At 44.3% G+C, this 120089-nt stretch overlaps 1 protein-coding gene across 1 annotated transcript; it reads left to right on the top strand.

Annotated features, from left to right (window-relative positions):
- Positions 1-66969: 66969 nt before the first annotated feature.
- On the top strand, positions 66970-83371 carry SIAH2 (siah E3 ubiquitin protein ligase 2; the record flags this gene model as incomplete). The annotated part of the gene is made up of 2 exons (XM_079704773.1): positions 66970-67383; positions 82814-83371. 2 exons carry the CDS (start codon positions 66970-66972, stop codon positions 83369-83371), a joined length of 972 nt encoding a protein of 323 aa, XP_079560899.1.
- Between the last annotated feature and the right edge of the window lie 36718 nt (positions 83372-120089).

Raw genomic sequence — 120089 nt, 5'->3', positions numbered from 1 at the left:
ACGGCAGGAAGGTTGAGAGGTGTAAAACGGCCACTGTCCCATTGACTGCGTCTTTCCCCCAACACTCCTGCACCAGAACATTCTGTCAGCCCACACATCTCAACTCCACCCGAGCCTCACACCATGGGAACCTCTCCCTTCCTTCCAGCATCCAGGAACAAGGAAGCACCCGCTGCAACCTTCCAATTAGGTCAAATCCCAAGAGCCCTCTGCTACAACAGAGGAGGTTCACACTTAATCAGAAGTCTCACACTCCCACCGGCTACCATCCATGCTTCTTTCATCTCTGCTTTAAATCCCTACTTGAAAATAGCTTCAGAATCTAGTATTGTATTGGAAATGCTGTTTACATAGCAAGAGAGAGAATCACAAAGAAAGCACATGACCAATTTCCAGCCTAACTCACCTCTGTCACTATATTTTTAGCTCATCATCAAAAGGATATGAAATAGATGGCATTTAAACTGTGTTAGGTTTGCCATATGCTTTCCCATGTATCAGCTGCTATTGTAAGCTTCACAACGATCTTGAAGTTGGACTTAGTAACCTGTTTTCCAGGTGAGGAAGTAGATTCAGAGAAGGTAAGCAAGCTGCCCAATGTGTTATATCTAGTGAACTGCAAGGCCAGGACTGGTAGCTTTTGGTTTCCTCCAGGACTCCTTCCCCCACCTCTCCCTCTGCTCGCTAATAGTTCAAGGCTCACTGGGTAAGCCGGCGGGGGGCACAGGGGAGGGGGACCAGCCCATCTTTTCCCAGGGCCCTTAGACCAGGGTCCCTGGTACTGCTCTCAACTCATTGAGTCTGAGTCTTGAGGGCTGATAGAAAGGGAGACTTCAAAGCTGAAGGCTGTTGTGCCATCTCCCTGACCTCAAACAGTGCCCTTCAAGTGTCCACAGCAGGTTAACCAACTTTTGGAATCTTTCTGAAAGGTGCCAAGACTCCTGTTTCCTCCAGCAAAAAGTGAATTCTGCCCCAGCAGGCCACTGGTCCTTGCTGCCATCACTGATTCATTCATTCATTCATTCATTCATTGTCTGCCTCTCCTCGCTAGGAGGTTAGCTCCACGAGGACAGGAATTTTGTCTGTTTTGTCCACTGATAAATCTCAGCACTTAAAAACAGTGCCTGGAACACCATACGTTCTGAAACAACCTAAGTGTCCATCATCGGATGAATGGATAAAGAAGATGTGGCACATATATACAATGGAATATTACTCGGCCATAAAAAGAAACGAAACTGAGCTATTTGTAATGAGGTGGATAGACCTAGAGTCTGTCATACAGAGTGAAGTAAGTCAGAAAGAGAAAGACAAATACCGTATGCTAACACATATATATGGAATTTAAGAAAAAAAAAGTCATGAAGAACCTAGGGGTAAAACAGGAATAAAGACACAGACCTACTTGAGAATGGACTTGAGGATATGGGGAGGGGGAAGGGTAAGCTGAGACAAAGCGAAAGAGAGGCATGGACATATATACACTACCAAATGTAAGGTAGATAGATAGTGGGAAGCAGCCGCATAGCACAGGGAGATCAGCTCGGTGCTTTGTGACCGCCTGGAGGGGTGGGATAGGGAGGGTGGGAGGGAGGGAGACGCAAGAGGGAAGGGATGTGGGAACAGATGTATATGTATGACTGATTCACCTTGTTATAAAGCAGAAACTAAAAAAAAAAAAAAATTAACTCATATTATACTGTATTTTTGTTTATTTTGTTCAACTTTATGTTAGTGAATAAAGTTCACGTTTACATATAAAAAATATGTTGAATCAATACACAGATCCTATAAGGTTTTCCTGTTTTAACTAAATCACATCTTACCACAGTGTATGTTTAAGGCCATGGGCAAAATCCCCAGAAAACAAGGGAAACATGGTGGAGGGAGCTGCCCCAGAAGGGGGTGTTCTCTGCACTAGGGGCCCTACTAAGTCATGGGCAGGGGGAGGTGCTTTGAGTGATGGGCACAGTTTTCTAAACCTGATAATTAAACAAAATAATCAACCTCCTCTAAGATATTTGATAAGTACAAAAAACAACTGGATACCAGAAGCCTTATTTCAATGTTAAAAGAATATATTGTTTGGTATGATCTCAGTTTTTAAGTATATAATGTGGTATACTTTAGTTACTTATGCACTTACTTAGAAGATGCTTCTAGCAGTTCTCTGTAGGCAAAGATGAAAGATGCGCTCAGAGCAGATCTCTGCCCTACCCAGTCACGTGAGGCAGTGGTGTCCTGCAGCTGGCTGGACTTCCAGGGCAGAGTGTGCCAACGGTGTGCATCAACACCCAAGTCCAAGTCCTGGGGCATCACCTGGATAGGTTGAAATTGGTACGAATATTTCCGTCACAAAAATTGGCAAACGAAAACTCAGGGCTTTTTATCTTTTCAGAGATCTGCCGGTTAAACACTGACCAATATACCATTGCTTGAGGAGTCCTGTTAATTATAGAAGTGTAGGTGGTGGCCACCCATGACCCTGGAGAGAAGGGTGTGATTGTTCTCTACCTTTCATGGAGCTTAGCAAAATCTCCCCTCCCCCTAGTAGGGAGGACTGGAGAATTGTGGGGATGGGTAGACCTACGAGCATAAAGTGCCCAGGCTCCTTCTGGATAAGAAGGTACTGTAACGCCCCACCCCTGCTTACTGAAATTCAAGTTAGGGAAACTTGTTAGGAGAATCATGGTGTGATCCTAAGCAAGATCCAGTACTATCAGCAAAGGGCAATGATGCCATGATACAAAACCACCCTGAGGAAAAGGGGGTAGCTTTTTAAAATTTTTATTGAAATACAGTTGATGTACAATGTTGTATTCATTTCAGGTATACGGCAAAGTGATTCAGTCATATATATATATATATACATATATCAATATATATACTTTTTTAGATTCTTTTCTGTTATAAATTACAAGATATTGAGTAAAATTCCCTGTGCCACACAGTAGGTCCTTGATATTTATCTATTTTACATATAGTAGTGTATATATTTTAATCCCAAACTCCTAATTTATAGCTCCCCCCTACCTTTCCCCTTTGGTAACCATGTTTGCTTTCTATGTCTGTGGGTCTGTTTGTGTTTTGTATATAAGCTCATTTGTATCATCTTTTTAGACCGCACATATAAGCGATATCATATGATACTTGTCTTTGTCTGACTTACTTCACTTAGTATGATCATCTCTAGGATAATTCATGTTGCTACAAATGGCATTATTTCATTATTTTTTATGGCTGAGTATTCCATTGTGTATATATACCATAACTTCTTCATCCACTCCTTTGTCGATGGACACTTAGGGTGATTCCATGTCTTGGCTCTTGTAAATAGTGCTGCTATGAATACTGGGGGGAGTTTAGAGTTGGTCCAGACTCAACACAAAGGCCTTGGAATGGGCTACTTCCCAGCTGTGCCATTCCTCAGCTGTTTCATGCTTTGGGACTCCATGACTCTGACCTTGAAGCTAACATGTGAAGCACCTCTGTAATGCTTCAGAGAGTACCAAGGTCATCTGTCCAATAGCACAGAATCGGTCTTCAAGAGCAATTCTATGATGCAATGAGTGGGAGAGGAATGATCACATTTTCTGGGGGTACTCGCACCCCTGGCATCTGGAAACAGGACTAAGCTACTCTATCCCAAGTAAGCTCCTGGAGTTTTTCAACAAATAAGCACAGGGAGTGGGGCATCCTATAGAACAGAATTCCAGGGGGAGATTCTGGGCTTCTTGCTAACAAGGTAGCATGGATGCTCAAGCAATCACCTGATGAGCAGAGAACATTTTATATGTACATATACAAGAAAATATATTCAGATAGTAAGAATGATTATCAGGAGATGATGGAATTGTGGATGATTCTCTTTACACTTTATTTTTTACGATTCTATAAGAAAAGTAACTCATAAGCCCATGTGTTTTGCTGTTGTATCAAAAACATTCAAGTTCTTCCCGATGGCAGGAAGATGCCTCCACACCCAGAGGGTTGCCCCCGTAGGGCTCATAAGGGAACCACCTGGATCGTACCCTCCAGTTCAGACCTTTCCAGGATCCGCTCCACTCCAGGCACAGGGGAGAATGGCAGTGTGGGGGCCCTGCTGGGGCCGACTGGGGGGCTCGCTAAGGTGAGGGGCTGTCACCAGCCTCACCAGGACAGGGAAGAGAAGCACAATCACAGTCAAGATCCACAGGCTCCTGGATGCAGACGACACCATGAAGATCACCTACCACAGCTGCTCCCTGGCACTGTATTCAGTGAGAGGGACTGTGGCTGATCTTTGATCTCTTTTCTTAAATTTCTTTAATGTCATATTCTCACAATTAAACAAATAAAAGGCAAAAACAAGACTGGTCAACAGGTGAAACTTTATAAGATTTCCTCTGGGTTTTATGTAAAGTAGGAACTCTAAGGACCTACTGTGTGTTTGTGTGTGTGTGTGTGTGTATACATATATAGAGACATATGACTGACTCACTTTGCTGTACACCTGAAACTAACTCAACATTGTAAATCAACAATACTTCAATAAAAAATAAAAATTAAAGCGACTTCTTTTAAAAAGTAGGGACTCCACAGTCGAGATGAGACTCTTGTGCCTTGCTGAGTCTCTGTGGGAGATTTTCTTTGTGGGTATGGGGTTGGGGAGAGGGACTTTCATCCTAACATTAGTTTGACTCTGGAGAAATCTGTCTCCACTCCTGAAGGCTGTGAGGGACGCTGATGCTGGCAGGTCCACCTCCCTGCCTTCCCCCCACCCTGACCCCATGCAATGCCAGCTCCTCTGTGAGAGACAGAGGCCAGGTAGGAACCACTCAACCGCAGTCTTTAATAACTTCCTCTCCCCATGCTAACATGGGATCAATGAGATCTAAATTGAAATGTGTGGTTGAATGGCTTTCTGAAAATGTCCTGTGCCTCTGAGTCTTTGCAGAAGTTACGCTCTCCTTCAGGGCAAGCTGGGGTGGGTACTCATGTGGATGGCTATTGTGCACCTTGCCCCTTTCACAGAGATAGCACAGAGGAGAATGGATTCATGCTGCTGATGGAATGGGAAATGGGATTTGAGGAAACAAGGTGTTCTCCAGCAAGCAGAGTCTGAGAGGTGAAGGTTTCCATGCTTCTCCTTTATTTAGGGGTGGAAATTCCACGAAGCAGGAGCAAGGGACACGGGGAGGGAGAGAGGGAAGGAGGAGTACCACGCGAGGGTGAGATGCACGGAGGGCGCTAGAAGCTTGACCTCCTGCCACTCCTCTGAGAAGCCTTTTTTTTTTTTTTTTTTTTTTTGCCACGCCCTGCAGCATGTGGGATCTTAGTTCCGCGACCAGGGATCGAACCTGTGCCCCCTGCATTGGAAGTGCAGAGTCTTAACCACTGGACCGCCGGGGAGATCCTGAGAAGCCATTTAAAATGTGCCTCAGGACTGTTCAGCTGGGTGAGAAAAGGGAAAAAATGTATCTAGCAGCCCTCCTCTCGGGTTGATGGTTTATTCTAGGGGGTGTTTTCTGCCCTGCGTTTCCGGTTGTGTACGTATGGGGGTTTCATAACTTCCCATGCATCGGTGTCAACAGGGAGGCCCCAGAACAGAAGGCAAGAAGTCTGAGGGGCAAGCGTGAAGCTGGGGGTAGCCCAGGCATAGCTGGTCACCGCTGCAGCCCCTGGACCTAGAGACATGGGTTGGTCATCAGCTGGCTTAACTCCTACACATGCGTCAGATATCAGATGGGGGGCTTCCCTGGTGGCACAGTGGCTGAGAGTCCGCCTGCCGATGCAGGGGACACGGGTTCGTGCCCCGGTCTGGTAGGATCCCACATGCCGCGGAGCGGCTGGGCCCGTGAGCCATGGCCGCTGAGCCTGCGCGTCCGGAGCCTGTGCTCCACAACGGGAGAGGCCACAGCAGTGAGAGGACCGCGTACCGCAAAAAAAAAAAAAAAAAATCAGATCGGATGCTCCTCCTCCAGGAAACCTTCCCCGACAGGCCACTCCTCCATGGCTCCACTAAATTGATTCATTAATCCTATGTTCACCGACAAATGATTCCAGCCAGAAAACTGTTAAAGGCTTTAGACTCTATAAAATAAATTACTATTTAGTAAACTAAACATTCAACACTCCACCTGCTGTTTTAACTTAACATGCCCAAGATAGACTCTCCGGTGGTTTTTAAATTCTTGTTCACTGTGGCAGAAATTGATAGTTATCCCCAAATATTCCTTTCCCTCCTTCTACAGTAATACAGTTACACTAATAGTTTTTATCTGGGCAGATGGCCTCCCAGAATACATTTCCCAGGCTCCCTTGCAGTGAGATGCAGCCACGTAACTCAGTTCCAGCCAATGGTATGTGAGCAGAAGTCAGGAGTGCAAACACGAAGTTGAGTCCTTAAAGGGAAAGGGTGAGAGCTCCGTCACTCCCTTCACCCCTCCCACTTGTCTGAATGTGGGTGGACACTGTGGAGATGGTCCCTCTAGGCCCACATGGACGACAGCAGCACCTTCAGGACAGTGAATCAAAAAGACAGGAAACGGACCCTTCAGCCTAGCGCTGCTACCCCCCACCCCGGACCCTCATATCCAGACTGTTTGGTGAGAAAAAGGTACACATCACGCATTTGTTGCCTAAAAGAAAAAACTGTATTGACTGTCTTACTATATACTTAGGACTTCCTAAGTTCTGGGAACTCAGAGTAGGACTGTGGAGATCAAAGACGTCATTCTTAGCTAAAAGAAGCTGTTGGCCTAGTGACAAGGGAGACTATAAAAAATATCACACACACACACACACACGTGTGACAAGGGCTATGACAATTAAGTACAGGTGCTGGGAGAGTGCATGTGAGAGGGCTTCCTGAAGGAGGTGACGTCCATATGATTTCTAAACAAGGAAAGGAATCCATGAGGAAGAAAAACAAAAAGAACAGCATAAACAAAGACAGTGAGGCGGGCGAGCGTGGTGCCTTCAGGTGAGAAGGCGGTGGAGCCCAGCAGTGACGGGAATGGGCTCGGTGGTCAAACTGCTCAGATTCAAATCCTGCTTTAGCACTTATTAACTACTGGACCTCAGGTGAGTCACTTAACCTCTGTGTGCCTACCTCGTAGAGTTGCCATCAGGATTACATGAGCTAACCCATGTAAAAATCCTTAGCACAGTGTTTGACTTGTAGTACAGAACAGGCTCGGTAAATATTAGATTAAAAAAAGGAAAAAAGGGGCTTCCCTGGTGGTGCAGTGGTTGAGAGTCCGCCTGCCGATGTAGGGGACGTGGGTTCGTGCCCCGGTCCGGGAGGATCCCACATGCCGCGGAGCGGCTGGGCCCGTGAGCCATGGTCGCTGAGCCTGCGTGTCCGGAGCCTGTGCTCCGCAACGGGAGAGGCCACAACAGTGAGAGGCCCGCGTACCGCAAAAAAAAACAAGAAAAAAAAGAAAAAGAAAAAGAAAAAGTAGGTATGACTGGCACCCAGAGATCAGAGTGAAGAGTTATCAGAGAAGAGGCTAAAGGGGTAGCCCGTGACCAGATCATCAAAGGGTGTGGGTATCATACGGAAGCCTAAGGGATTTTAAGCAGGAAGTTCACGGGGTCAGAAAGATTTCTGCCTTCCAAGAACTCAGTTTGACGGCAGAGGGGCACAGAGGTCACCAGGGGTCAGTCCTCCTTTCTAAATGAATCTTGGCTTTGCACAAAGAAAAGCATTTACTCCACACATCGCACCCCCTAGGCAAATATTTTTTGTGAACTGTAGACTGAGAAAATGGGTGGACCAAATACAGATGACCACCCTGGTAATGACAATTCAGCACGCCTTCTGGCGGAGCCTCACTGCCTTGTCCCTGTCTCAGAGGAAGACTTTTATTGCTTTTTGCCACTATTATTCGATAACAAACTAAATTTCCACTTCCTGTCTTGCTAAGAAAAATTTCCATGGTCAGATGACCAAGAATATCATTTTCCACCTGAATGGGGTTAAATCATTACAGGGGGCTCCCTTGCAGTCAGGGATAAATTCACTGAAGCTTTTCTCAAGGTGGAACCTGACTTACTTTCTTAGTCTGATTTTTCCATGCAAGCATATCCAAAAAATACTCCGAAGTTGGCCCGGCTGTTTACATCCCTCAGATGACCCAAATGTATTCGCACTCTGAACAGTGCTCTGGGAGCAGTGCGCTCCGGTGGTGGCTTTCTCTGAAATTTCTCCACCTGGTATTGGATGGCCCAGCTCCTGTCATGTAATGACTTTCCTCCCTGCAGGAATGGTGAGTGCCAACAAAATAGTGATTCTTTTCCTTAAATAAAGAATGCCAAATAAGGTCTGCACAGTTTCCTATAAAATATCTGCCTATCTGCACTAAGGGGGAATAAATACCATATGCAAATCCTTGCTGGAAGGTGGGAAGAGAGCTTTCTTTCCCAAATCAAATCAAATCACCCTGAAGAAAGATTTAATGGGATTTTTCCATGAGTATGAGTGTAAGCAAATTCACCAAAATCCTGAAAGCTTCCCAGGAAAGACAATAAAAAGCACTAGAAATACCACCTCCATTTTCTGGAAGGGTAACCACTTAAGTCTGCAGAGCCTCAGCTACAAAGGCATAGGTGACCCCTTGGTCTTTGGATTATCCCTTTTGTAAATAATGGTGATCAGACACTGAAGCAGGAGAAAATTACACGAAACACACCAGGAGACACACTGGGAATTCTCTGCCTCTGTAAAGGGTACATTCACCCATCATAGGCTCACTTCTGATCTCCCAGTCCCCTCCTACCTGGAAGTCTCACTTTTCAGATGGGACTTCACTGTGCAGTCTCTGAATTACTGGAGACTGGGTCTTCTCTCCTCATTAGCAGGGGCAATCTCCTGTTGTGTCATATGCATGGCTAATGTCCCATTATGCCTTCTCCATTACTTAGCCCTAATTACTCCAAATTAGTGTTTTCCCATGGCACACCAAGGAGGGAGGAGCCAAACCTCTTCTCATTCTTTGAATGTCTCATCTATTCCTCACCCTCAAAACATTCCAGAGACAGGTGGCAGAGCTCCCCAGGACTCTAACTGCCTCGGACAAAACAGAGTGTTGGTAGAATGACCTTTCAGAGGTGGGGAACAATGAAAATGAGACAAATTCCATTGATCCCAACATCCCTTTGTCATGAGCATCCCAAACTTTTCAATGATTTCTACATTTGAAAAGCAGAAATTGTTCATTCACAGATGGTGTGTGTGGGGGGGAAGCTCCAAGACTATTGTTATAGTTCTTCAATGTCAGCTACTAGAACAGGAAAATGCCCAGAACATGCATGTGTAGATTCATCCCATCTTCCTATCTCTGAGGAATTCATGATTTATTATATGCTGTCACTGTATTGAAATTAATTATGTACATGTATTATTTCTTCTACTAGACTGGAAAGTCTGGGAGGGCAGAGATAACATCTATTGCCTCTTTACTTTGGGGAACAAGCTGGAAAATATAATCATGCATATATGAGTTCACATTCACACACACACACACACACACACACACACACATTATATACCCTACAGCCCAGCACAGTGCCTTTCCTAGTACACTCTTTAATTATGTTTTAACAAATTGTTTAAAGACTTAATGACAAAAGCAAGATGTAAAACTGTTAATACAGGTCATTCTTAATATTGTCAAATAGAGCTACATAGACATCTACGCATGAAAAGTTGATAATGAGAAAATGTTAATACTTATTCTGAACGGTAAAATTTTTTATCTTCATTCAAAAAATTTCCAAGATTTTTTTATGATGAACACATATAATTTTTATAATCAGGAAAATGCTATTCTAAATATATTTCTGTAGCAAGCATTGTATATCTAAATTGTTAAAAGGAACCGTGTATAATTTTCAAGATGCTGAAAGCATCTGATTTTGCAGTGAGGGAGTAAGAGTTTAAAGGAGAAAAGGGAGGATACGATGAAGATTACTTTACAGTCTGCGTTTCCCTGAGACTCCAAGATCTGCTGCCCTCTGAACATGACTGAGTAGATGATATATGAAAGACCCCCCACTTCTACAATCAACACAAAGCCACTGAAACCCCAAAGTGAAGATGATTTGGGGTTCCTAACATTGAGGCCTAAAGCCCTGATACTGGGAAATCAGTGGAACCGGAAGAATGTTAGGGATGGACACCCAGCGCCTGGGTCTCCACTAGCACAGATGCCACCTCTGCACAAGTTACAGAAAACTCCCCAGAAGATGAGTACCTGAAGGCCCTTCCTTGCCAGGCTGCAAGCTTGGCGAGCCTGGGGCTGGACTTCCTCCCTACTCTTGCACTCTGGCTCCTTTGTACATGGCACGAACTGCCACCCTGCACTGAGACCTGGCCAGAGAAGCAGGACATCAGGGGATGCTGAGGACCCACGCCAAGCTGTAGATGAGCAGTCTTCACACGAGAGCCTGCACCTCTGCAGATAAACAAAGACCTTCCTAGAGAAACTAGGGCAGGGATTATTTTAAGGTACCGGATTTCTAGACCTTATGCTTCCTTAGGTACTCTGCTAAAACTGATCCACCTAGGAGAGGCGGCTGCATCACAATAGTCCCCTCCCACACTAGCCCTCACCTATTCCAGATCTTAGGGTTGCATTGCCCCAGGGTATAAAAACCTCTCTCTTTGTTAATTAATCAGTCAGGAACCCATAACTCCTCCTGCCTTTCTCTGTCTTATACACCTCTAAGGTTAAAGGCGGAGCTCAACCTTTAAGTGGGCCAGCTGGTGTTGGGGTGCACGAAATGCAGAACAGTGAAAGCCAATGGATTAGGGATTCTGTCAAATAGAACTATAATTGTGAAATGCAACTGAGTAGTTTGGCTTGTGTTGGGATGTTGTGAATTAAAATACATAGTCAAGTAGAGGGTGGGAATACATTTTTATTTAAAAAGGCTCTATCCCTTTTCTTTGAATTTGAAAATATTTAACTTTTTATTATGGAAATTTTTAAACATATATAAAAATAGAGAATAGTGTGATAAACCAAGTACCCATCACCCAACCTCAACGAAAATAGGCATCTTTCCACCCTTGTTTCATTTATTTCCCTACACACAGACATACACACAAACACACACACTTTATTAGTAGTGGGGAAGGGATATTTTAAAGCAAACACTATACCTTATATATCATATTATCCATAGCTATTTCTGTACGTATCTCAGCAGATACATCTTTCTATACCTGTCTCTAAATATAACCACAATGTCATTATCACACCTAACAAAAATAATGATCACTTAATATCATTTACTACCTATGCCATATTTAAATTTTCCTAAGTATCTCAAAAATGTCTTTTTTCCAGTTGATTTGTTGGAATTAGGATCCAAACAAAATTCGTACATTGCATTTGACTTCATTCAAACTATTTTAACCTATAACAGTTTCCAGTTCTCTTTTTTTATGCCTGACACTTATTGAAAGAAATGGACGGTTTGTCCTGCACAAGTCCCTTCTTTTTATAGCTATCTAGTATTTCACTGTGTGTGTACCATAGTTATTCAATTAGTCCTTTATTTGTCGACTTTTGCATTCTTTCCATTTGCATTTTGAGTTTGGTGCTACGATGAGAAGAGTCTTTGTATATTTATCATTTTGTATTTTTGCCAGTGAATCTTTAAAATGAATTTCGGGGATATTAGGTACATGCATAAGTAATATTGCTAGATTTCATCAAATCCCCTCCATAGGGGTTATACAGCTTTACACTCCTCCCAGAAATACAAAAGAGTTTCTGCTTTGGGGAGTATAGTCATTTTCACAATGTTGATTCTTCCAATCCCAGAACATGGTATATCTCTCCATCTGTTTGTATCATCTGTGATTTCTTTCATCAGTGTCTTATAGCTTTCTGCATACAGTCTTTTGCCTCCTTAGGTAGGTTTACTCCTAGGTATTTTATTCTTTTTGTTGCAATAGTAAATGGGAGTGTTTCCTTAATTTCTCTTTCTGATTTTTCATTGTTAGTGTATAGGAATGGAAGAGATTTCTGTGCATTAATTTTGTACCCTGCTACTTTACCAAATTCATTGATTAGCTCTAGTAGTTTTCTGGAGGCATCTTTAGGAATTACCAATGGCATTTTTCACAGAACTAGAACAAAAAATTTCACAATCTGTATGGAAACACAAAAGACCCTGAATAGCCAAAGCAATATTGAGAAAGATAAACGGAGCTGGAGGAATCAGGCTCCCTGGCTTCACACTATACCACAAAGCTACAGTAATGAAGGCAGGATGGTACTGGCACAAAAACAGAAATATAGATTCAATGGAACAGGATAGAAAGCCCAGAGATAAACCCACACACATATGGTCACCTTATCTTTGACAAGGGAGAAAAGACAGCCTCTCTTCAATAAGTGGTGCTGCAAAAACTGGACAGCTACATGTGAAAGAATGAAATTAGAACATTTCCTAACACCAAATGCAAAAATAAACTCATAATGTATTAAAGACCTAAATGTAAGGCCGGACACTATCAAACTCTTAGAGGAAAACATAGGCAGAACACTCTATGACATAAATCACAGCAAGATCCCTCTTGACCCACTGCCTAGAGTAATGGAAATAAAAATAAACAAATGGGACCTAATGAAACTTAAAAGCTTTTGCACAGCAAAGGAAACCATAAACAAGACGAAAAGACAACCCTCAGCATGGGAGAAAATATTTGCAAATGAAACAACTGACAAAGGATTAATCTCTAAAATATACAAGGAGCTCATGCAGCTCAATATCAAAAAAAAACCAAACAACCCAATCCAAAAATGGGCGGAAGACCTAAACAGACATTTCTCCAAAGAAGACATACAGATTGCCAACAAACACATGAAAATATGCTCAACATCACTAACCATTAGAGAATTGCACATCAAAACTACAATGAGGTATCACCTCACACTGGTCAGAATGGCCATCATCAAAAAATCTACAAACAATAAATGCTGAAGAGGGTGTGGAGAAAAGGGAACCCTCTTGCACTGTTGGTGGGAATGTAAATTGATACAGCCACTATGGAGAACAGTATGGAGTTTCCTTAAAAAACTAAAATTGGAACTACCATATGACCCAGCAATCCCACTATGGGGCATATACCCTGAAAAAACCATAATTCAAAAAGAGACATGTACCACAGTGTTCATGGCAGCACTGTTTACAACAGCCAGGACATGGAAACAACCTAAACGTCCACTGACAGATGAATGGATAAAGAAGATGTGGCACATATATGTATATATATATAATGGAATATTACTCAGCCATAAAAAGGAATGAAACTGAGTTATTTGTAGTGAAGTGGATGGAACTAGAGTCTGTCATACAGAGTGAAGTAAGTCAGAAAGAAAAAAACAAATACCATATGCTAATGCATATATATGGAATCTAAAAATAAATGGTAATGTTGAACCTAGTGGCAGGGCAGGAATAAAGACACAGACGTAGAGAACGGACTTGAGGACACAGGGGGATAGGGGAAGGTGGTACAAAGTGAGAGAGTAGCATTGACATATAGATACTACCAAACGTAAAATAGATAGCTAGTGGGAAGCTGCTGCATAGCACAGGGAGATCAGCTCGGTGCTTTGTGATGATCTAGAGGGCTGGGATAGGGAGGGTGGGAGGGAGGTTCAAGAGGGAGGGGATATGGGGATATATGTATGCATATACTGATTCAGTTTGTTATAAAGCAGAAACTAACACAACACTGTAAAACAATTATACTCCAATAAAGATGTTAAAAATAAAAAAAGTTTCTGTTCCCACAGTTTTGTCAACAGAATTGTCAAACTTTTAAATTTTTTGTCAATCTTGCATCTTGGCAGATTGGTTTTTATTTTTCGTTTTTTCTTGTCTTGAGTTTTGTCTTTAACCATCTCAAGAGGTGGCTGCTTTCTCCCCCGCAGCACTAGCACTTGGAGGAGGTGTCCTCTTTACACATTGCTGCCACTTTGAGGCCAGTGTTCCCCCCTCTTCCCTGAATCCCCAGCTCTGAATCTCATATATTAATCTCTATCACCTACTAACCCAACACACACCCCAGGTCTCTCCTCCTTACTTCTCCATGAGCTCTGTTTCTCTTGGTGCAGTTTTACCTTGCATTTCTCTCATTCGGGATAAAACTAAACATTCTCCCTGATGACTAGAAGCAATTTGCAGCTCTTTTTCTGTGGACTATTTGTTCATATTTCTTGTCCATTTTTTTTCAGCATACTTTCAGAGGATGAATCATCCGAGGGAGAATTTCATGACAGCAAAGCAAAGAGAGCATCGATTAGAAATCCTGAATGTGGGCTTCCCTGGTGGCGCAGTGGCTGAGAATCTGCCTGCCAATGCAGCGGACACGGGTTCGAGCCCTGGTTTGGGAAGATCCCACATGCCGCGGAGCAACTAGGCCCGTGAGCCACAACTACTGAGCCTGCGCGTCTGGATCCTGTGCTCCGCAACAAGAGAGGCCACGACAGTGAGAGGCCGGCACACCGCGATGAAGAGTAGCACCTGCTCGCCGCAACTAGAGAAAGCCCTCGCACAGAAACGAAGACCCAACACAGCAAAAATAAATAAATAAAATTTAAAAAGAAATCCTGAATGCTAAAAATAACTTTTTTCATGTATTTAAACACAAGCAAATATTTTCTGCTTTTCTCAATACTCATGCCTAGAATTTGCCATTAGCTGGAAAGAAAAGCAACTTTGAGCAGCCAAAACAGCAGAGATTAGTGATGCTGATTCTTTTAAATATAACAAGAATATTTTCTAGATTTGTCAGTTTTTCAGGACACATTGGAATTAATTTATGTGTAACATTTTCTCAGATTCAGTGTATATTGTTAACAGTCTACTTAAAGTATATTTTATTATATATCATGAAACATTTATTTTAATTCGAGTAAAATCTCATTTATTTTTCATAAAATGTTCAATATTTTAAATCCCTTATTAATTAAAAAAATTATATGCTGGCTGTTGGACCAATTAGTTTTTAGTGTTATTTACCTTTCTCTTTTATAAAATAAGTCAGAAAAGTTTGACTATAGTGTCCAAAAAAATTATCAAAGTTATTTCAGGTTATTATGCTAAATTCCACTATAATTATTCTCTAAGACAGAACACCATGGTTCCTATGTGCTCCCACACTTAATTACAGGAGAAATACCCTGTCTTTATCAAACTACATACTGGCTTCAACAACAAAATAACTTACAATGTGAGCCACAAATTGCATGGCATTACTGCAAATTTTTTTAAATAGCATATTGATTTCAATGTATTTTTACAACTTACTGTATCAGTCAGGGTTCTATCAAAGAAATAGAACCACTAATATGGGGTTTGTTACAGGAACTAGACCCCATGCAATTTGGGGAGCTGGTTAAGTAGTCTCTGTAAATGTATTAGGGTTCTCCAGAGAAACAGAACCAATAGGATAGATGTAGATACAGATATATAGACAGCTATACATAGAGATAAAAGGAGATTTATTATAGGAATTGCTCATGCAGTTATGGAGGCTGAGAAATCAGTCCCACAGCTGCCATCAGCGAACTGGAGAACCAGGAAATCTGGTGGTATAATCTAGCCTGAGTCCAGAGGCCTGAAAATCAAGGGCTAATAGTGTAAATCCTAATCTAAGTCCAAAAACCTGAGAACCAGGAGTACCAAATTACCAGGGCAGGAGAACATGAATGTCTCAGCTCAGGCAAAGAGAGAGTGAATTCAGCTTCTGCCACCTTTGTGTTTTATTCAGGCCCTCAGTGGGTTGGATGATGCCCACGCGCACAGGGGAGGGCGGGCTGCTTTACTCAGTTCACCCGTTCGAATGCTGGTCTCTTCCAGAAGCCACAGACTTCCCACTCCCCACCCCCGGGGGAAATAATATTTTCCCGGCTATCTGGGCATCCCTTAGCTGAGCTAAACTGACACATAAAATTAACTATCACGGTAAGGGTTTGTCTTCCTGACTGATGAGGGGCAGGCAATCAAGAAGAAAAGATGGGGGCCTCCCTGGTGGCGCAGTGGTTGAGAATCCACTTACCGATGCAGGGGACACGGGCTCGTGCCCCGGTCCGGGAAGATCCCACATGCCGCGGAGCGGCTGGGCCCGTTGGGCCTCCGCGTACGGAGCCTGTGCTCCACAAATGGGAGGGGCCACAATATGAGAGGCTCGCGTACCGCAAAAAAAAAAAAAAAAAAAGAAGAGAAGATGGATGTAGAGGCGGGGAGAGCAAGAACAAGCTGGAACCCACAAAGGCAGACCAAAACCCATGTCAGCTCTTGTTGCCTCTGACCTTAATGGTGTCCGGCAGAAGCCAGGGCCTTTCTTCACGTAGCTGAACACACATCCCCGCCCAGGAGTCAGAAAAGCTAAAGTAGACCCAGCTGCCGCCACTTGCCAATGAGCTGAACCACAGCTCAATCAAATCCCACTAATCCTTTCCCCAAGAGGAGACGCCAAGTCCCTTTTTTTGTTCTTGGGTGCTGTTCATTCTTCTAGCTGACTCACATGCCCCTTTTGCTATCCTGTAACTTACATACTGAGATATAAAGTTAAATACTATTGACACATTTTAAAATGTGATAAAAGGATAATAAGGGAAGAGAAACAAAACTCTATGGTTGACATATATCAAAATAAGAAAGAAATACCCTGTTAGATTTTTTCAGCTGAGCGTGAGTTTTTAGTTCTTACCTTTACTGTTGCCCTCAGCAAACACCTCAGCTAATTGTGGTTCCTTGCCCAGGTGGGGTGGATAAATCAATTCTACCAGGTCCACGTGATCTAAACAACAACGTCACTGCTTTCATAATCTACTTTACAAGTTAATTCTCAGGGGTTGTTATAATAGCCCTTAAAATATACAGAGTTCAAAGAATTAAATGTCATTGCTGCAGCAAGAGTCCTTCCATGTCCAACTTCCTATATACGTGAATAAATGTTCTCATTTCTCATATCAATAAAAATAAAAATGGGAAAGTATTTGGGAAAATGGGAAAGGTTTCGGTCTGCCTTCGTGGGTTCCAGCTTGTTCTTGCTCTCCCTGACTCTTGTCTCATTCTAGAAATAAACAGTATTCATCCAGATACATGAATTAGTTGAAAAATCATTTTACTAAGTTTATTTCTAATACAAGCTTACTTTTTCTTTGGCACATGTTTATCAAAATGTATCATACATTTATGTTATTCTGATCAACTTTACACAAAAAAATAACTATAATGACAACCCAAGCTAAGTGTTTTTAACATTTGGAGCCTTGAGGTAACAGGAAATAATTACAAACCTTTTTTTACATACACGTATTTGTTGCAGAAAATACAATAGCCTGATCAATAAAAGACTTTCAAGCATACAAGTATATTATGTTAGAATAAAATTCTGTAGGGTAAGTGAAATGGAAATGCAAGTTCAAGGAGAAAAAGTAAAGAAATAAAATGTTCTACTTTAAATACCACAGAAGAGCTTTTACAAGAAAGAAAAGCTTGTTCATGTGTTTTTAAAATAGGGATAGCTGGCACCCAATCATTGTATTTAGATTCCGTTGGGTACATTTAAAGGATTGATACATCAGTTTTAATTTAAAATGTTAATAATTACTGCATGCCAGAAATTAAATCCTTTGCTATTATAAAAATCTGTAACAAAAAATTTTAGATGTCAATTTCGAAGTGTTCAATGGGTACATAATTTCTTTAAAAAGTTTGCATGGGGGCTTCCCTGGTGGCGCAGTGGTTGAGAATCTGCCTGCTAATGCAGGGGACATGGGTTCGAGCCCTGGTCTGGGAAGATCCCACATGCCGCGGAGCAACTAGGCCCCTGAGCCACAACTACTGAGCCTGCACGTCTGGAGCCTGTGCTCCGCAACAAGAGAGACCGCGATAGTGAGAGGCCCACGCACCGCGATGAAGAGTGGTCCCCTCTTGCCACAACTAGAGAAAGCCCTCACACAGAAACGAAGACCCAACACAGCAAAAATAAATTAATTAATAAACTCCTACCCCCAACATCTTCTTTAAAAAAAAAAGTTTGCTTGGGTGTATCTAAGCAAAAAATAACAATATCAGCTAACACTTTCTGAGCCGCTACTATTTACCAGGCACTATAGTAAGCTTTCTCATAATTTAACAGTCTGGTGACAACCATGTGAGGTAGGTTTTATTATCCTCATTTTGCAGAAGAGGAAGCCAGGGTGTGAGAGGTCTCATGTCATCTGTAGTTTGCTTTAAAATATTTCAACATAAACGGTGTGCTATAAATATAGATATTAGTTAATTTAGGCTATACCCTTGTGACAGTCATGCCCTAATCAGGAATATACACTCCAGGGGTGGTGTGCTGGCATTTAATCAAAAGGCCCCACTCCAGAGGGAGCTGCTATAAGCTCCTCAGGTATTTTTATCTCTCACCAGCACTTGAAGTTTTTTCATTAGCCTAATGGATATTAAACATGACTTTCCATTGGTAAAGTTAACAGCTTGTTCAACATATATGGATGAATAATATAATTTAAAGAACCCACTGGCATCAGTGGTACATAAGAAACTTAACCCTTATCAATGACCCCCAAGGCTGATCAACCCTTGTAAAAGGTCTGGTGTGCACCTGCTGATTCCAGAGGATTGTTTTATTTTATTTTATTTTTTTTTTTTTTGTGGTACGCGGGCCTCTCACTGTTGTGGCCTCTCCCGTTGCGGAGCACAGGCTCCGGATGCGCAAGGCTCAGCGGCCATGGCTCACGGACCCAGCCACTCCGCGGCATGTGGGATCTTCCCAGACCGGGACACGAACCCGTGTCCCCTGCATCGGCAGGCGGACTCTCAACCACTGCGCCACCAGGGAAGCCCTCCAGAGGATTGTTGACTCCAACAAAACAGTCCACAGAATCCTGACACTAAAATATAGCTGCATTATGGTTTTCTCAGGGTATACGCCCAGTAGTGGGATTGCGGGGTCATACGGTAATTCTATTTTTAGTTTTTTAAGGAACCTCCGTACTGTTCTCCATAGTAGCTGTATCAAATTACATTCCCATCAACAGTGCAAGAGGGTTCCCTTTTCTCCACACCCTCTCCAGCATTTATTGTTTGGAGATTTTTTTGATGATGGCCATTCTGACCGGTGTGACAGGTGAATGGATAAAGAAGATGTGATACATATATACAATGGAATATTACTCAGCCATAAAAAGAAATGAAATTCAGTTATTTATAGTGATGTGGATGGACCTAGAGTCTGTCATACAAAGTGAAGTAAGTCAGAAAGAGAAAAACAAATATGGTATGCTAACACATATATACGGAATCCAAAAAAAAAAAGATGTTTCTGAAGAACCCAGGGGCAGGACAGGAATAAAGATGCAGACATGGAGAATGGACTTGAGGACACGGGGAGGGGGGAAGGGTAAGCTGGGACGAAGTGAGAGAGTGGCATGGACATATATACACTACCAAATGTAAAATAGATAGCTAGTGGGAAGCCGCTGCATAGCACGGGGAGATCAGCTCAGTGCTTTGTGACCACCTAGAGGGGTGGGATAGGGAGGGTGGGAGGGAGACGCAAGAGGGAGGAGATATGGGGATATATGTATACGTATAGCTGATTCACTTTGTTATAAAGCAGAAACTAACACACCATTGTAAAGCAACTATACTCCAATAAAGATGTTAATATATATATATATAGAGATAGATAGATAGATAGATATAGAGATATATATATATATATATAGCTGCATTTCCCTCAGAGGTGACTTTTATGCAAAGAGCACTATGGGGAATCAACAGCTGGGATTCCATCAAGCTCACGAACAGGGACTATGCATGTTTCGTACCTACTTGCTAGTAAATGTCTGTGTGTAGCAGAAGTCAGCCTGAGACCTCTTTTCCTTGAAACTCAAGAGTGGGGTTGCAGCAGTTCACATACCGTGACCCCACTACCCCAAATACTGAAGAGTGCCCAAAATCCACCAAGAAAAGGTTGTGCTTTGCCTACCTGGACTAGGTATGTTGGATTAAAAGGTTCAGAAACCTGCTCAAGGTCACACACCTGGAAGTGATAAACTAGGATTAGAACATGGGATTGTCTGCCCTGCTACCCGCCTTGTTCCACTGCCTCCCATGGAACGGTTGCAGGAATGGAATATGAGGTCAGGGTGCTATTGCAGGTGGGTGATAGGTAATCTTCAAATGCCTCCTTCCAGGCAAGTTTGAGGCTCAGTTGTGGGTCACTCCAGAAAAACAACCATTTAAGAAGTTTACCTGAGGACTTCTAAATTGAAAATCCTTTCCTCTAACTCAGCTAGAAGTGAGCCTCCATGCTGTTCAACTACACAGATAACCACACATAACTATGGCAAGTGTGGCCCTAGAGGGAAAACGCTCATTCTTGGGGTGTTGCAAGTGGCACTTAAGCAAAGATAGCTGCTGTGACTTAGTCTTTTTAAGATTCTTCCTTCTCTCCTTGGAGTCCTAGCCCTGATATGAAGAAATATAACTGGTTTATTGAAGAGCCTGCCCTTGCTAGTAACACAAACATGAAATAACTGTTGTTTTTCTTTTTTCTTCACTGAACCCCAACTGTCAAATGTTGACTCTTCTTTCCCTACTGGCTAGCATGACATCTCAGGCAGATCTAGCTTTCTGGCTATCAAAAGTTATTAAAAAGCCCATGCAGGGCTTCCCTGGTGGTGCAGTGGTTGAGAGTCCGCCTGCCAATGCAGGGGACACGGGTTCGTGCCCCGGTCCGGGAAGATCCCACATGCCGCAGAGTGGCTAGGCCGCTGAGCCTGCGCGTCCGGAGCCTGTGCTCCGCAACGGGAGAGGCCACAGCAGTGAGAGGTCCGTGTACCGCAAAAAGAAAAAAAAAAGCCCATGCAGTTTATACCTCCCTATCTTATGTTTGATGCAACATTTTCCCTTCCAAATAACCAACCAGACTGTGACTGCAGGGCCTGATGTGGGGAGTGGTGGTGGTCTGCTGTCCCTCCCGCTCCCACATAGAGTGGGGAGATCTGGCTCCAAGCCCACTTCCTCCAATCCTAACCCCTCACTTCCTGCACCTGGCAGTCCTACCCAGAGCTACTTTCTCCCAGGATCCCCGTGACCAAGTGAAGGCCACTCTCTGGATGCCCTGGGTAGTCTCACATCCTTATCTAACGGGTCAGTGACCTCTGCCCCATGGCCATCCCCCCTCAATTCCACATCCCTCTCCAATTCGCTTTTGCCCTACTCAGGTAGGCGGGCAGTTCAACAAGGCCAGTGCCAAAGGTGAGTCCGATCAAGGAACTATGACTGTGATTGGCTGAATAATGGCCTCCCAAGATGTCCACGTTCTAACCCATGGAACTGGTGAATAGGTTATCTTATATGGTAGGTAAGTCTCTCTGACTTTGCAGATGTAGTTCAATGAAGGATCTTGAGAGAGTGAGATTATCCTGGATTATCCAGGTAGCTCCAAGATAATCACATGGGTCCTAATGGGAGGGAAGAGGTCAAAGCTAGCAGAAGGCCGTGTGATGATAGAACCGGAGTGAGAGAACGAGCATGCCAGCACCTTGACTTTAGCTCACGGAGATTGATACGACTTCCAAAGCTGTAAAATCATAAACTTACATTGTTCTAAGCTACTAAATTTGTAGTAATATGTTATAATGGTAATAGAAAACTAATACAATGGCCACCCACCCTTCCTGCAGGACCCCTGTCTTTACAAGTAACCCCTGGGGACCCCTTCGCTTGACTTTAAAGTTGCATAGAAATAACCACAACACCCTCCCACCCCCATAAACTGATGGCTCACAACTCCAACCCTTCACTTTCTCCCCTGGCTCCCCACCTCTCACCCTCACTCCTACCCCCTGCTGGCTGTCTTGGCTTATACATAGGGGAGCACGGGGGCGATGGCTGAGGTGGGCCACTGATTGGCCCCAATTTTTAGAGGCTCCTTGATACCTTTCTCTGTGGAATCCTCTGTTTTTGCCTTTGTCTCTGGCCGTCAATTCCCAGGCCAAGGAAAAGTCTCACTCAGTATCTTGTTCCCTTGGGGGTCTGGTCCTGAAACAGTAGAGGCCACAGCACTTTTCTCTGAGGAACCGGATGTTCTACAGGGTTAGATCCCAATTCCCTCACTCTGTATCTGGTGCCCTTTTCAGGAATTCAGGACTCTTCATCATGAGAAAGAATTAAAATGCCTGTTAACAGTGCATCATGTTAACTCATCCCTTGTAATCAGATTCTAAGGATCAACAATAAGGCCTGGTTTCCTTTTGTGCTTCCGGTACTTTGCCTCACTTCATGTCCAGCCCACTGCAAGTAAATCTATCAGTTGGAACCAAGCTCACCCAGAGCTATGCAATGTGTGTGCCTGGTGAAATTCATTCTACCGCTAAAGTGGTTTCCTAGGGCTTCCCCCGCACCCTCTGCCCTTCACTGACCAGCGTATCACTTAGGATGTAGTTGACCGCGAATAATTAAAAAAAAAACAAAAAAAACTGCCAAACAGTAGCATCCATCAATAGGGAACTAGTGGGACTTCGCTGGCGGTCCAGTGGTTAAGACTTCGCCTTCCAATACAGGCGGTGTGGGTTTGACCCCTGGTTGGGGAGCTAAGATCCCACATGCTGCTCAGCCAAAAGCCAAAACATAAAACAGAAGCAATACTGTAACAAATTCAATAAAGATTTAAAAAATGGTCCACATCAAAAAAAAAAAAAGAAAAAATAGGAAACTGGTTCAATAAATTGAGGTACATCCACTGCTATGATCTAAATGTGTCCCCCCTCAAATTCATATGTTGAAATCCTAATGCCCAGTTGCTTGCCAAACTATGCAAGGGACACCATTTGAGAAGGTAAGACTGGAGCCTTTGCTGCAGGATTTGATTGTGCCTTTTGGTTGGAAGCACTTAACACAGGCTGCCTCAGCTGGCACGATTCACAAGCTTCTCTCCACAGGAGGGATCGTGCACATTAAATCCTCACACTGCAGGTCAACAAAAATAAAAGCCTTTCCTGCAGGTAATGTGTTTGCCAACCCCGGTTCCTGGACACTCAGCTCATGGCTACAGCAGTGGGGGATAAAACCCCTGGGAGTTTTATTGAGGGAAGCCTGCAGTGCAGCTCGCCCAGGGTAGGGCTGATCTCAACATTCTCAAAACTTCTGTGTACAGAAATGGAAGAAAATAAAGGAGACTATATTATAATCTTGGAAGAGAGAAGGCCTTCAAAAAAAAAAAAAAAAACTTCTGTGTGCACAGAAATTGCACTACCCCAGGTCCTAGCCTAAGAGTCTAAGGGAGTCCCCAAAAGTGTGGCTGTGAAAATAGTGCCAGCATCCAGCCAGTAGGAACTGAAAGTAAAAAAAGTTTGCTACGCGGACACCTTGTTTTCAGATCTGCTTCTTTAGAACTAACCCTCAAAGCAATCGTCTAGATTTCATTTGGGGCCGTTTATTCCAAAGAAAATTTGATATGGTTGTATTTCTCTTCTTCTTCGAAACTTGGGTGGCAAAGTTGGGTTCTACGGGCAGGATTTTTAGAGACTTATGCATATGTTCTGTACTAAGTAATAACTTATATCTGTGTAATACTATGTTGTACTGCTATTTATTGAACACTTACTGAGTTCTTTGCACTTAGTCTTATTTAATCTTCATAACAACCATAAAAGTACTTTAGTCCCCAAAGCAAAGAGGAGAAAGATGAGGTTTGAATGGTGTAAGTCATTGCCCAAGACCACTCAGCCATGGGAAGTATTTAATCAAATCTAAGATGCCACTACTGGGACTTCCCTGGTGGCGCAATGGTTAAGAATCCCCCTGCCAATGCAGGGGACACTGATTCGAGCCCTGGTCGGGGAAGATCCCACACGCCTCAGAGTAACAAAGCCCATGCACCACAACTACTGAGCCTGTGCTCTAGAGCCCGCGAGCCACAACTACTGAAGCCTGCATGCCTAGAGCCCATGCTCCGCAACAAGAGAAGCCCACGCACCGCAATGAAGAGTAGCCCCCACTCGCCACAACTAAAAGAAAGCACGCACGCAGCAACGAGGACCCAACACAGCCAAAAATAAATAAATAAATAAACATTTATTTTTTAAAAAAAGATGCCACTATTATTTTAAATACCATTAAGGAAGAAAAAAATGTTGCCAATTAAACTATGATGCACCATGCATTGCAAGGCTCTTCCCAAGTCAGAGATGTTAAATGTGATAAGACATGGGTCTAGATCCTGCATGCAACAGTGAGTGAGAGGACCATTCTGCTGTGCTCCTGCTTACAGGGCATTTTCACAGTTGTTATTGAACTTCTTCCTCAGAACAATCCTGAAAAAAGCAGGAATAATAATCCCCATTTTCAGATGAGGAAATAGGTTCAGAGTAGGTAAGCAATTTGCCCAAAGTCACACAGCTTGTTGTTATAACACAGAATTCCTGGCTCCTATCTTAGTATTTCCTCTGCTATATCCCGCAGCCTCCACTCACCTCAAGAAATGCCTGAGCTATTGGTTATTTATCAGTGGAATTGTCTGAACAAGGATGGAGGAAGATGAGGAGAAGATTCTTATTATTAGAACCCTGGCCACATTATCTTGCTAGGGAGTTCCCTGGTGGCCTAGTGGTTAGGAGTCCAAGTTTTCACTGCTGAGGCCCAGGCTCAATCCCTGGTCAGGAAACTGAGATCCCGCAAGCCTTGTGGAACAGCCAACAACAACAATAACAACAACAACAAGAAGAAAGATTTAGTAAAATCCATAGTCAGTATTTACAATAGCCAAGATATAGAAACAGCCTAAATGCCTATCGACAGATGAATGGATAAAGAAGATGTGGTGGATATATATACAATGGAATACTATACAGCCGTAAAAAAGAATGAAATAATGCCATTTGCAGCAACATGGATGGACCTAGAGATTATCACACTAAGTGAAGTAAATCAGAGAAAGACAAACATCCTATGATATCACGTATATGTGGAATCTAAACTATGACACAAATGAACTTATCTATGAAACAGAAGCAGACTCACAGACAGAGAGAACAGACTTGTGGTTGTCAAAGGGGAAGGGGTCAGGGGAGGGTGGATTGGGTGTTTGGGGTTAGCAGATGTAAACTATTATATATAGAATGGATAAAAACAAGGTCCTACTGTATAGCACAGGAAACTATACTCAATATCCTGTAATAAACCATAATGGAAAAGAATATATATATATGTATAACTGAATCACTTTGCTGTACAGCAGAAACGAACATAACATTATAAGTCAACTATTCTTCAATAAAATAAATTTTAAAAAATAATAATTAAAATATCCATAGTCTATTGATTTTTTTTTACTTTGCATCCTGCTTTGTTTATTTAACTTTTATCATAAACATTTGTCCAAATTGCTACATGACCTTCATAGCTATCTTTTTTTTTTTTTTTTTTTTTTTTTGTGGTACATGGACCTCTCACTGCTGTGGCCTCTCCCGTTGCGGAGCACAGGCTCCAGATGCACAGGCTCAGCGGCCATGGCTCACGGGCCCAGCTGCTCCGCGGCATGTGGGATCCTCCCGGGCCGGGGCACGAACCCACGTCCCCTGCATCGGCAGGCGGACTCTCAACCACTGCACCACCAGGGGAGCCCACAGGCATGTCTCTTATTTACACAGTCTAACATGCAAGCAGCCCATCCCCTTCTTGTCATGCTTTGGGTAGTCACTGCCCATGACAAGGCAGAAAAGTCAGGGCAGAATCACCCCATGGAAATGTGCCCCTCTCTGAGCCAGGAGGGGGTAAGCGTCTCTCTCTCTGTTGGCTCCTTCACCCACAGGCTAAACCAGGTGCAGGCCCTGGGCCAATGCATGTTTGAGGAAACAGCCTACAGCTCCTGATGCTCTGTCCCGTGGAATCTGGCCTTGGTCACAGGGCCATAAAGCTAATGTCTGATATTGCTGGAATGTGCCCTGGGCCCAGGTGTAACCTCCCCACTGCTTCTTTGCCCCAGTGAGCTGGCCAGTTCCATGGCGCCAACTTCTTCCTTTTGTTTCCTTACTTATGACTTGAATTCCCACCTGGGACTACAACTCTCTCTCACATACCAAAGTTAATCTCACATAAAGGGAATGCAGGGTGCTTGATCTGAGAAGGAAATTCTATTCCAGATTGATATGCATTTATACCAATCTTCATTATTGGGGTTAGGGAGGAATTAGTGAGTTACGTGAATTCTTAGATCAAAGTTTAAAAGGGGCCAGTGGAGAAAATGTTAAGACAGCCAAGGGGAATTCCAAGATTCTTCAGGGTCAAGATGCCTTAGTGCCACTGCTTCCTGCTTGCCAATGAGTAAGCCAAGAGTTGAAACTTAACAATTAAAAATAGAAGTAAAGAGAAATTTAAAAGATAGTTAAAATCATAAAAATGAAGAAAAAACTATATTTAATGGAAGGGGAAAACAAAAATAAAAGCAGGGCTTCCCTGGTGACACAGTGGTTAAGAATCCACCTGCCATTGCAGGGGACACAGGTTTGAGACCTGATCTGGGAAGATCCCACATGCCGCAGAGCAACTAAGCCCGTGCGCCACAACTACTGAAGCCCACATGCCTAGAGCCCATGCTCTGCAACAAGAGAAGCCACCGCAGTGAGAAGCCCGCACACCGCAATGAAGAGTAGCCCCCTCTCGCCACAACTAGAGAAAGACTGCGTGCAGCAACAAAGACCCAACGCAGGCCAAAATAAATAAATAAACAAATTTATTTTTTAAAAAAAGAATCTGCCTGCCAGTGCAGGGGACATGGGTTCAAGTCTTGGTCCAGGAAGATCCCACATGCCGCAGAGCAACTAAGCCCGTGTGCCACAACTACAGAGCCTGCACTTCAGAGCCCGCGGTCCAGAGCCCACGAGCCACAACTCCTGAAGCCCGGGCACCTACAGCCCGTGCTCCGCAACAAGAGAAGCCACGCAATGAGGAGCCCACGCACCGCAATGAAGAGTAGCCCCCGCTCACCGCAACTAGAGAAAGCCCATGCACAGCAACAAAGACCCAATGCAGCCAAAAATAAAATAAATAAAATAATAATAAAAATTTTTAAATAAATAAAAGCAATAAGACAAAATGAGATTAAATACATATAAGCTAGAAAAAATGTCAAAGTGAACTAAAAGAAAGTCACATAAAAAAAGAAAAGTGTAGGGGAGGAAAAATGGAACTTTTTTCCTCCATCTTCCTAGGTTTTATGGGTAGGGCCTGCAAATAAGTCTGACAAAAGACTGATTAACAAGAGAAAAACAAGGAGAAGTTTATGAACACGTGCATTCTGCATACACATGTGAGTATTCAGTAATAAGTAACTCAAAACAGTGGTTAGAACTTGGGCTTACATAACATCTTAGCAAAAGAACAATGTATTTTTAGAGAAATGACAAGATAAAGGAAGAAGACTTAGAGTTTCTAGGGCAGCAAATCACGGGAGGGTAAATGTATGGGGGAACTAATGGAAGGTAAGGACTAGTTAGTAAGGTTTGTTATGTAGATTCCTCGGGTGCCATCGCCATCTCTGGGCTGTTAACTGAGTAGAATTGTCTCCAGTGATAGTAATTCACTTCTGTCCTTCATGGTAGAGAAAGGAGAGGGGTTCCCTTTACAAATTTACATCCTGCTTTTGGCAGATAGGGGGAGGGCAGAGAGCTTTTCTTATACCTGCTTCTTCTCAACTGCCTTCAGCTCAAAATAATCCTATGTCAATGTGGCATACTTGGGGGTAGCATAGTCTGGTACCCTTCAGAAGCAGTCATGACTATTGAGACACAGATAGAATAAGAGGGCTCAAATACGTAAAAGAGAACACCATAAAATAAACTGTAAGCTGAATAAAATCGGGCCTCCGAGTTCTGACATTAGGGTTGAACAGCATGGACTTGCATCCAGAAGAAACCCAAGTTTGCCTGTAGATGGAATAAGAAGAAGATAGAAGGCATTGCAGAAGGTCTTGTGAGGAGACAAGATAAGGGGAGTTAAAGTGCACAGGACAGCAGGACTAGTCTCTAAAAGGCGTCTTCAGACGCATTTCGTTGCCAAAGAACTCACCTCTGAGCAGTTGTCCGGAATCTCATGACCACCCTCCACGGGGTCGCCACAACACCAAGCTACTCTCCTGTTTCCTCCTTCCCTGAGGTCCACTGCCAGTGCACTGCCTTTATCCAAAAGCCATGCAGCTTGATAACTGACCACCCTTCCCCTGGGACCTGCCACAATGTCTCCTGTTCTGATCGTTTTTCTGGAAAGGAGCAATACTCTCCCAATCTGGAATTCTAGTGAATTATATTCCCTTTATAAAATATCAACGATACTACAAAAATATAAAGTATTTAAGAGGCTAGGAGTAGGGAAATTGGGAAATTGTCCCTAGGGACTATTTTAAACTGAAAGGGCAGAGCAGCGGAGGTTCAAGGTTTAACCCTAACCGTCTAAGTTCCGGTACCTCGGCCTGTGCCAAAGGCAGGCTTAGAGAAATACGGAGATAGACAAGGGAAGGAGGCCTGAGAGTTGTAATCGGTCGCCATCGCAATAGGAACTGACAAGGCAAAGCAACTACTTAAAAAGAAAAAAAAGACGATGTCTAGTTATGCTGGGGTCCATCCTCTGCACCAGCTCCAATCGGCCAGATGTGGCTGCCCAGAGTGCTGTGTTGAATGTTGTGAGGCCACATGTGGACTCAGCAAGAAGGAGGGCCGGGCTCAGTGAGCAATACCAGCAGGGAGTACAGGGCTGGGGTGAGGTGCTGGGCACTCAGTGCACTGCTGGCCCTGGGCCTGGGAGCCAGTTCTCAGGAGGAAAGCTGTGTCTTACCACATACAGCCGGCTTCGGAAAGCCATAAACCGAAAGGCCTGTGGGAGCCGGGCAGGTACCAGGGAAGAAAAGAGTAGGCAGGAGGGGCCTGTGTGTGGCTAGCAGAATATTTCTGGAGGCAAGTGATAGAGAAAGAAAGCCAACTCAGCCTGCCTGAGCAATGTGGAACTGTAGGAGACGACAGTTCATGAGTACGGTTAGGTGAATAATATTTCACCCAACAAGACTTTGAGAGGCAGGGTGAGCCAAACATGCTACGATGAAGATTCTAGCCTGACCTTTCGTCATCCCTCAGCTCGTCCCTCTTCTATGTGGATGCCCATCACCGCCACCTCATCCCCCCTGCTTTAGGAACCCAGGCTTAACCCGTCAGTAGCCGGCACTCTTGGGGCTGGTCCAGGGGTGGGCCTGTGATCCAACTGGTCTAATCAGACTACAGGAAATATCTTATTTCATGCTTGAGGCAGAGGCTTCTTTTCTTACCCATGAATGTGAACAAGAAAGTTTATTGGGCTTCCCTGGTGGCGCAGTGGTTGAGAATCTGCCTGCCAATGCAGGGGACACGGGTTCGAGCCCTGGTCTGGGAAGATCCCACATGCCGTGGAGCAACTAAGCCCGTGCACCACAACTACTGAGCCTGCGCATCTGGAGCCTGTGCTCCGCAACAAGAGAGGCCGCGACAGTGAGAGGCCCGCGCACCGCGATGAAGAGTGGCCCCCACTTGCCGCAACTAGAGAAAGCCCTCGCACAGAAATGAAGACCCAACACAGCCAAAAATAAATAAATAAATAAATAAATTTAAAAAAACAAAGGAAGTTTATTGTCCAGTCACTACTGATCTCCATCTTGCTACCATGGGGGAAAGTCATCCTGAGGTCATTTCCACACAGAGGAGAGAAAAGTTGAGAGAAGAGTGGGAAACAGAGACAGAACCTGCAACTATAGCACATCTGGTTTACCATGACTCTCAAGTCCGACGTGGGACTCGCTGGGTTAAAATCAGAATGTTGGCAGGGCTGCGTTCCTTCTGGAGGCTCTAGAGGAGAATGGTTTTACTGATATTTCCTTTTTCAGCTTCTGGAAGCCTCCTGCCTTCCTTGGCTCATAGTCCCCTCCTCCATCTTCAAAGCCAGCAACGTTGCATCTCTCTGACCATTTTCCATGGTCCCACCTTCCGACTACAGCCAGGAAAGGGCATCTGCTTTTAAAGACCCATGTCATTATATTAGGCCCACCTCCATAATAAATAATCTCCCCATCTCAAAACCCTTAACTGAATCATAGCTGCAAAGTCTCTTTTGCCATGCAAGAAAATATAGTCACAAATCCCAGGGGTTAGATAATTTCTTCGGGTCCAGATTCACACTTTGTGGCTGCATATTTCCAAACTGTACCTAGAGATCAAGAATGTTAGGGGGAAAAGAAAAAAGGATTTCCCAGGAAAAAAAGAAAAAAATTAAGTGAATACAGCAATATGTTCTACTTGACAGGTAACAATCTCTCTCTGGATTAAAAGACGAACTATTGAAAAGGGTCCACAGGTTAACTTTAACCCAAAGAAAGCTGAGCAAAACCCAAATTAAACTGCATAGGTTCCATGAAGTCTTTGGAGAGCTTACAGTATGAAAGGGAGGTCACAGGTGAGATTATATTTCTTATAACCCCCAAGGACACAATCACTTTTATGTCGAGCTGAAAATGAAATAAAATGCTGGCTTCTGAAACATTGTCAGATCAAGGAGAACATCTTGACTGGACAATGAGAAAATATATAACTCTTCAGTCACCCCCTCAATCCTTTGAACCCTGGGGATTGTCATTCAATAGCTAACCCAGTCATGGAAATTAACTTATCCAGTCGAAAGGAAAGTGTCTGCCTGAGGATGAACAGCAGAGGATCCAGCTGCAATTAAAAGCGCTCGCTCCTTCTCAGCTCAGCTGTTCAATAGAGAAGGAGGGAAGGGGGCAAAAACATCAAATAAAAGGAGAAGGAAGGAGTTTTGCCAGTTAAGAGCAACCTGTACAAGGGATTGAACACAGGGACCCTGGGCTCAGCAGACCCACATCATAGCCCCTGCTTGGCCATCAACCAGTGGTGAAGACTTTGGTCAATGGCCTTAACTCTTTAGGGGCCGTGTTTCCTCATCCGATATTTTTTATTCTAAAAGTATGTGTAGGCATCCTATTTTTAAAATTCATTAAAGAAAAAATTCATAATACTCCCACTCCATACAAGTATACACACCCCTCCTCTTATCCCACTCCCCAAATGTCGAAAGCCTAGTGGGTACCCTCCCATAACTTTCATCATGCTTGTGTACAAACATTTATTCCTAATAGAGAGTCTGAATTTTTTGTTCTTATAAAAACTGAATGATACTATGTTTAAGACTCCACAGTTGCCTTTTTTCTCATTCACCATAGATATCCTCCAGAACAATTCATACAAATCTAATTCATTCATTTACACTCACTTTAATTGAAATTATGAATATACCAAATTATATTTATGCCAAAATATATCCTATTGAGGGACATTAAGGAGGTGTCTCAATTATGCTTTGTTTTGCCACTAAAAAGTGTGCAACAAACATCCTTGATTAGTTATTACATTCTCCCACTTTCATATCTGAAGACTATATTCTCCAAAATGAGATGTGAGGCAGTAATATGTATTTCGTATTTTAATAGATATTATTACACTATATTCCCAAAGATAGTAACAATTTACAATCTTAGCTACAAGATATGAGGAGGCCTGGTTTTCCCTCCCCATCAGCACTGTAAATTATTAGCCTTTTTTCATTTTGCCACTTGATGAGGAAAAAATGATATTTCACATTATTTAATTTGCATTTCTGAATGCTGGTAAGGTGAGTCACCTCACTCTTTAGTAAACTTTAGTTAGTAGATCAGACTTTTATTCTGGACAGACAATATGCTCATGGGAAAAATGGAGGAGTTGGACTAAATCTCTAGCAAAATAATGTGGAATAACCATTTAAGCCAGAAACCAATCAGTGCCTGAAACTAGTCCAAGGTTTGGCCATTGTGCAAAAGACCTTGACCACTTTTGAAGGAAGACTCTCAAAAACCTTGCAGAGACGTCTAAATTGCAAACAACACGACCACAGAGGCAGGAGCGATGACTGCCAAGTTCAACATAAACTTGTTTTTGACTCCTAAGCATTGCCAGACCTGGAACAGAGGCAAAGCTGATCTTGACTGCCTGAAGCACTCGACTGAGAAGCATTCTGAAGCCCTCAGGGCTCAGGAGAAAAGGGAGACTGAGTAGCCACGTGTGCTACATGTTACCACTGGCACAGGAATCTAGAGGGGCCGTATCCCAGGTGGGGAACCCTGATCCTGTCCCCCAGTGGGAAGAGAGTGGGATTGGCCCCTGGGCTCAGAGGTGGCCGGACCCCTTTGATCTGGGTGGGAGGAAGGACAGCACCCCCATCCCCAGCCCCCTCATCCCTCCTCCTCACAGAGGCTGCAGGGCTCAGTGCGGTCCTACTTTCCCCACCGCCCCCTTCCTTGATTCTTTCTCATTTTATCCAGAAGTCACCTGAATAAATGTGTTGAGGGTAGCGGAGAGGACACTGAGATTTTCTGCACCCTAAGTCCACCAGGAATGGCCAGACAGTGCAGGTAAGGGGGAAATGAAATGATATTCGAAAATCTGCAGAGAAGAGAAATTGGAGGCAAGATGACAGACGTCAAATCTATGGTTCTCTTCAGAGAATTAGCTTTCAAACCAGAAAAACAACAACCACCTCTTACTGCTAAAGCTTAGAATACCTGTATTTCAGCTGCATCCAGAGGGTGTACATCCCTCTCTCTAGCCTCTCCTCCCCGGCTCCCCACTCCTTTCTCCCTAAAACTGCGCCACCCTTATCAGGACACTGCCTGACCCCTAGCGGCCACACAGCCTTCAGCTGCACCAGCTGAGCTGCCTTTATCTGCCGGCTTGTCAAAATTCTAATTTGCTGACAGGTAGGCGGCATTTCCTTTGAAAAACTGATGTTTGTCAATCGCCACAGTAATGGGTCTCCGACTTTAAGAGGGTCTTCAAAACAAGTAAATTTCAAAGAAAGTACCAGAGAGGCCTAAACACTAAAGGACACAAGCAATCCTTTGTTGTGTAACAGCGCTACTTGGCATTTCTCCTGAATCGATTTTCTCTGTGACCGTAAACTCAGGTTCCAGAGCCCTGAGGTCTGTCTTTTTAAAAAGGAGTAAAGAGGGCTTCCCTGGTGGCGCAGTGGTTGAGAGTCAGCCTGCCGATGCAGGGGACGCGGGTTCGTGCCCCGGTCCGGGAAGATCCCACATGCTGCAGAGCGGCTGGGCCCGTGAGCCATGGCCGCTGAGCCTGCGCGTCCGGAGCCTGTGCTCCGCAACGGGAGAGGCCACAACAGTGAGAGGCCCGCGTACCGCAAAAAAAAAAAAAAAAAAAAAGGAGTAAAGAATTGCACTGAATGGAAGGAAGTCTCCACGTGTCCACACAGCCATCGGAATCTCCCCTGCTCAAGGCTTGGTGAAATAGGAAAGCCTAGAAACCAGAATATTTTCAGACCTGTGAAGCGTCTGTATCTTGGGGCTGAGCTGTCTAAATTAGTTCTGAATAGAGGGGAAAGGCAATGGGAGTTTGTGGGGCTGTGAAATATTTTAGTTTCTCGTCTATTTCGTGAAGCATTCAGCAAGGGGTGGAAAGCAACTGAAAACTGAAGCAAATGGTTTTGACTGAACCACCACGAGGTCTCATCCAGAGCCTACCTCCAAGACCCACCCTGCTCTGGTCAGATTTGACTTAGGATCAGCCGGGCTGAGCCTCCAGAAGAAGAGTCTCAGAAGCCACAGCTGAGGAAATCTAGGGTCAGCAGGGTTTCACAGTCCACACACATACAAGCGTGCGCGCACACACACACACACACAAAACTGGCCTCCAGTCCCAGATGGCTCTCAAAAGTAGAGTGACCCCATTTTAAAAAGGGCAAAAGATCTGAACAGACATTGGACCAAAGACAACATCTGGAGGTCAAATAAGTATACGAAAAGATGCTCAGTACCATTTATCATTAGGGAATTGCAACACAATAAATAAAGTAGTATTGGACTAGAGCCCCAAGTATAAAATAAATATCCACGAGGCCACACTGATATAAATAAGTGGTGGAATAAATAAATTGGAAAGTACAGACAAATCTCCCATGATGGAGAATTCCAAATAATTTATGTAAATGCCCCCTGATTAACGAGACAGCGCACAACAACCTCCCACTTCTTTTTTTTTTTTTTTTTTTTTTTTTTTTTTTTTTTTTTGCATTACGTGGGCTTCTCACTGCTGTGGCCTCTCCCGTTGCGGAGCACAGGCTCTGGACGCGCAGGCCCAGCAGCCATGGCTCACGGGCCTAGCCGCTCCGCAGCATGTGGGATCTTCCCAGACCGGGGCACGAACCCGTGTCCCCTGCATCGGCAGGCGGACTCTCAACCACTGCGCCACCAGGGAAGCCCTCTCCCACTTCTTAAGTGTGGGCTGTACGTAGGGGATTCCTTCCAAAGAGCACAGTGTGGAAAGGGAGAGAAAGGACGTGTGACATTACAGTGGAGAAACCTGACCAACCTACCTAGAACAGATGGTGAAGTCTGGCATCCTCAGTGATAAGTCGTGTTGATAGTACACACCCTTGATAGGATGTGATGAGAATGGCACTTTAACCTCTGTGATCTTCCTCCCCAAAAGCCATAAGCCCAGTCTAATCACGAGAAGAACATCAGACAAATCCTAGCTGAAGGACAGTCTACAGAATACCTGACCAGTACCACCCAAATCTGTCAAAGTCATCGAAAACAAGGGACGTGTGAGAGACTGTCATGGCTGAGGGGAGCCTAGTGAGGCATGGCAGCTAATTGTAACGTGGTCCCCTGGACGGAACCCTGGAAGAGAAAAAGGACATTAGGTAGAAACTAAGGAAATGTGAATAAAACATGGACTTTAATGAATAATAATAATGCACTAATATTGGTCCATTAATTGAGACAAATCTTTCAAACTAATATATTGATAGTAGGAGAAACTGGGTTTAGGGTATATGGAAACTCTCTGTTCTATCTTTGCGATTTTTCTTTAAATTCAAAACTATTCTATAACTAAAACGTTTATTCAAAACAAAAAGCAGATGGGCAACTCATCCTGGTTTGGCCAGGACTTTCCTGGTTTTGGTACTGAAAGTATGGCATCCTTGGAAACCCCTCAGTAAGGGCAGAACAAGAGGGTTGGTCACCCTATGATACTCCAGCCCACTCCACAATATAAATTCCTGGAAGGCACTAAGAAAGCATTAGCAAACTACCCTAGCTTTCCCTTCCTGAGGTTTTGGTTATTTGTTGCCTAAATTCTTTTAGCACTGAAATGCTTGTGACTTCTCATAACTGACCTAAAACCCAGCAAGGCGCAAACAGTAAGGATTTTACTTCAGTGGAAATGTCCGTGGTGAGAAAAGAAAACATTCTCAGACATAATCAAGTTAACACCTCAATGTTTCCCATGCTCAACGTCTGTGGCTTGAAAAATCATGAGTAATTCATAGAAACACAGTTATGGCAGCTCTGATGGCTTCTTACAGTATGAGACACAATTTCAGCGATGAATCACCTATACGGGCAAAACAAGTAGTGTCTGTTATCTGACATCCTATGAGAAACTGAAGTACGGTATGGTCAGAGCTGGCTTGGGGACAGTTCAGCTGGAAAACCGTCCAGGACACATCTATAGTGATAAATATCATGAAGATGCTAAAATGCCACTGGAAATATAACAAGGTGGAAAAAATGGAATTTTCCAGAACTCCTTTTAGGGCGGTCACTGTCCATGGCTGGAAGAAATACAAATACTACTCAGCTCTAAATCTTTCCTAGATACATAGAAACAAAGGAAAGTCACCCCACTGATGGTGGTGTGAGGGCATGTCTCATGAATGCTAGTTGGACTTACACACATGGATTTAGGAACTACCTTTCAAACCTAAACCACTGTACATAAAGAAGCATCTGCCATAAGATAAGCCACGAGGTTGGAAAGGTGTGGAGCTCCCCCACTCCCTTCTGCCCTCAAAATCCACCCCTGATCCCCCATCCCCAGCCAGGCACCAAACTCCAGAGGTGAGCCAGTGAACTGCATCCTCAAGAAGGGTGGGTCCAGTTACCCTGAGGCCTTCAGTTGCACTGAGATGCCCGTGCAGGTTTGGGACTCTACCCTTCCTGCACACAGAACTCAACCCTTCCTCCAAAAAAACCTGGAATAAATTTCAAACACGTCTAGGTTTGAAGAGTAAACAAATTATTAGCCTGCCAAGGCCTCCGCTAGTCGGATCCAGGGCAGGGAGGGCACCGTATTGAGGGCATAGGGCCCAGGCTTTAAGGATGCTAGGTTTAAATCCTGCCCGGGGCTCTTACAAATTATGGAACTTTGAGCAGAATCTTGACCTCTGGAGCCCTGGATTTCTCATCTGTAAAATAAGGATAATTTTATGCATTAGATTATTTTCAATAGTGTTTGTGAAACACCTGCAATCGTCTGGCTCACCATGGGGTCTGCATTCGCATTCCCTCCACAGCCTGCATTACTCAGGAAGAGTGTCCCTACACTCCTCCGCTCTGTGACAGGGTCCTCCACCTGCATGCCCCTGCTCTCTGCAGATGGCCTCTCCTCTCACAGAGAAAGGAAGTAGCCAGAGAGAGGCAGCTCCCTCGGCCCCAGGTATCCGCACCTGGTCTTCGCCTTCCTTCCTCCTGGACGAGGCCCGTCTCTTGACCACTGCAGTGGAGTCCTCAACTCTGACCTGGGAGACTGGGTTCTACTGATTATTCCCTCCCACTTTCTAATCCACCCCTTTCTAATTGGCTCTTAGGCTTGCTCAAGTATCTCATGTTTTCAGGTTTTGTTTTTTTTTAAAAAAAAAAAAAAAAAAAAAAAGGATTCTTCATTGACTCCACTCCAGGTTCTGCTTGGGAATATCAGTCTTCCCACCAAGCCAAACTCCTTATAAGGCATGTCTAGCTCACCATCTTCCACTCCTCAACCCCCAGAGTCTGCCGTCCTCCCATCACTCCCCTAGAGGGGCCTAGGTACCCCCCTCTCTTCTCTACCCACACACTGTGGGCTTGGAACTTCAATTAGTTCAAATGCTGAGGACTTCAAAGCTCTGACTTTAAGCCCTCTCTGCAGACCTTTATATCCAACTATGGGTATCTCCATTTAAAGAGGATTCACTGGAAGGGGAGATAAATTATGAACTTGTCTAAGGCATTGTATTAGTCTGCTCAGGGTGTCATAACAAAATACCACAGACTCGATGGCTTGAACAATGGAAATTTATTTCTCATAGTTCTGGAGGCTGGAAGTCCAAGATCAAGGTGTCGGCGGGTTTGGCTTCTTCTGAGGCCTCTCTCTTTGGCTGGCAGATGGTCACCTGCCACTGTGTCCTCACATGGTCTCTCCTGTGTACACACCCCTGGTGTCTCTCTGTGTGTCCAGATTTCCTCTTCTTGTAGGAACACCAGTCAGATTGGATCAGGCCACCCTACAGCCTCGTTTTAACTTAATTACTGCTTTAAAGGCCCTGTCTTCAAATACAGTAACACCTTGAGGTACTAGAGGGTTAGGGCTTCAACATATGAATTTGAGGAGAATGCAATTCAGCCCCAAAGGCATGTACTTGGTATGTCAACTTAAGTTGCATGAGTGAGTCCAAAAGTCACTTCAGAGTCAACATGTCCACCACTGTCTCCATCTTTACCCCTCAGACCTCATCCTCTGAGCTATGGGCTCTTCCCAGGACATGGCACCCATTTGGCTCACCACCTCCCTGGTCAACCCATCACAAGCACACCTCTGCAATCTGCTCACTTCTTTCTATCCCCTTAGCAAAAAACCTGGTCCAAGCCACCACCCTCTCTCATCTGGGCTATCATAAGGATCTCCTAATTGGTCTCTCACCCACTGGTCTGGCCCATCCACAACCCATTCTCCACGTGGCCGTGAGAATGAGCCTTCTCAAATGCGATTCTGATCACGTTAAAACCTTACTTAAACCTTTCAGCAGATCCCCACTGCCCTCAGAATGAAGTCCGCATTCTTCAGTATGGCCCACAAGGACTTATCTGATCTCGGCCCCTGCTTACCTCCCTCACTCTGAAAGTCTTTCAGTTCTTCAAATGCACCACTCTTTTTTGCATGTATTCTTTACTCCTTCTGGGACACCCTCCATGTTTTCTCTAGCAAACTCTTACTTGTTCATCAGTTTTTAGATTAAACATCACTTCCTCTAGAAAGTCCTCCCTGATCTCCCCCACCAAGGGGGTTGGGTACCTCCCTTTGCACTGCACTGCATGGTTAATTAGCCGTCTCCTCTACTAGACATCATAAGAATAGGAAATATGTCTGTGTTGCTCTTCTCCCAATGCCTAGCACCGGGTCTAAAATACAATAGATACTCAATAAATGTTGAATGAAAAATATTAGTGAATGCAAGCATAGAATATGGCAAAAGGAAAGGACACAGTGAGAGAAGACCTGGGTCCTTGTCTCAGCTCTGCCATTAACCAGCTACATCACAGTGTCTGTAGGCCAAATCTGATTGGGCTAGAAGCTCATCTCTCAATGTCTCTCTTCATGCTAAACCACTATAATTCTTCATCTCTGATCCCAGGTAGAATTGACTGTGTTGTGTATCCAAGAAAGAGACCTTCTGCCTGCTATTGATTCAGACAAAATGCCAATAGCTTGATGGAAATATAAGAGGCCCAGGAAAGGCCAGCAGAAGACAGAAGTAATAAAAAAGACTGTTCCCTGACACTGAAAGTCTTCTGAATCAAGACAATTATATAAATCATTCTTGACAACAACCCAAAGAGAAAACAGACACTGAATGCAATGAGTTTTGCCCTCCCCTCCCCATCGTGTTTCTCTCTCTTCCTCTGTCACCCTCCCTACACAAACTCATAGATTCTCATTCTTAATAAGATGTGTGTGTGTGGTGGGGGGCTGGCAGCTTTTCAATTAAGATGATTATGGATCAAGTTCCCAAACATCCTCTTAGCTTGAGGAGACTGTTGTCTATTTCCAAAAGGAAAACACAATTTGTTTTAAGTTATAAAGGCTCCTTCCTGGTTTGCAAGAACTAGGATGGGGGGGAGGCTGGTAAAAAAAATTTAATTAAGAAGCCACATCTGGAAGATTTTTAGTCAGTCATGGAAAATAGTGGGTGGGTGTGCTACAGACCTGAAGACAACCTGGCAGCCTGCCTTTCTCTTGTTTTGTTTCTCCTCTTCTATTTGATTGAGAAGAAGCAACTCCTTCTCCTGTATGCTTGGTGCCAGCAATACCAAACAATAAATGTGACTAGGGCAGGAATACATGTTCATAACAGAAGAAAACTTCAGAGGTCTGCCAGTACATTTGTCTTATAGTGAAAACAGGTCTAGCTACAGAGTTGCAAAATTTATGTAGAAATAAAGTGAACCCAACATGGAGGAATTCCACTCAACACGAGTGCTGTGATGCAATTTGCCAGAGTGCTGTGGAGACAAAGGTGAATAAAATAGAGCCTTGTCCTTGAGGAGGTCAGTCTATCACCAGGGTCCTCAACCTTCGCTGTCCACTGAAATCACTAAGGAGCTTTAAAAAACACTGATGCACTGTTGGTGGGAACGTAAATTGGTGCAACCACTGTGGAAAACCATATGGTGGTTCCTCAAAAAATAAAAGATAGAATTACCATGATCCAGCAATTTCATTTCTGGATAAATACCTAAAAGAATTGAAAGCAGGGTCACCCATGTTCATAGTAGCATTATTCACAAAGCCAAAATGTGCAAGTAAACCAAGTGTCCATTAACAATGAATGGATAAACAAAATGTGGTGTAAAAATACAAGGGGATATTATTCGGTCTGAAAAAGGAAGGAAATTTTCACACATGGTATAACAAGGATGAACTTTGAGGACATTATCCTAAGTCAAATAAGCTAGTCACGGGCTTCCCTGGTGGCGCAGTGGTTGAGAGTCCGCCTGCCGATGCAGGGGACACGGGTTCGTGCCCCGGTCCGGGAGGATCCCAAATGCCGCAGAGTGGCTGGGCCCGTGAGCCACGGCCACTGAGCCTGCACGTCCGGAGCCTGTGCTCTGCAACGGGAGAGGCCACAACAGTGAGAAGCCCGCATACCGCAAAAAAAAAGCTAGTCACAAAAAAGACAAACACTGTAACTCTAATTATATGAGGTATGTAAAGTAGCCAAATTGATAAAGAAAGAAAGTGGACTGATGGTTGCCAGGGGCTGGGGGCAGGAGATAATGGGATGGAACTTCCCTGGCAGTTCAGTGGTTAAGACTCTTAGCTTCCACTGCAGGGGGCACGGGTTCCATCCCTGGTTGGGGAACTAAGACCCAGGATGCCGCTAGGTGTGGCCAAGAGAAAAAATTGTTTAAAACAAAAAAAAGAAAGGAAAAAAAAAGAAAAGTTCTGTGGATGGGTAGCGGCGATGGTAGCACAGCAATGTCAATGTATTTTATGCCACTGAACGTTAGACTTAAAAATGGCTAAGAGGATGAAGTTTACATTACTGGTATTTTACCACAATTTTAAAATAATTAGTTAATTAATTGATTTAAAAAAAAAACAAACCACTGATGCCAGGGTCCCACCACCAGAGAGCCTGATTTAATTGGTTGGAGTACAGCCTGGACATGGGGATTTTTAAAACCTCCCAGGAGATTCTAATGTGCAGCCTCATTTGAGAAGCACTGCTGTGGACAATAAAAACCACTGTTCTACAGAGAAAGAACTAAACCTGGCATTAGAATACCTGGGTTCTTCATCATTTGAAGCCACATGAGTGCTTGAAACTTTGTTGAACCTCAGTTTATCTCTTTATGTGTAAATTTACATGATAACCCACCCCATGTTGGTGGTGTGAGGATTCATTTCAGTTAGACTAGGTGAAAAGATTTTATACTTTAACAATCATGAGACATAACTAAATAAAAGAAAAGTAAGCACAAACAGAGATAATTTGCTTTTCTCCCTAACATCTAAATGCCTTTATTCAACCCCCAAAGTGAAATGGATTTCTCCTTCCCTCCTTCAAAAGTCCCAAAGAGGGCTTCCCTGGTGGCGCAGTGGTTGAGAGTCCGCCTGCTGATGCAGGGGACGTGGGTTCATGCCCCGGTCCGGGAAGATCCCACATGCCGCAGAGCAGCTGGGCCTGTGAGCCATGGCCGCTGAGCCTGCGCGTCCGGAGCCTGTGCTCCGCAACGTGAGAGGCCACAACAGTGAGAGGCCCGCGTACCGCAAAAAAAAAAAAGTCCCAAAGAACCTGTTAGCATCTTTATTGTAGTACCAACCCTGCATCCAAGTGACCTAGGTATATGTCTGCTACCCCACAGATCTTGGTTCCATAAAGGCAGGCCATGACTGATGCATGGCCACAGGCCTCACCGTGCCCAGCACATAGCAGGCATTCAATAAATATTTGCTGAATTAGGTTGAACTGCATTATTTAATATCATGTAAACCTGAGGCATTCAGTGCATTTCAAGCAATATGTCCCTGTCACCAGCAGATTCATTACTCCAAGGACAAGCTTTACTTCCATAAATAATAAGATACATATGCACAGAGCAGGAGTGGTGGCCCAAAAACCAAAGAGATGTTGTGATACATACATGGGACCACAATCCAAACAAAGGTTCTACTATCCCTGACACCCAAGCCACCCAACCATAGTCTTCTACTTTGGTACAAATATTGGTGCTATTATTATAAACGTGAAGGGTTAGCCAATAGGAGCCTAAGATGATAACACATTTTTATAAAATGTAAAGGTATTTTTCCTTGAGTCCTTAGGAGATATTAAAGCAGTGAGCTGGGTCAACCCTCCCAACACACAAGACGATCCACTGATGAAATATAAGGAGAAAGAGACAAAACTTACTGCTCCTGCCTATTATTTAGTCATCCCTCTCTTAATCAGGGTATTGGTTCAAAAATATAAGTCGCGGGCTTCCCTGGTGGCGCAGTGGTTGAGAGTCCGCCTGCCGATGCAGGGGACGCGGGTTCGTGCCCTGGTCCGGGAGGATCCCACATGCCGCGGAGCGGCTGGGCCCGTGAGCCATGGCCGCTGAGCCTGCGCGTCCGGAGCCTGTGCTCCGCAACGGGAGAGGCCACAACAGTGAGAGGCCCGCATACCGCAAAAAAAAATATATATATATATAAGTCGCTCAGAAAGGGCTAATTTGGACATATAATATACAAAGGTATTATGTAATCTCATTTGGCCTTCCATAAACTCTAACAGGGAAAACTAATTGGGGAAGAGATGGGGGGAAAGAAAACTACTATTTTTGCACATTTGTTATATGCTAGGCCCTTTATTTTCTCATTATATTCTCACAACAACTCTATCAGATAGTAATGTGTTCAGCTGCAAGTAACAGAAACACTGATCTAAAGTGACTTAAGCAAATAGGATTTATTGTTCTCACATATGAAAGTTTGGAGATAGGAACTACGGTCACTGGCTCTAGGACTCTCTCGGCCTTTCCTTTATGTCTATTTCCTCTTGGCCACAAAATGGGAGCTCTAGCTCCAGACGTCACAGCCATGTTCAAGGTGAGGAGGGGGAGGGGCCATGCCCACTGCATTGGTTCCTCTTTCTCTTCTTCTAATCTAGAAAGCAAATGCACTCCCACTGACTTCTCCTCATGTCTGTCTTAGGCTGGGGTCTCTAAAATTCTTGTGCAAGTGACGTATTGAGGGAGTGTTTTCAGGGAAGCTCTTAAGGGAGTAAAGAGAGCAGGCAAAGATGTGGGCTCAGCTGAAATCTCACCTCAGCCTGATCCCACCACAGAGCCATCTCATATTGAGGCTAGGGGTTCTGGCTTTCAAATCCCCGTGTTAGTCAGCCATTAGCTGCAGGCTGCCAAGGGTATACGGTATAATCTCCTAGTCATTTCCAAGCAAGGACGCTTCCTTTTGCTGAGGGCAATTCACAGCAGGGGGGAACGGGTACATTGTCCCAGTAAAGGAGAACTGAACAGGCCACCAAAGCATCTTCTACAATTTATGGTCTAAAACTAGGTCACATGGCTGCCTCTGGGTACAATGGATATTTGGAAAGTAAATATCTGGTTTTTCAGCCTCTACTGTGAGATACGAATAACTCAGTTGGCCAATAAACAATGCCTTCAAAAACATCTCCTGACATAGGATCCTTACTTGTTAAAGAGAGAAATCTCTTTTCCTACTCCTGATATTTCCTTCCATGTGACATGAATTCCACTAAAACAGTTATCTCAAATATTTTGGCCTCAGGACCCCTTTAAATTCTTAAAAATTATTGAGGATTTTTAAAAGCTTTTATTAATCTAGGTTATATCTATGGTTATTTACCACATTAGAATTTAAAACTGATAAAATTTTAAATATTTATGGGAATTCCCTGGTGGTCCAGTGGTTAGGACTCAGTGCTTTCACTGCCAGGGGCCCGGGTTCTCAGGAAACTAAGATCCTGCAAGGCATGTGGCACGGCCAAAAAAAAAAAAAGAAAAATTTAAAATATTTATGTTTTAATTCATTTTTAAACAATAATAAATCCATTATTATCATAAATAACATTATCAAAAATAATTATATTTTCCAGAAAAAAAATTTTAATTAAGACTATAACTGTTACATATTTTTATGACCTTAGTGTCTGGCTTAATAGAAGAGAGCTGAATTCTCACAGCAGCTTCTACATTGAGTTTGTTTTGCAATATGTTTTATTTGAAGTACATCAAGAAAATCCAGCCTCACAAGGATTTAGAATTGGAAAAGGGAAGAGTAGTTTAATATTTTCAGATAATTATGGATATTCTGCTTTGATACTACACCAAAACTCAGTAAGTGGTAGTTTCTCAAAGCTTAATTGCAACGTGGAATACAAAACTAAATCAATGAACTTTACAAACCTGATACATTAAAATTCTCTGACCTACCTTGCAGTTTGAATGGATTTTTGCAACATTATGCATTGAATATTTTTAAAGTTTTGTTTCACTGAGTCAATCCGGTCTTCCAAATGCTGCCTCATTTCATTATATGGTATCCAAAACCACATTAATTAATATCATCACCAATAACAACAGAAAAGTCTTTATTTTTTTTGAATTTTATTTAATTAATTTTTTTATACAGCAGGTTCTTATTAGTCATCCATTTTATACACATCAGTGTATACATGTCAATCCCAAACTCCCAATTCATCACACCACCACCCCACCCCTCTGCCACTTTCCGCGCTTGGTGTCCATACATTTGTTCTCTACATCTGTGTCTCTATATTTGCCCTGCAAACCAGTTCATCTGTAACATTTTTCTATGTTCCACATATATGCGTTAACATATGATATTTGTTTTTCTCTTTCTGACTGACTTCACTCTGTATGACAGTCTCTAGATCCATCCACATCTCAACAAATGACCCAATTTCATTCCTTTTTATGGCTGAGTAATATTCTATTGTATATATGTACCTCAACTTCTTTATCCATTTGTCTGTCGATGGGCTTTTAGGTTGCTTCCATGACCTGGCCATTGTAAATAGTGCTGCAATGAACATTGGGGTGCATGTGCCTTTTTGAATTATGGTTTTCTCTGGGTATATGCCCAGTAGTGGGATTGCTGGGTCATATGGTAATTCTATTTTTAGCTTTTTAAGGAACCTCCATACTGTTCTCCATAGTGTTGTATCAGTTTACATTCCCACCAACAGGGCAAGAGGTTTCCATTTTCTCCACACCCTCTCCAGCATTTGTTGTTTGTAGATTTTCTGATGATGCCCAGTCTAACTGGTGTGAGGTGATACCTCATTGTAGTTTTGATGCGTATTTCTCTAATAATAAGTGATGTTCAGCAGCTTTTCATGTGCTTCTTGGCCATCTGTAGGTCTTCATTGGAGAAATGTCTATTTAGGTCTTTTGCCCATTTTTGGATTGGGTTGTTTGTTTTTTTAATATTGAGCTGCATAAGCTGTTTATATATTTTGGAGATTAATCCTTTGTCTGTTGATTCATTTGCAAATATTTTCTCCCATTCTGAGGGTTGTCTTTTCATCTTGTTTGTAGTTTCCTTTGCTTTGCAAAAGCTTTTAAGTTTCATTAGGTCCCATTTGTTTATTTTTGTTTTTATTTCCATTACTCTAGGAGGTGGGTCAAAACAGATATTGATGTGATTTATGTCAAAGAGTGTTCTTCCTATGTTTTCCTCTAAGAGTTTTATAGTGTCCAGGCTTACATTTACGTCTCTAATCCATTTTGAGTTTATTTTTGTGTATGGGGTTAGGGAGTGTTCTAATTTCATTCTTTTACATGTAGCTGTCCAGTTTTTCCAGCACCACTTATTGAAGAGACTGTCTTTTCTCCATTGTATACCCTTGCCTCCTTTGTCATAGATTAGTTGATCATAGGTGCATGGGATTATCTCTGGGCTTTCTATCCTGTTCCATTGATCTATATTTCTGTTTTTGTGCCAGTACCATATTGTCTTGATTACTGTACCTTTGTAGTATACTCTGAAGCCAGGGAGTCTGATTCCTACAGCTCCGTTTTTTCCCCTCAGGACTGTTTTGGCTATTCAGGGTCTTTTGTATCTTCATACAAATTTTAAGATTTTATTTTCTAGTTCTGTAAAAAATGTCATTGGTAATTTGATAGGGATTGCATTGAATCTGTAGATTGCTTTGGGTAGTATAGTCATTTTCACAATATTGATTCTTCCAATCCAAGAACATGGTATATCTCTCCATCTGTTGGTATCATGTTTAATTTCTTTCAACGGTGTCTTATAGTTTTCTGCATACAGGTCTTTTGTCTCCTTAGGTAGGTTTATTCCTAGGTATTTTATTCTTTTTGTTGCAATGATAAATGGGAGTGTTTCCTTAATTTCTCTTTCAGGTTTTTCATCGTTACTGTATAGGAATGCAAGAGATTTCTGTGCATTAATTTTTTATCCTGCAACTTTACCAAATTCATTGATCAGCTCTAGTAGTTTTCTGGTGGCACCTTTAGGATTCTCTATGTATAGTATTATGTCATCTGCAAACAGTGACAGTTTTACTTCTTCTTTTCCAATTTGTATTCCTTTTATTTCTTTTTCTTCTGATTGCCATGGCTAGGACTTCCAAAACTATGCTGAATAATAGTGGCGAGAGTGGACAGCCTTCTCTTGTTCCTGATCTTAGAGGAAATGCTTTCAGTTTTTCACTGCTGAGAATGATGTTTGCTGTGGGTTTGTCGTACATGGCCTTTATTATGTTGAGGTAGGTTCCCTCTCTGCCCACTTTCTGGAGAGTTTTTATCATAAATGGGTGTTGAATTTTGTCAAAAGCTTTTTCTGCATCTATTGAGATGATCATATGGTCTTTATTCTTCAATTTGTTAATATGGTGTATCACATTGATTGATTTGCGTATATTGAAGAATCCTTGCATCCCTGGGATGAATCCCACTTGATCATGGTGTATGATACTTTTAATGTGTTGTTGGATTCTGTTTGCTAGTATTTTGTTGAGGATTTTTGTATCTATGTTCATCAGTGATATGGGTCTGTAATTTTCTTTTTTTGTAATATCTTTGTCTGGTTTTGGTATCAGGGTGATGGTGGCCTCATAGAATGAGTTTGGGAGTGTTCCTTTCTCTGAAATTTTTTGGAAGAGTTTGAGAAGGATGGGTGTTAGCTCTTCTCTAAATGTTTGTTAGAATTCACCTTGAAGCCATCTGGTCCTGGACTTTTGTTTGTTGGAAGATTTTTAATCACAGTTTCAATTTCATTATTTGTGATCGGTCTGTTCATATTTTCTATTTCTTCTTGGTTCAGTCATGGAAGGTTATATCTTTCTAAGAATTTGTCCATTTCTTCCAGGTTGTCCATTTTATTGGCATAGAGTTGTTTGTAGTAGTCTCTTAGGATGCTTTGTATTTCTACAGTGTCTGTTGTAACTTCTCCTTTTTCATTTCTAATTTTATTGATTTGAGTCCTCTCCCTCTTTTTCTTGATGAGTCTGGCTAACGGTTTATCAATTTTGTTTATCTTCTCAAAGAACCAGCTTTTAGTTTTATTGATCTTTGCTACTGTTTTCTTTGTTTCTATTTCATTTATTTCTGCTCTGATCTTTATGATTTCTTTCCTTCTGCTAACTTTGGGTTTTGTTTATTCTTCTTTCTCTAGTTCCTTTAGGTGTAAGGTTAGATTGTTTATTTGAGATTTTTCTTGTTTCTTGAGGTAGGCTTGTATAGCTATAAACTTCCCTCTTAGAACTGCTTTTGATGCATCTCATAGGTAGAAAAGTCTTTAAGTATTAGAAAGCTGTAAAGCCCATGGTGGCAGATACAAGTTTCCTAAAATTCTAATTTTTGCTTGTAAACAGTTTTATCATTAGCAACAAATACTGTCAGTTACCTTGAAGTGACTGTCACTTCATCAGAGAAAATGTTTGCCAAATGCCCAAGTCTGAATAATCATAGTTTGTCAGTAATGAGTGGACAGTAAAATGATGTTCTGGAGGGAAAATCTAGTTCAGCTCACAACTCAAACAATAGCACAAATGCTTTTCCTCTAGACAACCTTTGTGTTCCTGGATGCAGCAAAAGTACACTCAACCGTCGGTGTGAGAAAATTAACTATGTTCATCAAAGTCATTCTTAAATGAAACTCTTTGGGTTTTTTTTTCTTTTTTCCTGGGTGTGTGTCAGGAAAGAACATAATGACTACTAGGACAGTTTGGTGTCTCTGCCCTGATTCATGCTAAGGCACAAGCAGTTTCACCCACCTTTGTGTTTGCACCATCAGTGCAAATGTCAACATAGTGAAAAAGGCAAATAACATCTTAGCACTGTTATGAAAATACATCTGATCTTGCTGACCCCCTGAGAGCGTCTTGGGGACCCCTAGTGTTCTGAGGACTGTACTTTAAGAACCTCTGCACTAGAAAGCAATGCCAGATGCACCTTGGCTTCCTGTCTGCCAACTGGCTTCCAGAGAGAATGAGGAGGCTGAACTCTGCATCCCCAGACCCTTCTCCATCTCAACAATCAGAACCCGTTTTTCCTCCCCTCCAGGGGAGTGAATTAGAGTTCCTGATTACTGAAAATCCTCTCAGTTAATGACCATTTACAGAATCTTGCTCAAAGCTTTTAATCACTCAGTTTACCTCTTAAGGTAACAAGCTGCTTACAGCAGAGTCCCTGAACCAAGAGGGGGCATCTGACCCAATCTTAGTTCGATGCTTTTTCCTGGAAATTTGGCCCAGGTCGGCTTGAATCCCATCCCCTAAACAGTAGGTATTTGTCTTACTCTTTTAACCAATAGGTCTGGGGAAGTAGTCCCTCCTGGAACAAAGGGAAGATGGCTTCTCGGCATTGTGCCCTCATCTTTTGGAATCAGCATCAGAATTTGATTTTGACTATGCAACCCCATAGCAGGCAGTCACCGTGAGACTGCCAATCAAAGTGCACTTCCTCCCAGGCATGAGTGAGAGACCCGTTAGAAAACCAAACACTCTTCCCTTGAATCCAAACCTTGAGCTGAGTGACTCTGAGGCTGAAGATGAATGATCGTTCACCCTAAAAACAGTCCCAAAGAGGCTGTCTGGTAGCTCTTGCCCCCGTTTCCTAGTTCTATCAAAGACCACAGTCCACGCATCTTTAGTCCTGTTCTCTAAGCTAACCCATAGCCTCCCAAAAAAGAACTCTTTTGCTAAATCAGCCGAAGTCTGTTTCTGTTGCTTGCACCAAATGACTCTAACTGACTCAGCCCCAAAGACAAATTGCAAACTCTGCCCTAGGAAGCACAAACTACTCACAACTCCCCAAACCACAATTTTCCAGGCTTGAAAATGTTAAGATCCACCAGACGCCCATTATATTTCATTGAGGCCCAGGAGCTGGGACTTGTGCCTATTTTCACAGCTGCTGCATTCATTTCCATACCGCCTACTGTCAAGCCACATTGGGAAGTCTTTCCACAGCCATTTCCTGGGGAAGCCATGATATTTCCCAAACCCCTGAAACAGAACCTTTCAATTATTATTTGATAGAGGAAACACTATTTGCTGGATTTTTATACCATGCTTTTAGCACAGAATATGCTAGGGAAATGAGCATTTATGTTTTGGTGCCATGGCTGAAACTGAAGCCATATAAAACCATGAGGTTGAATTTACTATTATCCTGATTGCACTGTCCAGTCTCTGGACAAGTGATGACGTCTCTATTGATTCTCCACAGTCAGTGTTATCAAGCTTCTTATCACTGAACAGTTGGATGCAGAAGGGATTGGAAATATGGCCGTCAGAGTCACTATATGACATTCAGGGTCAGGTGAATATCCTATATGCTGTGGTCACAAACTGAGATGGCTAAGAGATCAGGAATGTACCAAAACTGAAAATAGCAGACTGGTGGGGACAAGGACCAACTGAAGAACTCATGCCTCATTGCAAGGGAGGAGGCTGACATTCCACTCCAGACAGTTGGAGGCTTCCCTAAAAAGAGATTTGTGAACTTTGTAACCACAGGCAAGTCTAGTTTCTTCACTGCATTTCACTTTTCACATCATGAAGTGGGGATGGAAATAGGGTCGCTTTGAAGTTCCAGTGAGATAGGAATATTGAAATGTACTTGTAAAACTTTGAAAAGGATGGGTTACTATAATCTGTCTAGTATTGTGTTTGACAGCAAAGTTTACATGCTCTCAATGTCATTATTTAGTAATGCAGAGATGAAAGTTGCCATGGGATTCTGCTCTTTAAACAGAAGACACTCTGACTTTGATGCAACAAAGAATTAAGAAAGTAAAAAGTATTAGCAGTTCCACACACAGGCACAGAGACAGAGGACAAAGTCTTCAACATACTGACATCAGGATTAAAATAATGGCCCAATGGCAATGCCTGTCTTTTAGGTGTATCATAGTAGCTGCTTGCAGTTTCACTAAGTAATCTATTATTATTATTTCATTCAAATGCTATACTACTAGCTAGAGTTACAATGAATTGATGGGCTTCCCTGGTGGCGCAGTGGTTAAGAATCTGCCTGCCAATGCAGGGGACACAGGTTTGAGCCTGGCCTGGGAAGATCTCATATGCTGCGGAGCAACTAAGCCCGTGCACCACAACTACTGAGCCTGTGCTCTAGAGCCCGCAATCCACAACTACTGAGCCCACATGCCACAACTACTGAAGCCTGCGCACCTAGAGCCTTTGTTCCGCAACAAGAGAAGCCACGACAATGAGAAGCCTGTGAACCACAACAAAGAGTAGCCCCCGCCTGCCACAACTAGAGAAAGCCCGCACGCAGCAACGAAGACCCAACACAGCCAAAAATTAATTAATTAATTAATTATTTTAAAAAACCAATGAATTGACAACCTGAATTGACATGATCACGCCAGATCATGGTGAGCAAAGAAGAGAAGACTGAAGTTCCTCTGGGCAAACTACTCTGTTTATGCTCAGTCTTGAGAGTAAGCAGAATGATGGAGGGCATGCTGAAACCCAGGAGAAAAAAAATCACACACAAAAAATTTGTTCAAATATTTGTGTCTTAAAACTTCTCCTCACAAGAAAAAAACAATCTGTAACTACATGTGGTAACAGATGCTAACTAGGGTTACTGTGGTGATCAGTTCACAAAACACACAAATACCAAATCGTTAGGTTGTATGCCTAAAACTAATACAATGCTATATATTAATTACATATTAATTTTTTTAAAAAGGATTTGTGGGCTGGATTTGACCTATGAGCACCCAATTTGGGTGCTATTGACCTAAAGGTCTATTGACCTAAAGGGTGTCTGAAAAGAACAAACACAATTACCTCTTTAATTGAATTAAATGCCAGGTGTATTTGCATTCCTTGTCAAATACCTTCTCTCATTCAACATTCACAATAACCCTACTACACAGGTAAAGAATCCCTCATCTGTACTTATCAGAAAAATATGATTCGTATATCTTAAATACCTACCCCATGTTACGTAGCCAATAAGTGATTTTGCTGAACTTTTTTCCCAAGTGTGTCTAAAACCCTTATTTTTTCCAGGAAAAACCAATGGCTTAAATGTCCACATTGCACAGATGGATGTTTTGTTCAGCCTATGAAGCTTTAAAAATGTTGAATTCATTACAAATACTCAACAATCAAGAAATGTCACATAAAAATCTGGATTTCCAGCTTTAGGGAAAGACAAAATATTGTGCCTTCTGGCAACTCTGGACATGCTGGAACATCTTGCAACCTTGGATGGACAGTTGCCATTGGCACTGCCCACAGGGGCTGGTTGGTAGCCTTACCCCTTTGATGGGGCCAGGTCTGCCCCTTTTTACCCCACTGACTCATATCACCTGGCTACATCTGCTGACTTTAGTTGCCTGGCCTTTTGTGGACACTGCAGTTGGTCCCATCCCTCTCTTCTGTTCAGCCTGTGTCTTCATCCCAGACAAAGGGAAGCAGCTACATCCTCCATTACCCTCCCTGGGCAGGAAGTCTGGGAACTGCAATGAAGCACACTCCATCCAATGAAGTACAGCTAATTTGCCTGTGGGCTACATTTGAATTACCTGCCTATGGCAATGTTTAGGATTTGAATGCTTTAATCAAGGTATTTTCATATGAAATCAGTATGCTCTTCCCTTTTCTTACTGACCAGAAAGGAATGTGCATCTTTGTTTAGACTTTAGCTGTGTAAATAGCCATTTTACTCCAAGTGGCACTAGAGAAGGAACAGAGCTTATCTGGTAGGACACATGACTTTCCTGAGTTGAAGCGGGCATGCAGATATGCAGGAAAACACTTGTCAACTTCAAGCAAGCAAAACCAACACTCTGCTTCCTCACCAAGCACAAATTCTAAAAGCTAACAAAGTCACCTTAAATGATATCTAATATCCCAAGTCTGAGTTGTAGAGTACCAAGAATCATTTTGACCTACACACGTCAATGGGCTTATTATAGGTAAAAAAAAAAAAAAAAAAGAAAAAAGAAAAGGAAAGAAAGAAAAAATACACACATACGTCTACACACACACACACGCACACAGTCAAATGAAATAATTCACTAGTAACTGGTTTTGCCTTACTTCCCCAAAAAGTCTTCCTTAACTAATTCAATCTCACCTTTATACAATTTCCCTGAGCAGTCATGTATTCAGTCTACATTATATTATTTTATATTTATTGAATTATTAGTTCTTCGAACTGAATTGCCTAATTTAAGTGCCAAAGGGAATTAAAGGATCATTTAATCCAGGCCTTTCATTTTATAGATGAAGGGAACTGAAACCCAGCAAATTTAAATCATTCGCTCAAGGTCACAAATATTGCTGATCAAGGTCACATGTGACCGAGTTCCATGGTCTTTATACTCCAAGGTTCATTCATTTATTATGCACCCTCCCAAGAACCTTCTGAAAATGGTGTGGCCAGGTTATGATGTCTGTAATTTACCTTAAACACTTCAGCTCAGACTGTGTTTGCTAATCTCCATGTACACTCTTAGGACAGTTGGTTGCCCTAATCAAGAATTCACAGCTGGCATTTAATCAAAATGCCACACACCAAAGAGGAGTATCACAAGGCTTCAGCTACCTTCAATCAACACCAGAGACGTTGCTGATTTTAATAAATGTTATTAATAGGCTTTCATTGGTGAAATTAGTGACTCGTTTAGTAACATAATGGATACTATAAATGAACTGCCATTGGTAAAATCGCTGCTGCTCAAGAGAAAATGTTTTAGAGACACTCCTCATCTTTTCACAAGCAAGGTCAACCCCTCACCTTTGCCCATAAGGATGGCGCTCAGAGCTAGAATAAGAAATGGTCCTACGTCCAGCCCTGATTTCAGAGGATTCTGGTTGGCTGCTACCACTATAAGGTTAACTGAATCCTGCCTCTAGCTGGGGCATGTGTCTCAGATGAATCCTTCAAACAAGATGTGGCTAGAGGCCCTAAAAAGAAGAGAACTGGGACTTCTTGAGATTATAGAACAGGTTGTGTGAACTGTTTCTCCTTATTGATACACGTTTTTTAAATAAATGTCCATATGTGTGCAGAATCAGGCTAAAGACTCACTTTGAATATAAACAAGTTATAGTGAGATTGTCAAGAAGCATCCACTGTTACTGAACTCTAAGATTGGTGGCTACCAATACCCACCAGAAAGAATTTGATAGTTGTGAATGACTATTATGAGTTGAACTGTATCCTTGAAAAATGCATATGTTGAAGTCCTTACCCTCAGTACCTCAGAATGTGACCTCATTTGGAGACAGGATCTTCACAAAGGTAATCAAGTTAAAATGAAATCATTAGGGGCCTCCCTGGTGGCGCAGTGGTTGAGAGTCCGCCTGCCGATGCAGGGGATACGGGTTCGTGCCCCGGTCTGGGAGGATCCCATATGCCGCGGAGCAGCTGGGCCCGTGAGCCATGGCCGCTGAGCCTGCGCATCCGGAGCCTGTGCTCCGCAACGGGAGAGGCCACAACAGTGAGAGGCCCGCATACTGCAAAAAAATAAAAAATAAAAATAAAAATTAAAAAAAAAAAAAAAAAAAAAAAAATGAAATCATTAGGATGGGCTCTAATCCAGTATAACTGGATATAACTTATAAAAAGGGGAGATTTGGAGGTAGATACAGACAACAGAAAGAACCCATGTGTAATGAAGGCAAAGATCAGGGTAATGTGTCTAAAAGTAAGCAACACAAAGATGGCCATCAAACCACCAGAAGCTAGGGGAGAGGAATGGAACAGATCCATCTCATAGCCCTCAGAAGGAACCAACCCTGCCAATACCTTGATCTTGGACTTCTACCCTCCAGAACTGCAAGACAATGAGACTGTTATTTAAGCCACCCAGAGTATGGTCCTTTTTTACAGCAGTGCCAACAAACTAACACATTGAGCAGATAGGCTTAGGTCTATTTGTAAAAAGGCTTCAAAACTTGGTTGGACTGGTAAGTCCAGTTTCACAAGGGTTCCCAATAGCTACGAACTGTGTAATTCCCAAAACATCTAATTGCATTAAGTTGTACCCCTGCTTAAAAATCTAGTGAACCTTAATAATGATAGAAATAATAATGGAAGGATGAAGTTGACACTACCTAAACCCACTGTCGATGCTCTCTAGCCAAAGTCTATTGGAAACACACCTGCATTCAAAGAAAGTTGTGTTTATTTTTTTTATTATTTTTTATACAGTTGTATTTTTTAATAGTTTTTTTTTGATGTTGGGGGTAGGAGTTTATTAGTTAATTTATTTATTTTTTGCTGTGTTGGGTCTTCATTTCTGTTCGAGGGCTTTCTTAGTTGTGGCAAGCGGGCACCACTCTTCATCGCAGTGCATGGGCCTCTCACTATCACGGCCTCTCTTGTTGCGGAGCACAGGCTCCAGATGCGCAGGCTCAGTAGTTGTGGCTCACGGGCCCAGTTGCTCCGCGGCATATGGGATCCTCCCAGACCAGGGCTCGAACCCGTGTCCCCTGCATTGGCAGGTGGATTCTCAACCACTGCGCCACCAGGGAAGCCCCAAAGTTGTGTTTATTGTCTCATTGTAACAAGGGAGAACACACAACAAAGGGAGCCATGGAGGTCTTAATAAAAGCGTGTCAGAAAGGACTGATAAGATTTGGACTTGATAATGATTTGGGGGATACTTCAAGGAAACAGGGCTTTGCTCTTAATTGGATGCTGTCAGGAACAGGGTGATTCTATTATTGGGTATTTTAAATAATTCTCATATAAAAGGCAAAGGAACAAAGTGAAGCTAAAACTGTAACTGGTAAAGAAGCAGCAGCCACTCATATTAGCCCATAGGGAAGGGAGTTTTGTGGTTTGGACAATGCTCTTCTTGCTATATGTGCTCACACATGATTAAGGAGTCCTCGTATTTTTCTCTTGTTCCGTTACCGTCACAGAGGGATCCTGCATTTGTGTTCTGTGAAATTTTTGATGCTCAACAAAACACCCAAGTTTTAGCCATGAATGCCAGGCCCACTCCTGTCAGGACCTGTTTCTCTCTTTCTCACCACTGATCAATCTTAACGTCATTAAAAGTAGGATAGCTGGATAATATGTATCTCCAGGTGTGATGCAAGAAGAAGTATACCACATCACCTCAGAACTAAGCCTCTAGACCAGCACTGCCCAATGGAAAGAAAATACAAGTGACATATGTGATTTAAAATTTTCTAGTAGCCACATTTTAAAAAAACAATAAAGATGGGAAATTAATTAATTTTTTTTTTTTTTTTTTTTTTTTTTTTGGTACGCAGGCCTCTCACCGTTGTGGCCTCTCCCGTTGCGGAGCACAGGCTCTAGATGCGCAGGCTCAGCGGCCATGGCTCACGGGCCCAGCTGCTCCACGGCATGTGGGATCTTCCCGGACCGGGACACAAACCCGTATCCCCTGCATCGTCAGGTGGACTCTCAAGCACTGCGCCACCAGGGAAGTCCGGGAAATTAATTTTTAAGTGTATTTTATTTAGCTAATATATCCTAAATATTATCATTTTAATATGTAATCAATATAAAAATATTAATAAATTGTTCTACATTCTCTTTTTTCATAGTCTTTGAAATCTGGTGTGTATTTTACACTTACAACACGTTTCAATTCAGATTAACCATAATGAATATGCCTAATCGCCACACATGGCTAGTGGTTGCCATATGGACAGTGCAGCTCTAGACCCAACTCCCAGTTTAGTGGAAATATGAGAAATAGAGGAATACCTCTCTCCATCGAAGGAAGAATACAATTAACCTAATCTAATTTGTGAAATTCTATGTGAAGGATTCAGTTCCTACAACAAAAAAGTGGTAAGGGAAAATAAAGGGGAGGAGAGATGTTTATAGATTAAAGGATTCTCAAGGGACATATTATCTGTGTAAATGCAATCTGCGGACCCTGTTTGAATTTGATTTCAAAAATCAAACCATATAAAGATGTTTTTGTAGTCATTTGGGGAAACTAAATACCAGAGATCGTCTTTTGTATGGTATTTAAAAAATATTGTTAAGGGACTTCCCTGGTGGCTCAGTGGTTAAGAATCCGCCTGCCAATGCAGGGGACACGGGCTCGATCCCTGGTCCGAGAAGATCCCACAGGCCACGGAGCAACTAAGCCCATGCGCCACAACTACTGAGTCTGTGCTCTAGAGCCCGTGCACCGCAGCTACTGAGCCCACGTGCTGCAACTACTGAAGCCCGTGTGCCTAGAGCCCACGCTCCGCAACAAGAGAAGCCACCACAAGGAGAAGCCCGCTCATGGCAACGAAGAGTAGCCCCCGCTCGCCGCAACTAGAGAAAGCCTGCGCGCAGCAACGAAGACCCAAGACAGCCAGAAATAAATAAATACATACATTTATTTAAAATATATATATATTGTTAGTTTTGTTGGCTGTGATAATGTTACTGTGGTTATATTAAAGAAAAATGTTCTTATCTGTTAAAGCTATAGGTTGAACTATCTGTGTGTAAAATAGTATCATATCTGGAATTTGCTTTAAAATATTCTAGCAACATTTTTAAAAGTAGGAGAGAGGTAAATGAAACAAAAGTGGCAGAAGGTTGATATGATGTGTGATAGGTACCTGGGAGTTTATTATACTGTTTTCTCTACTGTTATGTATGTTTTAATATTTCCATAGTAAAAGTGTTAAAAATAAGTGTGATAAGAGGAAAAATCATCTATCTTTGGGTTGCAGTGAAGTTTCACTGGTGCATACCTAGGTCAAAACGTATCAAACTGTACACTTTAAGTATGTGTGGCTTATTGTATGTCAATTAAACTTCAATAAAGTTGTTTAGTAAAACAGTCTATCATAGGACTACACATACCTGGGAGTCCAATATAAATGAAATCTCAACTGAAGTGGGAGACAATTTGTTAGAACTTTTTGTTGCAAGTGACAAAACCTCATTTTTTTTCTGCCTTAAAAACAAAAATAAGGAGAAGTGTATTGTCAGGTCTAGTATTTAATTTTACCCTACTTACAAGCTAATAAGTTAGACTGTTACTACTCCAGAGATGCTGGCAAAGGACACAAGACTCCTGGATCGGAGACAACGGACTTGACTACTCGTGGCACAGCAAGCAGCATGCGCATGAGCATATTTACTTTGGTTCCCTTGACCCCTGAGTCCCTGGGGGTGACGTGATATGGCTCAGACGGGTGCTCCGCGCACAGGAGGTTTGCATCACAGCTGAAGAATACTACGCTTGGGGAATCCATCACTTTTCTAGCAAGCAATAAGAAAGCCTCCTGTTTGTCCCGGAGGCAGACATCACCTCATCCTTCAAGGTTATTCACTGAAAACATAACTATGAAGAATAGCCCTTGGGTTCTTGGCACGCTCAGACATATATATATATATATATATATATATATATATGTGTATATATATATACATATATATAGAAGTGTGAGGGATCCATGGAGAACTGTCTCTCTCAACAATTTTTAGATAATGTGACTGATAAATTCTAGTAGTAACTCTATAGCTTCAGGCATAGCTGGATCAAGGAGCGCACATGATACATTTACGTCTCTCTCTGTCGCTCAGCTCTTTTCTCTGCTGTGTTGGCATTACTCCCAGACAGACTCTTTATGTGATACAGTTACCTCCCATTGGTTGGGCTTGGGTCACTGCCTTTTCCCTGATCTATGGCCAGGGGATAGACTGTTTTAGCTAGTAAGAATCTGAGCATCTTTGTGCAGTTAGGTTATGTAGTACATAAAGCACCACATACAGGTGGCACCATTCATACCAGATATCATAGATCTGTAGTATACGAATTACAATCATTTCCAAAAGATGGAAGTATAGGTGCTACATGGGTAGCCCTGGCCAGAATCATCATCGGTTCATCACCAAGACAGGAGATGGGGTCAATCCTATCCAAACCACAGAGTGGTTCCCCAAAGTGACACCAAGGAGCATTTATCAGCATTGGGAATGGATGCTGGACATACAAAAATAACAGATTCCCACTACAGGCTGGTACAATTATCCCTATTTTCTAGATGAGAATACTGAGATTCTATAGTAAGGAATCTGCCCAAATCACATAAACTACGAGGTGAGACAGACTCAAATGCAGAGGTGTCTGATTCCAGAACACAGTCAGTTTCCTTTTTTTTTTTTTTTTTTTTTTGCGGTATGCAGGCCTCTCACTGTTGTGGCCTCTCCCGTTGCGGAGCACAGGCTCTGGACGCGCAGACTCAGCGGCCATGGCTCACGGGCCCAGCCGCTCCGCGGCATGTGGGATCTTCCCGGACCGGGGCACGAACCCGTGTCCCCTGCATCGGCAGGCGGACTCTCAACCACTGTGCCACCAGGGAAGCCCCAGTTTCCATTTAACCACCCCAATTCACTGTCCTTAATGCGGTAAGTCTGAGCTTCTTCATTTGGTGTTCAAAGCGTTCCAGTGAATGTTCCCATGTTACCCACCTAATCTCAACCCTCCCCATTCAAAACTGAATCCGCCCCAGGAAGGAGTCTTTACTGCCCTCACTCATTCTTGTTAGGAACCCACGACCCTTCTATTCTTCTCATGTGAAATAACCATTCTTTCCAAAACTCAAAGACTTGTACTTCCTTGACGTCAGCACCTCCACCATAATCTCCAAGTTCTTTCATAAAATCAAATATTACACATTTGTCTGAAGTAACCCCAACTCACTACTCAATTTCCCCAACGGAGCTTAAGTGCTGAGAAGCTAGAAGTCATGTCCTTCCTTACAGACAATAGACAAATTAACAGACAACTTTAGGAGTATCCAGCCAGTCGCAAACTCCCCTTCTCAGAATTCTTTCCACCGGGACAAGCGTGGACAACTAGTGGCCAAGTTCGCATTGAGCGAGGCTGCCAACCTGGCCTTAGCGACTGGACAGGGAATGGTCAGCTGCCCGACGTGGAGCCAATCAGATTCTCTCCTGAGACCTGGGCTTGAAACTGAGATCTCACAGTGACTCATCTTCCAGGGGACCATAAACTCCAAATGTGCAGGCTGGCTACATTTGACCCCGTGCTCTGGGAAGCGGTGAGAACCATTATTGCAGAAAGAGGAAGAAAAACAAACACTGGGCTATGGGGAAGAACTGGAGAGCACAAGTTGCCTCTTCCAGGAGGCTTTTGAGTTTCTGATTCCACTGTCAAGGCCTGCTAGCACTGTCTACCCTTGTTTTCCACGTGAGACCCCTGGATTAGTCTGAAATAAGTTCCATGCAATCGAAAGAGCCCGGGCAGACTTAACCCAAGACAGGGCACACCCCAAGCACTTACTTTTATACTTGGTGAATACAATGATAAGGTAAATGATTTACATGTTATTACATGGTATCCAGCCATTCATCTACCAGTTATTTCTATCCGTGCTTTAGAGGTGGCAAAGAGGTGCTGGAGGACAGAAGCCAGTGACAGAGCAGCAGGATGCAGAGTCCCCAGCTGACTTATGCAGGGCTGCAGGGATGGCACGGAGGGCAGACTGTGGGATGCTGAGGAGAGAACTAGGCTGAGCTGGTAGGAGGGAGAAGTGAGCACAGCTCGGCGAGTCCCAGGCAGGCAAATAGAGGCATAATGGGGCCGCGCACCAAGTCCAAGAAAACAGAAGGGGAAGGATGGTGGGGGGCGGGGCGGGGGGGAAGTCTCGAGAACTGGGGAGAGAGATACATGCACAGGCTTTTCTGCTTTTTCTGAATTTCTGTAGCACAAACAGCTGGAGAAACTAATTTTAAAAATCACCTGCTTTCCATTACGGAATCAGATTCTCCCTTTCATTACCATCTCTTTTCTCAGATTCAATGACAGCCTGTTATTGGATTTTTAATCTGATGAAATTGATGTTGAAGGAGAGGAATGTATTATTTGAGGCCTCAAGGTTATGTCAATTTTGCTGGTTCTCAATGATTCATGTTCTGTGTTGGGCCCTACATGGAAGAGCCTCTCTGGGGAATCCTAGATCAAGCCTAGGGATGCCAGGAGAAGGGGGGCAGTACTGGGGACCCTTCCCGCTCTGCCTTTCTTCACTTCAAAGGACTAAATGTTGTTTGTCTCATGAAGGGAGAGACCTAGGAGTAAACAGTCCTGGGAGAGCTGTCTGGTATGCAACTCTACCTCATCAGCTAGTTCAGAAAAAGGAGGAAAGCAGGGGTCTGATTAGTGTGCACATAAAGAGAGCGGACAGGAGACTCCCAGGGAAAGTAAAAGTTTTAAGAGCTCCACACCTTCATGTATACTGTTCCTCCTCTATGGGCTGCATTCTTTGCTTCTCACAAGACAAGCTTACTTCTTTGCTTACTTCAAGACCCAAACGATGTCCCTTCTTCTTAATATCATCTTCATACTTGTCCAGGAAGCACCAGTTTCACCCTCCTCTCTTTTCCCAACTCTATTATGGCATTTACCACACTGTACTAGAGTTTCCAAAGAATTTCTGGAAGGACAGCCGAGTAGTTAAGAGCACAGATACTGGAGTTAAAACCACCTGCCAGGGCTTCCCTGGTGGCGCAGTGGTTGAGAGTCCACCTGCCGATGCAGGGGACACGGGTTCGTGCCCCGGTCCAGGAAGGTCCCACATGCCACGGAACAGCTGGGCCCGTGAGCCATGGCCGCTGGGCCTGCGTGTCCGGAGCCTGTGCTCCACAGCGGGAGAGGCCACAAGAGTGAGAGGCCCGCGTACCGCAAAAAAAAAACCAACCCTGCCAAATCCAGGTTCTGCCACATACCAGCTGTATGACTAAGTCAAAATATTAAACCTCCAAGATCCTTACTGTCTTCATCTATGAAATAGGATCATAGCACATGCCTCATAGGGTTCTTATGAGGATTAAACATTATGTGCTTAAAAGGGTGTCAGATGCATAGCGGCACTGTGTAAGAGTGAGCTCTCACTAATATTATTCCCCTCGGGGCGCTAACTCCCCAAGAAGTCAAGCCTGGGTTTGATTTTATCCTTGGCCTCCAAACGTGACACTATCGACTTAAATAAATCTTTGCACTTGGTCAGCTGACTGATGGCCACAACTACTTGGCTCACAGCTCCACCCTCACCTCTGCCCAGGACTGAATTTCTGCTTGTCCCAGGAAGCCTCCCTTGGAGCACCAGGCCCCCCAGCCTGTCTATTTCTTCCTCTCCCGGGTCTCCAAGTTCTATGCACACACTGCCTTTGAGTTCCTCTTATTAAAACACCAAAATTTCAGCAAGTCATCTCCCAGACCCAAAGCTCCTGGTCCTTCCCATGGCAGCACAGGCACCACCTCTTCTGGCTGCCTGACTGATCTTCTGTGTATCACTCATTTGGGCACCAACCCTACAGCTAAATAAATTCTACACTAAAATAACCTTAGAAGGCAAAGACAACACTTTTTTTAAAAATTACACATGAAACACATGAATAAATCCTCATTGTAAAAAAAAGGGGGAAGAATAGAGAAAGATAAAAAAGACGAAAGAAAAAAAGAAACTACAGAAATATAGAAAATACAAAGCAAAGCTCCTCTACATCCATTCACACACTCTTTCCCCAGAACCCATCACTGTCATCCGTTCACTGTCTCCTTCCAAAGCTTTCTGTGCCCTTTTGCACATATAAAGAAACAGCAGCTTTGTTTTGCTTGGTTCTATTTACATAAATGGGATCATCTGGGGGCTTCTTGGCTGCAGCTTGCTTTTTTCATATAGAAATCTCCCTTGGAGATCTTTTCCGAATTTCAGAGGATTCTGTAGGATGTCTTTACATAGGCTGTTCTCCTGTCGATGGGTACTGAAGTTGTTCCAAACTAAATGACTTCATTTTAGCATGTCTTCCAGCACATGAAGTTATCATTTTAAAAATATAAATTTAAATCAAAATAAAAACGACTTCTAGATTTTTTTAGTATTCCATTTTTTAAATTTCTGTAGCTGTATATAAAAATAATCATAAACACCTTATTCCTATGTTTGTTTCTATATACCTAAGTAGCATTACAATAAAGACAATGTAAGACAAACAAAGTAGAGCATCTATAGTTTGCATTTCTTTTGACACATGAGCTTTTGACGTTGGACAAGTGTATTAGTTACATATTGCTGCCGTATAACAAACTGCCCCAAACTCAGTGACTTAAAACAACAGGCATTTATTGTCTCACAGTTTCTGTGCATTAGCTCAGCTGGATCCTCTGGTTCAGGCTCTCACAAGTGCAATCAAACTGTCAGCCAGGCCTGGAGTCTTTGCTGGCTGTTGCCCAGAGACATCAGTTCCTTGTGGTGTGAGGCTTTTCATAGGGCTGCTCATATGTGGCAGCTGGCTTCACCCACAGAGAGGGCTCGAAGAGAGAAAGACAGAGACAGAGAGCTAAACAGAAGTCTTATTCTTTCTTAACCTAATCTCAGAAGTGCCATTCTATCACTTTGGCCATATCTATTCATTTAAAGGGTGGGTGGGGGGAATAAATTAGGAGATTGAGATTAACAGATACACATTACTATATATAAAATAGATAAACAACAAGGTCCTATTGTATAGCACAGGGAACTATAGTCAACACCTTGTAATAACCAATAAGGGAAAAGAACCTGAAAAAGAATATATATATATATATATATATATATATATATATATACACACACATACGTATGTACAACTGAATTACTTTGCTGTACACCTGAAACTAACACAACACTGTAAATCAACTATATTTCAATTATAAATAAATAAAGTGAGTCAGCACCTCTGGCTCTCACTTGAAGGGAGGGGATGACACAGAGGGCAGACACCAGGAAGAGGGATCATTGGAGCCATCTTAAAGGCTACTTACTGCAGGTAACTTGGCTTCTCTGTACTTCAGTTTTGTCACCTGTAAACATCTACCTTATAGGACACATTATGAGAATTAAAACATGTAAAGTGCTGAGAACAGTACCTGGCACACGATGAACACTAGAGAAATATTAGCTAAGTATGGATACAAAAATAATGCAAATGCATATACCTACTTTGTACAATGCACAGTACTAAGTCCGCAGTGGTTGTTTAAGAAACACTTGCCTTGGGCCTCCCTGGTGGCGCAGTGGTTGAGAGTCCGCCTGCCGATGCAGGGGATACGGGTTCGTGCCCCGGTCTGGGAGGATCCCATATGCCGCGGAGCGGCTGGGCCCGTGAGCCATGGCTGCTGAGCCTGCGCATCCGGAGCCTGTGCTCCGCAACGGGAGAGGCCACAACAGTGAGAGGCCCGCATACCACAAAAAAAAAAAAAAAAAAAAAAAAAAAGAAACACTTGCCTTAAAAGATCCCTAATTACTCAAAAGAAGTTTGAGCACGTGGAAATTACCCCAGAAACAAAAGTACTTTCTAAAGGTAAAAGTTCTTACCATAATTAGCAGGGGGGCCTCATAGTCACCTCCAAATTTCCCACAAGCTCTCCCCTTATCGGAATTTCCACCCAGCAAGCTCCAATGCACTCCTGAGTCACCTCTACCTCTAAACAGAAAAAGCCACACTTCACTCTGAAAATGCACACCAGTTGCCTGACTGCAGAAGCTGCCTCATTTGCAAAACCACACAATTTGTAAGCTACAGAAAGATCTGAGAGCTTGTCTGCCTAGCTGGAGCATTTCTCACCGTGCTCAGCAGTTTAGGTGAGATTAGGGGTCCCCTGTGAGTTTTTACAAACAAGACCCACCCTGATATGGTTCCTTATTATACCCCTAGTCTTTAAAGGGTAGTACAGAGGGGGAGATGGGTTGAGGATCAGTGTCCTACTTCACCCATGTCCCTTTTGTACAATCCAGGACTCAGTGGGTGGGGGAAGGAAGCCAACCTGTCCTCCAGCAGATGTGGTAAATGGGTCATGAATTAGGCGACAACAAAAGGCTGGACCTTTCCCCCTGCCCTCCCCAGGGCACAAGTCACCCAGCAATAGCAGCAACTCCCAAGGGAAAATAAACACAACTCAGCACATGGGCCCTCCTGATAGAGGGCTCTAGCTCACAGCGCCCAGTGTGCAAAGCCACTTCTTTCTGATTCAAAAGCCCCAAGGAAGCAGGAAGACGGAAGAAGGACTAGAAAGGCCAGCCTGGCAGCCTGGAGAGGTCACTGATGTGGATGAGCAGCCAGCCTCTCCATGCTCACCCCACTCACCCTTAGCAACTGCCCAGAGATTTTTTGTTTTTAATTACCCAGGTCAACGTAATCAGAAGTGCAGTGATGGGAAGGAGGAAGCAAGAAGAAATGTCTCCATACCACAGGAGGCGTCTGCCAGGGTACGAGTGGATGGATTCGTTGTATTTTGGGAAAAGTAAACCAAATTCTCCCTGCAGAGAATTGTTTTTCTGTCCTTTGTTTCAACACCTCTAAAACCAAATTGCTTTTAGAACAACCAGGGCCTAGCTGGCTGGAATACTGAAATCTCATACCAAGATGACAAGGGTAGGGACCCACTTCTCCAGAGAGTGCTAGTAGGATCTGAGAATGGTGGCCACCTGCACTGAGAGGCCAGAGCTGGAGAGAAAGAAAACAAGTTCTGGTAATAAATTCCACTTGCTTGGGTTTTAAATGAAAAGTGGAAAATATTATACCTTCTCCAAGAAAAGTGAAACTGGGTGATTTATTTTTTCTGTTGTTGTCACTATTGTGTTCTTTATGCTATAAAAAGGTAAAAATGGAACAAACAGAATATGATTAAAGTTTTTCCTGTCATGGCCAGCTAAGGAAAGAATTTATGTAAAGTGTACCCACAAAATTCAGTGCTTTATTACAGCTGTGTAACTGTTCTGTGTTGAGTGTGTGCTAACCTTGACTCCTTAACCAGACTGTAAGTAGTTGTTGGGTATAACTGAAAGGGATGTAGACTAGTAGTTAAGGAGGAGGGCTCTGAAGCTTTTCCAATAGGATCACCTGTGTGATCTTGAGCAAACTAATCTCCCTGTGTCTCGACTGTAAAATGGAGATAACAGTAATACCCATCATGTAAGATTATTGCAAAGTCCTTAGAACTATCTATGCCTGGCACATAGTGGACACTCAATAAATATCAGTTATTTTTTTGTATTCCCCAAAGTACCCTTCCAAAAACTCAGATTCGGCCATGTTATTGTGCCTTTCAAAACCTACAGTGGCTACTCCTTGACATTGACATAAAGGTCTTATCAGGCCAATTGAGGCTCCCATGCTCCACCTCCACACTCCCAAGTCCCAATGCATTCTCTCACTGTGCTTTAGCAGCTGCTACAGTATCTTCACCCCCGCCTATTCATCTGAAAACCTCTTCCATGAGTGTTTGGTTACTGGCATTGCTCCCTTACTATAATGGAGACTAAACTGGAACCATTCTCAGAGCCCAAACAGTGGCTGGTACATAATAAATGCTCCGGAAACATTTACTGAATGATTGAATGACATCACATCTATTATTTTTCAAGATTTAGATCAAATTCCACCAATTCCATGCATGTAGTCTTTCTAGATGCCCTGTATAAGGTTAAGCTTTCTTTCTTCCGGCCTCTAACAGTATATTTCTTGGACAGATTTTATTCACTGATACTCATTAATATTATTAAACATTCACTAATAGTATTTTTTTTTAAATAACAGCTAATGTTAAGCAGTGCTTATGATGGGCCAGGTTCTTGGCATATATCAAACTCACTTAATCCTCACTATCCCACCTATAAAATAGGTGCTCTTTTTTATTCCACTTTCTCAAATGAGGAAATTGAGGCACAGAGAAATTAAAGAACTTGTCCAAAGTCACACAGATGGTAAGCGGAGGCCACCGCTCTTCACCCAGTCCTTACCACCGTCTCTCCTACAACTTGCACCAAAGTCTTGGACTTTCAAGGGATCTCAAAGATAAGGATGCGTTGTATTGGAGGATCACCCACTGTCTTCCGGGGGCTTCAGGACCCAAGCCACATTTCTGACATTCTTAGATTCTGGAGATCTCGAACCCTCCTTTAAGCCAACTCTGTCCGTGAACTCCCTCCCCGGCCTGCTAGCAAGTCAAAGGCGCTCGATACAACGAAGGCTTCGGCAGGTCCGATGAGAAAGGAGCAGTTTACCTCCTCTCCATCTTGGGGAGCAGGACAAAGGAGTGACCCAAACATACCCCTAACAGCCCAGCACTAGGCCCCGTGCCCGCTGCAGCCCCAACCCCAGCCCCCTGCCCTGCTCTCGCCCAGAGCTCCGGGTCCTGACCCCGCGCTCCAGGCGAAGAGCTGGGCTGGCCGCGCCGCACGCCTCCCCCACGCGCTGCTGACTCAACCCGGCGAAGAGAAACCTCTCGGTTTTTTCCGACCTGTTGTCGTCTGGCGCCCGCGTCCTGCCCCGCCCACCAATCAAGGTCCCGCCCACCAATCAAGGCCCCGCCCCGCCTAAAGTTGTCCTGGATTGCGCCCGCGGGACGCGTCGGCGTGACTCCCCGGGGTGTGGCCAGAGGACTTGGGCAACGCCTTCCTGAAGAGCGGCCACCCCCTCCGCAGCCCGGAAAATCAAGACCCCGCGCGGCGGCTACAGCGGCGACCGGGCATGCTCACTGGCGCGGGTCGGGCCCTCAGCCCCGGCAGGAAGCGCCCGCGCTAGGCGGTTCCCCGTGCTGCCAGCTGGAGTCGGGCGGAGCCGGCGCTCCAGCGCAGGGTGGCTCTGCCAGTCCCCGCGCGCCTGGGCGGCCGCACACGTATCCAAGCGTCACGTCCGCGCGCGCCCCCGGGGCTTGCGTCAGCTGCCGCTCCAGGAGCGAGTGGGCCGTGGTTCTGCGCACCGCTAGGCTTCGGGGCTGCGACGCCTCCGGGAGGAGGAGTCTGGGGGCGCGGAGGGGTGTTCGGAGCGCCGGGGACCGCGGAGATCATCAGCGCGGTTCGGCCCCCCCGCCTGCCCGGCGCCGACCGCCTCCGCTGCTCGGTCCCGGGCTGGGCGCGGTGGCGTTGCCCAGGAGCCCGCCGCCCGCGGGGCGCGCACCGCCTTGACCCCGGCGGCCCCGCGGCAGGCAGGCGCCCGCAGTTCCATGGTTGGTTCGGAGCGCGATGAGCCGCCCGTCCTCCACCGGCCCCAGCGCTAACAAACCCTGCAGCAAGCAGCCGCCGCCGCAGCCCCAGCACGCTCAGTCCCCGACTGCGCCCCCGGCCGCCGCCACCATCTCGGCTGCGGGCCCCGGCTCGTCCGCGGTGCCCGCCGCGGCGGCGGTGATCTCGGGCCCCGGCGGCGGCGGGGCTGGCCCGGTGTCCCCGCAGCACCACGAGCTGACCTCGCTCTTCGAGTGCCCGGTCTGCTTTGACTATGTCCTGCCCCCCATCCTGCAGTGCCAGGCCGGGCACTTGGTGTGTAACCAATGCCGCCAGAAGTTGAGCTGCTGCCCGACGTGCAGGGGCGCCCTGACGCCCAGCATCAGGAACCTGGCTATGGAGAAGGTGGCCTCGGCAGTCCTGTTTCCCTGCAAGGTAAGCCCAGGTGCCAGCCGCGCACCTCCGCCCGGCGACCTCCCGGAACTTCTGTGTCCTCCAGCCCACTCTCAGGCGCTGAGAAGCAGGTGGCATCTCTCTTATTAAAAATAAAAAAAAATGTTTACACCTTGTCTACGCTCCCCCATGCCCACCTGTCCACTTTGGGAGTAGCTCTGGGCTGACAGCTGCCCGATCACTGACCCCAGCCTAATTGGCACGCGATCGTTGTTAGGACACTTCACGCTCTCCCCACCCGGAGCCTGTGTACTCTGCAGACGTGTACTCAGGCTGGGTAGAGCTGGGCCGCCCAAGTAAAACTTGGACCGGGAAGCTGACTATCTTTGGGGGATTGAGAAGGGGGGGAAAGGGCGAACCAAACGCACCCTTTACCAGCGCTGGGCTTGGAAGAATTGCTACTGTATTCCTCCTGCACCCCGCGCCTGCTTTCAGCGCACCCCTGACACGTGGGAGCCCTCGGGAGGGTAGCTAAAAAAAGGGTGCCTACAGCCTGTTTTCCTCCAGCAACAAGAGAACCCTGTAAGCCACGCCTTTCTCTCTCCCAGGCTTCCAAGGACTGGGGAGTTGAGTTTTTTCACTAAGTGGGGTGAAAGCAAGAGTTGATGGGAATTTAACAGGAAGGGCACGCAGGAGCTGTTGTTACAGTTCTTTAAAGCCCATCACTTTATTTTTTATTTAGTTAAAAAAATGATCGATGATCTTGCAAAAAAAAAAAAAAAAGCACATCACTGAGACAAGAAGTCAAGTGAAAGAGCAAGATGTTGCACCTCCTTTCCCACCAATGTTAGGTTTAGTATGCATCTGCATAGGGTTTTTTCTAACCATATATAAATATACTCTTCCGCAGCTGAATATAGAATTGTAGATGTCAGTGTCAGAAAGGTTTATATAGGCACACATAAGTTCTTCTCCAAAAATGGCTTCTGCAACTTGCTGTCTTAAATTCGTTTCATCACACGTATTTTTCTATGTCTGCAACCTAGCTCTACCTCATTGTATTTTAAATGACTGCATAATATTGCATTGTGTGGTCATATTGTAGCATCTGTTTACCTACATCTGTCATTTAAAAATCTTCAGGAGCAGTTTCAGAGACATACCTATCTATGTTACCTTATTATAACCTAGAATTTTACCATAAATTCACTCTCTGAACTTAGAAATAATGTCATTAATACTTCTGTGTTTTTTTGTAAAAGTAAGTACTGTCTCTTGGGCCATTTAGGCTGTCTTGCATTTCTCCTTGCTGCTGCTTACTTTTATAGGGCAAGAGCTTATTTTTAAATTAAAAATAGTCCACCAGAGAACTGAAGCTTGGGACTCAAGTCAGTAAAATGAGTGATTTAATTTGGTCTGTGCCCTACCACAAATCAAGTTTAAAATAGCATATTCAAATAAAGGTTTGAAGCCGTGTCTGGGCTATGGGTTTTCAGTCAACCTTAATAAATTACTCTGCTTTCAACTGCTCCTCATGTAATGCTTACTGATCCACCCAGCCTAGTAGTAGGTTGTTATGAAATTTAGACAAAATAGTTCCAGAATTTTCTTAGGGTCATGAAGAAGGTGGCAGCCTAGTGATCAAGAGAAGATTTGGCGATAGGTGACATAAGAGTAGATATTTGAGGTTTGAGATATTTTGTGGGGCCTGGGTGAGGAGGTGGCAGATGCCCCACAGGGTTTCTGGGGAGCCATCTTCTCAGCCTTTCACTTTCCCCCAAACCTTCAGTGGCTGATAAAAGAAATTATTTTAGGTGAATTACAGGTCACAAATGAGCATTGGATATCAGTCAGCTATCCCTAATTTATTTTTAAAAAGCAGTATCATAAAAGCATGATGTTGCTCCCTAGAGAAAGGGAAAGGGACAGTTACAACATGCTGTCTGAAGTATGAAGTTTCACTTTCAGGATCCAGAATTCTGGTTCCTGTTGAAGCATGTGTTCTTTCCTAATGTGAAGTCTCTCTTGAAGAAGAGTTCTCTTGGGAATCAAGGGTATCCAGCATTTCTGTACATGTCAGTGATTTTTAAAGTTCCCATTCGGTAAGACTGCACTTGGACAAAGCCATCACTTTACAAGCTGAAATTAGACAGGGTCAACCATCCCCCTGCAGACCAGGAACCGAGCTTAGAAAATGACCTGGGGGCTCACTTTTGTGCGAATGCATATGTGTGAGATTTATAGAGCTGGAGTATGCATGCCTCAACTCTGGTTGATCAGTAATCCAGACTATTGACAGGGCAGCTCAGCCAGTTAGTTTGGATAAACCAAACTTGGCTGGATACAGAGGCTCAGCAAGCAACTGAGATAATGTTTGTTGGGGAGGCTGAGAGCAATAGGGAATGGTGAGGTCTGTGGCAAACTTCAGCAAACTAGGTCTGCCTAGCAAGCCCTATGCCTCACACTTGCCCCTGGAAATCATAGGGACTGCCTTGTCACTGTCCCTACCTGCTCTGAGTCTCTCTCATGGGCTGCCTTATGGGAGAAAACGAATGTTGGGTAAAATACCAGAAGCCAGGTCTCAGGAGTTGCCTAGCACTGCCATTGTTTGCCTGAGAGACCACCTCTGGGGGCCTTGATGTCCTCATCTGTAATGAGGAGATTGGACTGTTCAACTTCTAAGGACCTGTGGCTTCCAGAATTCCATGAAAAGAAGGGAGGCTCTGTGGAATGCTTGTTGGATGCCCTCTGCATGTCAGCTCCTTTGCATGGGTCATCTTTTATGAGTTTGCTTTTCTTTTTCGCAGGTGAGGAAACAAGCGCCTATAGAGAGGTTAAGTGTTAAGTGATTTGTCAAGATCACACAGTGGACCAGCCCATAAACCTGCATCCCAAAGGCACACGTCCTTTGTACTGCTCACTATGTAGGGATTTGGAATCTGAGCTTATACTCCAAGGATCCAAATCATAACTTGAGGTTGACACCAGTAACAAAATCATCCGACTGGATGAGTTCACCAGATGGACACATCCAAATGAGACAACATAGACGCTGACTATAAAATTCATTGGCAGGAATGTTGTAGGGCTTGTGGGGTGAGAAGATCCGGTGGGGTGGCGGGGAGAGGAGGGAGGGAATAGCCGACAAACCTAATATTTGGGGGGGATTTCAACCCAGCTCTGAACTGCTTGTGCTTCAGTTGCCCCCAAAATGGATGCATTGCCACATAGCTTCCTTACGTAGGTGTGGGGTCACATAATTAAAGGCTAGAGTCCTGCCAGCACCTTTGATAGAGGGCACCATATGTGCTATTAGCTCAGGTCTCTTTTTTAAAAAAGGATCTCTATCAGAGTATGGCTGTCTGCCACCTGTGGTATTTTTAGTCCATTCTATGGCCTGTGCCACGCCTGAGAAGTTTAGGCATCCTATCCCCTTATCTCAAACCCACCGCCACCTCCGGGGAGCATGGGTGTAGGGGGAGAAGTGAAGGTTGACACATCGGTGCCCCCCACTCAACAGTGTATTTTAATATTAGCCAAGTATTTCTCTCCGCAGCCGTGGGAAATGCTCAACCATCCCAGCTCACTTACACTGTGAGACGTTTTCTTTCCACTTTTCCTTTGGCTCCTCTAAAAGTTTCTAGCAGCATTATCACCAAATAATTATGGAACGGGAAAGCCTCTGTCAGATTAAGTCTTCCCTGCAGTTGGATTGTGACACTGTTGTTAGTGTCCCTCAATGCGAGGGACAGAGGCATCTGACACGTGACCTCAGGTTCTGGTGATGTCAGGGGCAGTGGGGGTGATTGAGAGTTGGACCACACATGCCACCTTCAAAGAGGTCAACTTTTGCCTGAGTCTCACTGGTTGGCAGGGATGGGAATGTGGATGCAGCCATGCCAGACCTTTGGAGTTTTTCAAGAAAAACCAGAAATCTGGATTTTTTGAATGTTACATATCTCAATTTGGGCTTCCCTGGTGGCGCAGTGGTTAAGAATCCGCCTGCCAATGCAGGCGACACGGGTTCGAGCCCTGGTCTGGGAAGATCCCACATGCCGCGGAGCAACTAAGCCCATGTGCCACAACTACAGAGCCTGCGTGCTAGAGCCCGCGAGCCACCACTACTGAGCCCGTGTGCCACAACTACTGAAGCCCGCGCACCTAGAGCCCATGCTCCGCAGCAAGAGAAGCCACCGCGATGAGAAGCCCGCGCACCCCAATGAAGAGTAGCCCCCGCTAGCCGCAGCTAGAGAAAGCCTGCACGCAGCAACGAAGACCCAATGCGGCCATAAATAAATAAATTTTTTTTTTAATCTCAATTTTTTTTTTAACATTGGCCAAATTCAGATGTAAAGCCAGTACTCGCAGGCCCAACCAACCATGTCTGCAGACCAAATTCCAGCTGCCAGTGTGCAACCTCTGACCTGGTTCTCTTCTAGAAAGCATCCATTGAGCCTGGAAGTTCTCATTTAACGCTGAGCATGCATGAACTTTGGAACTCTGATAGGCCCCAACCGTTACAGCTTATTCGCTTTCATCTTTGTTTTGCCCAGAGAGAATGCCAACCTTCTGGCCTTTGGGAGACCTGAACTGTTGTCCCATTGACTAGATGTTTGACTTTGTACAAGGCACCTGAGTGCCTTTAAGAGAAAGAGTTGAACTCAATGATTATAGCAAGGATCTTTTTTTGCCCTAAAATTTTGGAATCTAGCGAGCTGTCCAAGGGAAAAGGGCACTACGCAGGAGACAGGACTGGGTTCTCATCCTGGCTTTCTGTGACCTCAGTCCAGTCACTACTTCCTTGGACCTTTTTGTTCATCAGTTAAAAAGAACGGAGATAACCCCTAGCTGGTGGGCGCTCTCAGATCAGAAGTGCTGGAGAGGGCTTCTGCTTCACCAAATCAGATGGAAGATGGATGGGATCACAGTGGTTGCTAGGTGATGGGTGATCAATCACCTAAAATTCTGAGGGTATAAGCTGATTTGCCAAAACAATTTCAAAGATCTCTTCTGAGCCTCAGTAGTTTCCCTAAGACAAAATCCTTTACTTTGGAAATCGTCCTCCCTCCTGGCTGAAGTTGACAAGGTTGGCTCCTAAAAGCCTGTACTGGCAGGCACTGGGGTCCATGTGCATTTCTGGTGAGGCTCAAGATCTTCAAGAACAAAGTTGACAGCTTTTGAATATAAAATCAAGAACAGAAGCGCCAACTAGGAAAGAGTACCAACGTTTAATGCTGATTGTACACAGAGTTGGCCAAAGATTTTACACAGGTCGCCACCGCCTGGAACTAGACTAACTCATTGTTACTTAAAGGTGATCTTTAGTACAAGCAGAACCAAAAGGTACAGCAGGTCTGACCTATAAAGTCCCCAGCCTAGGAATGGATTAGAGTTGCCCTTTTTTTTTGAAGCCGCATATAAAATGCTGTATACAAATGACTACAGTAAGATCTCAGTGTAAAATGTCTTAAGAGCCAGACTTGTACATCTGATGAAATTCGTGAACTGTGACATTTCTCATTCCCACCTGTAAGGTCCTCCTCACTCCTTGAAAGGGGCACATAGTCGGTACACATTTGCCAGAGTGAACACCAGCCTTCAGAGCCATTGTGTGTTGCTGGTGACTCACACAGAAAGGCTTCCTGAGCACATGTGTTTTGGGGCTTTTTTGTTTTTGTTTTTTAATTATTTTATTTTACTTTAAAAAAAATTTATTTATTTATTTATTTATTTTTGCTGTGTTGGGTCTTCGTTTCTGTGCAAGGGCTTTCTCTTCATCGCGGTGCGCGGGCCTCTCACTGTCGCGGCCTCTCTTGATGCGGAGCATAGGCTCCAGACGCGCAGGCTCAGTAGTTGTGGTTCACGGGCCCAGTTGCTCCGCGGCATGTGGGATCCTCCCAGACCAGGGCTCGAACCCACGTCCCCTGCACTGGCAGGCAGACTCTCAACCACTACACCACCAGGGAAACTTGCAAATGTGTTTTTATATTAAACCTGAGTGTACTTTCTGACGCTTGTGAGAGATACAGAAAATTCCCTAGCAGAATTTCATCAGCTTTGCCCCACGTGTGCATCTTTCTCCATTCGTTTCTTAAAAATTGGGAAGCTGTTATTCTCATTTCCAGTTGGGTAAAGGCTTTATTGTAATGAATTTTACACTGTACAGTGTCTGTGAGTAAAAGGTTACCCACTTCCCAGTTTTCAGCCACAGACACTGTCGAGATGGATGGAAGGTAACTTGTGTTAAATGTGTGGGCCTGGGCCCTATTTTATAACTTTCAATCAGTAAAGGTAGTGTCTTTGGCTCACTCCTTCTCCCCCAGGCTACCTCTTACTCTGGTAGTTTTGAGAGCAGCCCTACTCGAGCCTCCTGGTCCAGATCCCACTGCATCCCCACTGTGACTACTTGGTGACCTCTCCAAGCCCCAGAGGCTCGTAGGTAAAATGGGGAGATGATTGGGTTTTTGTGAGGATCGAATGTAATAACTCACGCAAAGTGCCCAGCACATAGTAAACACTAAATAAATGTGCACAGTTAGAAACTACAGAAAGCAAACAGCCAGAGTCTGAGGTCAGGTCTAGGATACACTTTAAAAAGAAAAAAAGGAATCTTATTTTCTCCCATCAATTTCTCCCACCGAGCTTCTCTTCCCTACTCCTAATCTTGTAGGGTTTTCATAGAGCTGGATAAATTGGCCCTGGCATTGGTTTTTCAGTGATGAGACTTTTTAAAAATTTCTTAAATGCTTTTAGAAGGGAAAGCCTGCTTAGATGAGGTAACATTTTTTATGTGTGTATTTTATGTTTTTAAAAGTTATGATCATTATTTTTAATGTAGAACATATGGGAGATTTCAATGTGATATTATTTTCCATAATCCCCACCACCTAGAAGAGCCACTGCACCATTTTTGCATATGTCCTTGCAAACTTACCGCTACATCAAAATATACAAACAAACAAAAAAACAACGAAAAACAAGTAAGATGGGAAATCCACATACTATTTCATAACCTGTTTTTTCATCTAACACATTGTGACTGCTTTTCCACACTGATAAATATTCCTTAAGATCCTGTTTAATGGCTGCATAGTATTGCAGTTCCATAACTCTGGAATGTAATGGAATGCAACGTTGATTATGAATGTATCAGTTATTTAATCAAACTCCAGTTTGTGGTCATTTAAATCATTCTGTTTTCTTACTGTGTTTAAAAAAAAGAAAAGAAAAGTACTGCTATAGCTGAATCCCTGTGCATAAGAAAATAATTATTTCCTAATGATAAATTCCTAGATGTTGAATGATAGGGCCAAAGGGTATGTGCAGAAATCAGAAGCTATTGCTCATACAGAAAATTGCCTTCTCACGTAGAATCATTTACAATCAAGTGCCCATTTCTCTCCAGCGTCACCAGCAATGGGTGTTATCCTTTTGCTTTTCTTAATGCTGCTGCTTGCTTTTTCTCCTCATATAACATCAGGCGAGAGTTGGCCCCTCCTAATGACACACTAACTTTTCATCAGACCCACCCCTGCCTTGGAATCCCCTGCAGCCCCAAGCCCTCTCTTCCTACAAACCATCTGCCTAGCCAGCCATTGCCCCACCCCTCCCACCCCATCCTTCTGAAGCTCTGAGCCCAACTCTGGAGATAGATGTGCCAACAGAGCCCTTCTGAAGTAGTAGGAGCCGAGGAGTCTGGAGGCCTCCCTCAGTGGTGGTGTTGGAGCTGCATTAAAAAGGATGAGTGGGACTTCCCTACTGGCACAGTGGTTAAGAATCCACTTGCCAATGCAGGGGACACGGGTTCAATCCCTGGTCCGGGAAGATCCCACATGCCGGGGAGCAACTAAGCCTGTGCGCCACAACTACTGAGCCTGCGCTCTAGAGCCCGTGAGCCACAGCTACTGAGCCCGTGTGCCACAACTACTGAAGCCCGTGCACCTAGAGCCCGTGCTCCACAACAAGAGAAGCCACCGCAATGAGAAGCCTGAGTACCACAACGAAGAGTAGCCCCCGCTCACCGCAACTAGAGAAAGCCAGCGCGCAGCAATGAAGACCCAACGCAGCCAAAAATAAATTAAAATGTTTTAAAAAATTAAAAAGGGTGAGCAGCAGCATGCCCACGGAGAAGGAAGGGATGGAAGATCCCGATGGGGCTGTATGGAAGGCCAGTGCTTGTAGAAGATGTTGTTTACTGGGTCCAAGCTGGGTGCATTGTCTCATGTCATCCTCCTAATTACTTTGTAAAGGAAATAGGACACAGCACCCCCCTAAGAGAGTTGCCCAAAGTTTGTACGTTTGGGGAGCAGAAACTCCAGAATGTGCCTTAAAATTACACATACAATGTCTCAACCTCCTGCCCTTTCAGCTACCAACTCCACCAGCTGAGGAACAGGGATCCCAGCCTCACGTAGTGGCTTTTGCAGGGATGGCAGTAGTGGTGCCAGAAGGAGGCCTTTTATTTAACTGGGCATACAGGATGCCCGGTTAAATTTGAGTTTCAAATAAACAAATAATGTTTTGATATAAGTATAACCCAAATATCGTCTGGAACATACTGAGCTGCGTGTATCCTTATTTGCTACATCTGGCAACCCTACCACTTCAGCCTTCTTGTGAATTCAGTTGCATTCACTGAGAAATGTCCAGAGGTATCGTAGCGCCGTTGGAAGGGTGGGCAGGGCAGTGAACCTGATCATGCAGGTGGGAGCTTGGTGGGAAGGGTGTATTGAGAAAGTCTGGACAAGGCCCATAACGCCTCTCACTCCAGCTCCTACTTTACGGTGCTTTTGTTTGCTTGAACAGAGACTCTGCAGGGACCTTACGAAACTGGTTCTCCAAGCCAGTGTGGGGTTGCCTGCTAGCTCGAGCTATGGTCAGATGAGAGGTATATTTGGTCAAAAGTCAACTTTTGTTTAACATTTCCAAGATTAAAAAGAACCCCCCGCCAGCCCAAGGAGTCTTTGTAAGGCCAGACGCACACACACCCCTCCCCAGGAGTAGGGAAAGCTCTGCCACATGGGGCTCGTCGACTTTTTCTCAGGCAAAAAGGAGGAATTTTTGAGCCTAAGATGTGAATTAGCATTGCCTTCTCCAGAAGAAAGTTTTATAAAGTTAAATGTCAGTATTTTCTTAGCCTCACCACTCTTTGCCAGTTCAAGTACTGAGTGACACTGTCTTCTCTGTGAAACTGTTACTGCACTATGGGTAGAGAATTAGGTCTTTGCACTACCTCATAGCAGAGGTGAGGAATATACCGTTTGAGTTAAGTGAAAATCCACTGAAGTTCTTAGAGGAAGGATGCTAGACAGGCCGATGCAGGGTGAGTATGATTATTATAATAAAGAAGAGATGTCACTTTCTCCTGTTGCCCACGTCTGAAATTCTCCACTGGTTAATAACAGCCAAGGGCTGAGTAGTAGGTAGTTTTATGGACCCACTCAGAGGTGACTTAGTAGGTAGGGAGGCTCAATCCAAGGTTACACAGGACACTGGGTACCTGAGTTCTAATCACAGCCACTCTACCAGTGGTTGTAAACACATTTTAAGCAAGAGGGACATATAGCCATCAAAATGAGGAAAGCATCATGTTTCCCCATCTATGTAAGGTTTCAGAAAAGCTATAAACACCCCCGCACAAATAGTTTATGTAAATAAGGTGATAATGTGATATGCAGTAGATATTCTTTTTTTTTTTTTTTTTTAATAAAGACTTTTTTTTTTTTTTGGACAGTTTTGCTTTATTTATTTATTTACTTATGGCTGTGTTGGGTCTTCGTTTCTGTGTGAGGGCTTTCTCTAGTTGTGGCAAGCGGGGGCCACTCTTCATCGCGGTGCGCGGGCCTCTCACTGTCGTGTCCTGTCTCGTTGCGGAGCACAGGCTCCAGACGCGCAGGCTCAGTAGCCGTGGCTCACGGGCCCAGTTGCTCTGCGGCATGTGGGATCTTCCCGGACCAGGGCTCAAACCCGTGTCCCCTGCATTGGCAGGCAGACTCTCAACCACTGCACCACCAGGGAAGCCCCTGCAGTAGATATTCTTATCTAATCTATAGTCCATATTCAAATTTCAGTGGTTGCCCCAGTAATGCCCTTTGTAGCAATTTTGGTTTCCCAGTCCAGGGTCAGACATTGCATTTGGCTGTCAGTGTGCATTCTGTGATGATTACAGCTTATTTAGCTGGAAAGAAAGTGCACTTTGCTTTTGCTTACTCCAAGACAAGGTCATTTCTTGGATTTAATACAAAAGTTTATAAGCATCAACAGCACAGTATATATTGTACTTCGTTTTTCTTGAGCCATTCTCGTTTGAGGCGCTGGCAGATACTTTGCTCATACATTTCACTGTTTCCTAGGAGGTAAGCAAGGGAGGCAAGGCAATTACCTCACAGTCCCCAAGAGGGACCTGCTTCTGTGCACGGCGCCTTCAGTGTCATAGACTGTTGATTGCTGGAGTCCAGCAAATCATTCTTGAATCGCATAGACTCAGATTTGATTAAATAGGTGAAAAGACTTATTCTAAACCAGTCACAGGATCCGTGACCTTAACTAGCATGCAGGCTAAGAATTCTGTTTATATACCCATTCCATAAACAAATATAATATGCCTGTGTTTCTTAGGTAAATAACAGGTGTCTAGTGTTTGACTACGTTTCTGACATACCTCGTCGTGTGTATTTGAGTGTCAAGGTGTCTCTATGCCAAAAAGGGAAAAACCTTGTCTAAATTCCAGCTTAAGTAAAACAACCTTCAAACCCCACGTCCAGAAAACAATTGGCACTATTTACTGCTTTCTGCAAAGACATCAAAATGAGGCACCGGGTCACATGTTGCCCTTTTCATGGCAGAAAGTGTTTGCACAAGACTTTGGAGCCATCGCAACGTGCAGAGTTTCTAAAAGAGAAGTCAGAGATGTTATTTCAACATCGCTCTGTTGCTCACTCTGCTGGGCCATCTCCCCCATGCCACACACATTCTTCTTTAGCTTTGGGCTCCTGTGTGTGGCCGTGTCTCCCCTAACCTCCCGTTAAAGAGGTTCACTTAAAGCAGATCCCACTCGGCCCCGGAAGAGACGAGCGGATATTTGCCGGTGGAGAAATCTCATTTATAACTATGGATGTGTCCCAGGCTGCAGACAGCCCTCTGCGAAGCAGCCCAGGTGCTTTATCTCAGGAACAAGAGTGTGCAGTGAAGAAGCGGGCGTCTCAAGGAAAGCGCGCATCCTTTGAACCTTCCCCTTGGGTGGGCAGGCCCCAGCCAGACTGAGAGAAGAGAAGCCTCAGGACTTTCTTGCCAGAGGCCAGGGAAGGCTGGGAGGGCCTAATTGCTGGTTACTTGTTTGTGAGGTGCCACCACCTCATTCCTTAGGGAGGGCTGCTTTCTGGGCTGTTTTTTCTGCTTGCCACCCAAGGAAGAAGTTCGTATTCGAACCTGCTTCCAGAAGCAGTGAATCTGTGGACCCTGGGTGTTGTGTGTGTGTTCGGTGGAGGGTACGGGGCATCAAAGCAGATGGAAATTGTCTCTTTTTCTCGAGAGTGGTTCTCAGACTGTCTGACTCCTAAGCTGTTGTGTGCCAACAAAGAGCAGCCGAGGACCCGGAAACACAGGGCTCTGACCCGGGTGAGTCAGTCAGTCTGTGAAACGGGTGGAACCAGCGCCCCAGGCTCCCTCCATGCAGCACAAGCCATCAAGGTCTAGTCGTGCGTCAGGGCTGGAGTTCCTGAGCTGCCCTGGGCAGCGCCTGCTGGCTGGGCCGGTGACCAGCCTGACCCACTTCCTGGCGTGGCCCCGCCTCGCGGCTGCGAGCGTGGCTGCCCCGCCGGGCTTGGTCACTCATTGAAGATGAGTGGCTCTCAACTGGGGTGATCTTGCCGCCCAGGAGACACTTGGCCAGGCCTGGTGACATTTCCGGTTGTCAAAACGTGGCGGGTGGGGAGATGCTCTGGCATCTAGTGGGTAGAGGCCAGGGATGCTGCTAAACATCCTCGAATGCACAGCCCCCCAAACCCAGACTTATCTGCTCTTTGTCACTAGTGCTGCTGTAGAGAAACCCGGAAAATCAACTAAACTGTCAGTGATGTCCCTGACGGAACCTGGGCCCTGCTGCTCACTTAGGTTTTATCCCCACTGTTTGCTGCACCAACCCTCTGCTAGAACTGGATGGACCTACGCCATCCACAATCCGCTTCATCCACAGTGAAGCTTCCCATCCCCCCTCTTCCCCAACCTCTCCCCACTTTGAAATCACCTATCACCGCCCCCCACCCCGTCTTCCTTCGCATAGTTACCCGTTCTTCTGATGTATTTGAGCTGTTTATTGCTGCATGATGTGGCCCCTCGGACAGCAAACACCACAGGGGGCCGGGTCTGCGCCACAGAGGTTGGCAGCCCTTAGAAATGCTTGGAGCTTATCGAGAAAACACAAGCCCAGGGACCAGTGCAGTTTGGGTTTGCCCCTCAGTGGCACCTAGACCATTTTATAGACAGTCCCGGGGAATTCACAGACCCTGAAGCCCGCCCTCTGATCCCTGGAGGAGTGCCCCTAATGTAGGTGACAAGAACGTCATTCCAGAACAATGGCGAGACTGTCACAAGTAGGAAGTGTGGCACGAGAGTGCATGTGTATGTGTGCGTGAGTGCACACACGTTTAAAGTTTAGACCTTTTTATTTATTTATTTATTTATTTATTTACTTACTTATTTATTTATTTTTTGCGGTACGCGGGCCTCTCACTGCTGTGGCCTCTCCCGTTGCGGAGCACAGGCTCCGGACGCGCAGGCTCAGCGGCCATGGCTCATGGGCCCAGCCGCTCCGCGGCATGTAGGATCTTCCCGGACCGGGGCACGAACCCGTGTCCCCTGCCTCGGCAGGCGGACTCTCAACCACTGCGCCACCAGGGAAGCCCCTAGATCTTTTCTTTTTAGAGATCATCTCTAATCTAGTCGTCCTAACAGTGGTGCCAGTGGTCATGAAGACACACCCTCACCCATGATGGAAAAGAGAAGGAATAGATTGGCATTACAGTTCAGCTTGTTTAGGAAAAGCAGAGTAAGCACGTTAACACTTTAAAATTATATTTACTTAAGTTCATAGAGGCTGTAGCAAGATCTTTCCTCATAAGGTCACTGTCCACACAGATGCTAAGCAATGCCTGGTCTGTTCGTGTAACTTGGGGAGGTCCCCTGTTCTCTGTATTTGGGTCGAAGGAAGAGTGCGTGACTTGTAAGGCAAACCAATAATTCAGAATATAAATATTCCTACTTGAGTTACGCAAGAAAAAGTTCGAAAATGATTGCTGGGTGATAAATAGTTGTTGTACATTTGACTTCGTGAACCTGGAGTGGTCTGGGGCTTTGGGCTGGGGGAGAGGGTCTGGTGGTGCTTCTCTGTACACTCTGTGCCAGAGTTCACCTCATTCCTGGAATTATTCCTAGGCAGCTGTGGTAAACAGCCAATGCTGAAAGGTCTTCAGATCCAAATATCGAGGGCTGGTTTCAGCCAGGGAATCTGCCAGGCTCGGGGCCAATTCCTGCTATTTTTATTGTGTGGATGTGTGTTTTTAAACACCCGGCAGAGTCGCCTCACCCGTCACCCACAGAAGACCATCAGAAGGCTCCGTATTCCAAGCCTCACCCTAGATTTAAAACACAGTTAACAGAGGTTTGTTTTTTAGGGCCTTGCACTGTTAGGAACACAAACTATAAATATAGATGGATAAATAAATGTGTTTCTCCTGATCAAGTTTTTTATACCTGTGCTTTTAAAATTAGTCTGTGGTTTTAAAAGATGAATACACAATTCCTACGGGCAAAGTAAGGAACTGTCAACTATTTCTGCCAATTCCTACTGAAGACCGTTATAATTCACTTTAGGTACAGAGGAGGAAGGAGCTGCATTTCTCTCTTTAAGCCACCCTCTTCTTCCGTATTAGGGGAGACTCATCTCCCTAAGGGTGGTAGCTGCCTTCTCTGCTCTGTATCCACTCCGTGACTACAGCTTAGGGTCTCGTAAGGAGAATATGCTCAAGTGTCTGCTTATTGCTAGTGATGAATTCAGCTGTAAGGATTAGAATGTGACCTATTTAAAGTTTATAAGGGGTTTATTCCCTAAAGCAGGGTAGGGAGAAGCAAAAACAGCTGTGGGGTTTGGTTTGGTTTTTTTAGCATTGGACATAGCATCTTAGAAAAATGACATGGGGGATTTCCCTGGCCGTCCAGTGGTTAGGACTTGGCGCTTTCACTGCTGTGGGCCTGGGTTTAGTCCCTGGTTGGGGAACTAAGATCCTGCAAGCTGCCTGGCACAGCCAAAAAAAAAAAAGAAGAAGAAGAAGAAAAGAAAAATGACGTGGCCCTTCCCTCATTTGGTGTCTTCATGTCTCAACAGGGGGCAGGGGGATCCAAGTGGGGGAACCCAGATGGCATACCTGCCACCCTGGGCTCGAGGGGGATGAAGCTAACTTCTGGTTTCACCTGAAAAGTTCATTCAGGTTTCCGCATCCTTGACACAACCACAGCATAGTACTCTGGGCAAGTGTCTACTTGTGAGCTGATTCTCCGTCTGGTATCTGGGAATTAACATGGTCATTCTTATGAAGGTTGGGTATAGAAATCTAATTCCTCTTGGCGTGGTCTTGTCTCGTGATAGATGTGATTTATCCATCAGGAATGTCATCCCTGTGCAGGGAGAAAAAGGTTTTGTTCCCACCCTATTAAGGCGGCATTGGAGGGAGAGACTGTCAGAAAACTCATCTAGGACAAGCGGCCACTCCAGGACCCACTTGAGTTCCCCTTCTCACCGGGCCTGTCATGAGGACCTGACCCACCGGGTCATGAAGAGACGTGCAGTGCACATGGACTCGAGGAAGGGGTCTGGGGAAAGTCCAGCGGGCTCTCTTCTGCCCTGGGCTGGTCATTCCAGCAGCAACAGCAGGGAACCACAGGGCAGCCTTCCCACAAGCTGCCTGCTGGTCACAATTTGAGCCAGGAAGAAGTGGACAGGGACAACGGAGGGGAATTACACTATCTGCAAAATTGTCTGTAGGGGAAAACTAGTCTGGAGATAACATATATTCCTTATCCTACCCCTAAGCAATTCTAAATTCTTCTAAAAAATTCTTCAAATTCACAGAAAATAAGGAAAAGGCCAGATTTTCTAGGGCTGGCTTCACAATTTCGTTTGAGACGTTTATAGTAAGAGCACTTGAGTTCTCATGTTTTTAAGTGTTGGGACCAGGGCAGGAATGCAGTTCATTCCTGGTTTGGGATGTGCTCCTGATTTTATGCACGGCAGTGCTGAGGAGGAATCGGCACTGAGACTTTGAAGTCTTCAAGATCTAACTCCTCTCGAGCAAAAGTAGTGGAAATAAGAATGCAGTTTAAGTCTCGGAAACCTGAGCGGGTGAAGACTCTTAGAGGTTTGCCCCCCTAGAGGTTGAGGAGGCCCGATGTCTCACTCTGACCCTTTCTGTCCCCACAGTACGCCACCACGGGCTGTTCCCTGACCCTGCACCACACGGAAAAGCCGGAGCACGAAGACATCTGTGAATACCGTCCCTACTCTTGCCCTTGTCCCGGTGCTTCCTGCAAGTGGCAGGGGTCCCTGGAAGCTGTGATGTCCCACCTCATGCACGCCCACAAGAGCATCACCACCCTTCAGGGAGAAGACATCGTCTTCCTGGCCACAGACATTAACCTGCCGGGGGCTGTGGACTGGGTGATGATGCAGTCGTGTTTCGGCCATCACTTCATGCTGGTGCTGGAGAAACAAGAGAAGTACGAGGGCCACCAGCAGTTCTTCGCCATCGTCCTGCTCATCGGCACCCGCAAGCAGGCTGAGAACTTCGCCTACAGACTGGAACTGAACGGGAACCGGAGGAGACTGACCTGGGAGGCCACGCCCCGGTCCATCCACGACGGCGTGTCTTCGGCCATCATGAACAGCGACTGCCTGGTGTTCGACACAGCCATAGCGCATCTTTTCGCAGATAATGGGAACCTTGGAATCAATGTGACTATTTCTACATGTTGTCCATGATGCACCGAAATGATCTGGGCATAGCGCTCTATGGTTCATAAAGGTTTTTATAGATGTTTTATTCACGATGTCTTCACAAGTCAGGACCCACAGTTACCCCGTGTTCTGTGTGAACGGCAGCTTCCCATCTGGCATTGGCTCAACAAAGGTCATTAAACTGGGACGGAGGAGGTTGGCCTGTTAGTCATTTGGAGGCCGCTCTGTGACCTAAAATCAACTTTATCATTCAATTTTATTTACTTCCTGAACAGCACCTGACAGGTTGTTCGGGCTCCTCTAGACCCGTATGTTAGGAATCGGAGGCTCTTTCCTGCCTGCCTCCCTGTATTGGTCCCTGCAAGTTGACAAAAGCACAGTGACTGTCAGCAGATTCCTTAAATTTACTTTTATCTTGTGTTTAAGGGGGTAGGAATTGTTTTAATGCAATTTAAACAGTGTTTCTCAAACCAGATGGCTAACCAATGTGCACAGAATCACCTGGCGTGCTCACCTGAAACATGCAGTCTGGGGAGCCTGCAAATTTAACAATCTCATCAGGGGATTCTTTCCAACAGTAGAGTTTGAGAATTAATGGGTTGAGTTGTGGGAAAGGGTCCAGATTTTAAAGGTGCTTTAAGATTGCCCTCTGCTGATACTGTTTGTCTTTCTCCGGTTTCATCCACACACACCCCGCCCCCAAATTAAAACTAGAACTACAGACCCCCATGAACACAGTCCTGAGATCTGGTCACTGTCTCGTGTTTGGGGTGGATTGCCTAGGAAGGCAAGTCAGATGGCTGTTGATGGCTCTCCCGTAGTTGTTGCTCATCAGTAGTCCAGAAGACCTGTTTACATGTGGCTTCCTTCAGTGGACCCCCTTGACTTAGATGGTGGGAAAGACTAGATGAGTAGAGTTGGGAAACGCTTTATAACTGGTGTCATCTGCTTGCTGTTGAAAGGTGTGCGTTGGGTTGGTTTGTTTGTTTTTGCCACGTTCACTTTAGTTTTTTAATAAATATTTTTCAAAAATGAATATCCTGCTTCATCTTCTGAGTGGAATCACGCATATGTATTGGGTACCTACTAGGTGCAGGTGCCGTGAAGCTTCACCCCTATCCTGGGCTTGGAGCTCTCACTGTTTCCACGTGAAGAAACCATCCTTCGTCCAAGATCATGGCACGGATCGGTGGCACCACTGGGGTCCAAACTCACTTCTCTGAACCACAGAGTGTCATTGGTGCGGCAGGTCTCCTCCTTGGAGCGGTTCTTTCTGCCTGACAGTGCCAGAGCTTGTGGAAGGAGAGTATTTCTCCTGCTTTACAGAATCAGAAGGAAGAGGCTTGGCTAGAGCTGATGTCCAGAGTACTGGGTTCAAAGCCAGGGTGACCCAGTCCCTACGTCCCAACCCTAAACCCTCAGAGGAATTCACAATATTAGCCCTGAATGCCTGGTGAGGATTGACTGCTTACCTTTGTGGCCCGATGGCATTAGAGAAGCACCAGGTGGGAATGATGGCTTTAGAGTTGTTTTGTTTTTTAGATGAGACTGAGTTTTTAGCCAGGAAAAGAGTTTTGGCAGTTAAGGAATTGCTAAAGCAACTTATCTCCAAGGCTATTCTTCATATAAAGGTGAAAAACAGTGCCATGAATAAAAGAACATGCTTATCACATGTTTAGTAAATGAATGAAAACCACAATCCTTGTCACCAAGAAAGTCACATTTCAAGCCGGTACATAGAGGGATGCCTGGAGGTGAAACTAGATCCAGGAGCAGGTGCACTTTGACCCTCGGGGGGCAGGGCTCGTCCAGAGATGGCAGTCTAGTGCACGTAGGACACCCAGGCAATGTGTTTTGTACATCAATTAGCCTAGCTCGTCATCAGCCTGTGGTGTCCATAGCTCACCCTTCTTGTTATATGTGATGGAGGAAATCAGGACCAATTGGTCAATGAGGTACCAAAGGGTAAAACTATAATCAAAGACTGTCATGGAGCAGACAGTGGAATCAAGCTATTCCAAAAGCCTAAAATGTTAGATTATCAGCCTCAAGAGGTAAAGAGATGGGCCAGCAGTCATACAGTGCATTAGTGGCAGCGCAGATTCTAGAATTCAGACTTCCTGACTCCCCATTCAAACACATTTCTAGAACTTAACAAATGAAAATACAGTTGTAGGCAACGAAACTGAACTTTCACTTTCCATAGTTTTCTAGCTCTCTTTAATCTGTCACTGGAAATCTGTAAACTTAACTTTTACTCTCTGACTCTTTTTTAAACTTAAGCATTTTCTGCCAGAAAACAAACAAAAATCCCCAGGTTATTCCCTGTTTTAAGTGGAAGTGAAAACAGCAAAAAAGATTATGTAAATTAAAATGTCTTTTTTTTGTAGTTCCAGGTGCAAAATGCAATTTAAAACACGGTGATAGGCATTTGTCAAAACTCATCACATGGTACACTTATGTACCATATAAAAAAAAAAATTTCTGGGCTTCCCTGGTGGCGCGTGGTTGAGAGTCCGCCTGCCGATGCAGGGGACACGGGTTCATGCCCCAGTCCGAGAGGATCCCACATGCCGCAGAGCCGCTGGGCCCGTGAGCCATGGCCGCTGAGCCTCCGCATCCGGAGCCTGTGCTCCGCAACGGGAGAGGCCAAGACAGCGAGAGGCCCGCGTACCGAAAAAAAAAAAAATCTTTCTCTTTTCTGTCTCAGTTCTATATTCTAATTTGATAGAAATCGGGCTGATTAAGCAAGATGGTAGATTCAGCCTGTATCTTACATGCCTGAGCCATTCTAAAGAAAAAAAGATTCTCAAAATACCTTGAAGGAAATGTTAATAATCATTAATTCTGGGTTGCAAGAACCCGGTGTATGTTATATTAGTATTTACATTATTCTATTTTTTTAAAAATTGTTTTAAGCTAACCAACCTTGAGATCAGGGGTTCCCAACTTTTCTGCAAGGAGGAACTGGCCTTGGTTTCCCTAGATCCTTAGGATTTAGAGGATTAAGAGGATGGAGTCCTCACAGCGAACTGTCCAGTGCAAATTATGGGAAACTTCAGAGAAGAGGCCATGGAGGCATCAACCATGGTGGAATGCACCTGAGTAGAATCTGAAACTCCACTCTCAGATTCAAACAAATGGCTGAGTATCTCTGTCTTAGCAGCAGAATCCTGCAACTCCCATACAAAACCATCCCCAAGAAGGTCTCCTTGTCCGTAACTTCAGGCTCTTGGGGCTGGCCAAATAGCCAGCGGTGTGACCTTAGGTCCATGAGTTGACCTCTCTGGTCCTGAATGTCCTGACCTGCAACATTTGAAGTTCTATTTTCTAAATGTTTTTACTCTAATACTAATTTCGTGAGACAACTGAGCTCTTTAAATTTAAGGTGTGTAAGTCATTCCAGCGGGCTCTGAACAAGGTGGTTCAGGGATAATTGTGACCCAGCGTGTGTCATTCAGAGTTAGCAGGTGAGTCACACTCCAGCTGCCTCTCAACTCCCACGGTTTAGAGCCGGGGATGGTGCCTGGGCATTGAAATCAATTTTGCTTTGTAGTTCTGGCTTGAGGGGGCTGCGGCCTTGACCTTTCCTGACTCATGCATCCTGTGCTTGAAGTATGATTATAATTTCACTGACCTGTGCTGGCCCAGAAGAAAGGGAGTCAAGAGTTCTTAAAGAATAGGAAATCCCGTACTCAGTATTAAACTTTCTGCTTCTGCTCCTCATCTGAAGCTTAAAGTTTTTTATTTGTGAATACATTTAATTTGTCTTGGAGTCCCCAAATGACAGGGCAAGAAAGAACATTAGACCCTGTTGATACGAACACCTGCTACCACTACTACTATTTTAGAGAATGAGTGGATGGATGAATGGATGGAGACATACAGAGGGGAAACCACTGGCCTAAAAACCACACAACTAGTTAGAATTTCCTGTGGTGATGACATGGTGTCTTCTGTATTGAATAAAAGGGGGGAAATCATAAAACTCTTCAAACTACAAGCTGACATTTTATGATAATTAAGACAAATGAAGGGAATTCACCCCCAGTCTTGAGTCCACCACATTCTCCCCACTCCATTGCCACCACCGTCTGGGCTTGGACTACTGTCAGAGCTCCTAAATGCCTGTCCTCCTCCCTCTTGCCGTGCTCCATCCCAGTCTACACATAGGAAATCACAGGCTTGTTTTTAAGTGAAAACTGATGGCGCTACAAGCTCTTCAGTATTTTCTTTCAGGAAGCCTTGTTCTTTCCCTTCATAGCACTTTCCACAATGGCAACTGTACATTTTATTGGTTCAACATCTCCCCAAACCCCCTCGACAAACTCCAGGGTGAAAGAGGTTGTGCAGTTTTTGTTTGTCCTTGTATCCCTGGCACCTGGGCAACCAATTAATACTGATTGAATAAATTACTACTAATGATTAGTCTGAGCGCAACATTGAACCAATACGTTAAGAGCTAACGTTCTCTGTTTTTATACCAAAAATCACCAGGAAATTTCCACAGGTAGGCAGGGAACAGTAATCTAACAATCCAGAGAAGGAAGGAAACAAAAGGTTTCTCTGCTCTGTCATTCTCTAGGCAAGGACGCTGGCCCGAAGGTCCTGTGCCTTGAGATGTCATGTCATAGTGTCATCTGACATTCAGATCAAAGGCAGACTCTGCTTTGTGCAGAGTTCACAGATCAAGGTTCCTCTGACTTGCAGGGAGCTCTATCACAAGATTAGATCAACTTGGAAAGTCCACCAAGATAACAGCAGTTGCTATTGGGTGGGCACCTATTGGTACAAAGTGCTTTGTCTATATTAACCCATTTAATCCTCCCCATATCCCAATGCAATAAGGGTTTATTATCCTGAATTTGGAGTTGAGAAAATTAAGACTCAGAGAGATTAAGTAACTTGCCTGAACTCACACAGCTGGTAAACAAGAGAACTGGGATATGAACCCATGCATAGTCCACGCCCCTTCATTATGTCCCATTGTCCTTCAGTGTTGGTGTTTGGCTTTCACATATTTTGACCACCAACAGAAATACTGCTCCTTTGTAACAGGTAAGGATGACAGGATATAGAGGTGCAGGAAGCTTGGTGGATACAGAACACCTGTGCTTTAGAACTGCTTTCTCCACTGCCACAGCATATTAGAAGGGGACAGAAACCTAGGATCATGAAGACCCTCACTATTCAAAGAGTGGTCCATGTACCAGCAGCATCAGTATCACTGGGAGCTGCTTAGAAATGTAGCATCTCAGCCCACACCAAGGCCTGCTGGATCAGAATCTGCATTTTAACACAAACCCGAGTGGACTAGATGCAGTTCAAGTTTGAGAAGCACTGGTGTAGACCAGGAGCTCTCAACCTACTTGCCCTTTAGAATCACGTGGGGAATTTAAAGCATACCAGGACCTGAGTTGGAATCCCTGGCAGTAGGGCAGGGATTCTGAGCTCTTTTTCACGCTTCCCAGAAGAGTCCAGTAGGCAGCCAGAGTTGGGAAACCCCAATCTAGCTCAACTCCACTGCCTTCTTTTCTTTTCTTTTCCCCTTGTTTTTATATTACAATTAAAACAAGTGAAGTGACCTACCAAGCATGATGAAAAGAGCGTGGACTTGAGAGGTTAAACAGAGCAAGATTTGGATCCTGATTCTGCCACTGTCTTACCAGTGAGGCTTTAGGCAAAACACTAGCCTCCCTGGATCTCAGTTTCCACATTTATAAAATGCAAATAGGGGCTTCCCTGGTGGCGCAGTGGTTGAGAGTCCGCCTGCCGATGCAGGGGACACGGGTTCGTGCCCCGGTCCGGGAAGATCCCACATGCCGCGGAGCGGCTGGGCCCGTGAGCCATGGCTGCTGAGCCTGCGCGTCCGGAGCCTGTGCTCCGCAAGGGGAGAGGCCACAGCAGTGAGAGGCCCGCGTACCGCAATAAATAAATAAATAAATAAATAAATAGTTCATCCTCTAAAATGCAAATAATAATGCCCACCTCAGAGGGTCACTGTGAGAAATACAGGCAAAGCGCAAAGGATGGAACGTTTGCGCTTGTGCGTAGTAGGACCCTGATGACAGGCAGCTACTCTGACCACCCAAGTCAGATCAACCCAGGCAGCAGCAGATGGCTGTCTGAAGAGTTAAGAGCCGAAACATTGCAATTCCTTCCCCCAGCATATTCTGCAAGTGTGGAGCCAAACTTTCATTGAGCAAGTGATGATGAAAAGATGCAGAAGAAGTGGTTGAAAGTAAGGTCCGTAGGAAAGGAAGTCAAAGGCGCTCTCCTTTTCCACATGCCTCCACTGTCCCCGTCCCCCGCCCCAGACCCTGCATCTAGTCCCACACTGTCCCTTCCTGCCCCAGCTTGCTACCCTGACTGGAGAACCAGCTTGTACCAGTGGTCAAAGATATATAATCACTGAGGTTTTTTTTAAATATACAAACAAAAAAACCATTTTTCATACTGCATGTTGATCTATATTTACTGGAACAGTTGAATTTACACAGGAAGAAATAGCCCCTTTGACTGAAACTCTATAAGAAAACACAAAATGTGGCTTTGCATCTTCACCCGAGAAAGTCCAGGGCTCAAAGGGTGTGAGAAAGAAAAGAGGTGTTCTCAATCTTCTTTTAGCAGTTTTTTTTTTAAAACGTTTTTTGGTGTGGTACAATTAGTTAACATAAAATTACCATTCCAACCATTTTGAAGCGCACAGTTCAGTGGTATTAAGTACACTCGCATAGTTATGAATCCTTTAACAGTTTTATACTTCCTTCCTTTTCTTCCTGCACACACCTACACACATGCATACACAGTATCTGCATAATTTTGTGGCTCTGAAACCTTTCACATGTAAAATTAGAAATGATCTGCAAAGGGATTTCAGGGCAACATGCATTTTCTTCTCCTTGGGAGGAAATTGATTTAGTGAGTGACAACCATGTGTCAGGTGCTTTCACATACTTTATTCATAACAACCTCATAAGGGAGGGAGGGGTGTTACATCTGTTCTTTACAGATGAGGAAATGAGGAAACTGAGGCTCAAGGAGGTAAGCTAGTGTGTGCACAGCCAGAGAGAGAGAAGGGACTACAGCCAGCCTTCACACCCATGTCTGTGGAATTCCAAAGGCTATGTTCTTTTTCCCTTTTTCTTAAGAAAACTGTTTTCTTCTTATAGAAGTAATATATGAGTTATTATTTTAAGAAAACAGAAGAATGTAAAGAAAAAATAAAAATCACTAACAAACTCCTCTCTCAGAAATAGTCACTGATGCACATTGAGGTCTTCTTGTCCGATTCTTTCCATATTCCAGGTCATTTACTTCCAGGATGTCCCATTTAAAGCGGGACAGGAGAGGGGGGTGGCACAGGGACATGACAGAGAACTTTCATGTGTTTTGTCTCTATAGATGTATGTGTTGCTTGGATCTTTTACAACAAAATGTATTCACATATTAGTTACATAGTAAAAGAACAGAAAATAATTGGAAGTAAAATCCAGAGAAAGAAAAAGAATGTGTTGATCAAAAAGGGAGAATTGTCAACCCTAGAAACATTTAAAAAGGAGAGTCCAAGAGGCAACAATTGGCTCATAATAAAAACAATAAGGCTCAAGCTGGCAGGAATGTTTCAATATGAAGACAGATACATCAGGCTTTCAGAGCAGGATGCCGTTAACCCTCCCTGTCACCTGGCCAGCTCCTTGTAGCTTGGGGTCTAATTCTGTGCCTGCCAGACCACTTTCTGAATAGAATTTAACTTCCCATGTAGTTTGCTTAGGGGGTAAGAATGTTCTGGGTAGACTACTGTCAATATTCCAACTATCTGACAGGCCTTTCTGCTACTTAAATTCATTGGTTTTCAAATACTTCTTCATTCTCTGAGAGCTCTATTGGTCAATCAGCATCACTAAATTATGTCAAGTCAGGAAACTGCCTGGGTTCCAAGTTCCAAACTTTAGAAATTTGATATTTCTAAATCCATAAGTCTGGACGCTGGATCATGGGAGAGGACAATGTCATGCCATTTCACAGAGGACTTTCTACGATGAGGAGCAAGAGAACTACAGCAGCCACCCCTGCTCTCACACGCCCAGTATGGACCAGAGAACGCCATGACAGCACCATTGTTAACACACCTCGTGCCACGTGTTGGGATAGGGCCAACCTTGCGACATTTAACAGCAGTGCGATGTGGTGGTGGAATGGGGAGATCCTGAGGAGACAGCCAGCCACAGACACTAGGGGGAATCGCCATCCAGCAAGCAAAAGGTCGTATCTGGCTCAGGCAGTAACAGAAGATGCTACCAGTCTCAGCAAACAGTCAGCCACAGTGAACGCGGGTAGGAGTGAGGCGTGGTGAGGGCTGAGAAGAGCGGAGGTGGAAGGATCCCTGCCTCTCAGTTTTCAGAGCAGGTGAGAGGCAGGGATCCAGGAAGGTACTGACTTCAGGTGAGTCCACCTGCAGGCATCAACTCCTGGTACCTAGTCACTAGGCTAGGATTCTTTCACTCATTCATTCAACAAATGCTTACCACATTCTTCCATGGGACTCACGCACCTATACACCTAGCTGTGTGTGCCAAGGATACAAGGACTGACTGCTCTTTACTTGGCCCATTTCTCAGGGCTGTGTCGTCAGCAAGAAACCTTGAGAGATGAGGTAATGTTTCCCTTGGGACAAAGAACAGGCTTGCATACTGCTGACGATCAAAGTCATGAATTTCCCAAGCTCCGTGTCCTTCACCTAGAGCACAGCTCACTGTGCACGTCCTCTCCATCTGGCCCAGGTCGTGTCTCCCCCTTGAGAACAGAGGGCAAGGAAAACCTGGTGCAAACATGCTGCTTGCTGTCCTGGAAGGAATAAAGTCCTTTGCTTCTGACCTTGGTGTCTCGGGTCTCCCGCCAGCACCCATGGAAGAGGAAAAGGCTAACTTGCTAGCTTGTAAGCGGGCTAGAATCAAATTCCAGACCTGACAGCACCTAGGGTGTGCTGGGCCCCATGCTGGGTCTTGAGGTCAAAGCAATGCACAAAACCAGCCTGGCACCTGTTGTCATGGAATGTACGTGAAACGGTGGGGGAGATGAACAACAGATGAGAAACCAAACAAGAAAATATGAGAAGCATTTGGCAGAGAACAGGAATGGGGTAATGTGCTAAACATGACCAAATGGCTGCTTTAGATCAAATGGCCAAGGAATGCAAAGGAATGCAAAACCACCTGGAGGGAAGCATCACAGCAAGAAGAGAATGGCAGGTGCAGATGGTCTGAGGTAGAACCAGCCAGCGAGGCCGGAGCAAGGTGGATGCGGGGAGAGGGTTTGAGGGGAGGTCAGTGGGGAGCTAGATTCTTGCTCCATGAGGCCAAAGCTAGGGGATGAATTTCTTTCCAGGTGCCAGAGGAAGCCACTGGAGAATTTTAAGAAGGATTTAGATTTTTTAAACCTAGCTCTAGCTACTTAGCGAAGAAACATGAGTGTAGTGGACAGGAACGGAAGCATTTAGGAAGCTATTGCATTAGTCCAGGGGCAACATGATTTGGGCTTGGACAAGGATGGGAGAGCTAAAGAGAAGTGGGCACATGGGGGGCCATGTTTTAAAGGTAGAGTTGACAGGAGTTGCTAAAGGACTGGATGCAGAGACGGGGTGGCAAAGCGGTTATAGGAATAAGAAAATGGGAAAAGCCAAGGTGGTCACTTCTAGGTTTTTACCCTGAGTAGCTAGGGAAGTTCCATTAAATTGAGATGAAAGAGGTGGAGGAAAGAGCCAGTTCAGGGGAGAAATCCAGAAAGAGTGCATGGCTGAAGGCAGCAAGCAGACAGTTGTTTATCTGAATCTGGAGTTGTGAGAGAGCCCAGGCTGGAGGTACCATTTGGGGCCATCCCCATCTCTAGGGTATCTGAGCTGCAGGGCAGGGTGAGAAGACCTGGGGGATAATATGGAGGGAAAAGAGAGACAGACTCAGGCCCCTATCCCAGGACTGCCAACCTCATAAGAGGTGACGTGAGGAACCAGAGCCCGGAAATGAGACTTCTAGGAGTGGCTGTCAAAGTGAGGGGACATCCTAGAGAACGTGGTGTCACAAACCCCCCAGGAGAATACTGGGGTCAGGTAGAACAGAGGGGTCAGCTGTGGAATGCTGCTGAGAAGACTGTGCGACTGCCTTTCCCTGAGAGCCAAGCCTTACATCCTGCTCTAGTTACTGGCGACTCGGGTCCTGGGACAGTGATATCAAGGAAGGGGCACCATGCAGCTCAGAAGGCAGAGTTTCCATTACACCAGACAAGGGCGTGGCTTCTGCCTGACAACAGGAAGAGTTGTCCCGTGTCCAGAGTGTGACACGCTGGCTGTCCCTCCACCTAGCCAACCCACCCTCTCACCTGTCCCCTGAGGGCCTGGAGGGAGGGCATGCCACTAGATATGCACTTTTCTTTCCCGTACCTTTCTCATCTTTCCAGCTATGCTAGTGCCTCTCACCCTTCGAGGCCTAACTTATTTCTCCTCATGCAATACACATCCATAAATTGCTCTGTGCTCGGTCCTGTGCTTTTACAGCCTTGATAGAATTTAATCCTCACAAAACACTTTTAGGTATCATCATTCTCATTAACAAATAAAGAGATGCTCAGAGAGGCTAAGTAACTTGCTCAAAGTCACAAGCTTGCAAGTGGTGAAAATGAGATTCAAACCCAGGACTCTAGCCCTTCCAACGGCCTGGCCAGCCTGCAGATGAGGCTAAGATAGGGACTCTGCAGTCTAGCAGAAATCTGAAAGCAAAAGACGAAGAGGCAGATTATAATAACACAAAATACGCAACTACAACTACATAAACTATATCATTACAATGCAAATTAAGGGAAGAAGGACATACGAATTGCTATGGAGTTCAAAGGGGGATCCGAAAACGCTTCTTGGGGAGGAGGTAGTGTGTGCAATGGGCCTTGAGAATTGGACAGGACTTTGCAGGGCTGAGGCTATTGGGAGGATGTGAAAGGAGAAAGGGGCAGTCTCTCCCTGACCAGGCCCAATCAACTCAGTGCCTGGATCCAGCCTTGCCCACCTCACCGTCCCCTTTGCATGGTTTTCCATCTCTTACATTTCCTTTCTCCCTACATCCCCAGCACCTAACCCAAGGCCACACGCGTAGAAGGTGCCTAGTGAATATTTGTTGAGTTCAACAGTATCCTGTCTGGTCTCCTAATTCTAGTCTCTCCTTTCTCCAATACATCCCCATACCTGCTAAGTTTCATGGCCAACCCACAGTTAAACCTACTCCTTCTAGAGAATTTCCTGGTCCATAGTTCCTGGAAATCTCCATTCGAATCCCCAATAACTCACACACACACAAACTAACAAAAGGGGCCACAGCTGACATGACCCAATCCAAAGCAGGCCGTTCACTGGCTGAGCTCAATAAGCTAGATTCTCTTGATAGAATGGAAGGCAGTCAGTGGTGGGCCCTGGAACCAGACGGCCCTGGGATCCCAGTCGGGGCTCCACCAGGTTGAGGGAACAGGCACCAGCAAGGAAAGCACAAATGTGGGAGCAAGAGGCCCTGAGACATGGAGGGAGGCAGGTTATTTTCAAAACCTTTTATTACGTAAATTTTCAAAAGAAGGAAGGGTGAATAATGACCCATCACCAACTTCAACAATTATCAACTCTTGGTCAATATTGCTTCATCTATACCCTCACCTACAACCACATGTGTATTTTTCAAATCAAATCCCGGGCATTATGTCATTTCATCTCTCTATGTATATTTCAGTATAGAATAACTAAAGATTAGGACTTTAAAGTATATAACAATGGCTTTAAACTATATGACAATACTATAAAAAGTAGTAATAAGTCCTTAATATAATCAAATGCCCAATTAATGTTTATATTTCTCTGATTGATGTATACTCTGAACTGGGATCCTTTGTTTGAATTGGGATCCATGTAATATTCTTACATTGCTACTGATGGAAGGTTACATCTTTTAATCTATAGATTCTCCTTCCATCTCTTTTCTTTCCATGAAATTATTTATTCAAGAATCCAGGCTTCCATAAACAAGAGGAAAAGACAACCCTCAGCATGGGAGAAAATATTTGCAAATGAAACAACTGACAAAGGATTAATCTCCAAAATATACAAGTAGCTCATGCAGCTCAATATCAAAAAAACAAACAACCCAATCCAAAAACGGGCAGAAGACCTAAGTAGACATTTCTCCAAAGAAGATATACAGATTGCCGACAAACACATGAAAGGATGCTCAACATCACTAATCATTAGAGAAATGCAAATCAAAACTACAAAGAGGTATCACCTCACACCGGTCAGAATGGCCATAATCAAAAAATCTGCAAACAATAAATGCTGGAGAGGGTGTGGAGAAAAGGGAACACTCTTGCCCTGTTGGTGGGAATGTAAATTGGTATAGCCACTATGGATAACAGTATGGAGGTTCCTTAAAAAACTAAAAATAGAACTACCATACGACCCAGCAATCCCACTACTGGGCATATACCCTGAGAACACCATAATTCAAAAAGAGTCATGTACCACAATGTTCATTGCAGCTCTATTTAGAATAGCCAGGACATGGAAGCAACCTAAGTGTCCATCAACAGATGAATGGATAAAGAAGATGTGGCACATACATACAATGGAATATTACTCAGCCATGAAAAGAAATGAAATTGAGTTATTTGCAGTGAGGTGGATGGACCTAGAGTCTGTCATACAGAGTGAAGTAAGTCAGAAAGAGAAAAACAAATACCATATGCTTACACATATATATGGAATCTAAAAAAAAAAATGGTTCTGATGAACCTAGGGGCAGGATAGGAATAAAGATGCAGACGTAGAGAATGGACTTGAGGACATGGGGAGGGGGAAGGGTAAGCTGGGATAAAGTAAGAGAGTAGCATTGACATATACACACACACATTTGTGTGTTTTACACAAATGTAAAATAGATAGCTAGTGGGAAGCAGCTGCATAGCACAGGGAAATCAGCTTGGTGCTTTGTGACCACCTAGAGGGGTGGGATGGCGGGGAGGCAGATGCAAGAGGGAGGGGATATGGGGATATATGTATGCATATAGTTGATTCACCCTGTTATACAGCAGAAGCTAACACAACATTGTAAAGCAATTATACTCCAATAAAGATGTTAAAAAAAAAATAAAAGAACCCAGGTTTCCTACAACAGAGTTTCCTATAGTTTCATTATATCCCCAGAATATCATTTAACATATTCCTCTGCCCCCTGTATTTCTTTTCAATGACTAGTTAGGACAAGAGGCTTGATGAGATTCATATTTGATTTCTTTTCTATTTTTTAACAAGCCTGCTTCATAGGTGGTGGAAGTATTGTGTACTTCCATAACAGGAAGGACAAAATAACCTGTCTTCCTCCTTCTCTCTCCCTCTCCCTCTCTCCCTCCCCATTTCTCTCTCTCTATTTAGGTGATGTCATCAGCCATTGATGGCCCATATTCATTTATTAGAGAATTACAGAATGATATTCCAAATCTATTATTCCTTCTTTATTGACTGGAAAACTTCTATAGTAAGAAACTTCCCTCTTTTCAACTATTTGGTTACCTTAAGGTACACTTTACAAGGGAAAGGAAAGATAAATGCTTGATTATTTTCCTTCATCAATTTACAAAATAATGAGATGATTTCTTAGCATCCTCCAAAAGTAAACAGTGAAGAAATAGTTTTTTGGAACATCATTATGAATCATGGATTTAAACATTTTTAAATGTATTTCAGTCCATTGTAGTTATTATCCTTATTGATAATCATATCATTCTATCTTGGCCTAGTGAATGCTTATGCAGCTTGGTTTCTGGGTCCTTTTGATATGACCATAGATGGTAGTCTTTGATGTTCCAGGCTTTTCCTGTCCTCAACTTAGAATCAACTATGTCTCCAAGGAAACTTGGTTTCTTTTAGTGGAAAATAATAATTCAAGATTACAGTCTAATGTTTACTGCAGTATTATTTACAATAGCCAAAACATGGAAATAACCTAAATGTCCATCGATGGATGAATGGATAAAGAAGATGTGGTATATATACACAATGGAATATTATTCAGCCATGAAGAAGAGTAAAATTTTGCCATTTGTGACAACGTGGATAGACCTAGAGGGTATTATGCTAAGTAAAATAAGTCAGACAGAGAAAGACAAATACTATATGATCTCACTTATGATGTGGAATCTAAAAAAAGAAAACAAAAATAAAAAAACTAACCTCAAAGATACAGAGAACAGGGCTTCCCTGGTGGCGCAGTGGTTGAGAGTCCACCTGCCGATGCAGGGGACACGGGTTCGTGCCCCGGTCCAGGAAGATCCCACATGCCGCGGAGCGGCTGGGCCCGTGAGCCATGGTCGCTGAGCCTGCGTGTCCGGAGCCTGTGCTCCGCAACGGGAGAGGCCACAACAGTGAGAGGCCCACGTACCGCAAACAAACAAACAAACAAAAAATAGATACAGAGAACAGAATTGTGGTTCCCAGATGCAGGAGTTGGGGGTGGGCAAACTGTGTGAAGTGGGTCAAAAGTCACAAAATAAATAAGTCATGGAAAGTAATCTACAGCACAGTGACTATAGTTAATAATACTGTATTACATATTTGAAAGTTACTAAGAGAGTAAATCTTAAAACTTCTCATCAAAAGAAAAACAATTTTTATAACTATGGTGACGAATGTCAAACAGAATTATTGCAGTGATCATTTTGCAATATCAAAACATTACTTTGTATACCTAAAACTAATATAATGTTATATGTAATTATACCTCAATTTCCAAAAAAAAGCTAAAATATTTTGAAAAAATCACAGTCTAGGCATTAGGAGCATTCCCTTTATTCTTGAACCAGTTTGAAATGATTTCCTGCATTATACCTAAATAGACTTTAACTAGACTTCTCAATGCTTCCACCAAAGTAAATCACAAAGAAGCAAATCTAATCACAAAAATCTGATTTAAAATCTCCCCTTGTTTTAGACAAGGGTGCCAAAACAATTCAATGGGGGAAAATAGCTTTTTCAACGAATGGTGCTGGGACCATTGGATATGTACGTGCAAAATAATTAAGTTAGATCTCTACCTCACACCATGCATTAAAGTTAACTCAAGATGGGTCAAAGACCTAAATGTAAGAGTGAAAATTATAAAACTCTTAGAAGAAAACCTAGGTGTAAATCCTTATAACCTTGGGTTAGGTGACTGTTTCTTAGCTATGACAGCAAAAGCACAAGCCACAAAAGAAAACTGAGGTAAACTGGACACCATCAAAATTTAAAACATTTGTAGGACTTCCCTGGTGGTCCAGTGGTAAACAGTATGCCTTCCAATGCAGGGGACACGGGTTTGACCCCTAGTCAGGGAACTAAGATCCCACATGCCACAGGGCAACTAAGCCCGTGTGCCACAACTAGAGAGAGAAAACCTCATGCCACAACTAGAGAGAAGCCCACGCACCTCAACAAAGAGCCCGCATGAGGCAACAACAACAACAAAAGATCCTGCATGCCACAACAAAGACCCGACGCAGCCAAAATAATAATAGTAATAATAATGTAAAAAAAAACTTTTAAGTTAAAACATTTATGCTTCAAAGAACACCATCAAGAAGAGAGTGAAAGACAGCCCACAAGCTTTTGTAAATCATATATCTAATAAGCGTCTAGTATTCAAAATATTTAAAGAATTCTTACAACTCAAAAAGACAACCCAAATTTAAAAATTGACAAAGTCATTTCTCCAAAGAAGCTAGACAAATAGCCTATAAGCACATGAAAAGATGCTCAACATCATTAGCCATCAAAGAAATGTAAACCAGCACTATTTATAATAGCCAAGACACAGACGCAACCTAAGTGTCCATCATATATATATATACACACATATATAAATGGAATATTACTCAGGAGTAAAAAAAGAATGAAATATTGCCATATGCATCAACATGGATGGACCTAGAGAATATCAAACTAAGTGAAGTAAGTCAGACAGAGAGAGACAAATATTATATATCATTTATATGTAGAATCTAAAAAATAATACAAATGAATTTACTTACAAAACAGAAACAGACTCACAGACATAGAAAACAAACTTATGGTTACCAAAGGGGGAAGGGGGAAGGGTTAAATTAGGAGTATCGGATTAAAGATATACACTACTATATATAAAATAGATAAACAGCAAGGATTTACTGTATAGCACAGGGAACTATTTTCAATATCTTGTAACAAACTATAATAGAAAAGAATCTGGAAATATATATGTGTATATATATAACTGAATCACTTTGCTGTACATCTGAAACTAACACAAAATTGTAAACCAGCTATATTTCAATTTAAAAAAAGAAAGGAATGCAAACCAAATTCACAAATCATTTCACACCTCCTACGATGGCTATAATAAAAATGACAGATACTAACAAGTATTGATGAGGATGTGAAGAAGTTGGAAATCTCATACACTGATGATGGGCAGTTCTCCAAAATAAACATAGAGGATCACATGACCCAGCGATTCTATTCCTAGGTGTATATCCAAGAGAAATGAAAGCATATATCCACACAAAAACTTGTACATGAATGTTCATAGTAGCATTATCCATTAGAGTGAAAAAATGGAACAAACCTAAACATACATCAACTGATGAATGAATAATAAAATTTGGTGTATCCATATAGTGGACTATTATTCATCAATATAAAGAAATAAAGTACTAACACAAGCCATAACATAGAGGAACCTTGAAAACACTATGCTAAGTGAAAGAAGCCAGATATAAAAGGTCACATACTATACAATTCCATAGATATATATATATACAGAATAGGCAAATCTACAGACACAGAAATAAATTAACGGTTGCTTAGGGCTGGGGGGATTCAGAGGCAGTGGACAGTGACTGCTAATGGGCCTGAGGTTCTTTCTGGAGTGATATAAATGTTCTAAAATTGATATTAGTGATGATTTCAAAACTCTGAATACGTCAAAAACCATTGAACTGTATACATCAAGTGGGTGAACTGTATGGAATATGAATTATATCTCAATAAAGCTGGTATATATATAGTTTTAAAATCTCTTCCTGATAGTCTTATGCCTCCAGAACTTGAGGCAACATTCATTCATTCATTTATCTGTTTATTCAATACATATTTATTGGGCTTCTACTATTCAATCACTTATTTACTCAACAAATATGTATTGACCACATACCCTGTGCTAGGCACAGTTCTATACACGGAGGATCCCACAAAGCATATTAAAAGAGTTGCGTACATTCTTGTGGATGAAAACAGTCCATAAACAAAATAGGAGGATCTTATACAGTGTAATACATTGAAAGTAATTGATGCTAGGGAGAAAAATAAAGCCAGGATGAGGGATGGTCAGCAAGGGAATAGAGAGGAGGGGTCGCAGTTATAAGCAAGGTGGGCAGGGAGAACCTCACTGAGAAGGTGACATTTGAGCAAAGATCTGGAGGGAAGGGAGGGAACCACGCAGATAGCTGGAGGAAGAACATTCTAGGCAGGGAAAATAGCAAGTGCCGAGGCCCTGAGGTGGACATGCCGGTGCGTTTGAGGAATATCTAGGGAGCAGCGTCAGTAAGAAGGAAAGTAGAGGATTCGAAGTTAGAGAAATAAGGGGAGAGACAAACTCCGTTATTCTGTTGAGGTAGGGCATAGTGGAGTGTGCACATCTGAAAACAGCAGAAATTATTCTGCCCACTGGCTCCAAGCTTCATGCACATACCATATGCCTAGTTTCAAGATAAGGCTGCGATCACTGGTGTACTGGAGCTGACACACACCAGTGGTGACAGAATTTTTGAGGAATCTGGAGATTCAGTTGATAAACACAGCTCTTATTAAAAATTAAGTTATAGAAATTTATAATTAAATAAATTATATTAAAAACAAAAGTATTAAATACTGGCAACTTCCAAATTATTTTGCTACATCTAACTACTATCTAGGCTGTTACGGTTATTCATGTCTTTTGTATCTGTACAGTGGAAATACTATAAAAGGTGAGCTCTTGCCCTTCTTTTCCCAAATCTGCATCACGCTCAGTGGTGTCACATTGGTAATTTGAAACGGGCCATGGTAGGAGTAGTTACACCACAGAAATCGGCAAATGCTACAAATTGGGGCTTGATTTATTGTCTTATTATCTAGACATAAGAAAGTGAAGGAAAAGGTGTTAAAAGTGCAGCTTTCACTTAAAAGTTTGTCACATTTGCGAATCCTTTACATTGCAAATAGAACAAAAAAAGTGAGGAAATATTTTCCCAGGATTCAAAAACTCTTACCCAATTCAGCAAAGAAGTCACTCATATCATCGATGACAATGAATGGACTAAGTACAATTCTGACAAATGTCTTTGTTGCTTCACTTTAACCTTGACGATATCAACCAACATCCATGTCTTAACACACTCATTTGTCAATTTCAACCACAGGTTGGCCACAGATGGAAGAGTTCAGCAAAAAGCAATAAAAGCATTCTGAAGGAATCAAATGGCTATACAGAATTTACAATAGAGAGTTCTGTGGGTTTTTTAAATTTGTAAATTGTGTGCTATACAGGTCATTGACATCAGTAAGATTTATACTATGTGTGCATAATACATTCATTTTTGGAAAGCCGGTTATTAAACATTTACTGGCTGCTAGCACACAATCCAATTTCTTTCTTTTTTTTTTTTTTTTTTGGCTGCGTTGGGTCTTCGTTGCTGCGTGCGGGCTTTCTCTAGTTGCGGCGAGCGGGGGCTACTCTTCGTTGCGGTGCGCGGGCTTCTCATCGCGGTGGCTTCTCTTACTGCGGAGCACGGGCTCTAGGCGCGCGAGCTTCAGCAGTTGTGGCGCGCGGGCTCTAGAGCGCAGGCTCAGTAGCTGTGGCGCACGGGCCCAGTTGCTCCGCGGCATGTGGGATCTTCCCGGACCAGGGCTCGAAGTCGTGTCCCCTGCATCGGCAGGCGGATTCTTAACCACTGCGCCGCCGGGGATGCCCGGTCACCTTATTGAAGGTAGATGAGTCTAGCTCTCCGTTCACAGTGGTGATCCAGCTTCCTTTTCAAACAAAATTGCTTACCGTACCAAAAAAAGGTCATTTTCAAAAAAATATGGAGTAAATGATAATACAGGTAACACACAGAAAGGGCAAAAATTCGGCCTGAATGACTGAGAACCCAGCCTCTGGAGGTGGACGCCTGGGCTCAAATAATAGACAGCCCTAGTGACCGATGGCTTTGCCCTCGTCTGGCCAACGGGGGCGACACCTACTCCACAGGGATGTTGTGACAGTCGGTGAGCTCAGGGAAGCCCAGGGGCTGAGTAAAGATGGGCCCCAGGGAGGAGCCTGGTCTGGGCCTGGCCTCCTCCCTGATCCAGAGCCGGCACCGCCTTCAACGCACCCCCGCCCTCCTCCACCCCCCACCGCCCCCAATATGTGTCAAATGTAAACATTCACACACACGCAGCATTCTTCCTTCTGTAATCACCTCCCCACAGCAGCCAGCAGCTGCTCTCCATGACTCAGCATTCTGAGGCTAAAGTTGCTTTTTTGCTCCTGCCTCTGGAGCTCCAGCTGGTCCCTGTAGCAGGCCAGCTGCCCTGAGAGAGTGGAATAAAACCCCACCAGCACAGTTCATATAGGAGTTTTGCTCTTTTATCTTTTTTTAAACTTCCGGGGTGGGGGGCGGCCTCACAGGTTTTTGAGTTGGTAAAATAAACTTTAATAGATAAATACAGTGAAGCATTGGTTGTGAGAGGCTTCATCCCTAAGTATAGCTTCAGGGTGCATCAAACAGCTCGCGATGTAAATAAAAGGGCCCGATGCCTCTCGGGCAGAAAGCAGGAGCAGCCTGTGTCCTCCCGGCTGCCCAGCGAGCGAGGGAGACCAGCTGTCACAGCGCGGCACACTGCGTGCTCTGTGGCTCTCCTTGCAAGACACGAAGATTGGTCAAGTCTTCAAGGGACAGGCATTCATTGTCACAGCAGTCACAGCCACCCTAGCCGGCGCTGGTGCTGGGCGGACGCCAAGGGCTGCCCCTCCACTCCCCACCCTTCCGCAACTGCCCTGGGCCCTGGCAGGCCGACCTCTGGGCTTTGCATCCTCCTAACTGCCTTGCCCTTTGTCCTCCAGTTGGATTGGCCTTTGCGGGGCAGGGGCAGGAGATCAGAGCGGGCGAGGAGAGGGCTTCGGGGGTATGTAGCCCCTCCACTCCTGCCCTGCAGGGCGGGCTGGCCAGAGCCCACAGCTGCTGTCCTGCCACCCTCGCCCGAGACTGCCAGCTGGCTCGTGACTGCCGCTTCCCGTCGCCCCGTCAGGCCCAGGAATGGAACCGGCTTCCTGCAGGTACCATTCTGTCAGCGTCCCTGCCTCTGAACCACACCTGTGTAAATGGTCCCTGACACCCACCTCAGTTACGCAGCTGAGTGTCCCGCCCAGACCCGGGCTGCCACCTGGTTACAGAGTGATTCACATGTGCCCGGCTCTTCTCTGCATATTATATCCATTCACTCACCCAGTCCTCACAACAGCCCTCTGAGGCAGACACCAGTATTAGCCCTGTTTACAAAGGCGGAAACTGAGGCGCAGAGAGGTCAATGACTTGCCCAACTTCACACCATAGTAAGCAACGGGGCAGCATTCAGACCCAGGCAGGGCAGCGCCTGACGCTACTCTGTGTTCGGAGGTGTAAGGGACCAGGGAAGTGGGGGTGTCTATTTTTGCTCCAGGGAGCACAGGTCCAGCCCTACAAAGTTTCTGGAGTCTGGGGTGTAGTTCAGAAACAAAAAGCCCCTCCAGGCCCCTCGGGGGATCCCTCGCTACCTCACAGCTCCTGGTATGGCCACATCATCGGGACTCAGGCATGATCTCTCTGCTCGCCCTGCCACCAGCAGCCCTGCTTCTCTCTGCTCACCTTCTCTCGTCCTCACCGCTTCTGTCTGCTGCCTTCCCTGTGTGTCCTTTCATTTAAAGTCCCCCAAAAAGGGTCTGATCGATGGGGGAGCCACCAGTGAGCCCGCCCCACTATAAAAGTCACAAGCCGGTCCCCGAGTCAGGAGCTGCATGTTTACCACAGCAGGACGGGCTCAGGGGAAAGACCTCCACAGCCCCAGGGCAGGATTGTGTCATGGCAAAGAAAACAGAGCCACACACAAGCAGGAGATCACACAGCCTGCTCCAGGGTGTTCTCGTGGTGGGTGAAGGAGGGTCCCTCCCGGGCCTCCCAGCTATTCCAGAGCCTCTCTGCGGGGCAGGACACAGGGGCAGGATGGCCTGGGTGAGGGGACACTCAGCTTCCTGGGGCCCCCGCAGAGGCTCAGGCTCAGGGCCATGCCGAGGCCATCCCTGCAGGCGCCCACCCCTGGTCAGCAGCCACAGCCAGGGTGGCACCTCCTAGAACAGAAGGACAGAAACAGGCCAGGGACATGTAAGGAGCCACTCAGGGCCCTCTCTGCCCTCGTGGGATGTGGCAGATCCCTTGGTGCACGCTCCTTGGGTGCCCTCCACTCCAGTCTCGCTCAGCTTCCCGGTCCCCAAACACACCGTGTTCACCACCTGCCATCTCCGCCCAAACCATTCCCTCCGCCCAGAAAGTCTTCCTCCACTGTCTCCCAGCAAACTCATTCCCACTCATCCTTTAAAAGACATTCTGGAGAAAACCTCCCCAGATACCCCAGACTATATCAGATGTCCTATCGCCTCAAGAGCAAGGCCTGGGTCTGATTCCTTTTTGTATCTGGGGCCCTTCCCCGGATGAGGAACATTCTAGACGTTCCCTGCGTGAGTATTAAAGAAATGAAGAGACAAGAGCAAAGAACATGATCAGAAAAAAGGACGGGGACTGTGGTCCACCCCCCTCCCCCAGCAAGCAGAGCATGAGAAGAGGCTTCAGTGCCATGTATTTGGGGCAATGATCCCAGGGAACAGAGGTGAGGTGCTGGGAGAGGAGAACAAGCAAGGAGGGAAGGCCAGCACGCGGGTGGAGGGTGGGCGAGCAGCTGGTCACCACTGTGGGCGCCTGGGGCACAGTGCCACGGGCACTTCTGAGGAGCTGTGTGGAGGGACCTCAGAACCGCCCAGCTGACAGATGGGGCAGGCGGGGGTGGGGGAGGTCCTCACCTTCCAGTTCCCATCCCCCAGTCATCAGAGGCTGCCCCACAGCAGGGTCAGTCCCTCGCACGTCCAGAAGGCAACCAGGAGACCAGCGTGTCCACACTGGTCAGAGTCAGGGAGATGTCAGGCAGAAAACAAAAGAGTCTCTGTGCAGCTGAAGTGAGAGCTGTCGGGCCACAGGTGCACAAAGCTGGCTGCCGCAGCAGCGACAAGAAAAAGGGGCTGGGCCAAAAGATGTAGAGCATCCACACAGGTCTGTGCAAGGAGGAGGGGATGTTAAGGCTGGAGAAATCGGGTGAAGGTTATGTTGTAGACGGCCTTGAACACCAGCCCAAGCATTACAGATTTATTTGGTAGGCTACCAAGAGCCACTGAGGATTTCTTTGCGATACGGCAATAACATGGCCGCACCGATGGGTGGCTTGAGTTAGTTTCAGCCCCCTTCCTCCATAAAATAATAGCTCTTCACCAAGACCTCACCAAATAAACATATAATCATAGTAAAAACCAGTGCAGGTCCTCTACCCTACTGCCATCGACCAAGGGCCACGCCTAATCCCCTCCATATAGAAACACTAAGCCCCAGCTGGGTGCTGCTGTCTCTCTCTACCCGTCCATGAAGAAATCCCCATAAATACATTTTGAAACGTTCAGTTCTTTATTTAGGCATATCTTTCAGATCTAAAGAAAGAGAAGCTTGGGAACCTTTAAGGAAAAAACCAGTTAAGAGAGCCTTCCTTGTTGCAACCCAAAAGGGGTCTTCAGATGATGGGGAACCAGCCAATTCCATCCAAATTTCAAAAAAAAAAGCAACTTAGAAAAATGATAGGTAAAAAAAAAAAAACAAAAAACTTTCAAACTGGAAAAGCATCAAGAGAGTTGCACCTGGAGAGTGCATGAGGTGCGATGACATGGCTTTTTAAATAATTCTATCAGGACACATACACTGAAAGCTGGCCTCTGGAGCCCCCTAACACATGCTCTGATGTGTTCCCTGCTCCCACTGTAGGAAGCATTTCTTTATCTTACCTCCTGACTCTGGTGGCACATTTATGTGAATATCCTCCAGGGTTGCTTTCTTTGTCTTTTTGTGGTAAATTAGATTTTCCTGAGTAGTCCAAGATCAAAGGCAAGATGAGGGATTAAGATTTATTTTCTTGTGTGAGTCATAGCCTGGATCACCAAACACAGAGTTCACTAAATGTTTTGAGTGGTGATGACACTACTGAGACAAGATTATAGAGTTCTGTGTGATGTTTAATTAAAACTTTTCATCTGATCAAGGGCACTGTCACTGTTGGTGACAATGTAAATTACCCATCACCCAGCAATTCTGCTTCTGGGAATTTATCCTAAAGAACTAATAAAAAATGTGGGATAAGATTTTGCTACAAGGTTATTCACTAGGCTGCTCTTTAAAAGACCAAAAATTTAGAAATAGCCTGAATTCCCAAAGGGGGGTGGGATTAGTTAAATAAAGATAATACCATCATGTAATAGAATACTATGTTCCATGCTGCCATAAATATAAACACTATATATATGTACACACACACACATACACATACACATATTTTATATTTTATGCTTTGACGCAAGGTGAAAGGAATCTGTGGTATCCCCAGGTTTGGGTGGATGGAATTATGAGTAATTTGTGTTCTTTTTGCTTGCTTTTTCCTTACGAGCATGAACTGCTTTTTGTTTTGTTTTGTTTTGTTTTGTGGCTGTACCACGTGGCATGTGGGACCCTAGTTCCTCGACAAGGGATCAAACCCACACCCCCTGCATTGGAAGTTCAGAGTCTTAACCACTGGACATCCAGGGAAGTCCGAGCATGAACAGCTTTTATAGCACAGAAAAAATAATTAAAGGAACTTCACTGGAGTAAGTCCCATTGCTCATGCACAAGGTGGTCCTAATTTCCCTCTTTTTCCAGCTTCAGCTCATGGAGCAGTTTGGTCCAGTAGACACTTACCCAGCTTCAGTGGAACATGCCAAGCACTGCAAACTTCTGAGGACACAACGATGAAGAGGGGATATGGTCCCTGCCCTTCTGGGACTCATTTCAAGTGGGGGCACATACACCTCAACAGAAACTCCTCAGCAATCTCAGGGAAGCCTAGGATTTGAAGCACAACTGGGTCTCCCAGAGACCAGATATTATGTTAAAGTACTTTGAAAGGCAGCACTACAGTAATGTGGGCTCTCAAACACTTCCCATAAGCCGGACCAGCTCATAAGAGAAGCTAAGTGTCCTCAAGAGAACTGGTACACAGAGCGTGTAGCATGTGAGGAAATGGTTATACGCCCTCTTTATGCAGGCACACATAGGTAGAATCTGAGTAATGCTGCAGCCATCCTTCTGGAAGCAACACCCCTCTGATATAATAATAATAATAATCTTTTCCTCCTATAGAAGCATACCGTAAGATACTATATTAAAGGAAGACATTTCACTTTCCTTTGACACTAGACAGCTTATGTCTTTATGGTCTGAGTTTCAAGTGTGATTTTTAACTGCAATTGCATGTCTCCCCCTAGTGTTCATCTACATTATTGCACCCTGTTGTAACAGGGTGAGGATAGTGGGGAGGTAGGTCTGGGTCCTTCAGCTTCCCAGAAGGAAAAAATAAGTGTATCGGACGTGTGATAGAACCGTCAAAAGCACTCAAATAACTGCCACTTCAATTGCAAAACATAAGCCATGGCTCTATATTTTCTGTAACCACATAAAATTTGCTAGTTTTTGGTTGGGATAATAATAACAAATAATATTTATTGTACACTTCCCATTGTGCCAGGCACAATGCTAAGTGCATTGCCTATATTAACCCATTTAGTCCTCATAATAATCCTAAGGGCGAGAACAATCTGTCGCTCTGAGCTCGTGCAGTGTCTTGAATTCAAGGGAGGGGATGGACATAAGATGTCCCGTCAAAACAAAGCAAAGGCGGGCTTCCCTGGTGGCGCAGTGGTTGAGAGTCCGCCTGCCAATGCAGGGGACACGGGTTCGTGCCCCGATCCGGGGAGATCCCACATGCCGCGGAGCAGCTAGGCCCGTGAGCCATGGCCACTGAGCCTGCACGTCCAGAGCCTGTGCTCCGCAACGGGAGAGGCCACAACAGTGAGAGGCCCGCGTACCGCAAAAAAAAAAAAACAAAAAACAAAGCAAAGGGGCACATGATATACAGAGCAAGGATACTGGAGTGAAAAACCACATGCAGAAGGCAGGGTCAGTGCTCCATACTGTTGTTTAATTGTTAATAATGTCTGGGTGGTGTGCTTTCAGTTTACCCTCAAAAGTAAACCATCTTTTTTTCTTTTAGCAGCTTTACTGAGATATAATTCACATCCCATATAATTCTCCCACTTAAAGGGTACAATTCAATGGTTTTTAGTAAGTTCACAGAGACGTGCAACACCATAATTTTAGATCATTTCTATCACTCCTTAAAGAAACCACATACCCACAGGCAGTCACTCCCCATTTCCCCAAACCCTACTGATCCTAGACGACCACTAATCTACTAACGATCTCTATACATTTGTCTATTTAGCCTATTCTACATTTCATAAAGATGGAATCACACAACACATGGTCCTTTGTGACTGGCTTCTTTCACTGGGCATAATGTTTTCAAGGTTCATCCATGTTGTAGCATGTATAAGTACTATATTTCTTTTTATTGCTAAATAATATTCCATTGTATAGATATGCCACATTTTAATTATCCATTTATCAGTTTATGAACATTTAGGTTGTTTCCACTTTTTGACTATTATGAATAGTCAAAAATATATTATGAGGCTTCCCTGGTGGCGCAGTGGTTGGGAGTCCGCCTGCCAATGCAGGCGACACGGGTTCGTGCCCCGGTCCGGGAAGATCCCACATGCCGTGGAGCAGCTGGGCCCGTGAGCCATGGCCGCTGGGCCTGCGCGTCCGGAGCCTGTGCTCCGCAACGGGAGAGGCCACAACAGTGAGAGGCCCGCGTACCACAAAAAACAACAACAACAAAAAAAATACATATATATATATATATATATATTATGAATAATGTTGATATGAACATTCATGTACAAGTTTTTATGTGAACATATGTTTCCATTTCTCTTGGGCATATACCTAGGAGTGGAATTTCTGGGTCATATGGTGACTCCGCGTTTAACCTATCAAGGAACTGCCAGACTGTTTTCCAAAGTGGCTGCACCATTTTTCATTCCCGTAAGTGCATATGAGAGTTCAATTTCTGCATATTCTTCCCAACACATGTCTTTTTTACTATCGTCAGCTTAGTGAACGTGAAGTAGTGTCTCACTGTAGTTTTGTTTTGTGTGTCTCTGATGGCTAATGATGTTGAGTGTATAAAATCACTTTTTCTGATACTAGTAATACAGTAGCCACAAAGGCCAAATTAATATAATCTAGTTTTACTTTTATTAACAGTCTAAACACCCCAGATAAAATATGAGTAAGGAATAATGAGAGGAGATGGAGTTGAAAATTCTGAAGATGGCCAGTCATTCATTTATTCCTTCATTTGAGTCCCTGTTAGAGGGAAGAGACTGCTCTGGGTGCTGGGAACGGGGCAGACAGCCACACAGGGGCAGTTTCTGTCCTCCTGGAGTTTAACAGTCTATCAGGGGAGACCGACTAAGCACCAATTTACATAATGAAATCATTACAGTCATGAAAATCTCTGTGAAAGAGAGGTAACGGAGGCTGTGAGACATCTAACAGAGGGTCCTGACTTCGTCTGTGGGCTCAGGGAAGGCTTCTCAGAGGAGGGAAGTTCAAGTGGGGATCTGCAGGGTGGGTTCGCTGTCACAGGAAGGGGAGTTGTGGCGTCAGGAGGCGCCGAAGTGGTGAGGGCTCGGGGGAGGCTGAGCAGGTGTGAGGACTGGGTGGAGACACTGAGGTGAGGAGAGGCTGGCAAAGCAAGCCAGGTCACGCAAAGCATTACAACTAGTGTTCAGGGTTTCAACCTTTGCCCCAAGCACAACAAGAAGTCATTTTTTTAAAGGGTTTTAAGTTGGGGAGCAGGTGTTAGAACTGGATAGGATAGGATTTCCAATGATGGCTCTGGCTGCAATTGGAAGAATGCAAAGAGGGACTGTAAGCAGACCTTTCAAGAAGCGATTTTAACTATTCCAGGCCAGAGAGAAAGGTAACTTAAGTCTAGGGCTGGAAACAGTAGAGAGACGTGAGAGATAATCAGGAGAAATGTTAAAGAAACTTGGTGAATAATTAGATTTGGGGGCTAGGAAGTGGAATAGTCAAGGGTGATTCTGCAGTTGGATAGAAGCCATAGACTTGATCATGGAAACCCCAGGGAGGGAGCAGGTTGGGGATGAGAAAGATCATGAGTTCATTCCTGAGAAGCTAAAGTTAGGTGCCCAGGAAACACCAGGTGGAGAGGTGGAGTAGGCAGTCTGATATGAAAGTTTAAAACTCAGAGGAAAGAGCCAAGCTAGAGGTACCCACGTGGGATACTCAGGGTGTTAATGGTAAATGTGGTCTTGGGTGGAGATGAGCTTTTTTATATATATATAAATTTATTTACTTATTTATTTATTGCCTGCATTGGGTCTTCGTTGCTGCACATGGGCTTCCTCTAGTTGCGATGAGCGGGGCTACTCTTCATTGTGGTGCGCAGGCTTCTCTTGTTGTGGAGCACGGGCTCTAGACGTGCGAGCTTCAGTAGTCGTGGCTCGCGGGCTCAGTAGTTGCGGCTTGCAGGCTTAGGTGCTCCACAGCCTGTGGGATCTTCCCAGACCAGGGCTCGAACCCATGTCCCCTGCATCAGCAGGCAGATTCTTAACCACTATGCCACCAGGGAAGCCCAAGGTGAGCTTTTTAAGGAAAGGTATAGAATTAGAAGAGAAGGGAGCCCAGGGATGAGGGAGCCCATGTATCACTGCAATATTTAAAGGTCATACAGGAAGAGGATTCGCCAGCAGAAGAGGGAGGCTGTGGAGAGGATGAGAAATGGGAAAGTTATTCAAGTCAAGAGATGAGACAGTTTCGAGGAGATAGTGATCAGCAATATTGGAAACCGCTGAGATGTACAACATGACACGCATTGAATTTAGCTACAGAGGTCGTTGCTGACCTCAGCAAAATCTAACATGGCTGGTCAGTAGGGGCTGAAGCCAGGCTGGAGTGAGGTGAGGGGTGTGTGGGAGGTGAGGAAACAGAGATGATGCAAGTAGGCAACTCCTTCAAGAACTATGGAGGTAAAGAGCAGAAGAGGGGAGTAGCTGGAAGGAGATGTGAGGTCAAGGGAGAGTTGAATTTAAGATGGTAAGATGAGGCATATTTAAATGTGAATGAGAAGAATCCATCCTACTGGTAGAGATGGGAAGATGAAGATACAGAAAGGCAACAAAGCTGAGTGACAACCCAAGTGGTCTGGCTTCTAGAGCTAGACCACTTGGGTTCAATTCTGGCTTCTCCATTTGCTGCCTGTGTGGCTTGGATCAGGGTATTTGGCCTCTTTATGCCTCAGTTTTCTCATCTGTAAAATGGAGAAAAAATGGAGCTTCCGTTGGGAGTGTTAAATAAAAGCATATATGGGAAGAGCTGAGGTTTGGATAGAGTCACTTTGCCAATGCAGGATTCCAAAGCCACATTGACTATTTTCGCCCCTCACCTGAGCTTTGCCATTAGAGACACACATTTGCTGCCTTTTAATTCTTCACAGCATCTACCATATAATTCCTGATTCAAAGAGGATGTTGGTGATGGTAAACTATTTCTACAATTAAAATAAAGCGCCTAGGACTTCCCTGGTGGTCCAATGGCTAAGACTCTGCTCTCCCAATGCAGGGGGCCCAGGTTCGATCCCTGCTCAGGGAACTAGATCCCACCTGCAGCAACGAAGATCTCACACGTGGCAATGAAGATCCTGCGTGCCGCAACTAAGACCCGGTGCAGCCAAATAAATAAATAAATAAATATTTTTAAAAATAAATAAATAAAATGCCAAGGGAAGGGGGAGGGATAAGTTGGGAGATTGGGATTGACATATGCACATTACTATATATAAAATAGATAACTAATAAGAAACCTGCTGTATAGCACAGGGAACTCTACTCAATACTCTGTAATGACCTACATGTGAATAGAATCATAAAAAGAGTGGTGGACTTCCCTGGTGGTCCAGTGGATAATACTCCACATTGCCAAGGCAGGGGGCCCAGGTTCGACCCCTGGTCGGGGAACTAGATCCCATATGCATGCCGCAACTAAGAGTCCACATGCCACAACTAAGAAGTCCGCCACAACTAAGAACCAGCGCAGTCAAAATAAATAATAAATATTTTTTAAAATTTAAAAAATAAATAAGAGTGGATATATGCATATGTATAACTGATTCACTTTGCTGTACAGCAGAAACTAACACAACATTGTAAATTAACTATACTCCAATAAAAGTTAATTTTTAAAAAAGTACCAACAGAATGTGAACGTGTGCTTACCTAAAGTCATAAACTAGAAAGTTCACAGCAGTGTGACTCATAATAGCCTCAAATTGGAAGCCACCTCAAAATCCATCCACAGAATAATCAGGAAACAAACTGGTATATTCAGACAATGAATACTTACAGCAATGAGAATATACAATCCACAACTACACACAATGATAAAAATGAAAGAAGCCGGATACAAAAGAGTATATGTTATATGATTCTACTTATATAAAGGACAAAACTGACAAAACTAATCAATACTGTTAGATATCAAGACAGGGATTCCCCTTGGGGGTGAGTAGTGACTGGAAGTAGGGGAGGGCTGGACAAAAGGGGCATTTCCTGGGGAGGTCACGAATATGTACTTTAATAATAATTTTTAAAAGAACATTCTATAAAGGACATATATATTTGGAAAAAATACTTCTTAATACTTCCCACAGCCATCTTTCAAGTTCAAGTTCCTTTATCATGTTAGTGAAGTAAGTACATACATTCTGAGATGCAAAGTAGCAATAGGTTTTTGCATTGTTCCTACAAAGGCAATAACCCCAGACTCTAAGAAAGGCGTTTAAGAGGCACCACTTTTCAGAGGAAAAGACTCTTGAGTCTTCTCAGGATTTGAGGTCTTCCATTTAGTTAAGATATTTGAATAGGTAGCTTTAAAAAAAGCACCTGGGCTTCCCTGGTGGCGCAGTGGTTGAGAGTCTGCCTGCCAATGCAGGGGACACGGGTTCAAGCCCTCGTCTGGGAGGATCCCACATGCCGCGGAGCAACTGGGCCCGTGAGCCACAACTACTGAGCCTGCACGTCTGGAGCCTGTGCTCCAGAGGCCGCGACAGTCAGAGGCCCGCGCACCATGATGAAGAGTGGCCCCCACTCGCCGCAACTGGAGAAAACCCTCACACAGAAACGAAGACCCAAACACAGCCAGAAAAAATTAAAATAAATTAAAATAAATTTAAAAAAAAAGAAAGCACCTTCCTGATTCAGCCTGGGTATCCAAAAAACCTCAGCCCCAGGGAGAGTCACTTGGTCAGCCCAGGCAGTGTTTGCAATAGCATCTAACGGCCAAGAAACTGTTCTGACCTTCTCTACAACATGCTTGCCCAGAAAACTAGTGGATTGACAGTTACTTCTCCGCATGATATCTAAATGCCTGAATGTTTCAGAGACACTGTTGGGTGGTGGCCATAGTCCTACCTGACCTTCTCCTGCATAGGTCTCTTGACTTTTTCTCTCCATTCCGGGTCTCTGCCTGGATTTCTGAAAGAATGACTGCAGTAATCTAGCTCTGAAACTAACATAAGGATTTTTACCAAATTTTCTTTCAAACTGTACCTCCAGCTTGTTTCCACCATATTAGATTTGAGAAAGCGAGAACTGCCCTGGGTGAGCCGCGTGCTGCTTGGGAGTTGACCTGAATGGTGGCTTCCTCCCTGGTCTTGCTTCCCACACTTCTTATTCTCTTCATACTTGGGATCCTTCCCATTTTCCCAGTTGTGTCCCCTAATGTCCTGCTCAGGGTCAACTGCCATACTGCAGGGTTAAAGATCACCCTTCTCTCTTTTCCCCACTTGCCTGCTAAATGCCATTTGGAATTTGAAATAAAACCCCACCCAAAGCTCAGCCAAGTGGTGGAAATCAATAATAAAAAATAAAGCCTGTAAATAGATTCCATCCATTCCATCCAGTCTTTGGTAATTTCCTCAGGAAACAATTATTTTCAAATTGATCTGTCCTTGTTTTCAATTCCATTTTTTTTTTTTTTGGCCGCGCTGCCAGGGATTGAGCCTGGGCCCCGGCAGTGAAAGCGCTGAGTCCTAACCACTGGACTGCCAGGGAATTCCCTCAATTCCATTCTATAAATAGTATACAGAAATTCAGGTCCCTCACTTAGTAAATACAATCTTTCCTAATTTTTTTTTAAAGAGGAGGAAGCAACTAAATAAATCACTCTGTGACGACCTAGGTGGGTGGGATGGAGGGGACGATGGGAGGACGGTCCAAGAGGGAGGGGATACAGGTATACATAGAGCTGATTCACTTCATTGTAGAGCAGAAGCTAACACAACACTGTAAAGCAATTTTATTCCAATAAAAATAAATAAATCATGTTTCATTTTGTCCTGAAGAACCAAGACCTAGATTCATAAAATTCTCATTAAAATGTAAATAAAGAGCTGCAAAAATAATATGCTGCACATATCTTAGTGAAGTAAACACACAGTGAAATCTGCTTATCAGAGAGGCTTCAAGTGAAAAGCTTTAAGCGGCTTTCCAGGATATTCTATTGGAATTAGCAGGGAGAGAGAAACCGGGTATTAGGAAGTCAAAAGTAAAATGGTTATGCTCGTCTATGTTAAGGAGTTTACCTAGTCTAGACTGCATAATCCCGTCCATAATACCATGGTGGAGGATTCCAGAACTTTACAACTGAAAACGCAGTGCTCAATTATATTATTACTGTTATACGCAACCCTTTCTGTCAACTCTCAGAAACAAAGCTGATCTAAGCTAGTCCTGACCAAGATGCAGTGTTCTCAAAGTTTGATCCCTGGACGAGTACCATCAACATCAGATAATTGTTAGAAATGAAAATCCGCAGATCTACCCAAGATTCACCGAATCAAAACTCTGGGGAGGCACTACCAAGCAGCCTATATTTTAACAAGCCTTTTAGACAATTCTGACGCATGCTCAGATCTGACAACAGCCACTCGAATTCATCCTCCCCAACACACAAGAGACATCAGGTGCCCTTATTATTATTTTTTTTTTTCCGGTATGCGGGCCTCTCACTGTCGTGGCCTCTCCCGTTGTGGAGCACAGGCTCCAGACGCGCAGGATCAGCGGCCATGGCTCATGGGCCCAGCCGCTCTGCGGCACGTGGGATCTTCCCGGACCGGGGCACGAACCCGTGTCCCCTGCATCGGCAGGCGGACTCTCAACCACTGCGCCACCAGGGAAGCCCAGGTGCCCTCATTTTTGTGTGAAGTCATAACTGATGTCTCTCCTCCTTGTCCCATTAGCCCATCCTGGGTATGAGATGTCATTCTTCCTCTCTTATCCAGGACCGACGACAGAGACTATGAATTGTTCAGGATCCATTCCACTCTTCTCTCTCCTACTAATACAAGCGGGAAGCTACATATCTAATCCTCTCTTGCCTCTAGATACGGCTCTGCAAAAAATTAGTTTGGACCAAGAGTATATGAATGAAAGTGATGCCTGCGACCTCCAGATTATATCTTTAAAAAACAAACAAACCTGGTTGCCTTCCTCTTCTTTTTCTCCTCCTCCCCAACTGGAATGCTAATATGATATTTGGCTATGAGGATGAGGACCACATTGCTTTGGGGGAGCAAAAGGACAGACGTAACCTGGGTCCTTAGATACTCCTCGATCAGAGCTGCCTCAAGAACCTAACCTACCTTCTTCAGAAGTATTATGTGGGGGCTTCCCTGGCGCAGTGGTTGAGAGTCCGCCTGCCGATGCAGGGGACACGGGTTCGTGCCCCGGTCCGGGAAGATCCCACGTGCCGCGGAGCGGCTGGGCCCGTGAGCCATGGCCGCTGAGCCTGCGCGTCCGGAGCCTGTGCTCCGCAACGGGAGAGGCCACAGCAGTGAGAGAGAAATAAACGCACTGTGACATTGTTTGAACTACTGTATTTCTCTTTGTCATAACCTAGCCTGTACCTTCTTTAGAGAGCAGAGCTTCCTTCCTAGAGTTATAATCCTATTTCCTTTCCTAAGGCTGAGATTTCATGCATTTGTCCCCATAAATCCACCTTTTATATATGTTTCCATCCAAAACAAGTTGCCACTTTACATAAAGGACTTCTACTTCCACTACTGATGGGCTAGGTAATTTGGACCAACTTTCCCACTGAGGACCTCTATGAAAGCCAGGTGCAATTAATTTTAAAAATCTACTTAAAGGCATTGAAGAGCTAGCAAGGCAGGTAAAATAAATTAAGAAAATGGAGAAGGGGGAAATCCAGAGATGCATTTGGACTTGCTATTTTCCTGGGTACTTGCCAATTCTAGAAGAGGCAACTGAGAGGCCAAGCAAGATTTTTGACAGCCTTAAATGGGCTAAGGGAATAAAAAAATAAAATAAGAGTCTAAGCCCACCAAGTCTGAGAGAGAGGTGCCACTAACCCCACACTTGAGACTGGGACACTGAAGGCTGCATTCTAAGCACAGGTTGAAGTGGAAATAGAATAACCCTTGTAGGGATGCAATCTAGCATGAAATCATGGCAATCACTGAAATTGGATTAAGGTGATCCTGGATTACTAGCTCTTCTAGGCTCCTTCCTACAGCAAACGTAATTCCTCTCCAGAGACAGATTACTGAATCCTAAACCTCAAATTACTTCTACAATTTTTTCAAATAACAATGTCTGGCATGTAATAAAAAATAACCAAGTGACAAGATTACATGAACAACAACAACAACAACAACAAATGAGCAGAAAAAGAAACAATAGAAACAGACCTAGAGGATTCTGGATATGGGAGCTCTCAGACATAGGCTTAAACATAACTATGCCTACAATGTTAAAGGAGACGAAAGACAAGTCTGAAAATTTCAATTCAAAAATATTAAAATATGAAGGACAGAGAAGATTTTTAATGTATATTCTATATTCCATATAATTTCCCAGTCGAAATTCTAGAATTAGGAAACCACGTGCCAACCCCTGATTATGGCGAGAGGTTTTGAGAAATCCTCCTCATGGAAATCCCATGAAATGGGTTCTCCACAAGAAGGAGCAGAGAGAAGAAATCTCAGCAATCACTGTCCACCAGAAGGCTTTATAACCACTAGTACCAGATGGAAAGCAGACAGATCGTGAAATTAAACCAAGGGAAACATGAACTTTCATAATGTTTCCATATCAAACTCATCCCTAGTATAAAACTTCAGCTATCAGATTTTCCTCTCTACTCAAGCCATGTTCTTTTCCTATACAAACCCCTGCTTTTTCTTTTGTCTCCGGAAGCCCAGACCCTGTCTGTTTGCAACTTTTCTGTTCTGCATTCGAAACCTAAGCTCCCACAACTTTTCTACTGCGCCATCCAGTGAGATTTGGAAGGAGCTTCTGGGTCAGCAAATGCGATGACGGGACAGACCAGAACAAGGCCCTAGGCACTGCCCTCAAAGACCTGAGGTTATTGCTTTGCATCTGGAAACAGCAGAACACATTTCTACTTCCTCCTCCATCTCCTTCTCCCCAACTTCTCTCTGCTGCCCACACCCACTGCTCACCCCGGCTTCCACCAGTGCCCACAGCAGGTGAAAGGAGAGCAGGGAGCTTCCCAGCTGCTGCGAGGCCTCCCATACTGAGCCATGTTTGGGCATGTTTCCTCTCACCTCCTGAGGGAAAGGCAACCCCACAGGGCTATGGCTGAGAGGGACGGGGACTTAGTCCTCCAGGCCACCAGCTGGGGACATCATGAAAGCTCCTCAGCATGATATGGGTATGTACTTACTTCTCAAAATAACTCGGGTAATATTGTAAATACACATTTGTTGCAAAATATCTATATTACAGGTATACATAGAGCTGAAGTTAAAGGATTTCTTCACTCTCCCACCCCACCCCCATTCATTCCTGCTTCCTAGAGGAATTTGTTTTTAACATTTAAAACAAAAAGCCAGCCCTCTCCTGCATGTATGTGTACGCGTGTGTGTTTATCTCCATCTGTATCTAGGGTGCTGCCTGCCGTACCTGAGGGGCATCACATGTGTGTTTGTTCCTTTCTTTAGAGAAGTTTCAGCTACTGAACTCTCTAGGCTAGAAGAGAAAACCACTTTTAACTCCGTCATCCATTGCCATATAACAAACCACCCCCAACCGTAATGACTTTAAAAAAAACCAGAACACTCACCATTTTACTTCGTTTACAATTCTGGAGTTCAGCTGTGCGGTTCTGACCTAGGCCAGCTGGTTCTTCCCTGTGGTCAGCTGGTGGGTGGGCTGGAACGCTCATTCACAGGCAGCTGGCTGGCTGGCTGACCGGTGGATGCAGGGCCCACAGCTGCAATAGCTGGGCCGGGCCCCAGCAGCTTAGCCCAGGCTTCGGCACATGGAGACTTCAGGGTTCCCAGCAACAGAAACAGGCAAGCCTCCCAAGGCAGGAGTGCTTTTCTACTTCTGCTTCCGTCATGTTTGCTAATACTCCATTGGCCACAGCAAATCACGTGACCAGAACCAATTTCAAGGAGTGGAGAAATGGACTCCACCTCTTGAGGGGAGAAGCCACAAAGTTACAGGTACATTACAGAGGAGGGGAGGGAAGGAATTTGTAGCCACATATTCAAGGGACCAGACTCCCTAAGGGCATGTGTAGGGCGGCTGGGAATTCCTAGGGATGTCTCTCTGAGATGCTATTTCACCTGGTCAGAAGGGCAAGAAGTTCAGTGTCTAGGGGAAAGGCACACCTCCTTTTCAGATTCCTCGTGCTCTGAGTGTTTAAGGGAAAACTCCTCCCTCAAGGGCTGAGCCTGGGAGGGAAGGCAGACAGTGGTTCTGGGTCTGAGAGGGGTGGGTACTGGGGCCTGGTCTGGGGCAGCTATGATGGGAACCGAATGGGATAAGAGCTGTAAGTTTGTGAACCCAAGCGAGGGGCACTTAGCAACCAGGATGTGGTTTATTCTCTCTGGAAAACTCAGGGCAGCAGCCTTCGCGGTTGAGATTGTGCCAGCCAGGCAGGTAAGGGCTTAAGTGATTAACTTGGAAAAGACAGTGAGTGTGACCACTTTCCCACCAAGTTTATGGAGAGGCTTATATTAATTATACATATTTTAGTTAATGTTTAGTCACTAAAACCTGTCCTAATGTGTTTACTTCATGAAATTTGCCAAGCTGTACATTTATAATTGATAACACTTTTCTGCATGTGTATTTTATTTTATTTTTTCTTTCAATAATTTTATTTTTTTTAATTTTTATTGGAGTATAGTTGCTTTACAAGGTTGTGTTAGTTTCTACAGTACAGCAAAGTGAAACAGCTATATGTATACATATATCCCCTCTTTTTTGGATTTCCTTCCCATTTAGGTCAACCCAGAAAATTGAGTAGAGACCCCTGTGCTGTACAG

The sequence above is a fragment of the Hyperoodon ampullatus genome (assembly GCF_949752795.1).
Source record: "Hyperoodon ampullatus genome assembly, chromosome: 5".
Taxonomy (NCBI): Eukaryota; Metazoa; Chordata; class Mammalia; order Artiodactyla; family Ziphiidae; genus Hyperoodon; species Hyperoodon ampullatus.
The sequence above is the reverse complement of the archived record's forward strand: the minus strand, read 5'-3'. Positions and strand labels throughout refer to the sequence as shown.